Source organism: Haliotis rubra, unplaced genomic scaffold, assembly GCF_003918875.1.
Source record: "Haliotis rubra isolate DU_JTF1 unplaced genomic scaffold, ASM391887v1 Scf184, whole genome shotgun sequence".
In the NCBI taxonomy this organism is placed as follows: Eukaryota; Metazoa; Mollusca; class Gastropoda; order Lepetellida; family Haliotidae; genus Haliotis; species Haliotis rubra.
Window position 1 is genome coordinate 1,069,001 of NW_025765825.1, and position 144,179 is coordinate 1,213,179.

The following is a 144,179-nucleotide window of genomic DNA, read 5'->3' on the forward strand; positions in this document are numbered from 1 at the left end:
CACAAACAATACCTAATGACGTAATTTGTGAAACTCTGTTACCAAAACAATGCTCTTTGACGTCAGACTGTCGCTGGGTTATCGAGCGTGCCAAAGCTCTTCTCCAAACACAAACAGTACATAATCATTTGTTGTTGTTTTTCATTCGAAAAGGAGACTTGAATTTTTATCTAAAACTATAAAACATATAATTTTCAAAAATGAATACATTTCAAGATCGATGGGATATCTTAAAGTATGTTAAAGGTCACTCGGACATGCATGCGTCTTCCGCGATGCCTAGTGAAGGGCAGGTAACTCTCGTTGGCGGAAGTTGCTTCCGACCACTACGTGGGTGAAGGTCGTTTACGGGAGGCTTTTGGATTTGTTGATGTTTTTGTCAGAAATGCCTCCCTAACTGTCTCTTGGTCGTAGTTTCATATAAGGTAGGGACTTATTCTGTTAGTGATTACGTTTCTGTACACCAGGTAAGAAAGGTCTTTGTTAGATGTTGAACTCATTAACCTATGTTCATAAACGACCACAAAAAAATAACCCCTTCAGTGTTAAAGAAAAGCGAACCAGGGAGCATAATTCTGTCAGATTGTTGTAATTTTGTTCTGGACCCGCTATCGTAAGAATTACGACAGCCTCGGACAGGAACCCTGTCTGTAAGATTCGCGTCACTTATGAATACCGCAGACGTTATATTGAACTCAGTAACCACGGAAGGTAATGGTAGTAACATTCTGAAATAAGTAAACAGAAAAATCACATTTCCCTTTTTTCTTCAGTGTAAAAGAAAAATATTGAATTACGTTCGTGCTTGTGACAACTATCCACTAAGTATGTATATATGGTAAAACACATTAACTCGAAAAACGTTTACTTTTCTATTAAGAACCTCAACCTGCAAACAGTGTTTTAAACATGTGGAGAGCGGAAGGTCGCGGGTTCGATCCCCGACCGCGTCATATCATATGAGCGAAATATTCTCAAACAGGACGTAAAACCCAATTTCACCTCACCTCACCTTTAAACATGCTTAAAGAGTAATCATAGTTGGACTCTATTATCGCGGGCTCTCTATTATTGCAGCACATGAAAACATCGGGAAAGCAGAAACACCATGCTGGGCATCATCAGTTTACATAGGCAAATTACGTATAAACATTCATCTCTCTTGAAAAAGTGATTTATTTCATTGGAATGTCATGTCTAATCATAGAAACATTAAAGTATTCATCATTTCAGTAAGTTCTGGAACATTTTGAAACTAGTATCACCCCTACTGCCATTACATCTAGCATGAATCAAAACTTACTTTGTCAAGAGTAATCCTGCAACAACTATATGGTCATTTGCATATTTTCTGTCCTAAAACTATAGCAGGAAGTGAGCTATTATGCAGCTTCACCCTGCACAGAATGGCAAATTGTATGGTATCGGTCCGTCTATTCTCGCGGTAAACACGTTTTCTGCTGAAATCACTGATGCCGAAAACTTAGTGGTTGTTTACATCACCGACTGGTAACCAGGAAGTGGACCAAGTCTGTGAGTAATCAAAATCTTGCAGTGTCACGAATATTGGGGAGTTTATACCAACTTGGACATATCATTACTTTTTCCCGCCTTTTCCGCAGGATTGCTCTTACATACCGGTACTCTCAATAACGTTAATTCCTGGTAATACCGCGAGAATGGGAGAAGCCTCATTTCGTCAATGGCGGATGGCATTGTTTATCACCGGGCTCACGAGTGGTAATTCACCTGATGGATCTGGCAGCTGATCGATGTAGATGTTAGAAGAAGGCCCTTCATTTAAAAACAACAAGCATTAATACGATAAGAATTGTTTGTGTTATTTCTTCAGCCGATATCTGTAAGAACCGCGAGAATAGGAAATGCCTTCCTACTTTTTAAGGCAGCAAAAAAATTTTGTTATGTTATTGTTACCTTGTATCCAAATGAATAGAAGTTTCAGATATTTGGTTGAAAACATGATGATATGGATGATATACTAATCTGAATGAAATTCCTAAATAATTTTTTCATGTTAAAACTATTTAGATTTGTCACTTGTTTTGACAGTGTCATTTGCTTGTACCATGTACCATAGTAAGAAAATAGCAATACAGCGATAATAAAGAGTTGCATCAATTTCTTGGTCAAACAAGGCAATTAGGATTGCCACGATAGTTAAACGAGTTGCAACTATGTGGCACATTATCTGTGACGGAAATAAAGATTAAACATCAGTCAACTGAAAATATATATAAAATACCATATGTCAGTAGGTGTTCATAATCCTGATAGCAACAACATTAACTACCATGATAATAGAGGGTGACATGATACATCACAAACACATAAGAATTATAACCACTGAACTTATCCTTGGCTTATTCTGCAAGAGAAATTTCTTAAACCTTGGGTGCAACACCAGACATTTTTCTTGTTTGTGAACAATATTCTTATTCTGAAATATGAACAGACGATACAACTGTAAAAGCAACGATAACAGGATATCTGACTGAACTGGGAAATGGTATTTTGTAACTCATCCATAAGAAAAACCTCAGGTTTGCTCAGTTTTCCTTTAATAGATAAAAACATGGCCAAAGTCATATTTTCTGTGCAGTGCTTTGGTTGTCTGCTTTGCTGTGGGGAGGTCTATTGTTTTGGTTTGAGAATTGATGTCACGCTTGGAAATTGTTTCATATGTGATTAGAAACACCAAGAGCCATCCTTTAATAAGACATAACATTATTAGGACGTCCACAAAAACACAAACAATCCTGAAATTCTACCACTGTTTTATATTAGGCAAATTAATTGAGGCTAGTAAGATGGTGCAAATTTTGATCCCCAAGAAGTGTGATGTAAATGACAAGTTACTGCATGTCTAGATGCATCATTGGCATTGGTTTCATACTGCATTTCTAAGGCAACCAAATTGTTCAGATCCATACTCTTTACTTGGGATACAAGACCTTCAGGCCCTGAGTGAAGGCACTGAAGTACTGTTGGAAATTGAAAAAAAACTGTTTTAGGGTGTTACTCTGTATCCCTAAAATTGACAAATTTACAAATAGCATATATCGAAATAACCCACATCGGCCTAACTGGGCATTCTGTGGGATGCGTGATAGTATATCCAGAAAAGCATGTTTATTCGTAAAATCGAGCAAAAATTATGACTAGCTGCTCAAAACAATAGATCGGACTATAGATGGCAATTAGGTCACTCAGCCAGGTATGACGACAAACCGTCGACTCACCTGTCATGAAATGCATGTCCTGCCTACAAGCACAAGGGGTCATCTCAAAGATGTTTTGTGTTTTTTCATGTCTCATCTATTGATCATAAAGTTTATGTTGAGATACATAAAGGGTATGATACCCATGGAAAAGCTTAAATCAGACATTGTTTAAATGTCTCAAAATATATAGGTGGCATGACCACCCGAAGATCGACAGGACTGGAGATTATTTGTAAATTGTTATGACATGCCATTTGCTTCCCAGTTTAATTCCCTAAAGGATTATCTTATCTCAGCTTATATCTCTATCCCCAAGCCCGACCCCAACCACCGTCTGCAACACCCGTCCTGGATTTGCTTTTGAGACAACCCCTCCTACCTGTTTCTTTTTATAGCGGTAGTGAGACTCCATGGTAGCTACATCCTTCATAGTTTCAGTATTAAAGTTATTATTTTTTACGTCACTATCGTTTTTAATGAAGCTAAGTTTAATTATCGTTTTTAATGAAGCTAAGTTTAATTTCAAAATGGACATTTAAAAATTGTCCTTTGTAATATAATATCATCGAACACTAATTTGCATAAAGTCATGGTCTGTTCCAAATAAGTCCCTTTGGACTTAGAAAATACCCGCATTTTCTCATTTCTGCACTAATCTCTCCTCAGTAAAGTCCTTTTTCTACCTTTCCCATCTCCCTACCACTGAAACTGTAGTTAGGCCAAACTTAGTTTAACAGATATTTCACACTTACACATATTAACTACATAAATTGTACATATCAATGCGAAAAAACAGTTTTTTTCTATTTCCGACAGTACTTTAGCTGGGTTTTAAACATTACAACAGCCATGAGCAAGCAGACTAATATACAATTACAAAGGTTATGAAATTCATATCATTTGACTGCCCCAGCATGATTTTTTTCCCTTTTACTTATTTTAGCCCTTTGTTTTAATGTTTATCTATTAGCACAAACTGTATCATATTTATAAATGAAGCAGCCTGATCAGGGATGCCAAGGCAACTAGTCTGTGAAGTCTAGTACCAACCTAGACAGATGAGTCATTTTGTCCTGAGATAGTTATTTACACAAGCACTTGTCTGAAATGAACTGATTGATATAACTAACTGTGTCAACCACTGATTACACAGATATTATTATTTCAATTAGCAGAATACACTAAACACAATTTTAAGGCAATACACTTTCTTAACAAATCTTTTCCTTTTTTGATGGAGGCCCATCTGTGGTTTGAACACACACTCTAGATTGAGGTACCTATTATCTTTATTGATTCAATTCTCACCAAACATGCTTACCTTTTACATCTAAGACTGTAACTGCCAGTTGTCTTGTGGTCTGGGTTGACCGTGATTAAGATCCTAATCAAGGGGGGTTGGCTATTGTGCGAAACATACCATTTTGATACTGATTTTAAGGGTCAAGTTAGGGGGTCGACTTATCTATGAGATGGGCCTATCTACAGTAATATACAGTAAATGGGAGCACACTAGCAATTAATATATTTACTCTTGAACCACCATAATTGGGTGCCCAAGCATAGTGCTGCAAGAATTTGTTCCAAGAATTGTTGATTGGCCAAGATGGTCCCAGGGTGCTTCAGTTCACTCTTCAGAGTTGCATCCCTTACCATACCAGGATCTAAATTCCTTCATCGATGGAACTCTTGTTTCTTGATTTGTCAGTACCATGTCCATACTGATCAGCTTAACATTAGTTATCCAAGTCTTTGATGTCTTTTGATTTCCTTCTAGACCTTAAGTAAAACTGGTTAATTAAACCAAAAAGCACTAAAACATATGATTTATACTCCAGCTCAGTATTGATTCTTTTCAGATTCCATTATGTCTGTGACGTACAAAAACAGTGATTCAAGTGGTGAACGGAAGCCAGTCACAGAATTTAAATGTGACTTGACGATCTACAGGCAATGTGAAGATGGCTCCTGTATATCAAAGGTCGAGCTCTGTCGTAAGTAGAGGTGTTGCAATTCTCTGGAAAACGATTGTGAATACATTGTTAATGCTAATACATATTGTAGAAATGCAACTGTCCTGTCTATTGAACAAATCAAGCTGTGAAAATGGGGATGTTGAGATTCATCAGGAAATGATTGTGACCTAATGAGGGATTGTTCCTGTATATGTCAAGCTCTGTTTTAAATAGGGTTGTTGTGATTTACTGGAAAATATTTATTAGCTGATAATTAACTGGTGTCACTGTACCTCGTCAGAGAGGGATGTTGCTCAAAGTATCAACTAATGATTTGTCCAGGCCAGACTTGATCATTGGCAGACTGTCATCGTATAGTTGCTCCCTCACAAACTCAAGTATACGTTTCAGTGACTTGTTTTCTTTCCAGGAAGGATTTTGAACTTTAGATTGAAACTTGCTCTTTCTTTCCAGCTGATGAACAGATTATGAACCAGAACACAATTCTCATCATGATTGTGGTCGGCATGGCTGTTGTCATTTTCCTCATCATCCTCTACTGCTTCCAACAGCGACAACGAGGAAATGGAAGATCTGGTATGATAATCCTTTGTACACATGTATCAGGGATGGCAATTTTCCGCTGATCCGCGGATTTCTGCCGATTTGTTTTCAAATTGATAAATTCTGTGAATCGTCTGAACCCCACATTCGATGACACAATATTAAGTTTCCAGCTGAAATTCGATTTTCCTGTTGCCATCCCTGATGTATGTTTGTACAAATACTGGAAAGTTGTTTCTCAAATATTGGTTACTATATATTTCAGTGGGTACTTTCCAGAATATGTATATTCATTGACTGTTCATTGATAGAAACTACACAGTGAAGATAGCCAGGGGTTTGGAAAATTGTCTGTTTTAAGAAAATATTGTACTTTCATGTGTTACATACATAATCGTTGACATCTCAAAATCTGCCAAGTTACTGGTTTAACTAATGGTCATCGTTATTATACTCTTTAATTGCAGGACGAAATGACCACTTTGAATCCATCAACGGTGAAGGCATGAGTGGTGATGGAGATAATGCCTCATTATTCATGCCTCCACCAACGTACGACGAGGTTGTCACCACCGATCTGTACCCAGCCACACCGCAGATGCTGAGAAATGTAAGTATGAAACTGCTACTTAGTCCGTGCACTTTCGTCTTTTCTGGAGCAGAACTTCACAACCGTTCACCTGTCAAAAGATTCAATGAAATATTCAATGAAGACCTTCTGACCAATCCACAGTCATGCTGATAGTAACATTGATTGATACGTGATAATGCGCTATGCAGTGACACATTGCCTTAGTACATAATGGCCATGGACTCCTAGATGAGCATCTGTGTGGAGGGTGATAGTTTGATGGTTAGATCCAAACAAACAAACAGTAGTAAGGTATTAAATAAGGAAAGTTGACTTGGAGTTGGTATACTGTGCATGAGTGGGATATCCATGTTAAAAGGGCGGTGGGGTAGCCTAGTGGTTAAGGCAATCGCTAGTCACACCGAAGACCCAGGTTCGATTCCCCACGTAGGTACAGTGTGTGAAGCCCATATTTTTCCTCATCCTGACTCATGATTATTGGTTATCTCCCTTCTCCTTCGACGGTCAAGTGGAAACCGTGAATCCTATTCAAATTCACTGAAGCGTCCGTACAATCACTCACCTCTGGTTACCTCCCTTGTTCCCGCCAAAACCGGTCGCACGTGACCTGAGACTACGAGGGGGTATAAAAAAATTCTAATTATCACATAGATGTATTCAGGGTAGAAACCTTATATTTTTTCTTATCCTGACTCATGCTTATTTGCTTGTCTTCTTCTTCTGGCGAACCTAGTGGAACATTATATCTCCCAATTGAAGTTCCTTCAATGAAATATAGTGATTTACACAAGTATTTGTCTGAAATGAACTGATTGATATAACTAACTGTGTCAACCACTGATTACACAGATATTATTATTTCAATTAGCAGAATACACTAAACACAATTTGAAGGCAATACACTTTCTTAACAAATCTTTTCCTTTTTTGATGGCGGCCCATCTGTGGTTTGAACACTCACTCTAGATTGAGGTACCTATTATCTTTATTGATTCAGTTCTCACCAAACATACTTACCTTTTACATCTAAGACAGTAACTGCCAGTTGTCTTGTGACCGTGATTAAGATCCTAATCAAGGGGGGTTGGCTGTTGTACGAAACATACCATTTTGATACTGATTTTAAGGGTCAAGTTAAGGGGTCGACTTATCTATGAGATGGGCCTATCTACAGTAATATACAGTAATTGGGAGCACACTAGCAATTAATATATTTACTCTTGAACCACCATAATTGGGTGCCCAAGCATAGTGCTGCAAGAGTTTGTTCCAAGAATTGTTGATTGGCCAAGATGGTCCCAGGGTGCTTCAGTTCACTCTTCAGAGTTGCATCCCTTACCATACCAGGATCTAAATTCCTTCATCAATGGAACTCTTGTTTCTTGATTTGTCAGTACCATGTCCATACTGATCAGCTTAACATTAGTTATCCAAGTCCTTGATGTCTTTTGATTTCCTTCTAGACCTTTAGTAAAACTGGTTAATTAAACCAAAAAGCAATAAAATGTATGATTTATACTCCAGCACAGTATTGATTCTTTTCAGATTCCATTATGTCTGTGACGTACAAAAACAGTGATTCAAGTGGTGAACGGAAGCCAGTCACAGAATTTAAATGTGACTTGACGATCTACAGGCAATGTGAAGATGGCTCCTGTATATCAAAGGTCGAGCTCTGTCGTAAGTAGAGGTGTTGCAATTCACTGGAAAACGATTGTGAATACATTGTTAATGCTAATACATATTGTAGAAATGGCACTGTCCTGTCTATTGAACAAATCAAGCTGTGAAAATGGGGATGTTGAGATTCATCAGGAAATGATTGTGACCTAATGAGGGATGTTCCTGTATATGTCAAGCTCTGTTTTAAATAGGGTTGTTGTGATTTACTGGAAAACATTTATTAGCTGATAATTAACTGGTGTCACTGTACCTCGTCAGAGAGGGATGTTGCTCAAAGTATCAACTAATGATTTGTCCAGGCCAGACTTGATCATTGGCAGACTGTCATCGTATAGTTGCTCACTCACAAACTCAAGTATACGTTTTAGTGACTTGTTTTCTTTCCAGGAAGGATTTTGAACTTTAGATTGAAACTTGCTCTTTCTTTCCAGCTGATGAACAGATTATGAACCAGAACACAATTCTCATCATGATTGTGGTCGGCATGGCTGTTGTCATTTTCCTCATCATCCTCTACTGCTTCCAACAGCGACAACGAGGAAATGGAAGATCTGGTATGATAATCCTTTGTACACATGTATCAGGGATGGAAATTTTCTGTTGATCCACGGATTTCTGCCGATTTGTTTTCAAATTGATAAATTTTGTGAATCGTCTGAACCCCACATTCGATGACACAATATTAAGTTTCCAGCTGAAATTCGATTTTCCTGTTGCCATCCCTAATGTATGTTTGTACAAATACTGGAAAGTTGTTTCTCAAATATTGGTTACTTTATATTTCAGTGGGTACTTTCCAGAATATGTATATTCATTGACTGTTCATTGATAGAAACTACACAGTGAAGATAGCCAGGGGTTTGGAAAATTGTCTGATTTAAGAAAATATTGTACTTGCATGTGTTACATACATAATAGTTGACATCTCAAAATCTGCCAAGCAACTAGTTTAACTAAATGGTCATCCTTATTATACTTTTTAATTGCAGGACGAAATGACCACTTTGAATCCATCAACGGTGAAGGCATGAGTGGTGATGGAGATAATGCCTCATTATTCATGCCTCCACCAACATACGACGAGGTTGTCACCACCGATCTGTACCCAGCCACACCGCAGATGCTGAGAAATGTAAGTATGAAACTGCTGCTTAGTCCGTGCACTTTCGTCTTTTCCGGAGCAGAACTTCACAACCGTTCACCTGTCAAAAGATTCAATGAAGACCTTCTGACCAATCCACAGTCATGCTGATAGTAACATTGATTGATACGTGATAATGCGCTATGCAGTGACACATTGCCTTAATACATAATGGCCATGGACTCCTAGATGAGCATCTGCGTGGAGGGTGATAGTTTGATGGTTAGATCCAAACAAACAAACAGTAGTAAGGTATGAAATAAGGAAAGTTGACTTGGAGTTGGTATACTGTGCATGAGTGGGATATCCATGTTAAAAGGGCGGTGGGGTAGCCTAGTGGTTAAGGCATTCACTAGTCACACCGAAGACCCAGATTGGATTCCCCACGTAGGTACAATGTGTGAAGCCAATATTTTTCCTCATCCTAACTCATGATTATTGCTTATCTCCCTTCTCCTTCGACGGTCAAGTGGAAACCGTGAATCCTATTCAAATTCACTGAAGCGTCCGTACAATCACTCACCTCTAGTTACCTCCCTTGTTCCCGCCAAAACCGGTCCCACGTGACCTGAGACTACGAGGGGGTATAAAAAATTTCTAATTATCACCAAGACGTATTCAGGGTAGAAGCCTTATACTTTTTCTTATCCTGACTCATGATCTTTTGCTTATCTCCCTTTCCCTTGCGAATGGTAGTGGAACACTTGAATCCCTTGAAGTTCCCATAGCAGACGTAAAAATACACTTACCCACGAGTTACCTCCGTTTTGCCCTTTTCACGCGCAAACAGTCATGTGACCAGCCTTACTTGTCACTCTCTCCCTTTTCACCCAAGTTGGGTTGGGCGGTTGGTTGGGCGAGCACTGGAGTCCCTTATACGGCATCTCACAAGTGAGGATTATGAGACTTTACAAGACACAACTTTTGAGTTCCTCACTCAAAAAACGATATTTCTCCTTGCCTTAGCAACAGCAGCTAGACTGACTGACTGAGTTTGGTTTTACGCCGCTTTTAGCAATATTCCAGCAACATCACGGCGGACAGCAGCTAGAATGTCAGAAATACATGCTCTTGACTTCGCACAAACGAGGTTCGACACAGGAGAGCATGCAGCAGTCCATTTAGGACTGAGATGGGATTTCATAGCAAAGAATCAACTTCCTGGTCAACCAGATCGTCAATTTCATGTACCAGCACTGTCGTCAGTCTTGGACATCAAGACATAGAGGATTTATCCTTATGTCCAGTAAGAGCTTTAAGAATCTACTTACAACGAACTACGTCAAGAAGGAGAAAGTTTAAACGTCTCTTCATCCCATTATCACCTGCCCCATCGATTGAGGTCTCACGAACCACAATATCTTTTTGGATTAGAGCAGTTATTTTGAGAGCCTACAAAACAGAAGGATAACCGCCGCCTACAGCATGTAATCCACACGAAATAAGAGCGTTAGCATCAACGCTCTCATTACATGGAAATTGCTCATTATCATCTATCATGGAAGGCTGTTTTTGGAGATCTGACACAGTGTTTGCTAATCACTATCTACGAGATATTGCGACAGAGGATGTATCAGGCATTCACCAGTTAGAACCACTAGTAGTGGCTCAACAACTCACAAATCCAACCAGACATTGAGAACTCACCCAAATCACGCTGACTTGTAGATGCTAGGCAACTGTCCCATTGCCACCAGCATAGAGTCCATGCCCACCTGACTTACTTGAGAAGTCAGAACATGAGTGATATAAACCTTGTTAAGTAATAGCCCTTAACTTAACTCATGGGTTGCGATACCAGTTTCGGTAATAGTCCTTACTTTAACATATGGATCGTTTGGAAAACCATCTAAACCACGGAAATCTATGAGATTTACTTTTCTTAATCAATTAAGAGTAGGTGGTCCCCCCTATATGACAAATTCACAAGGGAAGGCAACAACAGGATTTTACAGGGGTAAGCGTTTGAACTATATATAGACAGCAACAGCGAATCCAGTTAGGTGGCTGACCCACCACCTATTCCATCGGATTTCATAAGCAATAATCATGAGTCAGGATAAGGAAAAATATGTAATTTTTATGATAAAATTATTATTTTTATACTTATCCTGACTCATGAGGTAAGCCCTCCCGACCGTCCCCACTCTCAGCATTACGGTCTTCACTGCAAGTTGCAATGTGGGCATATTACGGAGAGAGTGATAAGAGCTAGTCTCAGGTCATGGGGGACCTGTTTAGGCGAGAACAAGGGAGGTAACTAGGAGTGAGTGATTGTACGGAGGCTTCAGTGAACTTGAATAGGATTCAAGGTTTCCACTTGACCGTCGAAGGAGAAGGGAGATAAGCAATAATCATGAGTCAGGATAAGTATAAAAATAATAATTTTATCATAAAACTTACATTTCTCATGTCCCCCGCCATGATATTGCTGGAATATTGCTAAAAGTGGCGTAAAACTAAACTCACTCTTTCAATCTTAAAACTGAGGTGGTACCATCTCGGTGGACTAGCACTATGAGGCCAGAACAAGAAGCCACGCACTCTTTAAGATACACACAATTTTCGTAGTTTGTTGATCATTTTTTGATAATGTGTTGAATGCTGCAGGATTAAAGTTCTTGCTCATGTAATAAAATTGAAAGTTACTAGCAAATACACAGTAATATAGAATCCAGTACTTTTGACACAATGGTGAAATGCAGGTGTATGTGGTTAGTTATGATGTGAGGGATTGTGTATCACTTCATGTCGCTTTTAACAAAATTCTAGTAATATCAAGGCCTGGGACACCAGAAATGGGCTTCACATGATATTGTACCCATGTGGGGAATGAAACCCAGGTCTTGACGAGTAAACACTTTAAAAAACTAGACATCAATGCCAATGTTCAATGTCAGTTGTGCTGTCAGGAAAGTGAGTAATATGATATGTACTTAATATTCTGATGACCGTTTCTTCTTCAGACGCGAATGTCTTCATCTGATGAGCCACCAATGACACCACCTCCGAATTACGAAGTTGCTCTTCACATATTGGCTCAAAGCCACGAATCTGTGTTAACGAACAAAGGGGGAAAGACCTTGCGGACTTCGCCGGTTGTCGACGTAGTGTGTCTATAGATCAGTTAGGGACACAATACACGCAACTGAGGGAGGGGTCCAGGTCACCCACCTGGAATGTAGAGGAAGAAAATAGGTAACAGAGAGAGAGGAAGAAAGTGTGATTTGGTAAAACTGTGTCTTTGCAAGGAAAATAGATTTACATTTGTTGAGATTTCTAGAAATATGCTACTCAACTTTTGATAAGGATAATAGGGTATGTTGTGCTATTTTAATTTACACAGATCAAGAGAATGGGTCTTTTGTATCATTGACAGATACAATTATCCCTATCAAAATAGGGTAGCAGCATGTAAATAAATCTTTCTAATGACTCACTGACACATTATGTACAGTCTGTGCCAAACAGTTTAGATTCTACTAGCCCCAAATGTGTATTTCTGTAAATTTTCAGTATATGTAGTCTTTGTACAGCAGAAGAATATTACAAGACTTAGGTTTTGGACAAGTGGTTCATGTCACAGACTGTATGTGTAACTGATGTAAATACTGCTGTGGAAGAGCCTTGTGTTGAAAGTGGGACATTGTGAGGGAGGGATCAGGAGGAATAGACAGATGTACATAATACCTCTAATTTGTGTAAGGCCAGACCAATTTTATTTCTTGTTTACGGATCCGCTGGTAGTATTTTTTTAAGAATAAGAAAATAAATAAAAAATTCCCCACTCAAACATAAAACCCTTATGTTTTTATTGGCCAAATATGTAAACTTACAAAAGAATATATTTTGATTGTTTTTTTACCCATATACACTTCATAAATAGCCAAAAATAAAATACTCTTAGTATTTAAAAGGAACATTACTTTGACTGGTGATTTTTATTTTTTATTTTTTTCCTACTGCCTTTAGGTTTTCTGAGGACAAAAATCCATAAAACAAGAAATAAAATTGGTCTGGCCTAATGCTTCAAAACAATAGAACAACCAGTTTCGTTGATGGGAATGCTTTGTTCATTGTATGCGATGTATAACTGATTGAAATAGTGCTATGTTGTTGTCATATGGGGGACAGTGTTTCACACAGCAGTATCACCTGTTGAAGGCTGAGATCTTCCATTGACTGTTTGACGAGGAACGAGTGGCATTGCTATGACTAGTAAGGTCACTGTTATTGTAACTAAAATGGATTGAATTTGTACCTAATCCCCAAGTAAACAAAACAATAAATGGCAGCATAAGTATAAATGGCAGCATAAGTTAGAGGCTGTATATAAAACTCACAACAGATGTCACTGTATAACAAAGAGCAACTTTATAGGACATAATACAGGAGGGAGTTACAAGCAAGAAACATAGCACTGGTGAAGTCGCATGAGAACTGCAGCCCGTTGCCAAGGAACTGTGGGCTACTGTGATGTAACAATTAGGGATGCCACGATACATTGATGCATTGATACTTTTTCTAAGACTATACAATTATCGATACATTCAAAACTGTATCGATATTTAGTTTTGAAAGTATTGGTTTAAATATGTTTATGTATTGTTTACATTTTGCAATTGTATCATGTTTGTTTGATGATATGAGAGTTATAAATGATTTTTTTTCATGCACAAAGATGGGAAATTAGAACTTTTTAATCTCTGAGAATAAAAAATGTTGATCTTTTCATGGACAATTACAAAATATGAAATATTAATGTTCAAAATGTAACTAAATTTTACGCAAGAATGACAGAAAAATAGGTATTGTGATACGTATCGAATCGTGCCATGGGTATCGTGATACGTATCGATTCATGACACGTAAGTATCTGTGACATCCCTAGTAACAGTGGCAACCAGTGTTGTCATAATATTGGGGATTCTTTATGAGAATTCTATCTACTTTAGCTATAACACAATGTGTAACTGCCGACCACAGCTGATGCCCTGGAATACACCCAGGTGGTTGTATATAGCTTATGCATAATAATATGAGCCAAAAGCACTTGTTTGTATTCATGGAGTTCAATATCATCTGTGCCTGTATATGTTTTGATATCCCAGCAAGATGACAATATTCTGTATATCATGTCTCCTGCCTGTGTGTGAACTAGGACAGTGATTAGATAATGCATTCATCAGTGTGGGCAATGGCTGCAGTAGTATTCATAGCTTGTAAATGGAGCCGATATATTGTGCAATGATGTACCATGTTGGATTGAGAGTTCATATGGTTTTTCTTTTACAATAACTTTTTTTCCAGTTATTTTGATAATTGACCCCTCAACATAATGTCTCTTTATTATTTTGTACTATATTTTTTCTTATCATAATTTCAAAGAATTTGTTGAGAATATATAAATGCTCCAGATATCATTCATATTTGTATGATGTGGCCAGTTAGATATTTGAATCAACTGTTAAACATGTTAAATGGCAAAGGTTTAATTTATTGTAAAAATCCCTGAATGTGAGTGTGTATGCTGTTTCTGTGTCTCTGATATTGAGCAATTTGTTGATTTAGTTTAGAATTGTATTGGAAGCAAAGATCTCCTTTTTGTATGTTTGGCAAAGATCTGATATAACAGATCTGCATGCTACTTCTAACATGTCTACCAGTTAATATAATTGCTGGATTGAACATCTGGATGTGTCTATAAGAATCTTTCCAATATGGCCAAATTAATTCCAGTTATTGAACCAGTCAGTCTAAGTAAACTTAGGCTCAGTATTATTCGTTATACTGCTAAACTGAGTCTAACAAACCCTTGTAGAAGGTCGTGTCAGCTAACCTTTTGGACTGACCAATCAGAACACAGCTTACTAAATCGCGAAAGTTAAAGGTCACATGCAACCAAAAAATCAAACATAATTAAAACACAATTATCACTTATTCATGACATTTAATATACATTGCTGATTATGAAAAAACATATAAACAAGATTATAAGCGTACAATCACAAACCAAAAGTGCAATAATTTTGTACTTGGGTTTACTTCCCAAGAAACGAAGCAGCCGGGATACCGAACCCAGACAGAGCAGGTGGGTGTGCACTCAAGTGTAACGCCTGGTTCATTTGCAGATGCCCTCACAGCTCATTGTGTGTGTATATATAGAGATGTTGGGTTTTGTAAATACATGCTCATTTTTTGTGTATAACATTTTGCAATCAACAGACATCATAACATGTCATGTGTACAAGTATCACACCTGCCTGTCTGTGTAATTACATAATGTGACAGAGACCGAACTCAGGCCATAAATCAATGCGTTTTGTTTATGGTGTATAGCCTGATAGGTGTTTAAGTTCAAATAGCATTTTTATCAATATTCAAGGATGTCATCTTGCGGAAATATAAGCTAATAGTAACCATGTCATTAGAAACCCCTAAGGGTTATATACTGCAGGTCAAATATCTGTGTTTTATGCGGATTTTCGTTTGTTGATAGATCAGTGTCAGCGACCAGGGAGAAAAATAAAAAAAACGTTTTGTAAGTCCCGCCGAACCCTAACAAGTAGTCGTTGTCTGATTGGTTAAATCCGCTCAGTCTTCTCGTGTTTGATTGGACGGTAATAGGTCGCTCAAAGGTTAGCTGACGCGACCTTCTACTAGGGTTTGTTAGACTCAGTGTAACGAATAATTCTGAGCCTAAGTTTACTTACACTGTGAACCAGGCAATGTATTGATTAAACGACTGGATGTGTCTATAAGAATCTTTCTAATATGGCTGAATTAATTCCAGTTATGCTTCACATAAGGCCCATCAATAGTAACTACAAAAACAGTATGTAAAATAACAGTAGTATCTGTGGCTGGATGTATATTTCTTTTTCATATCATATTTATATTTGTGTGAAACAGTTTTCTTTTCAGATTTTATATTTTTAGGAAATTAATCTTGAATTCCTGTGACATCTTTCACATAGTGACCAATATAAAATGTAAAACACAAGAAGAGTTGATCTGGCTGTATGGTCAAATAAGAGATAAAGAATTCACAAATGGAGCTGGGAAGTCATTTCATCCCCCAATGCCCTGATTGTAACAAGCCTTATCTCTATTTTTGTATGTTACCATGGCAACCACTTTACTGCCTACACCTGTGTGTGTAGTTTCGTATCTCACAAAGAATCATATTTTCATAAATCGGTGTGTTACTACTTGTTATTTTTATACAACAATCTCTGTTCTTATTTGAGATATGTCAAGGGATGCAATATCGTCAACTTATGATGTGAGCTTGTGTTGTTGTTTGTCATCTTTTGGGAAGGTGTTTCACTACTGTAAGACACAATTTAAATATTCGTAATACTGGGGAAATGTTTGTTTTAGAGGAACAATATACCCGGACTATGTGTCAGTACATGTATTTAACTATCAATGACCCTCAGCTTATCTAATAGTTTTGTTTTCCTTTTCTGTGTAATTTTGTTTTCTGTGAATTAGTATTTTACTTTGTAGAATAAGAGACCTTCCTACAATTTTTCCAATCCTCCCATGAACCTGTCCCTCACACATCGTGTGCCTGTTCCTGAATTATGTAGAACGAGACTCTGAGTGTGATATGTAGAAGCAAGTTTCAGCAGAGGTCTTGTAACATCTTCAGAAATCTTTTAAAATGATAGTTTTATGGCCGCATTTCTCTACAATCTTTCCATCTCTCGGGAGGTCTGGTTCAGTTTACTGAGGAGAGGAAGTACTTGGGTAGCCAGCACTATACTCCTTGTGGTTGGTTGATTGCAAAGTTTGCTTCACATAGGATGTAAGTTCTAATCTTTGTCGCTTGATTACAACATGTCAGAGACTTCTGAAACTCTATCACTTTGAAAACCCACCCTTCATAAACATTGCCTTTTTTAAGGATCTTCAGATTTCAACTCCATCTTTGCTGATAACTTGGAAAAGTGTCATGCCCAAATATTTCTGATGAACACAGCATTGTCAAATCGTTTCCCTGTTTCTAAAGTATTATAATTCACCATGCAGAGTTGTGTCCCTTTGTGATACCAGGATGTATGGTCATGGGTTCGAATCCCAGATTTGCTGGATTCTGGTCCTTGTTCAGTTATCACCAGACAGATGTTCATTGGTTTCAGCCAAAATGTCTTGGACCTTTGTTACCTTGGACTTTCTAGTGATTTTTGACCTTTACTAACTTAACCACATGCTTCCTGTTATTCCCACATGTTCAACTGTTAAAAGCATTGTTGCTTTCTGTTGTGGTAGATATTGTCAACGTATTACCGTGATTCAAATTTGTTTATGTGTGTATAACTTTATCTCCATTAATCAGTTAATCTTGTTCATTAAGTACCTCTTTGATGCAAATGTTATGTCTCAGATTACCTGAAACATTTCAGAATTCTTTGGGACCAAAGTTGTAGTGATATTTAGAAACTGATTCAATCCTGACTGCTATATAGCGATGGATTTGATGGCCATTTGTTAAGTTTGATTGCAGTTGTGAAGAAAGTAAAATGATTTGCAAAATTTATGACTAACTGTAGATATCATCCGGTTGTAATCTTTTTGAATTTATCTCCTAAATTTGATACATTGATGCTGACGTCTGTTTCACCACAGCCTGCTGTGAATGGTTAGTGAAGAGTTGCTTCCCTTGTCCCTGATAGCACTATTTGGAATAAGAACCTATCATGACTATTCGAGGTCAGTCACAACAGTATTTGTGCTTGTTGGAATAAATCGAGTTGCAGTGTGCTTCACATTGAACTTACCTCCACATTCAGCTCACAAGTCAAATTAAAAACTTAACAGTCGTCGCAAGCAGCATTAAACCACCTTAATGGCTGAGGTCAAAGCCATCTTAACTGTGACCTTGCCAGCCCTCCATCTTGCCTTGGTCTCTTTTACTAACAATCTGAATAACATTCCTTGCTGTGATAATGTTCATGTCTGATTCATGGTTATATAAGGGACCGATCATTTATGTTTTTTGATGGGTGGGTGGTTGACATCCCTCCATGCTTGATTAATGACTGGTCCCCAATGTCGGTCTATTTTTTTCACATTATGTTCACGTCAGTACCTGTTCTCATGATTTTCATTATATTAATATCATTGTTTTGTTGGCATTAATTTGTTAGGAGGGACAAAACTCATTACTTAAGGAAACGTGTTCTCCACTGTAAGACATTGTTTTGATCACAGGGTTGCTTCATTTTTTTTTTATTGGGATACACTTTGTATATTTGTCATTTTGTTAATACAAGTATGTAGTTTGGATGTTGAATGTCATAATGCTAATGTGGTGACCCTTATGCCCTATATAAGGTGAATGGCTTAGCTAAAACACATGGTAAACACATTTGTCTTGTTTAAGCCTGACTGACAACAAACTCAAGGACTTATGAAAGAAAGTTTGCTCTAATCCTCTGGCCCGTCTCACCAACCCATCCTTGGTAACAGGTTGATGTGAAGGATATATATATATGGTTTGCTTTTTAGTAAAAATATGTGAAACATTGAATCCATTCCCATGGTTCTCACAATTCATGTCGATAAACCTATCTGATGTACTGTGCTGCCCAGTATAACAGGCCAATTAGAATGCAGGTTATTACAATCCATTCCAAAGCTGAGTTGGTGATATCAACAACATGTGGCTGGTCCTGTTGATTACAATGGAGTTCACAAAACATTCAACATAGAAAACAGTGACTGACAAGCAAACGAAAACCCCAAGTATCTTTTTGATGGAAACAATGTCTTTATGTCCATTAAAACAGGCTTTGTGTTTGTTTCTTGGCAATACATCATATCAGTTTTCTCTTGGATGTAATATCTGATCAGCCTATATAAAATGTTTTTGTATGTTTGTATTGTACATAATGGTATGAGTGAATCTATTAGAACAAGTGTCAGTGCTACTACAATTTACCTTGTTTGTATAATTTTGATACACACACAATTATATGAACGGTTTGAGTCATATGAACGGTATTATTATTGTCATTCAGTCATGTATTCCATGCTCCATTAGTCTGCCATTGATTGCAGGGTAGAACCGAGGATTTCAGGTGGGAGTTACTAGGTGCTTAGCAACTCAGTGGCTTGGTTGATGGCAAGTCCTTGTACCCGAATGGCTTAAATAGATGCTCGCAATATTGATAACTGGATTTTGTGAATGAGACTTGATAAATTACAAGTCGCCATCACCTAGCTGGAGTATCGCTGAGTGTGGCGTTCTTGTGAAAGGCAGCTGAAGTAGTGATCACATGGTCACATTGACACCTAATTATCTGTACTTAGGACTACATCAGTGAACAGCTGTGACATGTCTGTGACATCCTAACAATGGATGCTCACTGTATCAACCATTGGTTTGTGTGCTTTAGTTTCTGTTTTCATGCCAGCCTGGTAAATTCATATGCAGAATATGTGTTGATTGGAGAGAATTCAACCTAGATTCCATAGTGATGTTTTTGTTTCAGTAATTATTTGTTGCAACTTGTTTACAATGTCGAATACAACATGTGTGTACTTGTTTATCTGGTTCAAACAGGAGATTTATTTCATCTTGTCTTCCCTGAACACTTCCTATATGTCTTAGATGACATAATTAAGTCCAACAAAATTCAAGATTCTTGTATCCTGTTAATTTGGCAGAATAATGTGCGAGTAACTATCTACTGAGCGCAATGTCCACAATACACAGTTTGGAATGATAGATGTATGACTATATTCCATTGTTGTCACAGCAAAGGAAAACAAAGATGATGTATTTTCAAATACTTTGCGTTGTTCATATATTTTCAGATAATAATACGTATACAAAATTGACTCCTTCACAACTTGATGCCAGAATGTTGACCAGTGCAAACCGGAGTCTATCCAATTTCCAGATATTTTAGACAATTTATGAAAACTGATTAAAGAACAAATAATCCCTGATGTCATTTCTCATGCTTCACTGGATGAAATAAACCGGTTGGAGACTGTATCTGTTTAACAAATATTTTTGAGCTTTGATTCATTATAGCAGTGTTGATAAAAATGTGAAGCTGTGATGAAATGTGTTTCTTCAGAGGATGTAATGGCAATCAGTTTGGTTAGGTGACTGTGCATCTTAAGTTGGGTGACTTTTTGAGCAAGTTGTTTCTATGTGAGCCCTCACAGAGAGTGCTGATTGAATGCTTAATGTGACTATGCCTATTGTCACAGTGTATGAAATAAGACCCGTCCCACCGCCCAGACGGGCTTATTTTTTCTGACGGACGGTCTAAATTTACGATGGTCTGGTACAAATCTTAGATGTTCCATACATCGAAGTAAATTCACCATATTTGGTCTGGTTAAATCCATTTTGGGCTGGTAACATTTTGAAGTTACCAGTCCTGATGTCTGGCTGGATTTTTAGCTTATTTCATACACTGTTTGTCACCTGATCACGTTGGATTCAGGATAAATTTGTTTGTGTGCCAGATGTTATCACTGGATGCAGATGGCGAGCAGATCTGTTATTGACATACTCAAGATGTAAGAAATACAACATTTTGTATGAACATGGACTTGGTTGTTATTCAGTGGGTTGCTTCCCTTTGGTGCACCAGTGACATATCTTTCTGCCATGTAAAGCTGATGTGCCCTGATATAACTGGACTAAAAGCAGTGTTGAACCCAATTCGCTCACTCACTAATAAATGGATCAGTTTATGAATAGAAACTCAGCAATATCAAAATCTTCACAATCACATTCAGAAAGTATTGTGATTGAATTCTAGGAAGATGCTCTAGCCATAGAGCATACCTGAAATCTAGTGAAGATATTGCTCCCTCAGCTTGTTATAATAATTATATTGTCAGTAAAGACAACTAGACAGATTAAAAGGCTGATTGTTCCTTTTGGGAGGCACTGTCACTCTTCCATCTACAACATTTCAGATTCTCGGCAAGAAATATTGATCCTTGATAATGTCGTCGGACTCTGTGACTTGGTTTAACTGTATGTCATAGTATCCCAGAGGCAATAATAGCATTTATTACTCGCCCGTGGAAGACACTGCAGTGTAATATTTGTACGGCAATATTACACTATAGTACTGTCGGAAATGCTAGAAAAATGCTTTTTAGCCTTAATATCTTTATAAAGGTGATAAATGTACTATGTTGTCAATATACCAACTCGTCTATTGTCTACCTAATTTTTATTTCAACCGATTTAACATTCCCATGCATTTAAAGGGCAGTTTACAGGAGAGAATTTGGTACCAAAACAGCAACTTAAGATTTTTTCAGAGTTCAACAACAGAAATCTGAAATAGTCTTTAGATTTATGCTAATAATACAGGTGGTGTAATTGACACCTAATCATCTGTACTTAGGACTACAATCAGTGAACAGCTGTGACATGTCTGGGTGACATCCTAACAATGGATGCTCACATTGTATCAACCATTGGTTTGTGTGTTTTCGCTTCTGTTTTCATGCCAGCCTGGTAAATTCATATGCAGAATATGATGTGTTGATTGGAGAGAATTCAACCTAGATTCATAGTGATGTTTTTGTTTCAGTAATGAATTAACGTGTTTCACAAACAATACAACATGTTGAACTGTTTATCTGGTTAAAACAGGAGATTTACTTCATCTTGTCTTCCCCCGAACACTTCCTTTATGTCTTAGATGACTATTAACATACAATGTTAAGTCTTGTATAAATTAATTTGGCAGAATAATGTGCACAGTCTTTATCACAGCGAGCACAATGTCCACACTACACAGTTTGGAATGATAGATGTATGACTAGATTCCATTGTTGTCACAGCAAAGGAAAACAAAGATGATGTATTTTCAAATACTTTTATGCTTGTTCATATAGTTTAGATAATAATACGATACAAAAATTCTCCACAACTTGATGCCAGAATGTTGACCAGTGCAAACCGTCTATCCAATTTCAAGATATTTTAGACAATTTATGAAAACTGTTAAAGAACAAATAATCCCCTGATGTCATTTCATGCTTCACTGGATCAAATAAACCTTGGAGACTGTATCTGTTTAACAAATATGTTTGAGCTTTGATTCATTATAGTGCAGTGTTGGATAAAAACGAAGCTGTGATGAAATGTGTTTGTTCAGAGGATGTAACTGCAATCATAGTTTGGTTAGGTGACTGTGCATCTGAAGTTGGGTGACGCTTTGAGCAAGTTGTTTATGTGAGCCCCTCACAGAGAGTACTGATTGAATGCTTAATGTGACTATGCTCTATTGTCACAGTGTAAGAAATAAGACTACCTCGCCCCTAATCACCTTCCAGACGGGCTAGATTTCTGACGACGGTCTAAATTTACTTTATGGTCTGGTACAAATCTTAGATGTTCCATACATCGGCAAGCAAATTCACCATATCTTCTGGTTAAATCCATTTTGGGCTGGTAACATTTTGAAGTTACCAGTCCTGATGTCTGGCTGATTTTTAGCTTATTTCATACACTGTTTGTCACCTGATCACGCTTGATTCAGGATAAATTTGTTTGTGTGCCAGATGTTATCACTGGATGCAGATATGAAAGTAGATCTGTTATTGAATTACCAAGATGTAAGAAATACAACATTTTGTATGAACATGGACTTGGTTGTTATTCAGTGGGTTGCAGAGTTTGCTTCCTTTGGTGCACCAGTAACCTGTCTCTTCTGCCATGTAAAGCTGATGTGCCCTGATATAACTGGACTAAAAGCAGTGTTGAACCCAATTCACTCACTACTAATAAATGATCAGTTTATGAATAGAAACGACATGCAATATCCCAATCTTCACAATCACATTCAGAAAGTATTGTGATTGAATTTCAGGAAGATACTCTAGCCATACAGCATACCTGAAATCTAGTGAAGATATTGCTCCCTCAGCTTGTTATAATAATTATATTGACAGTAAAGACCACTAGACAGATTAAAAGGCTGATTGTTCCTTTTGGGAGGCACTGTCACTCTTCCATCTACAACATTTCAGATTCTCGGAAAGAAATATTGATCCTGACAGGGGTGGAAATAAATTGCCCGACTTGTAGAGTTTTTTTCTGTCGTAAGCAAGCAAATTTGTATATCACGCCATACCGGGTGTCCAGTTGACTTTCCAATGTTAATTATGTTGTTTATTTAAAAACAAAACAAGAAAAGTGGCCAGTATAGTGGAAAAATTATCAGGGCAAGTGATTTTACATGTGCAACTGTACCGGAGCACACTAGCAATTTTATTTCCACCCCTGCTTCGATAATGACGCACTCTCTGTGACTTGGTTTAACTGAATGTCATAGCCCAGAGGCAATAATAGTATGTATTACTTCACCGCGCGGAAGATACTGCAGTGTAATATTTTTACGGCAATATTACACTAGTGTAATACCGCTAGACGTATGACGTCATAAAGGTTCACAGTTATGACGTTACAATGCTAATGCCGCTGTCACAATGGTACTAGACCTTGTTTGACTCGCGGAAAGCTGAGAGTCATCACACTGAGAGCTGAGAGCCGCAGTTTCTATCAATTTATGTTGGAGAGTAATAAACAGAATACTAAACTCGCATCCGCGAAATACCATTTTTATTAAACTCGTGAAAGATTTAGTATCAAACTCGCTTTCGCTCGTTCGACACCAAATCATTAACTCGTTTAAAAAAAATGGTATTACACGGAAGCGAGTTTAGTATCCTCTATGTTTCAATGATCATGATGTGAGTCAGTGGACATTCAGTGAATTGTCATCGTCCAGCTGGAATGTTGCTGAATGCGTGGAAGACAAGAAAACAAACGGCTCTCTGAAACTTTATTCCTCATCTGTGCCTAGAGCTTGGTTTAGATCGCTGAAAGTCTGGATTTGCCCAAATATGATCCTAGGTTTGCACCCAAGTAGGTTGTATCACTTTGAGTTTCCATATTATGCTGACATCAGCAAAATAATTAACTATATCCAACTTACACTCACTTTTTATTAGGTCAGAGAACTTTGTATTAATAAACACTACATGTAGACTAGGGTGTATGATGCACCTGACCCATGAGGATACGGGTTAGAATTGGTCTTCAGCAACCCATTCTTGACCGAACAGACAACTAACGATATTGAGTGATCAGGCTCGCTGACTTGGTTGACACATTTCATTGTATCTCAGTTGTGTAGATCGATGCTCCTGCTGTTGATCACTGGATTGTCTGGTCCGGACTCGATTATTTACTGCCCACTATCATATAGCTGCAACGTTGCTGAGTGGCGTTAAACAATCAAACATGATACACCTCCCACACATACGGATACTTGCACCGTGTCTGTAATTGGCTCTGTTTTACTTGAATTTCTTCAAGAAGTTATCAGCTTGTCAGCTGTGTTATACCTTACGACTTGTGATTCAAGACTTGTATTAATGCATTATGCAATCAGATTTAGGATATTCTTTTTAGATTCTGCAACATTAGCACACTGGCTGTGTGGTCAGGTTAATGCAATATGTAAATTGTATTAGGTTTTGGAAATACAGTGCACAAACAATATAATGTAATCATAGCACATCATAAAATACTTTATTCACTTCAGTTGTCTATGTACAAATTCTCTTCCTCAGTTACTCAAATATGAATTATGATTGATCATCATAAACAAGAATATAACTACCATATCACAATATAACATAATTTCCGAGATTAATGATTATACACCATTAAACTACCTGTTTGTTGCACATCCAAACATGTTAGTTTTAGTGACTATTAACCAAAGAGAAGGGGTTTTATACATTTTCACTCTTTTCATCTTCTTACAGTTCTTCACGTGAACATACACACATCAATCTCACAGCACAAAACTTGTCAAAGATATTCTGTAAGAAATCCTGAGTAAGAAAAGGAGCAATGATGAAAATACCTGAACTATTACTACCAATGTAAACCTATCGCTATGGGGTGATTGTTTGTTATCTCTTCTAAAACAAACCTTACGATACAAAGAGAAAATAACTCATTTCCATGCAATGTTCAATGTAATTCAATAATTCATCTTTTACTAAACCAAGTTATTTATGCATCATGCTGCTCTACCAGAGTATTTTGTTCTCACATTGCCTTAATCAGCCTTACTGGGCAGCACTGGTAATAATTAAATATGAACTGTAGATGTTTACAAGAACACTTACAAGAACTCTTCAGCGTCAGGGTAGATTTAACATGACTCATCCCTGATGCATGGCTCATGACAAAGGGGAATGAATTCAGTAATCCAACACATCCAAATTACTTTGCCAACCCGTGGATGAAATATTCTCTGTGGACGTTGCTACATATATACATGTAAACAGAGTATTCAATGGCTTTATGTAACAGTCATGACGCTAAGTGATAACCTGAATGGTGTGAATCAGTATAGTCGCTGGAGGATGGTCATCAAGTGTTGCATGACATTAACAGATATGATAGGTCATAAATAGGGCTTGACAACTAAAGTAAATATACACCTGAAATAAAATTAAACACCACTCTTATATTTTCACGCTTCCTAAATGTTTGGAAATACCTACCTATGATGTTTCTACCAATTCCTGACAAAAGTCAGTCAGAATAAGAAGTGAAGCAAGGAGCGGGGAACTAATGTAAAAGTTAGTCATCAAATAACTTCCATTTCATATCCATGTTGGTTTCTGTATTTCAGTTTGCGCAGGGATGGACATGGCCACAAGTCCTTAAGCAGAGACGAGTGTAAAATGGAGAGAGACAAGTTGTTTTTCCTCCAGATCTGGCTACTTCACACAAAGCAGCTTCAAACTAGCTGGAATTAGTCAGTAGTGTTACTTTGTAATCCTAGTCATGGTGCTGGAAACAAAAGCAGGATACAATTTTAAAAATGTTTCTATTTTGTGTCGAAATACCGGGATACACTTACGATGCTTAAATATTTTCCAGGTATATATCTTGTCATGTGTTGCTACGACACACAAGGAATGGCTGGGAATCCCAACCACAGATACTCAGTAAATTTGATAATGGCTTCAGAACTCTTTCTCCATCAGAAAATGATTGACGAGGCCAAACTGTATATAAATATACTCAATACTGTCAGATTCTTGAAGATCAGCAGGAGAGGCTCTAAGTCATTTCTCAACATCCATGCCCATGTTCATGTCCTACAGCACACCATTCATAGAGATTTATCTCAGGTGTTTGTGGTTATCATCATGGTCTAGTCCTTTGATGATCCTGCGTCATCTTTCTTGTATTTTTCTGAAAACTCCTTCACCTTGGCCCAGATATCCTGAGGATTATCTACTCGGGGTAACTGTGAACACAAAATAGATGGCACATCATTGTCAGCCTTGAACATCAATGCAGATCAGGGCTGGAATGACTCTGAAGTTACCACTCAGATATGAAGTTTCAAGAGTGTGGTACAACATGACCAATTAGGGACCATTCATAATTTATGGCCAGGGGGTGATGATTTTTATGGAGAAGCATGTACAATGTGAATGACACCCCCTAAAATTTATGTACAAAGTGACCCACCTGCATGTTATGTACAAAATCAATGACCCCCCTCCAATGTATTTTAAGCATAATTTTAAAATATTTTTATGTACAAAATTGCTGACCCCTAGAAACATGTATAAAATTGCTGACCCCTAGAAACATGTGTACAAAATTGCTGACCCTCCCTCCCCAGAACAAAATGGGTGACACCCCCTCTTAAAATAATGATAATTAGGTGAATCTGTGATTCAAGCCCATGATCAGCTGTTCCTGGTGTAGCCAAGAGACACAACTCTGCATAGCAAACAGTGGCACTCAAACTACTTGGTTCCAAATTCATGTCACCTATGCTTTTGACAAAAGTAAAACATGGTAGAGAACATATAAATACCCAACATAATTCTAAACCATCTAACAAGTAAGTGAAGAATTACCGCGGTAGTGTTGATCTGCAAATATGCCTCATGAGACACCAGCCAAGAAAAATGCCTGAATTTAAACAATCTCAAATATACTTACAGCATATCACAAAAAAATGGGAGCCAAGAATAGTTAATCCTATTTGTTTAATCTCCACAAGATATATTGTAATGTTTAATGTTCCATACTGACAATGGGAAATTCATACCTGTTTTGTCACTCATTTGACTGTGTGAAAGCAATAGTTTGGCAGACATGGCCACTTTGTCTGTTTGCTCAAGACAAATGGCAGTTGTTTTCATGTTGTCAAATCAAGTTATTTTACATGAGCAACAAGTCTGATTTGCACTGTAGACATGTATGATCAATGGTGTTCCTGATGTTGCATTCATATATTGTTTATACTTTTGCTCCCCAAACAACCAGCAATTTCTTTTCTTCTCCATCTACACACAGCCATAAAAATCACAAAGATATGTTTTGTTTCAAATCAGCACATTTCAGAGAGAATGTTAGATGAATGTGGACTTGCCTTCAATTTATAATAATAATAATAATAATAATAATAAGTGCTATTTCTCATCCGTTGCGGTTGCTCAAAGCGCAGGTATCAAGGATAGAACTTGGAGAAGAGATGGGTTTTAAGTTTGGACTTGAAGACAGCTAAAGATGGGGAGGTTTTGATATCAAAAGGAAGACAGTTGCAGAGAGAAGGAGCACAGAATGAGAATGATCTCTGGCCGAAGGATTTGAGATTGGTCCTGGGGATGGTAAATAAAAGTTGATCATTTATATACTAGTAGCTACAATATAATAAATATCACTTAACATCTGTTTTATTAAATTAATAATTTTTTTAACTTACAATCTTCCCAAACATTTTCACTGGTAACGTTGCTGTTGACTATGCAGAAGAGTTCCAGTCAAGCTGTAAAAGACATTGGGGTCGAATGGTCAAGAGAATATATGGTATGTATATGGCATTATGATAAAGAAAATATGACACATTTAAATATTAACGTTTGTTTAGTGCAGGTTTGTAAAAAAAAAGAAACATTGCTCGGCTCAACAACTGGTCAAAGCGTTTGATATAACTCGCTCTTGAATGTTTTTGATTATAATGATATATGAAGCTAGCTAAACTACACATATACATAACACATACAGTATGGCAAATTAATATTTCCCAAAGACGTCACGATATCCTGGAAATTGTTTAAAAAAAGACCATAGAATGAAAGTTCTTTTAAAATGATACTAGGCCTTGCTTTTTTGTGATTGAGAAACAGGTAAAGGTCAACTTCAACTCCATATATGACATAATGTACGTGGTCAGTTTATTAAATGCTGTCCTGAAATATAGAGATCAATTAAACGTTAATAGATCACGCATAGCAGACTGTAAAACAAATATTTCAAGAGTCTCATTAACTCTAACCTGTACGTCAAGTGGAGATCGAAAGTTGATGTCAGTGGAGAGGCCCCAATATTGCTAAGGGAGGCAACTCTATTGCAATATTGAATTATGCATACCGGTAAAAGTATTTTCACAATATGTGTTCCGCGTCTGCCTGGACTGATAATTCTATTTTCCCATGTATAATATAATTAAAACGGCACTTACATGTACGGCTCAAGCATTCAGTTATTATTTATTATTGTGTTCACAGAGCAGTTTTGATTTTCTTTATAAAGCGTTTATTGCATCAGATGGTCAAAGTTTGAAGCTTGTTTACTGAAGATATAGATAACAGCTGATGAAATATGGGCCAGACTTTCATGTTCCATATAGGGAGGTAGCCTTCACAACTCCTTGTCTTCCCTAGACTGTCTCAAAGCCCTAGAGAATATATTAAATGAATGTTCTACTCACTTTATAGTCAAGTGCATATTGCCTACGCTCTTGGCCAGAAATTATGGATTTGTTTTGCAGATAAACATATATTTGTGCATTTTTAAATTAAAAAAGGGAGTTTTGGTACAAAATGTCAGATCCTAAACCAGATGCCAAACACTAAAGTTATTCCTAGATAATATTGATACCCATACATGGGGTACCTGGTAAGGGTGTGCTGTGCAAAGGTAATAGAATTTATACCCAATGAGGAGAGTATTATCCCAAAATATCGCCTGTTAACGTCTGTTTTTTAAAATTCGTTATTCATTGACTGATAAACATAGTCGACAGAATCGGTTATAAAGAACCATGTTGGTTCAAATTTCAATGACAGGTTCGGTAGTGACATTAAAATCATATGTAATTCGTTAAATAACGATGATATGAAGTCCTAGAGTGAACTCGATCGTATTGGTAGTCAGCCATGTCTTAGAACATAATGTTAAAAAGCGACGTTAAACCCAGTTAGACTCACAACAAGCACTTGCTGAGACATCCCTGTGTATTGACAGTCACTGATGGGAAAGGCTGAGACCCACAAATGGTTTCCGAGGACGGTACGTATGTTGTACGCATCTTAATGCCTGACTGACTGACTGAGTTTGGTTTTACGCCGCTTTTAGCAATATTCCAGCAATATCACGGCGGGGGACACCAGAAATGGGCTTAACACATTGTGCCCATGTGGGGATTCGAACCCGGGTCTTCGGCGTGACGAGCCAACGCTTTAACCACTAGACTACCCCACCGCCCCTACGCATCTTAATGGATATCCTCAGTGTATTTCATTCCTGTTGCACTGTTTGGTGGAGCAGTGTTGTGGTGACAGCCGATACATTGGTGAAATTAGGGTATTTATTGGTATGGTATTATTCATATTACAATCTCTATATTAAGTTAACACGGGCACCTTGTCTACTTAGTTTCTGTCGAATATTCATTCAGTTACACTGCAATATTCCACTTATATGTCGGTGCTCTGCATATATAACCGTCTGGACCAGACAATCCAGTGACTGACATGATGAGCATCGATCTACTCAAATGGGATACGATGACATACATCAATCAAGTCAACAAGCCTGACCACCGGGGCCCGTTAGTCGAATCTTTCTGCAAACATGGGTTGCTGAATAGCAAGCAGTTCTGTTAGTAGCGGTGGGTAGTATAGACGTTAAAGCGTTCGCTCGTTACGCCGAAGACCCGGGATCGATTCCCAACATTTGTACCATGTGTGAAGCCCATTTCTGGTGTTGCCCTCCGTCTACATCGCCAGCTTGAAGTCAATCCTGCATGGACGGTGTCATTGCTTGATGCATCACTCAGACGGCAAGCTAACTTTGTCATCAAAGCCTGTGCTACAGTGAGAGACCTATGTGAAGCAGGGCTGTGTCATCGGTGTGGGTTGATGTATGATGACCCCCTGACTCACGCCGTAGTTGTGTGTGGATACACAGATCAGTAACTCGAGACGAACTGTGGATAGGCCTTATCAATGTTGGGCCAATTGAATTCAGCATGAAACTTCACAATATTAACCCAACTGAACACAACAAACTGAGTGCTTGTTGTAGTGTACAACCGACTTCCCTCTGATCAAAGAGGACTTGATTGAGTTTTCCACTCTGTGTATAAAATACATCACCATGATGTACAAAGCTGTGTTCCAGTGACTCATTGTGACTCTTGCCTTTGACTGATTACAAAAAACGTGATTCTGGCTCAAATATGCATGAAAATCCTGAAATAAGTGCATAAATATTGTCTCTGTCTGTACTCTTCACTATGGAGGAATAAAAAAGATTATATAGACGTTAAAGCGTTCGCTCGTTACGCCGAAGATCCGGGATCGATTCCCAACATTTGTACCAAGTGTGAAGCCCGTTTCTGGTGTTCCCCTCCGTAACATTGCTGGAATATTGCTAAAAGCGGCGTAAAACTAAACTCACTCACTAGGGTTTCCTTAGCACGACTCAAGCTGATCGAGGAAGAAACTTACACAGCCAGTCTCTGAATATATATTTTGTTGATAAAAGAAACAGTTCTTTTTTACATTGAAAAGGATCCCCAGTGAGAAGAGAGATTCAGAACCTGAGGAAATCTGGACTTGCTTCATTTAGGGCCATAGCATTGCAGAAAGGACTGTGCCGAAGGGGAACTAATGCGGTTCAGGGACAGTGAGACGGACTAAAACTTATACTGTATTACCTCCCAACCGAGTACCTACAAACATGTTGTCTGATGGTAAGTGTCCTCAATCTTTTACGAAGGAAATGATATTGGCGGGAAAAGTGTAAGTATTCCACGTGAAAACAGACAACAGAGCGAGAGTGACAAGGACAAATCATACTGAAATATTGAAACTAATAATGTCTTCACCAACTTGTTTGCTTACACGTGTGCCTGTAGTCTGAACGTCTTGGAGGGGGTGATGCTCCGAACGTATTTACTCGCTTTGAGACAAAGAATATGCTTCAAATAATAAATTCTGTTTGCACATCGAGTGGCGTATTAGTAAAAGTTCATACCGTTTTGAGATGGCAATACATCTGGGATTGTATGTAATTATGTGTCTCCGTTTGAGTCAGATCGCAGCGTCCAACAGTTATAATGACAGAAAACACAAGTTAGTTAAGTTTACACGAACAGTCCAATCAGGCATTAACATGTTCGTATAGACTTTACTAACCACCTTTTGGCTGGCATTTGTAATGGATCATATTTTTGGCCTGTCTAAATATCCAAGGGCGTGTACTAAGCAATTTTACAATTTGGCTGTTAAGGAACTGGTTCTGGATGGGAAGCAGATGATGAAGTTCCAACAGGAACTCAAAACAGAACTCAGAATTCTTGCTAGGAAGGCACACTCTTCAGAGGAAGTCTAGTGTATAACATCCTGAATCTCGGGGAGCTTTAGATACACTCCAATGAATATAATAAGGACTTCCTGTTTTGAGACTGAGGATTCAGATGAAGTAATCCTTGGTTGTAATGTACAATAAGGTGGTCACTACAGGATTTCTTAGGCTTCAGTCGGGTTGACCTAGGCTTTGGTGGTCATACTGTTCATGGACCGAAAAAACACCTGATGGAGCAATGGCTTAATCATGTGTTATGGCTTTTTGTACCATGTCTTTGGCCATTATGTTCTTTGAAGAGTTTGTTGGAGTATCTTTCATCATGTTGGGGTAGGCTTTCTACTGATTGCCATACTGTGGATGTTTTTGCCAACAATCACATAATTGGTCTCATGGTACATACATTATTGATATATAGTCAGGGACCCTGTAAAGTTTGAAGGCATTGCTGACTTTACCAATTCTGAAGTTTCAGCTAATTCAGATGTTAAGTTTGTCATCTGTTCATTTGGCTCAAGTGTCAAGTTACATCAAGGGTTTGCTCACTTGCTTCCAGGTGTGGCTTGCTATACAGATTTAGAGTGTCATGATACAGGTGTAGGTACCGCTGTGTCTGAGGAACTACATCCCAAACGGATGAATCCAAATCAAGCATGAAGCCTTGAAGACAAAAGTTCACTGCATGCAAGACAATGAACAATGAGACAACTGAATCAAGTTTTAGTGACCTGAGTTCACCTTGAATAATTGCGGCTGATGTTAGTCACAGACATGAAACAGACTCTTACCCAGTACCGAGAATCAATGACTGACTTGTCCAATAGGCCAGGTACATCAGCATGTTTGACCTAATAAATGGGTATAGGCAGGTTCCACTGTCTGGGATTATACCAAACAAAACAGACTACCAATTACCATTTACCTGGTACTTTTTCACAGAAGTCCCTATTTTTGTATCCATAATTAAATATAAAAATCCACTTGCTGATTCTCCAAACATGATCAGTCCCAATACATCACAGTATTCACCCAGCTTGGTGTGCAGGGTCTGCATATGAGACAGGTCATCCACGTTTCTTTCCCACATATAAAGACCAAACAAATAATGAAATCTATGAAAATAATTTATTATACTGTACAAGTATATTATGTACATGGATGGACTGATGAATACACATAAACAACAAACAAACTTATAATTTAAGAAATCTTTCCAAGAGTTACAGGATATGGATAAATTTTCCCGTGTGCGTGCGCACATGCATGTGCATGTGTACAGGCCTACCATTGAAAAATATGTCAGCTACCTGCATATATCAATCTCATTCCACAACAGCATATCGTTCTATCTTTGTAAGGCGTGATACATTGGTCACTGGTGAGCCTACAGTGGACGGAAAGGAGTATAGTAACAGAACATAGCGTTCAAACATTTTCAGAATGTTTAACTGTGAACAGCAATGTACTTTTCAAGTGTTTGGATGATTTTGCCTCAAATTTGAATCCATTTAGTTCATGAAGTTCCAGGCCTTTCATGTAATAGTTCCTGAATTGAGTATTCTGAGCAGAAATGCCCATAGTTTTATATCAAACAAGTAACCATTTGATTTATGCACCAATATCTGTATCACAACATGATTTATAAACTTGCTCAGAAAAAAAATCAAAACTGTAATTCTGTCACTAAAATATAATACAAAATACATAAAATAACCTCCATTGTCTACAAATGGAATGTGATTCACGTTTTCCTCAACAGGACGGACAGGTTTGTAAAGTGACATATCAAACATTTGGGACAATATTGACAAAAACTGTACATCAAAGTGTATATAAAACATATGGATTCATAAACATAAAACATCATATTTGTACAATTGTGACCATTTCACCATGTTCAGTACATACATCAGATCTGAACTGGGTCATATATTAGCACAACTAATGTCAGTATGTCAATATATGGCACACATATGGTTGTAAGAACCAGCGTAATTCAAGAGACAGGGGAGTTGGCCCAGTCTTTTATAGGTAGATAACAAGACTGGAGGTCTTGTAGAGCTGTAGAGTGCTCACTGTGTCTATGGTTTATACGCTGGCAGCAGGAAACTCTTAGCTCAGCGGAGAAAGGTGACTGATGAGATAAAGCCTGGATCAGACAAACCATGAGCTGACAGTGCCAGAACTGTGAGTGAGTGTGTTTTTTACGCCACTTTTAGCAATATTCCAGCACAATCATCGCAGAGGACACCAGAAATGGGCTTCACACATTGTACCCATGTGGGGAATCAAACTCGGGTCTTCAGTGTGACGAGCAAACACTTTAACCACTAGGGTACTCCCCCACCCCTGTCAGTTCACAGGTATATCGAAGCTGTCATGAGGTGAGGTGATATGGGGTTTAAGGTCACATTCAAGGCTACTAACTTATATCGTCATGTGCCTGCTTATGTGTCTGTGTGTCTGCATGCACTAGCCAAGACTAATGTAGGTTTTACAGTACTGATTAGCCCACTGTCCATATCAACCTGGACACACCAACCAGGCATAGTATTGTGACTATGAGCTGTTAGTGTTTCAATTAGTTAATGTTTAGAGCCAGGGAGGGTAACAAGTAACATATGTCAAAATCTCTTGGTATGATGTGGCCAGAGATCTCATCACTGGCCTCCACTCCCTGTTGCACTAAGCAGTCTCAGTAGTATGACTGCTGTTAATGCATAGAAGTTAACATAGCACAACAATGGCTGAGTGCAATGAGACTCTCCTCTCCTTATTATGCTAAACATGGCATACTATTACGCTAGTTAACCTTTCTCCTCTAGTTTTCAGACAGACTAAGAATAATACTGTCATGCTGATTTTATGAAGCATTAATCAGATCTGTTCCATATTTTCTGATACATCAGGAGTTCAGGAAAATCAGCTGACACTACATCATGGACGAATTTCTTGTGATCAACATTTTGTAATAAGTGGTCAGGTTTAAGTTGTTTTTTTTGAAAACCTGGTGAGAATCTTACTGTAACAACATCTGATGTGGTGTGCCATGATCACATTTGTCATCTCACATTGACTGGAGAGTCATGTCTGAGCCAACAGTTTACTTACTAAATGTACGAGAATCTGAGCATTTCACTCAGACTTACGTAACAAATGTGAGAACAACTGATCTCGGCTGCGTCAGGAGCATCTTTGGATCTTTCAAATGTAACGAAGGTTATGATATATGGTTTTAAAAATAATGCTTAGATGCTAGAAATGGACATTTGATGAACATGCCAGTTATTGTGTACACCAAATCTACTCGATATGCCAGTTGAAAAGCTTGGCTAGAAGACTCAAAGTCTGTTTCCCACAGACTGGTAAAATGAACACATTCTGAAGCACGTGTGTCTTTGCTTCCTTTACATTAACCAGCCTCTGACATACAGCTGTAAGTCTTGTCAGCCCTCATATCAAGAATCTCTCATCAACCAGAGTCTTCTTGGCCAGGTTCTTCCTTCCCCCACTGTCTCGAACCAGGACGATCAGCTGGAACACATATAATGACTGACATTGAGAGAGAACTAACACTTTCGTCATTTACTCATATTTAGATACATGAAATGTTTGTGTATATAGATCAAGATAAGACACATATTGTGGTACACGAATCAAGATATACTGGACAAAATAAGTTAGGGATATTGGTATTTTTATGATTGATATTTTATCAGTGTGTCAGTGAATAAATAGATCATTATTTATAATTTCAAAATTTACATATATCCCTAACTATTTTTGTCCAGTATATAATACCTAACATACTCCACATATCCTCATCAAATGGCATGGCAACCTCTTGACTATGAATATTTCAGATCGGGTTCCATGGGAAAAGCTAGCTGTAGAAGCAAGTTTGTAGCAGCTATTTTTAGTAGTAAACTCATAATGCTAATTACAATTATTTTGCGATATATAATGGCCAAAATGCAGGAGAGTGTCATTAGTTATGAGTAAAAAAGTACTTTACCTACTGTATCGTCTTGCATTGATACAGAAAAGATAGTGAGTGAGTGAGTTGGGTTTTACACCGCTTTTAGAAATATTCCAGCAATATCACAGCGGGGGACACCAGAAACAGGCATCACAAATTATGCCCATGGTGTGATGACCGAACGCTTTAACACTAGGTTACCCCACCACCCACTACAGAAACAAGAGTCATCAGAAGATGACAAATCCCCGGCCCCCAATAAATTGGAAAGAACAAAATCACTTGACAGTTACTTTAAAGTCCAACTTGATTTTTTTTAGCCTAAATCCAAAACGTTTCCATGGAAATCATGAAAAAAATAAATGCCAAAAATCTGCAAATAGCAAAGGCATCACTTCAAGATCTATTTGATATATCTGCCAAGTCTTGTAGAAAGATATTAAACGGTGTTAATGTTGTGCTCCATAAATGAAGCCGACCCCTCCCTTTTGAAACTAAGGCCAGAACGTTTCCATGGAAACCAAGAAAAATAAAAATCACAAAAATCTGTAAATAGCAAAAGGCACCACTTTCGGATGTGTTTCATATATCTGCCAAGATATTGAACAGTTTTTGAGTTGTGCTCCGGAAACAAAGTCCACCCCTCCCTTTTAAGACGAAGTCCAAAATGTTTCCAGGGAAACCACGAAAAATATAAATCACAAAATTTGTAAATAACAAAAGACACCACTTTAGTATCTCTTTGATATATCTACCAATTTTTGTTGAAAGATATTGAACAGTTTTTGAGTTACGCTCTGGAAACAAAATGATTATGGACGGACAGGCGGATGGAAGGGCGGGCAGACAAGGCGTCAACTATAAACAATATGTACTGTGTACATCGCATGAAACCGACCTGTGAAGGTCTGGGTTAGAATTTATCCCCAGTAGCCCATGCTTGTCGTAAGAAGCGACTTACAGGATTGGGTGGTCAGGCTCGCTGACTGGGTTGACACGTCATCGTATCCCAATTACGTAGAACGCTGTTAATGCTGTTGATCCCTGGATTGTCTGGTCCAGGCTCGATTATTTACAGACCGCCGCCATATAGCTGGAATATTGCTGAGTGCGGCATAAAACTAAACTCACTCACTTGCATGAAATCTCACAATGCAAGAGTCCTTCGGTTTACATCGGTCATCTGATGACCTTTTTAAAGTAGTGTATGTCAATCAATCATTACATCCCTCCTGATAAAGCAGCATAAGGTATATACAGTCAAGCGATGACTTAAACCTGCATACCATTCTGTAACAGACACACTTAAATCCAATTTCACGAATAATAAACGTCAAAGAATCGTACCTGTGAAACAAGGTAGGTAATGACTCCAGCTAATACAAAGTCAGTGGCGATGAGATCAACGATGCAGAAGAGAAGGGTGTCAAAGATGATGAGTGAGGACTCATTGCCAATAAACAGCACCTGGTCAAATGAGTGCCCATTGTCTGGAGAAGAGAACATGGGATATAGTTAACAATGAATGCTTAACAGCAAAATGATTCCCTGTAATCCTTCTTGTCTTATAGTAGCCAAGTGGATCAGTTGTCACTGTGACTTGACTAGAATGACTTTTTTATCAAGTATTGAAAAAACACAATTTGGGGAAACATGTGACTTTTACAGCAGTGATTAGAGTTCTACTTGTGAGTGACATGAGTAACAGAATTGATTTGAAGAGTCCGGTTGTTAACCTATTCCAGATTCGTATTAGACCAAATGATGAGTGGAAATGATTTACCTGTGGGCCTTGTGGTCAATGATTGGACATAAAACCCACACACACAAATTCAACATAAACAAACACCTAGAAGGCTTTTTATCTGCTATGCATTGGGACCACCTACATATCAAGGTCAGTACTAAGCAATTCATTATCCAGGTATAACTCTCCAGTCAACGGCGATAAATATCCTGGCTCCATTTGTTACCATAATTTCATGTGGAACACCACTAGAAATTCAACAAACTATACTCATGAGAGAGTGAAACTCTGTGCAGTGTCAGACACAAGAGAGTTGGGTCCACGGTACGCATGATTTCATGGATAATATTAAACTAGATAACCAAGGATGGTTTAACCCTGAGTCATGAAGATAATACCATTGTAGAGTATGCCCTTGTCTTGCACATCAAAGAACTCAGTGTCCATCACACTCTCCAGCAGCGTCTTGTCCTTCACCACATAGTCCAGGTCTCGCAGGGACTGAAACATACACAAACATACATCTTAAAATGGATCTCAGCTCTGGCAATTTGGCAGTCCCAGCAAATTCAATTCCCGTAGATCCATCACCCCTGCATTCATTAACACACTGTGTAGATCAATCTAGCAAGTAATTCATATTACAGAGACTGTAAGTGTTATACTGTGAAGTGATTACATCAATAATCAAACACTGAAAATTGATGGGGAACATAGTTGGAAATTTTAAACATAAATTGTATATTTATATACTTATCCTATCTCATGGTATGCACCTCTCTCTTCTTATTCGACCCACATGTGGAAACGTGCTGTAGGCTAAGTTGAATCAAAACTTCTTGGCCTCTGTACCACCTGACCTCTGCCCCCACTCCGACAGCATGACCTGTCAATCATCTCTATAAGGGTGCAGTGTGCTCAGATGATCATGTGACCTCCCCTAGCTGTCATTCTCGTCTTGGAGCTTCCAGTAATCTGTCATCATAGAGTGACCTAGAGGAGGTTCGGTGTACCGTGGTAATCGCAGCAGCAACTCACTTGAAATATCCCTTTGCAGTTATCGGTCATGTCTACAAACCAACTTCTGGCCAGCCAAAAAGGTGTGACCAAAATCAGTGTCATCCGCTGCATCGTGTGTACCTTGAGCAGTATGCGTGGAAGTAGTACCACTGGTGGAAACGCATACACGTTCAAGTCGTCCCAGGGGATGGCTAGAGTGTCGTGTTCCCAGGCCAAAGGATCCAGGATTGGGGAGGTGGTGATTGAAGCCGCTAGCAAACAGATCCACTGTCTTGTTCGACATCGGAAGGCACAAAGTCTGGACCACCTGCGGATGCCATTCCCACACCGTCAGGGATGGTGGAACCGGACGGGAACGAGAATCTGCAATGAGGTTTTTCACCCCTGGGATATGATTGGCCTGGACCGTGGTGTTGAGAGAGTTCACTAAGTAGAAAAACTGTTGTGTCCACTGAAGAAGCTGTGGAAACCCCGTGGACCCCATTTGAGTGATGTGCCACACGACTGCAGCATTGTCTGATCGAATCAAAAGCTTGGTGTTGCCAATGAGCGATCGCAAGAATCACTGCCCTGAGCTCCAAAACGTTGATGTGACATGCGCGGTCTGTGGGAGACCACAGCCCTGCCACCTGCTGATTGAGAAGGTGAGCTCCCCACCCGTGTAGAGAGTCATCTACGTACAGGTGATGTACTAGAGCAAAAGTCCTAAAAGAGATGTCGCCGCAAACATTCAACACTTCCAACCACCACTGGAGATGGAGATGGAGTGCTGGAGGAAGAGAGATAAATGCGTGAGGGACCCCAATCCTGATGTGCTGACCCAGAAAATATTGGAGAGGCCGTAGTTGAAGCTATCCCCTGAGAGTCAAAGCTTGAGCTGACATCAACAGACCCAGAAGTTCTTGCCACTGACAAAAAGTGCTGGGTTGTGAGAACGCTAGGGGTACCAAGAAAAACTCCAGCGCAGACCTTCCGTTCGTCAAGCCACCACTGAAGGACTGAACAAAGCGGTTGAGGAAGGCGAATCAATTCCTTCGGGTTCAGTTGTCGACCTCGAGATATTAGCGTAGAATCGCTGTATCGGCCAAAGTTGGAGATGGCCTCTGTACGTTGGGGCTTGAGCTGACGTCAGAAGGCCTAGCAACTACTGCCACTGAAGAACGAATGTCTCCTGAGATAAGATACGTTTGAATAGCCAAGCTATCATGACAGTAGTGAAAAAGTGCTGAATTTAGGAGGTTCGTGGCATGGAGATTGTCAGTCAATTGACAGGAATGTTCACATTGTACACAGTGTGATGAAGGTCGTATAATCAGTGATCACAGGAACATATGGTTCACCAAATGAAGTGAATGGCAGAGGTAAAAAGACCAGTGACCCCAGGAATGTTCGTAAGGGTAACATCGATGCCTTCGGACAGTCCGGATACAGTTGCAGTGACCTCTGAACTGAGGGCTTAAGCTAAGAACCGAGTAACCCTAGCCAAAGTGAAAGCGTTCTTGGCGATTCTGTCTGATACCCTCGGTAAACTGTTTCTCTCGTCTGACTGACGAAACTCGACATAATCACTCTTACTGGGAATGTTCATCATCACTTTAAAGGCTGGGATAGTTATCCGCTTCGTGGGACCAAGACCCGTGAAGGTCCGGGTAAGAATGAACCTTCAGTAACCCATGCTTGTCGTAAGAGGCGACTTACGGGATCGGGTGGTCAGGCACATGTCATTGGTTCCCCATTGCGCAGATAGATGCCACCATATAGCTGGAATATTGCTGAGTGCGGCGTAAAACTAAACTCACTCACTCACTCGTGGGACCAAGACAAGTCTGTCAGGGCACTTCATAGTCATCATCAAAAGTCTACGGTAAACAAACAGTAGCCCGCCATTGCAAATGCTACCCACAATGCAATAGTGACAAAAAACCGGACAACACGGTCTTCGGTTAACTAGACGAGTCCCAACCCATAAAATCCGGGTTAAGGGACGCTAGCTACTTGACAAAACATCACTGCTGGTACCACAAGCAGAAACTTTTACAAACCTGGAGAGGTTATGAATTCTTTGAAGAAAAGTCCTCCTTGGGGTACATATAAGCATTAAAATGTCCATTTTAAAAGCCTACGACAGTTGTAACAATATTTCAATAAAATATTTTACCAAACAAAAAACTCGTTATGTGTGGTGAGACCACCCCTACAGGGCCCCGTAGAGGGCCCCCGAGAGGCCCCTACAGCCAAGAGCAGGTAACTCTGGCTGTGTACCTGCGACCTCACTTTTCATGCTGAACGGTCAGACAGAATGAGGGGAGGTGGGCAGCATTACTCCAAGGAGGACTTTTCTTCAAAGAATTCATAACCTCTCCAGGTTTGTAAAATTCTTTTCAGAAGAAGTCCTCCTTGGGTACACATATACATAAGACAGACTCCCCAACGATGTTGAGTCGAGTGGTATTCTGTCTGCCTAACATACCCCTAGTTCAGTCGAAGGCACAGCCGAAGCCGCCATACAGAGAGAGAAAGTACACTCACCTAGTCACCCGACCGCTGATGTCAATCAGGGCGCAGGCGGCAAAGCGGAAAAGGAGCCTAGCCGATAGGCTATTGGTGGAATTTATAAAGGCGGACGCAAGTCCCACCCCAACCATCAAAATGGGAGGGAAAGTATGGGCGCAGTCCAATATATATCCTCAGCAACCCAAACCAGCGCTGGTGCAGGGATGAACACAGTGACTGTAGCGGTGATAATCGCTACATACGGTAAAACCACCACCAATGTGATACCACCACCGATAAAAAATTGAGGAATTTATTAACACCTACACCATGAGAAAAGCAAACGTGATTTCTAAGGCTCATTCGCCAGAGAATCACCGCACTGCTTACTGGTGAGAACTGTCTGGCCAAACCGAACACGCCTCCCCGCGGAGTGTTTGTCCAGCTGATAGTGGCGGATGAACGCATTCGATTCGGCTCCAGATAGCCGCTGAGCAGATCTCCTCAATGGGCAGTGCCGCTGTATGCATGCTTTTTGATGTCGCCACTGCCCTAACCGGTCGAGCCTTTAAAACCCTGAGGGATGGTTAATCCTTTGTAAGAGTAACTCCTCAACAAATGGCAGAGACAAGCCACCTAGATATGGTCTGCTTGTTGGCGGAAGACCAGCCTTTGCCACCGCCATAACAACAGAACAGCTGCTTATCTTTCCTGATAGCGGCCGTTCGTTTGATATAAGCCTTTGAGAGTCTTACGGACATCTAAGACGTGAGCACGCCCGAAGAGAGGTACCGGACGATGGAGGCTGAGTGAAAGCTGGCAGTTCGATAGGCTTCGTTATATGAAAGGGCCAAGCGACCTTAGGACGGTAGGAGTCTGGCAACCGAATACTGACTCTGTCTTTGTGAAAGACAGTCAGAGCAGGATCCGCTGACATCGCATGGATATCACCTACCCGCCTGCCAGACGCACCGCCACAAGAAAGGCAGCCTTCCAACTTAACAGCTGGAGTGAAAGAGACGACAGATTGTGAAAAGAGAGGACCGGACATCCAATCAAGAACTCCATTGACAAGTCCCATCGGGGACTAATCCGCCGGACAGTCGGACGGATTCTGTCCACGCTTGCTAAAAGCTGCTTGTACGAGAGGGTGCTGCCCAAGAGAGCACCGTCGGCAGGGATATGGAAGGCAGAGATTGCGTGGAGTAGCCCCGATAGTAGACGCGCTAAACCGGCTTCTAACCGAGACTGCAAGAACTCCAGTACTTCAATTACAGTTGAAGAAAGGGATCAAGAATCCTCTGCCGACACACCAGCCGCCGCATAACAGGCCCATCTATCCTCATACTGAACGCTTGTCGAACTCTCTCCGCTGCCAGAATTGTGTCTGCAACTGGTGCAGGAATTCCTTCAGCGTGGAGGCGATTCCGACAGAGGCCAGGCCACCCACTGAATCCTGGGATTCGGGTGCGGCGCTCCGTTCTGGGATAGTAAGTCCGGGTCGAAAGGGTAATAGTACAGGAGGCTGAGCCAGAAACCTGAGAAAGTACCGAAACCAGCTTTGAGCCGACCAAAGGGGTGCAAGGAGCACAAGAAGTCGAGCTGGTTGGGTGGCAAGCTGCAAGAGGACTTTGGGAATCAGGGTAGTGGCGGGGACGCCCACAGAACCCTGTCCGTCCAATCGAGCTGGAAAGCGCTCTTGGCGATGGCTCTCGATCCGGTATCCGAGAGCAAAACACCGAATCTGGTTCGTCCCCAGATGCAAACAGATCCACCTGGAACGACCAAGAACAACTGGGGAGATAGCCCGAATATCCCCGATGTGAGCATCCACTCGTCTGCGGGGCCAGGATCACGACGAGAGAGTGCATCTGCTCAACGTTGTCCGCCCTGGAGATAAACAGGCATTACCCGTATGTCAACTGGTCCCACCAGAGCAGAAACTGCCAGGCCTCCTGCAGAAGAGGCGGGGAAACCGTGCAGCCTCTGCTTCAGGATGTAGGTCATTGCATCTGGTTGTCCATCTCGAGACGGACCACCGCGGCCTTGAACCTGCTCGAAGTCGCTTGAACACCAACCTGACTGCTCTCAATTCTAGCACATTGATGTGCAGTTGCGCCGCTCTGTGACCACAGGCCTGAGACCGACAGAGCTTCAGCACGCCCCACCCTGTGGGGAAGCGTCCGTCCTGAATTGAGAGATCTGGCGATGGGATGTCCAAAGGGAGCCCCCTTGATAAATTCCTGCCAGTGTCCACCACCGTAAATGAGGAATTAGCCACCCTGGAGTGTGGAGAATCAACTCAGAACCCTGGGTGTGGACCCACATTCGAAAGCTAGAGCCTGCTGAATGGGTCGCGATCCTCAACCGCTTCATGCCACAAACGATGTCCACCGTTGCGCCATGTTGCCTAACAACTGGAGCCAAGTCCAGCTGAGGCCCTGGGGAACTCGAGAAATTGTAACACAACTCTCTGGACTTTGGTGACGCGGTCCGGAGACAGGAGACTATCCCTCGCTGTCTCGAATCTACCGCTCCCAAGAACACCAGATCCTGGGTGGGAACCAGTTCTGATTTCTTGAGGTTGATAATCCAGCCCAACTTGGTGAGAATACTCATCACAGCAAGTGCTCGCAACCGACTCTAAGTGAGTGGCAAGCGCATCGAAGGAGCCAATCGATCTAGGTAATGCGGTGACAGCACCTGCCCTGTGACCTGGCTACCTGAGCTGAATTAGCATGAGTTTGGTGAACACCCTTGGCGCTGTGGAAATGCCGGCGGGAGTACCGAAACTGATAGCACCTCTCGTCGAAGGAAAACCTTAGGTATTTCGAACTCGGGTGCATAGGGACATGGAAGTACGCGTCTTTGAGGTCGATTGACGGAGCCAATCTCCCTTCTCCACAGACGAAATCACCAACGCAGTGTTTCCATCTTGAAGGACGGCACTCTAACATGTCGTTCAGACCTTGAGGTTTAGAATAGGTCTGAACCCTCCGGTCCTTTTGGTGACAAGGGAAATAAGTTGAGTAAAACCCAACATTTCTTGTCCCACAGGAACCACCTCTATGGCTGCCTTGTCCAGCAACTCGACTGGACCTCGACACGAGCACTTCCGCTTTCTCTAGGGGCAGCCGGGCACTGGAGTGCAACGATCCCGGAGAAGGGGGTGGGTCTGCGCTTCCACTGTGGCATGTGGCCTTCCCCTGAGTGTGGACAGGACCCAGGGATTGGGCGGACTTTTCCCATTTCGACAGGAAGAGGGAAAGCTCTACCACCCACAGGGATATGTGGCAGGAGACATTGAATACCTGACTTTGGCAGTACTCCGACTGCTTGGTCTGGTACCAACAAGGGCTCCGGAGGAATTATAGCTGGGAAGCCGGGGCTGACTTCCCCTTCCTCTGAAAAGGCTGGTGGGCCGCGCCGTGTCTTGCCCTGCTCCCCTGCCTCTGCCCTTACCCCTCCACACTGCAAGGGCTGAGCCCATTTAACAGATTCCTTCGCGCAGCAGCAGAAGGATATCGGAGGAGACAACCGGGGCCGCGAGCGAGACGTGTGAGGCTGTTCCAGCAAGGGCTTAGGAGTCCTTGAAGGTTGAGACAGCCTCAGCGGCCTCCCTCGGACTACTGCAGCTGCCCGGGGAACAGGGTAGAACCCATCCAGAATGGCAGCCAGCAGAGCCTGTTGCGGGCAGGCGGCATACCGCCACGGAAAGCCACAGGTGACGGAGGCCCATCACGCCCGACATCATTTGGCAAGCCGGCCCACCTGATAGAATCGCCGGGTATGGACTGTACCTCCGTTAATTGCTTAGCCAAGGTGGAGGGAGACGAATCTTCCTCCACCCCACCCACATCCAGTAGTTGCCTCTGCAACACCGAGATGTAGGGCGGAATGGATCGCCACTTTGAGGCATTGAACCGCATTGCGTATTGCTCTTCAAAGGATCGATAGGCGGATTTAAGCTGCCTGTAGCGTTAGTCGTGAACGGCGGAAGCCGGCGACCTTGCTTGGCTGAAGCCATGAATTACCTCGACGAACCCCCAGGGCTTAATGGATGCGTGAAACACACCGCCAACCACTGGGGATTGTAGAGGCAAGCCTCCCCGCTGAGGTACCGACGATCAAGTTCTGGCAAATCGAACCTGGACCTGGTACCACAGAGGAGGGGTTGATTACTTCAGACAAGACTGAGGGTAATATACGCGGCCTTGTGTCCCCACCTTGGTGGGAGCAAAGCCTCCCTGGGAGGCCCGAAACTCCTGAGGGTCGGGGCGCCAGTACTGACCACTACCTGGGGCAGGACAGAAGCAATACGCCCCGCATCTGCCTCAGGGGCGACCGAAATGCGAAACCAAAGGCGTATCCAACTCCTCCCGACCCTCATCCTCCTCCATAGCCTCCTCGAATCGATCCTCAATGAGTGAGGTCTCTGTTTCCAGAGAGAGCTCTGAGGGATCATCCGAGGGGTCTACAGAGAGGGACAAAGGCTCGAGCAGAGCCGGGTTGCCCGGCACACCCGACCCAAGACTCGAGACTGAGTCGCGGTGCCGTGATGAGGAAGAGCCCGTGCTGGGATTCCTCAATGGGAGACAAAATGATCCAGACACCGAATGGCCCGGCCAAGCCGGCGCAAGCGGTGGGACCAATTGCGAAGTAGCGGCAACTACAGGGACTGCCAAACTACTAACTACTGGACCAGACCCCGAGCCAAGGCTCGGGCCGGTAGTAGTTACTACAGCGGAGGGGTGGCCAGCAACCGAGACGAAACTCGGAGCCGACGCACCCCCGACAGAAACCCCCACACCAGAGCCTAAGCTGAGGTTGGGAGCACTGCCCGCCATAGACCCGGCACACACACCCGTACCTGGTCGGACGCCACTCTCCTGACGGAGGCCAGCCATCGCGTCAGCCACGAGAGTGTGGACCGAATCCATCTGCTTCTGCAATATATCAGAAAGTAAATCAATTGTTAGCTGGTTAGAAACAGGGACAGGAGGGGGGGAAGGTGCCTGTGATGTTGAGGGGATGGCAGGTGAAGGAGCCGGAGGCCCCGCATCCTTCACCGCTTAGGAGCATCCCCGAAAAGAGAGGAAGCCGCCTTTTTCTTTGTGTTTTTATCTTTGTCTTAGGCTGCTCCTGACCCCAAATGTCCCCCACCTGAAGTAAGGACGCAGAACATGTAATCAGCACGCCTGGACTTGATGAGCGGGGAGAAAGCCTGACACATAGAACAACCTTGTTCGTCATGGGCTTCCTCCGCTAAACAACGTGAAGCAAACCAGGTGGCGATCCTGAGGCTACAAACTGCCGCTACAGGTGACACACCCCTTTGGGCTGCAAAAACAGAACCACGCTATGATAATAGCAAAGGACTGTCACGATATACATAATATAATATGCACACAACAAAACAGAACAAAATACAACGCCCGGGCGATATTTTAACTGTTACAGCAAAGCTATTAAATACTAGCGAAAAGCCATAATAGCTGCCGTGAATGCATGCATAGGTGACACAAAGAGCAACATGTGAGCTTGATGTAAAAGCCAATTTAAAACACTCAAGCAAAACTTACCTAAAGCCTGGAAAAAAAAGGAATTTAGGCAAGTATAATCTACAAAATGAAATATCAGCCCTTTCACAACCCGACTACAAGGCTTTTTCTAAAGCCAGGAGAAGGAAAGCAAACGGGACCACGCGGTCCGCCATCTTGCCTGCCACGTTGGCTGGAGACAGCTTAACACCGGGTAAAAGTTACAACAAATCATGAATGAAAAAAGTCATACAAAGATTCCAGCTAGCGCCCGAGTCATACAGGATTTGACTCTATCTCACTCATCGCTCTCTTATTCGTAGCTTCTTGGACCATGCAATCGACCTACACGGCCGACGACAGCATGAAAAGTGAGGTACGAGGTACACAGCCAGAGTTACCTGCTCTTGGCTGTAGGGGGCCCTCTACGGGGCCCTGTAGGGGTGGTCTCACCACACATAACGAGTTTTTTGTTTGGTAAAATATTTTATTGAAATATTGTTACAACTGTCGTAGGCTTTTAAAATGGACATTTTAATGCTTATATGTACCCCAAGGAGGACTTCTTCTGAAAAAGAATGTGCATTACTAGACCAGCTTGATATTCAGGATATTTTACAATGCTTCATGCTTTACGATGCTGAGTCTTGTTACTACAGACTACTCGAAGCAGCATTATGATGTATAGCTGGGTGTAATCGTGGTCTGTTTCATCATCCTCATCACCCTTTTTACATCATCAAGTTTCTGGACAGAAATGTCAAACCGGGTGGTTGTAGACCTGATATGTATGTCGAAGGGTAGAGTCATTGAATCAAATCGTTCATCAAAGGCGAAGATCGGAAGGTAGATGACAGAAGAATCTTAAAGACCGGGATCGTTAATCGTCGCCGTAATGTAGAGGCCTGCACTACTGACATAACTACTACCTCTGTACGACCTGCAGAAACGATGCACTAACTGGAAGCACCGCACTGGATGGAAGTGTTGATACATGAGAGCGGCGCACTGGAGTAAAACGGCACTCTGGATACGATCGGTGCACTAGTAGATAACAAGGAAGTGTGCTGCATTGGGATGTAGAGACAAGCCAATCAAAAAGCCAAGGTGCGCTCTGAAGCGCTGAACTGAATGAAAGCGGCACATTGGAGTGAACCCTCTATCCGTACATAGACACCGTAGAAGCAGGAAGCGTAACCCCAAAGCCAAGCTGAGCACCGGTAAAAACTGTAGAAATGAGGTATCAATGCTGAAGTTGGAAGAAGTGTTGAAGGTAAACTTGCAGTAGAAAAAGGCACTGCAGGTAACATAGTGTGCGAACTAGCAAACAAATTCATGATGACAGCAGGCGCATAGAGGTAACCAGATGATTCGGCGAATGCTGACAGTTCAGTTCCAAATACTGTTGGAGCGGCGATCTGGTATGGTGTGGCGATTTGGTATGGTTCGGCGACCAGGATCTGTTCTGAGATCTAGGTTGGTTCAACGATCTGGATCGGATAGGTGATCTGGTTTGGCAGGATGATCCGGTTTTGGCCGCGTGATCTAAAGCGCTGAGTCAATCGGGACCGATGCACTCGTCTAAAACGTCGTACCATACAGTAATAGTGTACTGGACTGAAAAGCTGTTACAATCAAACAACAGTTCACTAGGTTGAATCTTTGTTCCAATCGAAACGGAATACTGGTCTGAAGCGTTGATCCAATCAAAAAGGCACACTGGGCTGAAGTGTTGATCCAATCGAAAGCGGCGCACTGGGCTCATTAGTTGGACCGAACGAGAGCGGTGAACTGAATTGAAACGGTGCACTGGCCTCTTCTTCCCCTTGTGAGAGCGATGCACTGGTACAAAGTGCCGTACCGAACTGAAACAACGCTATGGCAGGTCATGCCATCGGAGGGGGGGCAGAGGTCAGGTGGTACAGAGGCCAAGAAGTTTTGATTCAACTTAGCTTACAGCACGTTTCCACATTATGGGTCGAGGAAAGAGAGAGAGGTGCATACCGTGAGATAGGATAAGTTTAAAAATTGCCTCTTTAATAAGGTTTCATTAGTGTCCATTTGTAACAGTTGAAAATCAACCTGAAAGTGTTAAATGTGTGATAGTATAAGTTCAAAAATACCATTTAAATCATACTCACATGGTCAATGAAGGCCTGTAGGAATTTGTTCAGCATGGTGTAGGCCTCGACACTCTTGTCTGTGATCTTGCCCTTGTTCCCTGCCTCTCTATTCCCAGCCATGGCCGTCTACAATGTGAAACAGTGGACACTTAGAGTTGTGCCTGAACTAACCGGGGAGAGTTTCTCACAGCTTCATGCAACGTCCCAGTCATAGCATTGGATGCCAACAAAGGGCTTCCCATTGAGATATCAAACCCAAGACTTGATCAACTGGGCTACTTCCCTTTACAAGGTAAGATGAAAAATAAATGTGTTCTGCTGGTAAACAAAAAAAGAATCAGGGTTCTTCCTGAAACTGTCTCTTAATGTCAAAAGGTATTACTAACAGTTGGCCTTGATGTTGTGATATGTCTGCTCAAACAATGTGGCTTCATCTGTATGACACCACAGAATAAGTATGGCATGTCTTAAATCATTAGCCTCCAATGTAAACTGCGACTATGCCGTATGTCTTACATCTAGAGCTGCAGGGAGGTAGACCTGGTCGTATTTGTCTCGCAGTCTGCTAGGCAGGGTCATCTGGAATGTTTGCTGTTCTGTGTTCGGCATCAGTCCACGTTGGCCACACATGTCTTGCTGCACAACAAAATACAACCTCATTTAACACACGTCTTACTGTTAAACAGAACATCATTTCACTAACTACATTTATCTTACTGCAACACAGCTACATAAGCACAATTGTTTTGCTTTAACAGAAAAAGCCTCACACCAAGAAACCAGGATGTTCGGCACAACAATCCAAGCTTTAACCACCAGTCTACCTCACTCACTCCACATGCTGTCCTAGTAGTCCTCTCTTACCTCCTCCCTCTTCATCATCTGGTGCATCTCCTTCATATCCGTGTCGGCCTTGCCGTGCACGGACCGTCCGTGGATGTAGTAGCCATATGCAGAGTTAGCCATGATGAACAAGCTCACGTTACTCATGGAGCACAAGTCTACAAACTGGCGTACTGGATCCTCAATGAACCTCTCATAGATGAACACGTAGAAGATCCACTGAGTTATGGCTGAAAGGAAATGGTAACACAGTTCTGTAGTTAAAGTTTCCTGAACATTCAATGTAAGATAGTCAGGCTGTGTATTGAACCTGCAAATATTTACAATTCATTTAAGAGACAGTGAGTTTCTCTTCCTTCATTGTTATGGATTACTGCTGAAGATCATTTCTGACTTGGAACATCCCAATATCACTCCAACTAATACCAGATCAAATGATATGCACTTCTGGTAAATAGATCCAGCATTATATATTGCAACACCTTCTTGTATATTATGATACTCATATTGTGTAAACACCGTACCTAGAATCAGTTAAACCCTCACACGGCCATGGGCACACATTCCTATATACAGCTACACACTCACCAACCAAGAGGTAGACAAGAACAGCGACGGCGTATCTGTATACGTAGGACTGTTGACTCTGGTAATCTGCAGCATTCTTCAACACGCTTCCATCAGGATCCATTGTAGCAACATTTTCGAACCCCACCACTTTCAGGAAGAACACGACAGCAAACACCTGAAGCACAGGGCTAATTTTTCTTGTTGCCTGAATTTCATTCCATTCATTTGCCACAAAATATGTCCGCCAGATTGACACAGGAGTTCCTCCAGATTTCCGGCCATCCTTTGATGTTTCCTGGACACCTTTGGGTCGCTCCCAGTCTATGAGGAAGATGTCTGTGGTGCACTGTAAAACCATCATGTGGATGATGCTGAGAGTCTTCAGGGCAAAGGATGATCCGAACAGGGCGAGCCAGTCTTCCAGGGCCTGACCTGATGGGTGGACCAGGTATACTGCATTCTGTCTCTGAAACAAATACTTGCACTTAGTATAACACTCCAAGCTGGTAGTCTCCCGCACCATGTAGGTGGGTTCAACAGAAGATGGGTAGTCTCCCACACCATGTAGGTGGGGTTCAACAGCTCAACAGCTGAGTGGCGCTCTGAATGGCATCTGTCTTCCACACCATGTAGGTGGGTTCAGTGGTCTGAGTGGCAATCCCCAAGCCATGTAGGTGGGTTCAACAGCTGTGGTCATAATGGCTCTACACACCATGTAGGTGGGTTCAACAGCTGTGGTCTGAGTGGCGCCATGCTAGCCATCCAAGACCGCATTCTCCCATATTGCACACATCAATAATGACCACCCAAAGTTAATACCCATGGTTTAAAAGGTACTGCACACCAGAGCTGTTTTATTTTCTTTGAAGCCAAACATCATCCGACATTCACTTTGACAAAAGCACACACACAATCATAAACTGCCTGTGACAGAGCAAGGGTGAGGTTGTTAAAGGCTGAAACATTCAAGCTATGCATACTGGCTTGTCAATATTGGAACCTGGTCCTGGTAAACCAGTTGTGGGGTGTATAGCCAGGGAAGTTGGCTTTACTTGAGACCCTCTTACGTTTCAATAATGAAAGCCTGGCATTTGTTTGTTTATTGTTTAATGCTTCACTCAGCAATATTCCACCAACATAGTGGCAGTCTGTAAATAATCGAGTCTGGAGCAGACAATCCAGTGATCAACAGGATGAGCATCTATCTACGCATTTGGGATACGATAACGTATGTCAGCGAGCCTGACCACCCGATCCTGTAGTTGCCTCTTATGACAAGCATAGGTTGCTAAAGATCAATTCTAAACCAGACCTTCACGGGTAGAAGCCTGGCAGTTTGAGACACATACCTTGTAGAAGATGAGCCAGTAGAAGGAAATCCCGAATGTGATGATGAAGAAAGTGTTGGCTAGAGAGCCAGCCAGGTAGAAGATGAAGTTGATGATGGTGGGGAAGTCAATGGCAGCTCTGCGGCCCCGTTTCGACCACACCCATGTCCTGTAGCCTGCGTACAACACTGACAACGTACCTAGTGTACCGGTGGCAATCTGGAAGTCGCGAGTATACTTCCCCTGGTCCATTGAGTAGGTGACGCTGAATGACACCTGAAGGGACATTAACGTGGAGGGATATAATATTCAGTGACTGTTGCCACTGGTCAAGTAACCTCAACTTGGTCAATACAATAACACAATATTCTACAGAATAGAATGCCAACACTGAGGAACTGATTGACACAATTATCTGACAGTACTAGTGGTACACATACCGAAACCTTCTGACCACCCTGTGCAGCCTCCCTCGCCACCTCGCCGTACGTTATCTTGAAGTATGGAGGGTTGATCTTGCCATCAGTCGTTCCTGCCTGCAGACTCAGGACCAGCTGGATTGACTGTACATATCGCACATAGGTTGCATTGGGTGCAGTCTGCACATCTGGAACAACACCAGCCAGTGAGAGTGAGATGAGACTGGTTCATCAGTTCCAAGAGAAAGCTATGGAGACTAAAAGTTCCAAAGAATACACCACAACAGACTGGAGACATGATAATTGAGTATGGCAAGAGCTAACCCTGATTCCATGACTGTATTCCTGGGAATAACTGGTCATCCATAGCATCAAGTCCTACCCTCTAGTCTGCAAACTGAGCTTTTCACCATTTTTTTCTTGCAAAATTTCCAGCTTACAAAGGTTCATATATTAACACTGGCATTTTCTGAATTGAAAAGTTGCCAATTGAAAGTTTTAAAAAGATTGGGCATTTATAATTTTCAGTTCCCTGGGAGTATGAAACCCAACCTGCCTGAAGGGAAAGATATGGTATGATGTAAAACATCATCTGTTTTATAAACGGCTTGTGCACACTTTTCATTCATAAAATACACAGACTGATTGGGTTATTCAAAACTGTTATTATTTATCCACATTTTTCATCCCATGACAATATGTCAACATCTTGTTAATGTTGTGTAACACAAAGCCACAAGACAACAGAAATCCACAAAAACCATTAAACCTACCTGGTGATGTGGAAGTTGTGATTGTGGCCTCATTGTCAACCAAGAACAATCTTCGAGTGAGCTGCCAGTCTGCCATAGCACCTGAAATAGGAAAATTCATGAAATAACCAAACAGTCTTAAATGTATTTCACAACATTTCTCAAATCAATAATTCAATAAACTGCTTTGTATAACTAAGCAGAAAACTGAAGTAAATGTCTCTTCAAAATGCTTTTTTACATAGGCATGTACTAATAATCATCAATTCCTGATTTACAGTTCCTTACACCCCTGTCCTAGCAGTGCTCCATCTTAACAAGGAAATGTGATTGATCCTGGGGGAGGTGAGGTGAGGTGAAATTGGGTTTAACGTCGTGCTTGAGAATATTTCGCTCATATGACGACGTGCATGCGTGTGTATGTGTATGTGCGGCTGCTTGTACTAGCCCAGACTGAAGCTGGTTTTATAGTGCTAGCCCACTGAGATACCATGCCGCAGTGAAGCATGAATACCCCACTCAGACACATTATACTGACTCCGAGCCGACCAGTCCTTGATGTACCCATTAATGCCGAGCGTCAGGCAGGGACCAACAAGTACCATATTTTAACGTCTTTTGGTATGACGCGGTCGGGGATCGAACCCGCGACCTTCCGCTCTAACCACTACACCATGGAGGCGGTGTTCCTGGGGGAGGAAGCAACATACCATCATTGACTCTGCGGCCAGACACGTCTCTGTAGTTGCTGATGAGCAAGGGGACCTTGTAGAGTCGTCTCTCAGTACCGTCTGTGTAGTCCAGGTCTAGGTCAGCAGTCAAGGGCACATAACTCTTACCTCCATCTGATTTACGGGGGTGAGTGAGTGAGTTAAAATTTAAAGTCACATCGGCAGTATTTTTAAGCCATATGATGACTAAAAGTTAGTAAAACATGTTAACTATAGCTGATTTACATAACAACCTTCTGTAGAAACCCAGTGTAGGGATGACATATTCTGCTTTCAATACAGTTCAACAGTGTTTGAAATCAACCAGCAACGTTATCTCATGTTAGAATAAAATAATTCAGGAGCAAAATCAAGACTCTCTTAATTTAAAAAAAAAAGGGTCCAGATGACAGAAGATAGAAATCCATCAATGCCATTGGATTTCCGCTTCCATAGCTCTAAGAGTCATTCATTATTGTGTTATATCTGACCAAAAGAATTTCGGATAGCTTCATAAATACAGCTTCCCAAGACAATAGAGTTAACTGACTATAAAAGTCCACTTTCCAACATGGCAATCTTCACAGTTAGTTGTTCAGGCAATTCTATGTATAGCATATAGTCAATAATAGGATTTGCAAAGCAGACTTTTCATGCCTTTTATGAAGATGCTCAAGTCCTGTCCTACAATCAACATGCACTGATGTCTGGGACAAGGAATGTGAAACTTTTCTCCTCCTATTGACTTGGAACAGGTAGTCTTGACTCAATACTGCCATGTTGGTTGAAGGAAATGCAAGTGATATGAATGGTGAAATCTGATTGGTAAATAAAATGGACATGAAAAGGACATAACTCATAATAGCCACTGGAGGTGCTATGATAGAGCAATGAATTTAAACCAAATTTGGCAAAGGTGGTGGTTTTTATAGCCTGTTATCTTCCTTTCCTTGTGAAAATGCATGAATACTGCAGATCAGTAAATCAGTATCAACAATACTGGAAGTATCCCCTGCAAGTCTAACAGTACACAGGTCAGTTTCTAGTCAGCCGTGAAAAGGATACAGATATCGAAGAAGTCCAGAGGGTATTTCTTCTGATTCCACAAACTCAGGGCACTGATGGAACACTGTCAACAAATCATTATCACAATTTGCAGTCTATCATCGTGTTACTGTTTGTAAGCTTTTTGTGAGATCTAATCATTAAGTTACATCTAAAGTTTAGTAACATTTAATATACAAAATATGAATGAAGAAATATTAACTATGTGTATAAAGAAATTCTAGTCAGGACCGCTCGAGATTCAGCAGGACAAGTGAGTGTGTGAGTTTAGTTTTACGCTGCTTTCAGCAATATTTCAGCTATATTACGGCAGGGGACACCAGACATGGGCTTCACACACCGTACCCATGTGGAGAATTAAAGTTGGGACTTCAGCATGATGAGCAAATGCCTAAATAACCACGGGATTAACCATGGGGTTACCCAACTGCCCCGGCAGGACAAGCAGATATGTATAGCTTCTCGTCCTTTTGACTGACAAATTCTAGTCCATTTCCAGTGACAGGCACATGCTAGCCTGTTAGTGAGGGAAAAGCAAACATTTAGCGAGGCTAGACGTTATCTCGGTCATTTCACCTAAACGGCCTGTGCTAGGTCAGCAGTGGACCGATTCTACAGATATGACTGATGGCATCTAAACCTGTATTTTATGACATTTCCTTTCCTCATAACTTCTTCAGCTTCAATTTTCAATTGAACAATAAACATTTTTCTACTCACAGATGAAGAAAACACAGTTCCAAATACAAAAGCTGCATTAAGTTGAGTCTCGGTGTTTTCACATAGCTGTATTAGTCCCCCAGTGATGTCTTCCAAACCAAGGAACGTTCCGCCCAGACTGTACCTAGCGACCTTGAACTTCATTGTCATGGGCGGGTCAAATGAGTAGGATGTGGTGATGTCGTTGTTGTAGACAATGTCTTCAGGATCGTCGGTGTAATACAACGTCGGTACAACTGGATTGACAGTGCTGTCACTGACATAGAAGAAGGGGTGTGAGGAAGTGAATATATATGGTTCATGTTCAGTAATTCAAACAGCACAGCTGTATGTCAGTGCATGGAAATAATCATGATCAATCGAAATGTTAGTGTAATGTAACTAAAACATATTCTCTACATACTAGTGGGTGAATTTAGAAGACACTGCAGAAGATTAAGGGGAATCTTGCAATAAATACTGAGATTGCTCATTCAAGCTATTCAGGTACCAAGGTGAAGGTCACAGATGACTGTGGTCATCCAGTATTGTTAGCTTCACCGCCCTTGTCAACTGACCACATGATTACCTCTTGGTTCATAGCATGGATTCACACAGCTTTGACACATGAAATGATCTAAAACATCTGGTGGCCTGTTGAAAACTGTTTCACTTTTTCTAAAATTGCGCTTTCAAAAATCCTAATAAGGTTGTCTCTTGTTTAGTGGCAATTCAAAGGACTGAATCAAAAGTATCCTCAGTATGTTAACAACCACATAACCCAAACAGAACTGTGGTTCAGGGGATACAGAAAATGTACCTGTAATCAACATTTTCCACATTAACAGTTGCAGCTATCAAGACCAGACCACTTCATTTCTGAACATTGGCAAATTCATGCATGTCTGCTAGCCCCTGACCACTAATTTGTGCTGAGGGTAAGCAAAATTCCAATGATGCCTAGTAGCTTTAGAGGCTTTACTTCTGAGTGAGTGAGTGAGTGAGTTGGGCTTTACGACGCTTATAGCAATGTTCCAGCAATATCATGGCAGGGGACACCAGAAATGGGCTTCACACATTGTACCCATGTGGGGAATCGAACCCGGGTCTTCAGCGTCACGAGTGAACGCTTTAACCACTAGGCTACCCCACCGCACCCTTTAATTCTGAACCAGTTCTTACTTACAACTGTAACTATAGTGTAAGTACAAAGAGTTAACACTTTTGTGTTGTTTGTGCAGGACAAGTTACAACCTGACGATTGGTGGAATATGGTTTACATACGACCTCCAACCAGACACAACAAACGCTGTTTACCATATTGTGAGTTTGACCATGAGCAATACTGCATGGGTTATCTGTATTTCTTAAACATACTCTCTAGAGTTCACTCACACTGGTATTTTCTCCAGCAGGGTGCAGGCCTGTTCACTTCCTGTTCGAGAGGATCCACGATCATATAAAAGGAGCACACACATGTTGGCAAGTTGTTGACATGCTGTCACGTTGCTGTAAGACTGAAGGAAGAAATGACATCATTCAGTTCAGATAATGATGAGCCTTCTGTCTATGGCTAATAGAGCATGTGCCATTAAGTCCTCTATCTGACATTGAACCTTGAACTTATCCATACATGAGCGAAGCACATTCAGTATTATTTCAAGCATGTGAAGATTTGGACTAAATCTGAAAGTTCAGTTTTAATCGTTTTAATCATGGCAATAGTGTCCCTATAAAAACTGTAGACATTAAAATGTCTAGATCAACAAATTATCACAGCAAAATAATTGCTATTGTATTTCAGTATCAAAACACAATCATCCGTATAGTTAGAAGTCTAGATCAAATATATTTCCTAGCATAATGCACATTGTTGAACATTCTTACTTCACAAAGAACTTTAGCAGCTCTCAGGTTTTCCTCAAAGTATTTGGACTTGACAGACCCACCAGCCTGAAGGGAGAGATAAACAACATTGACAGGGGATAACAGACAACACTGCTTTGTATTACAATATGGTCACAAATTTCACAAAGTACAGTTAGTATTTTGTTATTGTCTTCAGGTACTGCTGTCAGGGGCTATGGGTTGGTTGGTTGGTTGGATGGTTGGTTGGTTGGTGTTAAATGCCGCACTCAGCAATAATCCAGCTATATGGTGATGGTCTGTAGATAATTGAGTCTGGACCAGATACTCCAGTGATCAACAGCATGAGCATCGATCTAGTTGCCTTTTACAAGCATGGGTTGCTGAAGACTGGGTGTATTTTAGCAGGGAAGGGGTGTGGTGTATTCTCTTACTGAACCAACCATGTGATTGTGAAAGTCAGTTGATAATACACAGCTTAGAAACTGGTCATTTATTACAGGTGTGGGTACATGATGGCATGATAAATGACACAGTTCTCAGTTTTCAAATAAAAATAATATTATCTGAACATTATTATACATTATATGGTTAAAAAGTTACCTTGTGAAAACTTTTTAAACAATTAAACTAAAATTTGCAAATCTCACCTCAAGTGGAATATTGTATAGGGTGGGATCATCATTTGGAATTGTGTCTGTACTTTTAAAACAATAACCATTTGCCTGAAACAAGATCAACAGTATTGAATATTTTATGCAAGCTTCAGCATTGTTTTGCCTAAAAACATTCAAGTCAAATAGAAATTGTCCATTCTTTGATATTATGAAATCAAATAGTAAAAATCAGTAACTGAAATATATCTATCTATCTTCTAAACTGCTAACAGAACATGTGACAGAGATAGATCATTGAAACACTCCATTTCAGTGTGAACAAAATAAACTTGCAATCAGTGTACAGAGTATGATTGGTGCACAACTACTGTCAGGTGTTATATACAATTATAGGTTGGTTGGTTTGTTGTTCAACGCCCAATCAGCAATATTCCAGCTAAATGGCATAATAATCGAATCTGGACCTGACAATCCAGTGATCAACAGCATGAGCATCAATCTACACAAATGGGATACACTAACATACATGTGTCAACCAAGTCAGTGAGCCTGACCACCCGATCCCGTTAGTCTTCTCTTGTGGCAAGCATGGGTTACTGAAGACTAATTCTAACCTGGATCTTCATGGGTCACATATACCGGTATATAGGAGACACTGGAACATTATATAGGTACAGAATGTTGTTCGTGATCTCACTTCAACAAAACCTGACTGTCACATGATCTCACTTCAACAAAACCTGACTGTCACATGATCTCACTTCAACAAAACCTGACTTGTCACATGATCTCACTTCAACAAAACCTGATTGTCACATGATCTCACTTCAACAAAACCTGACTGTCACATGATCTCACTTCAACAAAACCTGACTGTCACATGATCTCACTTCAACAAAACCTGACTGTCACATGATCTCACTTCAACAAAACCTGATTGTCACATGATCTCACTTCAACAAAACCTGACTGTCACATGATCTCACTTCAACAAAACCTGACTGTCACATGATCTCACTTCAACAAAACCTGACTGTCACATGATCTCACTTCAACAAAACCTGACTGTCACATGATCTCACTTCAACAAAACCTGACTGTCACATGATCTCACTTCAACAAAATCTGACTGTCAAGTGATCTCACTTCAACAAAACCTGACTGTGACATGATCTCACTTCAACAAAACCTGACTGTCAAGTGATCTCACTTCAACAAAACCTGACTGTCAAGTGATCTCCCTTCCATGTGACATGTCCACATTACCTCATTGGTTGCTGCATCACAAACACATGTGTAAAGCTCTGATCGGATACCAAGGATCTTGTTACAGCGAACACATCTGAAATATTCATGGAAAACAATTGAAACTTTAATAGCACGTATTATTTACTGTAGGGATTGAATTATTCACCAATACCTTCAACATCAATTACACTTCAGTACTTAAATTATCGGTTTGTGGAACAGGAACGGGTGAAGTGCTACCATTACAGAGCCCCCTGGTGGAACACGAGGATATGATGATAGTAATGGGTGCATTGGCAGCATATAGTCTCTAGTCTGGACATATTACATGTCCTCAAACAGGAAAACGAGGTGCAATGTGTAATGCAAGATGTTTTAGAGTTGTATGTCAATCTTACAATTTATTGTTATATAAACCGACACCAGTGGTTTGTCAGTCATTAACTTAATAACTATTGCATCACAAGATCTAAGGTGATACCCAACTCTTACTTTCTGCTCAGAAATGTTTAGGCTGGGAATAAAATGTGTCCAAATAAAGGATTGCAAGAGAAATATGTAATTTTCTGACTAAAATTGATATTTTATACTTATCCTGACTCATGCTAAATGCTTGAATCCTTCTTGCGAATGAACACTTGAAATCCCTTGAAGTTCCCTTCTAAAAAGCAGACGTAAAATTATCACTCACCCACGAGTGGCCTCACTTGCCTCCTTGGCGTCCTTTTGGTCACATGACCAGCCATGTTTTGTCACTCTCTCCGTATGTATGCCCGACACCCAGATTTACAGGGAAATCCAGAGTGCCATGAGAGGGGAGGTTGGGAGGGCTGACCTCATGAGTCAGGATAAGTATAAAATATCAATTTTAGTCAGAAAATTACATATTTTCCCTTATCCTGACTCATGCTAAATGCTTGCAGAATCCATCAGAATCGGTGGTGGGTCAGGCCACTTCTGGATTCACTGGCTGTTGATTTACGTCCTGTATTACCCCCCATGGGAACTTATGATGGACTGCTGATAATTCTGTTATTTCAACTTCCTCTGATGAGTTTGGGGGGAACCACAACTTGTCAGATTTCTTCCGAAACTTCTCCTGACATTTTCATGTGGATTTTAGATATACTAACGTTCCATTAGTTATCTATTGCAACTCCATCTCTTGATGCGCGTATCAAGTGGAGATGCGACCCTTCTTCATGTACAAGTATGTCCTATACAAGTACAGGGTCTATCACTCATGCTAGTTAGTCCTAGACATGTGCATGTACTTTAACCATTTGCTCTCCAGAGCGTTGGTTTACATAAGTCAAGTGATAAAAGGGTGAGATTTTTCTCAGCGCCTTTGTGGAACCGTTAGTTGTTGTGCTACAACAAGTGGCCCAAACTGGTGAATGCCTGAGAAGTCTTCGGTGGCAATGTCTATGAGGTAGTGGTTGGCCCTCCATTATTGTTGAAATCGAGCAGTTTCCATGCAGAGCAAGTGTAGTCGCCAGGGCTCTGACTTCGTGGAGATTGGAGGCTCGTGAAGGCTCAAGTCCTGCTGCGTTGTAGGCCCTTAGTATGACGGCTCTCATCCAAACTGATATAGTTGTCTGTGAGACTTCCGTCTCAGTGGATAAGGGGATGAATAGGCGCTTAAATTTTCGTCCCCTTGTTTTTGTCCTTTGTAGGTAGACTTTTAGTGCTCTGACAGGGCATAAGGATAGATCCTGTGTATCCTGTGGCCCAAGGACTGTAGAGAGTGCTGGGATGTGGAACTGTCTGTCAGGCTGGCCGGGCAGTTGGTTCTTGGCAATGAAGTCCCATCTCAGTCCTAGATGTAAGATGTCACGATGTCTTGATTCAAATCGTGTTCTTTCAGAGTCCAGAGCATGTATTTCTGACATCCGTGCTGCTGTTGCTAGGGCAATCAGGAACAGCGTTTTCTGTGTCAGTAGTTCAAAGGATGTCCGTTCTAGAGGCTCTGAGCATCACTGGTGAGATGTTGTAGAACTACGTTGAGATCCCAGGCAGGAGCCTTGAATTTCTTTTGTTGGTCTTCCAACTTGAACTAGCATAGTAGTGCCAGTATCTCTGGTACTTTGGTCAGCTTAACACCCATCTTCAAGGTGATAACTGAGCTGAGAGCAGCCAGGTACGTTGAGAGTGTTGAACCTTTTAAGTGTCTCGCCTGTCGCAAATGACACAGGTATTCCGCCACTTGAGGATGGGTTGCTTTTACCGCTGTAAGGCCTTTCCTCGTTGCATCCTGTTCAAATCTCTGCCACTTCTCGTTGTACAAGTTGCGAGTTGATCTGCCTAGAGCTAGTGTCACTGCTTTCGCTGCTCTGGCGGAGTACCCTCAAGTCTTCAGGCAAGCTTTGATACGTTCCACGCGTGTAGCTGGAACAAAGCCGGATTCCCGTGAGCTTGCTTGGTGTGTGGATGGACTTGCTGGCCAATAGGGCGCGACCAAAATCAGTTGCAGCGTTGTCGCCTGCTTGATTTTCGGTATTACTTGTGGTAGTAGTGCTGGAGGTGGAAACACATAAGCGTTTAGTTCTTCCCATGAGATGCTTAAAAGCGTCTGTTGCCCATGCCTGAGGATCCAGAAGCGGTGAGACGAATGTTGGTAGTTATCAGTGGAGATCCTATTGTCTGTATGACGCTTCTGTGTGTAACATCCATTCCGTCGGGGATGGTTGTAGTGGACGAGATAGGGCATCTGCTATGACATTCTTTGCTCCTGGAATGTGGCATGCCTTCATGTAGATGTTCAGGTCGTCGATGATGATGAACAGGAGAAAGCTGAGTTGTAGCAGACTTGTTGATCTTGTTGATCCTTGTTTGTTGATGTAGAACGCTACTGTGGAGTTGTCCGTGTGGACCGTGAGTCTTGCGTTCTTTAGTATGCTGGACCAGTGTTGTAAAGCGTTGATCACTGCTTTCATCTCCAACAGGTTGATGTGCAGACTCTGATCCTGACTCGACCACTTCCCTGCTGCCACTTCGTCCGGTAGTATCAGCAGATCCAGACTGTCGAGATGGGCGTTCACAAATATCTGAAGTGGGCGCAGTTGTCATGTCTTGAGCTGAGGTGAGTAGACAGAGCATGCTTTGCCAAGCACGTAGTGCATTGCTTGAGATATCATATGTTGTATCTTGACCCAACGATCCTCTGGGACGACTATGCGATTCACCGGCATGATGAGTCATATTCCTAGAAATTGAAGATCCTGTTTCGGCTCCAGTTCCGACTTGAGGAGATTTACCAGCCATCCTAACTGAGTGAGAAGCCTGATGGTGAAGTCTGAGTTGACTGGGATCTTGATGAACTTGAATTCCGTCGTCCAGGTAAAATGCACTGCGTAGACCTCGACGATGTACATATGTGATAATGGGCTTGGTCACTCGAGTAAACAACGACGATATTCCAAAGGGTAAAACCTTCCACTGGAAGTGATGTCCGTTGAAAAGGAATCTTAGGTATTTCCTTGAGTCTGGATGTATTGGGATGTGTAGGTACGCATCTTGTAGATCTATGCTGGCGAGGTAGTCTGATGGACGAACGAGATGTCGGAGCTGAGGAAGATGTATCATCTTGAATTTTGCTGGTCTGCGGAGATACTCCTGGTTGAACTTCCTCATGTTGTAGATGAGCCGAAACTTCTCCTTGGAATTCTTCTTCGGTACCAGGAAAAATGGGGAGTAAAAACAGGGCGTGATTAGATCTTGATTTATCTCTTCTACTGCATCTTTGTCGAGTAGAGTCTTGATTGGGTCGTCCAGTTTCTCTGTCTGGTCGGCTGCGTAGTTGAAGGCCAGCGGGTTGCTTGTAAGTGGTGGGGTGGCTTCCAACTGTTTCTTGTACCCTCTGCGTAGTATCTGGGATACGTAGTCGTCCTGTAGTATTCCCCAATTCTCCCAGTACCGTTGAAGACGCCTACCCACTGTCGAAGGTTGTACAGGAACGGCTGGGGGTGGAAGACTCCAGTCGTTCCAAACCTGTCCTTCAGCACTTGGTTCCCCTTGGCACCCCTGGGTACTCGTCCTTTTCTGGGGTTACTTCTGGGGGCTCCGGTTGGGCAACGAAAAGAACCTCTTCCTCCTCTTGAGCTGGAATACTTCTTTTCTCTGGACACCTGCAAACTTGGATTTGTTGGAGTAGTGCTGGGTCGTCTGACGAATCACATTTGCCAAGGTATCTATGGGCTTTATCATCATGACCTCCCTTGATTCGTGTGTAACCTCTTTGGCAACTTCTTCAATTCCTCCTCCCGAAGATGGATGATGCTGACCATGGGGCTCTGTATAAGGACTTGGTGAACCGCTCACTCCAGGTGCACAATGACAATAATCCTTGTCTCCTGAGGAGAGTCAGGCCCGCTGATGTGGATGCTAGATGCTCTGACATAAACTGGTGGTCATTTTTCTGAGTCAGTAGCACAGAATATATCGGGTTGTCTTTGGCGGTGGAGTTCTTGAGCTTCGAGATGAGTGCTTCGTTGATAGCCCTAGACCTGGCTAGTCCGAAGAAGGTACGTCTAATAGTCGTATCCAGTCCTCTATCTTGTAAGTTCTATAGCGGGAGTCATTGATGATCTTGTAGTCCTCATCAATCTCTGGTGCCTTCAGAAAGGGTTCCATGTGATGTAAGGGGAATTTCCTGGCGTTGAATGTCGGGATATGCTGATTCTGGAACTTGGCAGCCTTATCAAAGGCTGAGCTGAGACTGTCCGGTACTTGGGAGATCGGCAGAGGCATTCCACGTGTCTAAAAACTTATTGCAACATCTACAAATCATTTCCCCGACAGTAAGCAGACATTTTCTCCAAAACCATCGGCAATCATACTCACTTGTCGCCAACGCCCGCGCCAACGCCTAAACCTAAGGGCAAGGATGGCAAAAAGAATGAAACTCGCAGATACCAAGACCTCGTTTAGAGAAAATGTCTGCTTACTGTCAGGGAAATGATTTGTAGATGTTGCAATAAGTTTTTAGACACGTGGAATGCCTCTGCCGATCGAATCTAGCCCTACATAGGTGTTGTCATCGTGGCTGGAATTAATAAACGAATTTAAAAGGTGAGTTTTCGCTGTTTTGGGTGATCCATGATTTTGGCTTGGAATTGCGGAGGTAGCGGTTTTCGGTGAGTCGTGGCATATAACTTTTGAAATAATGATCCGATTGTGACCATTTATAGCTCATTTTGTAGGGAAAGCATCTCGCTTTTGATCCGTAGGCCTTGACGGGGCCTTAAAAATAGTTTACGTGGTGAAATCTAAGTTAGAATGAGGAGGGGGTGGATCCGTCGTTACATCCCTTTCCTTTTATATAGTACTAGGGTAGGGTCTATATACCCATATGTCTTTCTAACGCTGTTTCTAAGCGTGACACGCCCCTGTGCATGAAACAATACCCAACAAATATGGTCAAACAGAATAACATTTAATTAGCTATATTTTACCTTTAGGGTTAAAATATGGACCCAAAAAAAGGTACTGATTTTAATCTCCAACACAAGATAGATGACAGAGAGTATTTTTGTGTCAACATCAATCACTGCCAAAGGTGGATTATCCAGTGAAATATTCCAGCAATAAACAGAGACCAAAGCATCTGAAAACCCAGTGTTGTACTCTTCTGTGCTAAAACCAATCAGTACCAACAAAAGGACATATCATTTCTGTTGATGTTGTTTTGTCACCCAACTCTTTGCTATCACACTGACTTAACCCCATCAACAAGCACCCGATAGCTCGTAACAGACAATACATTTGCTAAGATCCATTAAGTCTCTCCTCTCCATGTTCTAACAACTTCTAAATGACTACCAATGACTTTAATCTAGTAGAATGTTAAGAAAGCAGGGGAGCTGGAATATCAAAATGACATATTTATAAACAGTAACAAATATTTTACCTGTCTCCAGCATAGTTTAGGGATGTGTAATTTGCACAGTTTCGACAGACTCTGGCATTGGGACCAGCTATCCAGTTTCCATCCACTCCACGACCCACTGTAAACAAATGAAGAATCTTAAGCCCAACATAATAAAAATAATTCCTTACGATTTGCAATATTCCAAAACTTATAATTTATTTCACGGTATTCTCTAATGAGGATGGAATTAATAGTAACACCATTTGAAGATCCACGTAGAGCTGATCCTCAGAAACTGTTGCTTGTCTCCCTCCGTGAAACTTCGGGTTATAACTGGTCCTCAGCAACCAATGCTTGCAGATCCAAAGCCTGCCAGACGGACCACTGGATCCAGTCAGTACTCTTATGGCAAGCCTGGATTGCTGACGACCAATTCTAATCCTGATCTGTTTCTAACGGCAGACTGTTTTAATATTACACAACATGGTATTGTCATTAGACAGTGAAACCAGTTGATGTTATCTTTTTGTATCCCTGTGTAGGCAGACAGTTTCAAGTATGAGATAAGATATTCAGGTTTTTGTAATAGTGATTATTTCCTATGAAATATTGCAGTGAATTGAATATCATAACATACGTCGTATCATGAACAAATCATCATGACATGCCTAGAACACAGGAGAAATTACATTTCTCAGAACATAAATATGAATAAATACCTTGTACTTGTGGTCGAGTGGATGATGCACAGCTGGGACATGTGCGTGTGGCACTTGCAGATGCTGGACATGTCACACACTCCCACCCATCTGATGACGTAACCTAGGCAACAGTTCAACAGTTTATGGAAACATAAAACATGACATGGTCTTATTCAAAATACCAGACTCAAAAGTAACATAAAGCACTGTAAACCTGAACCTAACAATTAAATGAATATTTAAAAAAATAAATAAGTGAAGGAATATCACCATTCAATATTTCATGGCATTTGATATACTTTGCCAAAAAATCATGATGATGGACAATTTTTAATTTTAATATCAAAACTTAAGAAGAGTAGATAAAAAAAACTAGTTTTTTACCCACTTTATCATGTATATACAAATGAAAGCATTGAAACTTGTTGTCAAAATCATACTTATTCCGCTATATGCCTATATCACTTGACAATAATGACAAGTGTCTCTTTCACTTTAGTCAATAACAACAACACTGAGCTTAATAATGTTACATTTTCTCTTTGTAAACAATAATGCACTGAAGGAACATGTACTTTAAGTAACTCATTTAAAGTTTGTAATTACAATGTGTATGTGAGCAACTTGGTCTCGTCGCTATGTGGCTGAAAAAATGCTGATGTGACGTGAAACTTTAACTCACTCACTCACACACACTAATCATCTTACTTGATCAGCTCGACAAGCCTGACAAGTCACTTTTGTTCCACCGAAGTTTTGAGTGTACCTGAATCCTGGGTTACACTCACATGTTAGGCCTGTAAACAGGGAGAGTGGAGTGTGAACAAATATTCTGTTACATGCATGTAGGAGTTGGTTTAACATTAGCAGAGAGTCACTGGTCATTCACAGCCTAGTGAAAACCTGGAGCAACTACATTTCTAATAGAATATAGTTATTTTAAATAAACCACTCATCCAAGATGGTGGATAGCTGGCAGTGAACATCAGTCTCCACCTCTCTCACAAATTGGGAGGACTGACTGACTGACTGAGTTTAGTTTTACGCCGCTTTTAGCAATATTCCAGCAATATCACGGCGGGGGACACCAGAAATGGGCTTAACACATTGTGCCCATGTGGGGAATCGAACCCGGGTCTTCGGAGTGACGAGCCAACGCTTTAACCACTAGGCTACCCCACCACCCCAAATTGGGAGGAAAGCCTACTATGATGAAAGAGTAAATTGGGTTAAACACTGCATTTAACAGTATTCCAGTGTTATCACTGCATGTCAACTTAACATGCTTAATGTGTGAAAAAAGCTTGAAGTGATGCAGGTCTCACATTGGTGAGGTACAAGGAGGCACAGGTATGGTGCTAACTAGTGTTGGGAATTGGTTAAAATCTCATAATTGATGATTGGTTTATTACAACCGATCAATCATCGAAAAAAATTGGTTAGCGTCATTAATGAAATTTGTTAATGCACATAAAAATATGGAAAAAACATGTAGTTCTTTTGGTTTTTGGCAAAATTTCACATCTTTAATGGGTGACTAGTATGTCAGGAACATAAATTTCTTGGAGTCTTTAAGATAAATTCAATCATGACTTGAAACAAGCTTGTAGTGCTTATGAAATGTAACAGACAAAACCAACCTTGTGAAAAATATTGTTTATGAAAACAAGTGTTCCAGAATTGTTTGTGTTCGATTATGAGAAAACATGATCGATTGCTTGGTCATTTAGTCACTGCGACCAATCTTCGATTATTTCAATTAATCGGACCACCACTAGTGCTAACAAACCCAGGTACATAAATAGGCTAATCATGGTTTGAACTCCTAATCACAGAATTCTGGTTTCTCAAGTGAATGCAACTCAAACAGTTTCAAATGTGTGATGAAGGTCGTGGACATTTTGGTGAAACACATGAAAAATGTTTTGGTGAGTGAGTGTGAGAGTTAGATTTTATGCCACTTTTTGCAATATTCCTGCAATATCATGGCGGGGAACACCAGAAAAGGGCTTCACACAATGTACCAATGTGGGGAATCAAACCCGGTCCTTTGGGAGTGACAAGCAAACACTTAACCACTGGGCTACCCGACCTTGACCTGGGTGCTGTTGTACAAAACAACCTTAGTTCTAAGACAACCTTGCGTGTGGGCCGTTTTGGGGTAATGAGTATCAAGTGTCGCTAAATCTATTTTGAGAGCAAGCAGGGATACCAGCTAAGGGTAGCATCTCTTGATGTTCCTATGGCTGGACAATTGGATCTCACAAAAATTCCGAAGTTACTTTTATTCTCAGAAAATCCAAGGGTTCGGCCTGCATTATACGTGTTACTGATGTCGCATTGAACAGGAGAATATGTTTTTTATTGGAAGTACTGAGAGTGCCATGTCTTCTGATCGAAAAATGTTCTCAGGGAATGTTCTACCGGTACACATACTGTGTACAGAAAATGTTTAGGTGAGGTCACTCGTGTGAACAATACTTTCTGCCTTGAAAAGAAATCTGCAATTAATTTGTACCAATCCTGTGGAACTGAAGTGCAAAAGATGATTTTGAATCAAGGGATACGCAGAGAAAGTCGCTACTGCAGGAAACAAGATTGGAAATCTCCTATGAAACAGAATCTGCATCTGCTTTTACCTGTATCATGCCACTTTTATCATGATACCTCATAAATACTTGAAAGAAATGTGCAAAAAGACAGACAAAATATCTTGGCATCAAGGAGAAGAATGAGCAGTATATTGATGATATGATGGATATCTGCAATTTCGTTCATAAATCAAGGAATATGCCATCAGATCCCCATGACGATGTCTTTTTAAAGTTTATTGAAAAAGGCACAAATGCCTACATAGTTGAGGTACACTGCTTTGAGCCTAATGATGAATATTTCTCTGTTTGTGTCTTCATCATTGAAATCAAGGGTGACACAACAATGACAGTAGCAGGGCTTGTATTTTCTACTGCCTTGTATAAATAGGGAGAATTTCGAAATGTCAGTGATTTTCCACGCCTGGTCTGGTTGGAGAACAAAACAACACATCTTCACCACTTAAGTACCTTTCAGTTTCAATCATTGTATTCTGATTTGGACGAATGCTATGTATATTTGCTTTCATCTTCATCAAAAGTCCAATTCATTTTTACCCTGAGATGGAAAACTTTTCGAAATCACCCCTCTCCTCACCAGTGTAAAATGAAACAGTTAAAGACAATATTTGGATTTTGTAAGTCATCAGGTCTCTAATGTAATCACACGTGTTGTTTGTCTGGAGTGAGAGGACAGGCAGAAGCAGGAGGACTTGGCTTAGTGTGGGGTCTTGGGGAGTGCTGGGGGAGGCTCCCATCAGTTAATATTAAATACTAGTGACAGCTTGAGATCAACTGATAATTACAAGCGCTGTGCTCGCTTGTGAATTCAGCAGATTGGTACAGACCCTGAAGCTGTGGAAATCTAGACTTGCCACATTTTCTCGACTTGCATGGGCTTTCTTGCTTATGCTTGCTTCAGGGTCTGTACTGTATGACAGGCTAAACGGCTGTCCCTGACCCATGTTCAGTGTCAAATTAAACACACATTTGATGATGGTCAAGTGGTCAACCACATATACCAGTCAAGTTTGAACCACTAGCGAGACTTCATCGGATTAGCGAATCTGCATCTTCAACTTGCGTGAACCTAAACGGCACCCTGGCCGTGTCAGTCCTTTAATGATGAGTAAAATATTTGAACCACTAGGGCATCTTCAACTTGCGCGTACTCTGCTAAAAAATATACCCAAAGTGACAATCTGTTCATGTATGTAAATTGGTTTCCCCCATTCTCAATTACAACTTGTCATTATGTATGTCGTCATTTGATAGCAGTCAAACAGGCAAGATGCACGATACTACTTAGTCTCAGACTTGTTCATACAGGAATGTGACTTACCATCGGAACTTGATTTCTGAAGAGTGCTATTTTGTGAACACGGTTCACAGGTCATTGTAACAGCATCGTAAAATTCGTGAAAAAGGTCACTTGGTCCGTTTTTACAGTCAGCTTTTGTTTGGAATATAGAATATAAAGTTTGAGCATTTGTGCCATGAACAGCGATGAGTAAGAGAAGGAATTCCATTCGAATCCCCGCCATGTTGGTTGTCTGTAAACATTCAAGATGCTACTTCCTTCGCGACTATTCAAGTTGACAAGTGCGACTGTTGTCATTTGGGTCTGACAGAAAATGTGCAAGAATACGAAATAAATTACAATGTGTGAGGACAGAGTTGACATGGATTCTGTATCCGGTCCTTGAATGTGACCTGTTGGTCGTATTTATCAAGCAAGTGATGCTCATGTTATCAAAGGCGTCCATTTGTAACAGAGAGTCAAAAATACACAAAAAAACCCATAATAATATTATGTCCTTCCAAATATTTTACAACTTTGTCGTGCACCATATTTTGCACAACAAAACGAAGCGTGCTATGCTAGCACTGCGCAAAAATGTCGTTAGACACAGTTCTATTTACTTCTTATTGGTGTTATCAATTAACTTTGCACATTGTAAGTTTCTTCTTGCACCTGATTGAACCAGTTGTGTAGAAACACTAATTGCTGCTGAATTAATTATTTCGAATAGGGAAAAATAAATATGAGTTAAGTATGATCTGGTTTGACATAGTATTGGGCCTTCTTATTTAATTCATCCAATATTTATATTTTTTTCATTTTTTTTCAAATTCATTTTCTCAGATCCGCACAAAGCTCATTTGCATAGAGTCACTTCTGGGGTGATTGTAGAATATCCAAATAGAGCGAATGTTCATTCAAGAAAGAAGATGCTGAAGAAGACGTGTTTATAACTTTTGAGGTAGATTGTTATGGTTTATGCTTGCCTTTAAAGTTCGAATCATGATGGCACAAGTGCAAGTATTCACATAAAGCGATTGAAGTTATTGTTTCGGTTACTGAAGGAGAGAAAGAGACCGCGCTTTGTAGACAAATCAAAATGGCGTCTCGATGTATCTCCAGTTTTGCGTTCAGAAAATTCTCCTAACATTTTGGTTTAAGTGTTGTCCAAATGACGAAATATAAGTTGTGATGTGAACTTTTGGGCCCGAACTTTTTGCCATGGCGCGTAAGTGGATGTTAACGTTGTTATAATAAGGAGGAGTTAATGAAGGCATTTTTGACATCACGTGACCGTTGCGACCACGCTTAGTTGTGCGGATTCACAACGAAAGTGCTATCACATGAGCGACTAGGGGCCGAGCGATTAAATGTGTGGTAGCAGTTGACAAACGGAAGCTTCCTGTTTCAATGTACGTATTTTTAGGCGATTGAAGAGCTATGTTTTTATTGGGACCTCTTCAAACGATCGAACGACCAATCCACGTGTTGAATCGAATCCATGTCTAGTTATCCAATCTCGTTTCCTACCGATATGACTTGTTATTTTCGCGAAAATGAAGGCATTATGGAAAAGTGATTTTCTTGTAAATGTGAAAACTACAAACCCCGATTAGTATGTGTACTATAGCCGATGAAAGTCGAACATCTTGTATTTTACTGCTGGGGAACGCAAATTTGTAAACACCCACCCGAAATGTTCGTCAGCACATTTGTAAATGGACTGATGTGAAGTAAATATCTTGTAGTTTTCTGCTGCATAGGTCAACATTTGTAAATACATCTGACCCAATCTTTTTTAGAACTTGTGTACTTTGAAAGACTTGACAAATATCTGCACTTAGCCTATGCAGGGAGACATTATCATCTCAGTGAATGATGGAGTATAACTTTGGACAATCACCTCTCTACTCAACCATGTACAGAAGTGGAAACTTACCGAAAAGTGAAAGGAATGAGCCTCGAACAAGTTCATCAAGGCATGGATAGTCATGATGTCCCACAAAGGAGGACCTCATCTCTATACAAGTTGCAAGTTGACACAAATCATACAAAATTCAATTGTTTGACCATGTTGACAGGACATGCAGACGTGAAGATTTACACCTGTTATGATACCATCTAAATCAATAACTGATTAATCTCTCCCTCTTTTGTTGAACATTGTAAATTGTAAGTAACATTCTAATCTGCCGTCATCTCTATCAATGTTATATCTGATCGTAACTGATAATTTACTCCACACCACTTTCCATGTAAATCAGTTTCTAAAACTTGCACCTCATTTTGAATTTGATTAAACAAATTGTCTTGCCCATTCAGACCAGAAATATGTTTTAGTCTTTGAGCAATGGGACTGAACAAGTTCATCACATCCAAACCTTAATTTACTGCTATGTGTGTATTTAAAGTTGTGTATCTAATTATAAACTGAAATACTGACTAAATGACTTAATCACAAATGTCTGGACTTGCAGCTTACTTTCTTCTCAAGGTCCCAAGTGGTGCCTAACATGTTTACCAAGGAGCCAAGTCAGATGACTATGAACCAACCTAAGTTGATCAGCATTAAGAATCATAGTAAAGAAACTGATGCAACAGGTTGTATCAAACCTGTCTATTTAGGGCTCAATGTAGAGACAAAGATACAGGTGTGGTATTAAATTATAAACAAGCTACAATCTGCAATTGTTATCATGGGTATATCAGCAATGAAAAACATTGTAGCTGCATGTGTTCAGCTGGAAAAGAGTTATGAAACAAAGTGTCTGCATTACAACATCGGCAACATTATAAAGCATTATTATGTCTTCTGAATAATTGAAACATTTTTTTCTTCTTTTTTTTTAACAATCTCATTTCTATGTCTGTTTTGGTGTATGCAACTGCGTTTGTCTGTTTTAATTTTCAAAGCATATATATTTCACACGTCATGTCGTTCACGGTGTTTGACTGTCAAGAGTTCCATGCCGTTCCAAGTAAAACAGAGTGCTTATGAAAATATGGATGTATCGCCAGCATAATTGAAACATTTGGTGCAATAGTGGACTAACCATCAAAATCATGTTTCTCGAGGAAATCGTCATTTTACTAATTTTAAAATATAAATACATTATTCTACTGATGTCATTAATTAGTTTCATCCCTTTCTTACCAAGACTGATTCTGATTATGTATAGTGCTAGCACAGGCATTCCCATTGGATACGCCACTGTTGTGGAAAGAGTTATCTCTTCCGTCACTAAAAGAAATCTTACGAGTTTAATGATTATATAATGATGAGGTCATGGTGTTTTGTGATGGGAAGACATACTTTTTCCCACAAATATCACTTCAAATCAAGAACAATAACTTTCTGTATATATTAAAGTATTTAGTAACTTTGGCAAAGCATACAAAAGGTCACTGTGACATACTGTTACCAATAAGTACCAGTACATGCATGAATATTACTTGAACACAGTGCAACACCTGGCATCTCAAATATTAACCCAAACAAAACTAAAATTTCTTACAACTGTCAGACCATTGTGTCACAAGGTGCCAATACTAAATAAACAGAACCTTTAGATGCATGTGATGTAGTTATCTTCAGAATCAGTAAATCTGCAATCAAGGTCAGAAGAGCTTGCATTCAATTGACATGTCACTCGCTCAAACACTTAAGTGGGCATTTACAGTTTCTTCCAACAGTTTTGTCTGGTATGTTCTTACCCGGAACTGTAGTGGAAGGTTGACTGGAAATTCAGCGATAGTTTCTCTCATTCCGACCCTACTTACCAGAGTTGACAGTTCACACAGGCAAATTAATTGCTTCATGTGACATGTTAGCTATGCTCTTAAATTAATTCTCACAACAAACACGATAATACATTCTGATTGGTGAAAATTAAGTTCTTGATCATACTCCACCATTCCCTTAAGAAAATGTCTAATTGTTTGTCATCAAGAGAAAGAATAGTGTTTGCCCCAATGCCTAACGCTATTCAGTCATGCTGGGCTATTCCCAAGGAAATGGAGCTTACTCTGAATGCTTCTGTGTACATACCTCAAAATTTGAAAGAAGTGGGTTGCTCCACTATTGGACCAAGCGCTTCAATCGCAGTTCATGATCACTTCAGCAAGCTGTTTTCGTACCTACACACCATTGTTGTAGATTTCACACTTTTATGGAAGGTGCGTGTAATATCGGCATCGTTTGAAATTATTACGTTACTTACATTTGGAAGGATCAACACTACGTTACGCAACAGCAGGGCAATTTCATTATTGTCATGGATGTTTTGCGTGAGGATCAAGTTACTTTGTGCAACATGTTTGGTGATCTTCCCACAGCCAACGGCAATGAACTCAAACTTCAAGCGGTGCGTTCATTAATTGAAAAGTCTGGACGAAACTTTTTTTCGCTTCGAGGAACCCATGTTATAGGTCTATTCAGTATTGCAATATTATGCACTAACCAAAAACTGAACGCTTCATTCTCATTACGCGACTTCTGTTTTTTTTTTAACAAGTAGTCATCTGTAGCTCTTTTATGCAAAACTGCATTATTGAAAGTCCATGATAATGAAACAATTCAAAATTAAACGACCACATGGTCAGATGTTAAATGTTTCATTAAAGCTCTATATGGGTAATTTTCTTGGACACATGCAATGTAATAAGTCCAGTGGCAATATGAAGAAAACACAAATTCAGTTTGGAAACCCTTGTCTTAACCTTCTATTCCCAGCAGTCTAATGCTCAAAGGGAATCAGAAGTCAGTGTCTGAAATGAGTATGGAAGAAATGTCCAACACATTCAGTTCTGGCAAAAAAGCACATTGGTGAAATGTTTTGTTCAGTCAATAATTTTGACATAAACATGGTCCTGTTTGCCTCCATGCACAGTTGTCTTGCCATTTATCTTGAATTGCAATCGTAACATAACCTGCAGTGAAGTTGCTTCCGTCTTTGCTGAAATGAATATTTCAGAACCTTAGCACAAGGCGCACTAGTGACGGAACAGTCTTTGTTGCAAAAACAGCTGGTCTTGACAGTGGTTCCTGATTTTTACTCGCCTGGCATAGTGGCATGCACGTTTTGTTACATGTCAACTATTATTGCAGACCACAACAAACAAATCAATACTATTTTTAATTGGGTGAATATATTATATACAATATGACCAATGAATGTTGCAAGGAGATTGTTTAGTCACTATAGCAACTGCCAGATTTTTATACACAGGTTTTTTAATACATAGACATGTTGCTTGGAATGTCTGTTTTGATTTTTTATGACTGTTTTATACTGAAGTAGGACTGATCCTTACAATTTAATTTTTAGTTATGGTGATGCCTTCCCCAGCAATTTTATTGATCAGAAGTCATACTTAAGCACTGTCAAATTTAAATTGAACAGCCTACTACCAATGACTGACATCCATCTGAAACACTGATCAGCCTAATTGTATGAAACCTTTCTTGCTGAAAAGGGAATATGGTTGTCTGTGAAATGAAATAATGCGAGTTTCAAATCACATGTTTCCTCTTTACTTTCGGAAAGATGACGTTAATAGACATGCAGTAAAATGAAAAAGTTCTTTTCTGTTCTGAAACTTGTTTCCCCAAGGATCCTAAAAGGGCAGGGTGACAGAATTTCAAAAGGGGCACACCTGTTCCAAAAACGTATGCAGTGACTGATATCCAAGCATTATGTTAAGTTGTACATGTAAAGGTTCAAAGAGCACAGTTATTTTAACGTGATTAGAAAAACTAAAAACCACCAAGTGTTAAAAATGCCTTGGGAAACAAAAACTTCAGTACATGATAAGGCTGTAATGATTCACTCGCATACTAGTATTCAGTGAATCGAACTGTAGCCCTTCATGAATTCAATTCGTTATTCGTGGTTACCAGAACCGAATATTAATGAATATTTAAGATTTTTTAAAGGGAACATGTTTTACTTGAACCCTTATGTCCTTTTCCAAAGTGAGATATGCAAGAATGGAACATGTACTAGCATTGCATTAGTGCAAGTCATGTTAGTTTGCCAAGACTGCACATGTACTGTCAACAATAACTATTACATACCAAATTTGAGTGTCATGAGATCACTGGTTATTGCTTTGACAAATCAAAGCTGTCAACATGGGCATTCCATATTGTACATCAATCACTCAACTACAATATTTTATTCGTGAATAATTATTCGTATTCGTTGCCCAATATTCATGATAGGTATCATATTCGCCACATAGTGTATTCGTTGCAGCCCTAGTACAGGAAGGTCCCCCAATCTACACAAAGGATGCATAACCATCAGATGCTAACTTCTTGAAATGATCTGGCTTCATTTCACCTGAACAAATGAAAACAATTCAAGCCAAAACAGACCATAACTATGGTATCATTAGATCCAACTCTCTTGTGGATGAAATGGTGGCATACTTTGATATCTTTTAGTTATTTGGAATGGTGTTTCTTCCTTTTGCTTTTGTAATGAAGTTTGATATGCACCTGTGATTGCTTTGATCACTCAGGGCTCGATTTAGTGCTTTGTTACGTGCACTGGAGCAACCCAATATTACAAAGTGCAACCTAGATATTTGTCTAAGTTGCACCAAGTGCAACTCAATTTTTGAGTGGGTAAACTCTGAATAAAACATAATAAATAATTCAATAGCATATTTCTTACATTAAATATTGCAATAAAAGCAGTGCAACTGGAATTTGGCTGGTGCAACTAGATTTTTATCTCAGGTTGCACCTGGTGCAAGTAGGTTAACATCTCTTAAATTAAGCCCTGTCACTTGTACCAAGCATGTTCAAGCGAAAATTGGGTGAATTGACAAGTAAAACCCTAATGTGACAGCAGAATTATCAGGTTTAAATATAACTTGACCTGTGTCTTCATGGAGAAATGGCTCAAAAACCTTTGATGCACTGTGATTCAAAACTTTTGACATGATACACTGCTGGCATTTACATGATACATGATAAAACAAAATGCATATTTGTTAATTTCATGGACTTTTCTACTATAAGAGCTGTTCTGTATGTACGTTTGCACACACTAACTTGTTCTGTTTTTATATGGGTCTGAGTTCACTGAACACCCAATCACAAGACTTGACTCCAGTGCTCTTCATCATGGCCAGGTTATACACTTGCTGAACATGTCAGAAGTGGAAATAAATCGGCTTGAAAATCTGCCTGCATACAACAATCAGCTCTTCTGGAGGATTTGGGCTTTCCTTAACAAGGAAGGAAATCTGTCGCGCTTTTGTTTCACTGATCTGAAATTCAGCAGTAGCACCACAAATACAATCACACAATGTCGGAGATTTGTCATATTGGGGCTTTTCATATTGTTGCACCATCCCAGCAATAAAGAAATGACTCAAAACACAAATACAATTAACATATTTAAACTGAAAATTTCCTCATACACAGCCCCAAAGGATATTCAAACAGAAAAAAGGGCACGAGTAGGAAGATCAATCATGATGCAACAACTGATCAATGATAACTTTGAAGATCACGACTTGTGAACCTGTTGACCTAAGTCGGTATGTTACAATTCATTTTCATACCATTTATACACATGACCGGTCCTGTCACTAAGAGCAATGCTACTCAATCTTTTAACTAGTTTTATGCACATTGACATCACATGACACAGCAAGTTGTGGCAGTAGTGTATCTTGTATGAGTCTTGTCATATCAAGGGAAGTCTTATTTTTGTGGAGCATAATTTAACTGCGAAAATGTGTCAAATATATGTGACCGCATATGACACATTTTTTGATGTGATTGAACACTACTCAATGGTTGTCTGAAAGGGTATGCAGGTGGTGGAATCAACTTAAGTGCTCCCCATACATGTGAGTCATTATTAAGGATAAAACAAAGATTTTTCCTTGCAGGTACCTTTTTGTGTTTGTCATCACCCACATGATTAAGTGAAGGTGATGCACACTGTATCAAGAAAGCTCAATAACTGAAGGACATTGCTTAATTTTTAGAAGCTACATGTTACACACACAGGAATCAATACAGCAGTCATTACCATCATGAAGATCCGGGTTAGAATTGGTCTTCAGTAACCCCTGCTTGTCGTAAGAGGTGACTAAAGGGATCGGATGGTCAAGCTTGCTAATTTGGTTAACACCTGTCATTGGTTCCCAATTCAGTAGGTCGATGCTCATGATGTTGATCACTGGATTGTCTGGTCCAGACTATTATTTACAGACTGCCTCCATATAGCTGGAATACTGCTGAGTGCTGCATTAATCATCAAACCAACCAATCTTTACTGTCCCCTTGTCTCTCGCAACCTGGTGTGCCACAGAGGTGATCAGCTGAAGGATATGAGAGTGCAATAGGACATCTCTTTAAACAATCTCTGCCTTGTTCTCTTATTTCCAAATATGGGTTACTTAAATTTCATTGAATGATGATTACAGAGGCAACTTCTCCTGTTCTTATCAGGACTCTTTAATGTCATGAGATGCAAAGTCCTTTCAGTTGAATAAACTTGGCTTCACAGTGTCCCACTTCAGTTGCTGTGCTCTTCAATGACCAACAATTTAATCTCGACTTCTTGCTTCTCTTGACAAATGAACACAGAAGACAAAACAAAGGAAAAACCCTGATAGAATCCAACAAGATGTTTTACAAAATTAGTGAATTTCATCAGGGAATCCATCCTCGATAATCTCCAGGGTAAATGTTACGATAAATCTCCACTATACCCTGGATGCATCTATCCCTCGGCCCGATAATTTTATTTCCTTTCTTTGCTGGCTCCGCATTCTCACAGTAGCCAATCAGCAAAGCCGCTGTTACAACCAAGCTTGCCAGTGTCCCCAAAGATAGCGGTCGCAGTTGCAAACTCACAGTGCGACTCAGATTTTGGGGGGACATCATACAGTCAAATTGACAGTTCTGAAACTTGAAAAAAAATATGTGCAAGAACTCCTACCTCTTTCAGAGTACCTCTGCATCAATTGTGTTGCCAGGATAAATTGGTTAGATAATTTAAGAAGAGAAAGTGAGTTGTGATTGGTAAGCTCAACTTCACAGCGTAGGCACCTGATTGGATAAAAAGCCAGCCAAGGGAGGTAATAAAACTATCAGGCCGAGCCATAGATGCATCCAAGGTATAGTGAAGATTTATCGTAATGAATTCCCTGGAGATTATCGAGGATGCAGGGAATCATGGTCTTGAAGTACCAACCATTTTGTTTTACTGAATTGTACATCTTCTGAACCTGCATAACCCAGTTCTATGGGTTTTGAGATGGGGAATCTATTTTGTAGAGAGGTTTAATGTGAAGTAATTCAGGTTTTTTTTCGTGAATCAACCTTTCTGAATGATTTGCACATTTGAATAAAAAATATACAATCTTTTGTCATTTGGGATTGATGGAACCTCGAGGTTCCTGTATTCATTTGTTGAAATGTTTGAGTATTGTCCACTTAACCTTTTAATTGTAAACCTGAAACAATTTTGATAGGTCATGATGTATTATGTACTAAACACATAAGCCATGTCTTCCTACAGAGATAATAACCTATGTGCAATGATTTTCTGTTATAATTGAAAGATTTTTCAAGTAACTCAATATCAAAATGTGACTGCATCTTAATTTGGGACTTCAGTAGGAAACAAGTTCATCAAGATTTTCTCAGCTCAGTAATTGATCAATAATAGATTTAACTTGCAAACCCTACCACAAAACATGCTTGGGCAACAACAGGACACAATCATAACATTGTGCAAATGAAACAGGCACCGATTAATGCCATGTTCAAGATTTCTCCGAGAGGCATTTTAGAAGTTTTAAAGATGAACGAAAACCAAGTTCTATGGATAGTCAACAAAGTTTCGGTGTAGGTACTAACACTGTTATCAAGCTAGTGATCAACATTGCACTCATTCCAATAAAGAAGTTGACTATCCATAGTACTTGGTTTTCCTCCAAGATCAAGATGATCAAACATACTTCCTGTCGAGATATGCACATGCATATGTAGTTTACACTGCAGTTTTAAGAGTTTTATAAACTGCATCGGTTGTTTGACTTTATAACAATAAGAAGCATAGCTTTGAAAGTTCAATTTGATGTTTTATTTTTTATGAACATCAATTACTCTCCTGAGCTTATTAATAATCACTGATGCAAGCAAGATTAATCAGTTGACCGATCAATCACTAGATCACAGCTAGTAGCCATGTCTATTTGTGTTGGGCATTCATGAAAGTAGCCCTACAAATCATGTTTCTATTGTTGCAACATCTGGCCAGTCTTTTTATCATTGCTAATGAAGATCTGACAGCTCAGTTATCAGGACACTATTGTGCTCTGATCCACGGGTTTACTAAGAATTACTGATCCCATGAAGACCCAGGTCAGGTATTCCGCTATGATGCTTGTAAGAGGATCAGGTGGTCGGACTCACTGACTTGGTTGATGCATGTCGTGTCTCAATTATGAAAGTCAGTGCTCATGGATTGTCTGGTCCAGATTGCCATCATTATTGGAATATTGCTGAGCGTTGCCGTTAAACAACATACAGACAAAACTTGGATTTGGTGAAATAATGCCTTGGAAGAAGTATTTCAGTCCTAGTATTGATGAGTGCAAAGAGCAAGTGATGTTTGGGCAAATATATTTTGTCTCATGGAATTCACAGTGTGTACCTGGGAGAAAAGTTACATTTACATTTGTCTGCAATGAAATAGTAATCATCGGTGTTTTCCAGCTTAGTGAGGGAAGGAAGGCACTTGGTGCTCTTACACTGCATACAGCCTGCTTCAATCCTCAAATAAGTATCACTGCAATGAGCTGGAGGCTTCATCTGCACAAACCTTTATTTAGACTGCTTTAAAGCCTGCACATATTACAGGATGTGAATGGATGTCTGCGACAATTTTGTGAATCTACCTGTCCTGGCCTCTCTGAATATACAGATTGCTGTAAAAAAAATACCTAGAAATTGTTGGCTGCAGCACAAAGTAATATCACTGACTTCACATTCTGAAATGTGGAACTAATAACAAATAAATGATAAGATATTCTAGATTCAGTTCCACTGATCCAAATGATAGTTGCAAGTCTTTGATGGGTTACTTATGCAACTTGTTTAGTTCGGTTATTAAATAACATTTCTTTGCATTTGAAGGAAATTTGCATTGTCCACTTGAAGAAACTAAGTTACTTGGTTCTAATTGCAGTGTAGTCACAATGAATTCTTACCAAAAAATGGACCAATGAGATCTTCCATCATCATCCATAATCTACTTATCCTTGACTCAAATTCTTAAAATGCACAAGCAAATATTGGAAGTTTTACATGTGTTTTGAACTAGTGGCCATGTCTATTTGTGTTTGGCATTCATGTATGTATCCCGGTATGAAGCCTCAGGGATATTCAATTGTGATTTGGACTTCATTAATTTATGACCATTATTTGTCAATGGAAAGAAAAATTTGAAGGGTGGAAAACAGAAATTATGATTGATCGGTGATTGAAACATAGCTTCAAAAATTCACATATGATTTAAGATAAGCAATGTGTGTGTTGTATATGACGGTCATGTGAAATTAAAATACTTCAAAATTGTAGCATGGATGTATCAACAGAAGAATTTTATTTATATAACAGCCTGTGGTAATACAGTGTTGGTTCTCCCACTGTTAACAGTGATTATAACAGTTGACAAACGACTTGAAAATCTTGCCAAGTAATAGGACACTACAGGTTATGATCAAAATGTTTTACACATTGTTATAGAAAATTATATACTTTGATCAGTTTAGCCGCAAAGTAAATATTGCTTTTCAAGATTACCAAATGTCATTTGTGTCAGAGCATTTGCTTGTTTGAGTGTATTGTGAGATAGGATAAAGTGCACTTACAGAACAATCATTTAAGGTAGATGCAACTGGGCATCTGCATCATTGAGCATGCACCCTGAAAAACGGTCATAACTAGTCTCAGAAGGTTTGGGACGGTGGGGTAGTCTTGTGGGTAAAGCATTCAATTGTCACACTGAAGATCCAGGTTCAATTCCCCACATGGGTACAGTGTGTGAAGTCTATATCTAGTGTCCACTGGAATATTGCTAAAAGCAGCGTGAAACTAGCTCGCTTACTCAGAAGCTCATTGCAGTGTGCAAGCTCTTTGAGCTGTTCTTTTCAAGAGGTTATACAAAACTGAGCATATTTTATTCCACATGACATGCTTAATGACACAAAAATGTTTCATTTTAAAAATACACTTTTTTTAAATAGGCCACATTTAAAAATGACTACTAGATGCAGTCAAATGTTTTACTGGTCAACTTGGATCATGGACAATAGGTGATACCAAAAACGAATACACTTATACTAAAGCCATACTCGTGATATGGATATAAATCTAACCGATCACACTCAGAAGATTAACAAACTCAAGGAAATGCAATTAGTCAAAGTAAGTATACTGTAACTGCTTGAAGTGTTGAAAGGTCCCATACATTTTTGCAAAGATCTTTGTAAGCAATTTTTAAAAACATTCTCAAAGAATATTCAGAAAAAATATGCCATGGACAGCCAACCAGTTTGTGTCCGAGTTTGATCTCAGGGTATCACTTGAACCCATTTGGTGTTGCCTGGACCAGGGGTAGAGCAATCATACCTCAGATTGTCTGAAGTACAACCACAGGTTTCCCAGCTTAAACTGATGCCATTTCTTTAACTGTTCAATGTGCGTGTTCAAGATATGCACAGTGCTTTCCATGGAAACAGTCTTCCTCTGGTTTCCACAACAAATGTGCAAAAGAGATGCATAATGTTCAGAGAATAATTGTTATAATAAGTCAACTGTTAATAATGGGGAGTAACTAACCTATCAGGCCACCTCACCCCCCCCTTTTACAGTGAGTAAAATTTAGCATCACCTCGGCATTATTTCAGCTATATGGTGACGCTCTTTCATAAGAGAACAGGCCTGTGATGAGAAGTAAATAAATAATTCCATAAACACAAATCAGTCTGCATTTTGATGGATTTCATTTGTAGTTTTAGCTTAGAAGTTGTTGAAGTGATTGTATGGCCTGTGTGTCCAGCATTCGTTGTAAACATCTCAAGCAACTTGACTAATGAAACTGTATATGACTACTAACTTCACATATTGTTTTACAAAGTGATGATGCTCAGAGCTGTTCAAAGTGTTCAAAATGGCAGACATGTTGTATAACTTGTATATGGCCCCCAGGAAACCATTTTTATGCAAATTTTAATGATTCACATATTTTGTAAGAGGGCTCACACAAAATTCCCAGTTCTCACAGAGTCTGAACTATTGACCTTTCTCTTGTGTGTCATCGCCTTTGACATTCAGCAGTGATATGGATGATGGCAGGTGTGAAAATACATACAATATATTAGGTCCCTTTGACAGTTAATTCTTTATTCAGTGATTCCAGGAAAATGTTTACTGTACAAAACAACTACCCTGTAAATCAGTGCCATTGCATTTTGTTGCTTTTTGTTGGTGATGATGCTTCTACAGAAGCAAAGCATAGTGGTTTTTCAAGAAGTTCATATTTGATTTTCAATGTCACCACTGACTGGTTTTCCTTTGTTGAAACATTAGACTACAGTACCAGGTGAGCTACCATGCATTTGCATTAGTTTTTCCTCCTTTTTGACTTAAATGACTAAACATAACTATATTAAACTACAAATATACTAAAAACTAGTCTTAGTTGTTCCTACCCAATAAGCTAATGAGAATTTTTGCCAAGTTATAGGTGGATGTATCACCTAGTCATTTACTTCATAAAACTTTGGTTCATCCCCCACAAGACCTTGGTTTGATTCCCAAAAGAGTATAGCTGTGCCAAGCTTATGCAACAGTGTCTAAATGAGTTGTAAAACTACTCTGGAACAAGCCATACTGACACTTAGTGTTTACAAAGATTGTTTTTGTCAAAATGTGAATCGGAACAATGTACAAGACAGGATGATGAATAGTCCATTTATCTCCATAAAACTTATCACAAGTACCATGGAACTACTCTCAGTTACAGCTTCACTTAGCGAGAAACATGTTCGTCTGATTTCACTTGAGGCAAGGGCCATCCAGTCTTCTAAAATGCTACAATTCCCTGTACAGAGTTGAGCCCCTTGGTCACACAAGAAACCTGTGGTAATGGATTTCAGTCCCATTTTGCCCAGATTATGTTTCTAGAATAGTCAGCACCATGCCCATGCTTGTTGGTTTCGCCAAAGTTGTAAAGTGCTGAGGCCTGTTTCACTTCAGGTTCTCCTTCCATATCCAGCTGACATGCAATGAACACCTAATAATAAGAGCACCGTTGGTGCCATCTACGTTCCTCTCTTGTCACTAACTTTTCACACAACTACTCTGGCTCCCGGGGTTGGAATCCACAACTCTGGGTTTAAATACTTCTATGACTTGATATACATTTATCCGGATAATGACACTACAAATATAAAGTCACTAAGTCTGATAAACTATTCCACCTGATCTTACTTCCAGCAAAGGTGCAAATCACACGAATCCTGTGCATTAAGACTAGAATGGCCTCATGTTCAAAGCTGTTCTCAATTTTGAGTCCAGTTGAGCATTTAGCAATAACACTCTCTGTTTCAATCATAAAATTTATTAAACTCTTTCCGTTAATCCTAAACTTAATGTAATGTCTTCTTTGATTGGCATTCTAGAAGTTGGGTAGATGATGAATGAGGACTATTTTTATGGATATACAACTTCTTTATTCTGTATAGACGATGTTTCGACATAGATTCTAATGTTGTTGTCAAGCAAATTGACAATGGAGCTTCGACATAGATTCTAATGGTGTTGTCAAGCAAACTGACAATGACATTAGAATCTATGTCAAAACGTCTCCTATACAGAATAAAGACGTATATCCATAAAAATAGTCCTCATTCTTAATGGAATGTCATTGTTTCATTCAAACATGTCACAAAATGAATCAGTTGTGATGAATTTGGTCAGAGTTTATCACAAAAGAATGTAGAAACTGGTATACATTGGATGAATGAATATACAACTGTGAATTTGGAAAATAATTGAGGAGCTTGGTGTGAATGAGACTCCAAATTAAATAGTTTAATTAAGAGATAGATAAGTAGGCATATGTGAATGGTACAGCATGAAATTTCTGGTGAAGAACTGACTTTCACTTCAGGTGAATGTAATTAATGTAAGTTGTAACTATAGCAATCACTTTGGTTCTCATTCTTCATATGGCTTATTCTCCAATGAGCTGGAATTAAGTGTAAGCATAGAGCATCTTGCTGTTTGAGAGAAGAGCCTTGTCAACAAAGCCTTGCTCATCTTCCTGAAAATACTCAGGACTTTTGGACGATCACTTGGTAAATGATTAAATTTAAACAAGTTAGATTTTACTAAGTCACTAATGAATGATCAATCAGATTTGAAACCAGACCTAAATATTATGTTGCAGTACAGTTATAGCGAAAATAACAGTAACATGCAAGCACATTACAAGTGAAATCTGGTGTCTGCTTCATGTATGTAAAAGTTAAGATGTGGAAAACAATGCTTTACCCATAGTGTGGCATAGTCCTTCTGTGTGCAGTGATGAGCAATTAACCTGTACTTCTATTGTAAACAACCTTTGAAGAAATGCGTTAGAATTGGTCTTCAGCAACCCATGCCTGCCTGTCATAAGAGGTGACTAACAGGATCGTATGTTCAGACTTGCCAACTTGGTTGACACTTCATCGCATCCCAGTTGTGTAGATCGATGCTCATGCTGTTGAACACTGTGTTGTCTGGTTGAGACTCGATTATTTACAGACCTCTGCCATATAGCTGGAATATTTCTGAGTAGAGTGTTAAACAACAACCAAAATTCCTGTGTGGACCATATTGCGATCCCTGGTTTGTGAGCACCATACCCAAAGATGATCCACATCTTTCCCCTGCAACACTGTAAACATTGTGCCTTTCACCAATATGAAACTGACACCAGTGTATGAAATAAGGCCCGTCCGACCGCCCAAGACGGGCTAGATTTGTGACGGACGGTCTAAATTTACAGCTAGCCAGCCCGATGGTCTGGTAAATTTTTTAGATGTTCCATACATCTGAGTAAATTCACCATATTTGGTCAGGTTAAATCCATTTGGGGCTGGTATGGTAACAATTTGAAGGCTGGATTTTTGGCTTATTTCTAACACTGCTGACATGCTGGAACAGTATCGAAAATACTGTTCAGAGCAATATAAAACACACCTCACAACTTAAGATATTGAAAAGCTGATAATGTTTTGATAAAAATGAAAACATTTAACATTTGGAAGGTTGCAAAGTATTTTTCAGTGAAGATTTGTGTCTTAGAAGATTTGTGAAACTTATGGGTAGATGAGTGATTGTGAGCTTCCGATGGAAGTTGCTGTCATGGCCATCTATGAACCTATTTGATTCCTTAAAACCAATGCCAAAATATCTATATTTTGGAGAACTTCAATGAAAATAGAGAAATTTGGCAACTGACATGACAGACTATACATGCTGCAGACTATACATATTCTATATCCTTAGGGTGGTCGGGGGATTAAAACATACATAGACGTGGATTGTATCTGTTTCTGTGAATCATTTGGACTTTTTTCCACTGACTTGCACATAAAGTGAAGTGATGCTGATGTCAAATAAAACAAATCTTGTAATGTGTAACTCATAATTTAAAAACTTTATGCAATTACACACCACTTTTTAACAAATTTCTAAATGTTTGGGGTACATAAATAGGTCTTTACCTTTTCACCTGGCAAGGATGCCCAAGATGGTGGAAAATTCTGCAACATTCTATTCCTCCAGGTATTATGGACAACAACACTTGCCCATTTTGTGACCTGCTATATTCTATGTCCACGTGCAGCCAAAAAGCATATTTATGACTGATAATATTAAAGCAGATTTGACATTGCACTTGGTACATAGAAAAGTTATGTTTGTGTTTGATGAGTGATAAAATGATAAAAAAATAGATGTATACAACTCAAAAGAAGTCCAAGGACACCAGATTCTTATGTTATTGTCAAGGTGTGCCATGACAGATTAACTGTAGTAATCTGGAAGAATTTGGTATTTTTAACTTTTGAATGGCATACATTCAGTTTGATTCACATTCACAGAATCTTTAGTACCTTTAGCTAAAGGGTTGATAATCTATACAAATAACTATCATTCTTAGACATGGTTCACAGATTGAATGGCACTAAGTCAGAATGTGTACTTCAGGTCAAAATTGTCATTACTTGTTAGTTTTTAATTCAGAGACAAAAGTAAAGATCAGGACTAGTTTCCTGAAGTCAAGTTATTTCATTCTTTTCTGGAACGAGATTTGGACCACTTGTGTATGCTGACCTTTTACCCTTGTAACATACATTCAACCCTGAATGGCTTGTTCTATTGTGGTGATTGGTATGGATTGCAACTCAACTTAAGATTTGCCATGATTTTTGAACTTCGTAATATGGCATTTCCATGAATGTCTAGTTCATCAAAGATTGAATTGGTAAATGATTGTGCCTTTACTCACAGAATAAACTGATATGCTGAGATATTTCTTAAAGGTCACATGCAACGTAAAACACAACTTTGCAGATTCTGATACCTTTCGGTATGGACTTACCGAAACAAATCATCAAAAATGCAAATTCAACTTATAAAGTTGAAAAATAACGCGATGAAAAAAACGCGCGAAATCGGAGTTCAAACGATTCACTAATTTTCCCCCGACTTTTCTGGGGAAAACTGGTTTCAACAGCTGGGCTGCGCTCATAGCACGTGCGCAGTGAAATAGGTTCGCGCAACTTGGAAGCGGGCTGTCTGGTGAATACTCGGTGAAGGCTTTGGTGTGAGCCATTTTCCTAATGTTTTGTTGATATCTCACAGGCGCAAACTTTTTATATGTTATGACAGTAAATAAACTGTTTATATAATTTCATTTGTCTATTTCACCACACGTTCTTCTTACCGAGTCACTTTCTCAGTTCGATACTTAAAAGCAATGTCATTATTCAGCGTTGACAGAATTTCTAACTGTGATATAGATATGTCGTTGTCACAGACAAAACTCAATGTCTTGTTTTATTGACACCTGTGTGTCTGCCTGCCTGTCTGCTAATGACAATATTCAATGCACAACTGCGATCACTGACCACATGCAATTTGAACTTAACGCCAATCAGGCTATACACCATAAACAAAACGCATTGATTTATGGCCCGAGTTCGGTCTCTGTCACATTATGTAATTACACAGACAGGCAGGTGTGATACTTGAACACATGACATGTTATGATGTCTGTTGATTGCAAAATGTTATACACAAAAAATGAGCATGTATTAACAAAACCCAACATCTCTATATATACACACACACAATGAGCCGTGAGGGCATCTGCAAATGAACCAGCCGTTACACTTGAGTGCACACCCACCAGCTCTGACTGGGTTCGGTATCCCGGCTGCTCCGTTTCTTTGGAAGTAAACCCAAGTACACAATATTGCACTTTTGATTTGCGATTGTACGCTTATAATTTATATGTTTATATGTTTTTTCATAACCAGCAATGTATATTATATGTCATGAATAAGTGATAATTGTGTTTTAATCATGTTTGATTTTTTGTTTGCATGTGACCTTTAAGCTACTGTAAAACCTAACTTTCACATACTTCTTACTTATTTTAACCTTCATGTCAACAGTGGGACTTGATACTGGTGGCACAGCTTGGTACAGAAAATATTTGCATGGCAACAATTTTTCACTTCAAAACTTGAATTTGTTTCTGGGGATAGTTGAGAATGGGTATTCTTTTGCACTGATGTTCTAGTTTAAACTCTCCTTGTGGAGGGGTGGAGGAGTAGCCTAGTGGTTAAAGCATTAGCTCGTCACACCGAACACCCGGGTTCGATTCCCCATATGGGTACAATGTGTGAAACCCATTTCTGGTGTCCCCTGCTCTGATATTGCTGGATTATTGATGAAATTGGCATAAAACCATACTCACTCATTCACTCTCCTCGTGAATAAGTAAAACTTGACACATCTTTTGTCGTGCAGTCGAGGTGGTGACTTTGCATGAATCGGGTTTGATGTCCTGCATGCAGTTCTTGAAGCAAATAAATAATGGGACAGTAAGGCATTATTGCGATTTGGCAGTTTGTGTTAGTAATCATGTATACTGAACAAAAAAGGTTGGAAACCATGAAAATTTTGGGGGGATATTTTTATGAATTGGTGTGCTCGGTCGTATTAAACATCTCAATCTAGCCTTGCACCAAGGCTGTACTGAATGCTGAGCCTATGTATGTATAGTAATTCTATACTTCGAAGAGGCAAGTCTAGATAAGCGGACAGTACATTATTATTTTTTAGAAATTATCATTTGAACTATTAATTTTTACCTTAGAGACTTATGCAAGTCTAATTTCCTTCCACAGTAAGATGACATGCTGTAATACAACTGGAATGAAACTTGTGAAGGTCCGGGCTAGAATATTGATCTTCAGTAACCCATGCTTGTCGTAAGAGGCGACTTTCAGGATCGGGTATTCAGGCTGACTTGGTTGACATATGTCATTGGTTCCCAATTACGCAGAACGATGCTCAAGCTGTTGATCACTGGATTTTCTGGTCTAGATTCGATTATTTACAGACCGCCGCCAATATAGCTGGAATGTTGCTGAGTATGGCGTTAACTAAACTTACTCACTCACTTGCTCAACTGGCATGCTGTCACAGCTGCACTAATCCCACCTCAATCACTCGGTTGTGTAGTACCCTTTGTAATATTCGTGCAAGTGAAAGTGTTCAGATGTTTGGAAACCCTGACTTACAGTATATTTCTTACTTTCAGATACAGAGGAGTTGACTTCTTGAAAGACTGACAATCTCATGGTTTTGTTCATTCACATTTAGGTAGGAACAAAGTAATCTTTTATCAGTTGAAGCTAGGCTTTACTGTGTTTTCATGACCTTGAGACAACCAATAGTAAATACTTCAACATTTAACATCAAGTTGAGTAGCAAGAATAATGAAATAGAAAAATAGTGGATTATCAACATAAGAATATCCTACTTTCATAAATTTATAAATGTTCTTTTGGAAGTGTACATGTGAAGAATGTTTAATTCATTCATTCATTTTCAGATTGAGAAGATGTCTGTGATCATTCGACTTCAAGGCCTGCCCTGGTCAGCCAGTGCATTAGATATTCGCAACTTCTTCCAAGGCTTACAGATACCGCCAGGAGGGGTTCATATTATTGGGGGTGAGAAGGGAGATGCCTTCATTGCATTCAGCACTGATGAAGATGCAAGACAAGCCATGATGAAGACCTTTCAAAGTCTGAATGGATCTCCTGTACAACTCTTGCTGAGTAGTAAGACAGAGATGCAAAACGTCATAGAGGCAGCAAGAACAGGGCAGTCTGTTGATCAGCCTGTAGAACCATCCATTAAACCCCTCCCAGTTGAGCCAGCAAGACAGTATGATGATCCATACACGCGAGGACTGTCTACTCAAGACAACCGGGGTGGTATGCGAGATGAGTATCCTAAGTATGGTGGCCCAGATGCTCAACATGGAGTGATTGGTAACGATCAAGGTTATAAAGATGACTATCAAAATCGCCCTCCTCAAGATGCCTGGGGTCAGGGGGGACCAGGTAGATTCCCTGATAGTGGTTACCAAAGACTTGACAATAGAGCTCCATATGGTAGGGACCCACCAAGAGATCCTCCACAGAGGGATGCATTTCAGAGGGACACACCGCCATTTGGAGCAAGAAACCAAGGTATGCCCAGTGACAGATATCAAGAGCCTTTCATGCAAAACCAACTTAATGAGCAGCCATTTGGAGCCCCATTTAATAGACCACCTGTTTTAGACCAAGCACCTGTCAGGGGCAACCATGATTCCCCTTTTACTGTGAATGAACCAACAAATTCAGTGGACAGAAAGCCAGATTTCCGCAGACCTGATCAGCGGGACTTCCGACGGGGGCAGGAAGGGAGAGAGGGAAGGGAAGGAAGGGATGGAAAGGATGATCGTGATGGACGAAGTAGTAGAGAAGGCAGAGATAGGGAAAGCCGAGAGGGAAGAGATGGACGTGACAGAAGAGACAGGTCTGACAGGGACAGATCTGATCGAGACCGTTCAGACAGAGATAGAAGTAGGTCAGACAGGTCTGATAGAAATGATCGTTCAGATCGATCAGAACGCTCTGATAGGTCAGACAGATCTGATCGATCTGATAGGAGACAAGACCGTGAAAGAAGAGATCATTCAGAATCAAGACGTGAGTCAAGAGAACCAAGAGAAAGATCTGAAAAATCAGGTTTTGATCAAAGAAATTCCCCAATGTCAAGAGCATCTGCAAGGCCAGCTGATGATGTTAGAGGTCCATCTGGAAGGCCTGTTCAAGACCAGTTTGTGAAACCGGAAGGGCATTTTGAAGGGAGTGCTCTGCCATTTACTCAGCCACCTGATTCATTTCCTCCAAACGAACCAAGACAGTTCCCTCCACGAGACAGAGGAATTGACAGACCAAGAGAGAGATTTGACACAGATATGTCAAAACCTTCCAGGTTCGGAAATGAAGAAAGATCTGCACCCACAAGGTTCGATGAAAGATCAGATCCAGATTTTAGACCTGATCACCGTGGACCTGATGGTCCAAGAGGGGGAGGTCATCCATCAATGTTCCGAGATCAAGGAAATGGTTTTGACAGGGATAACAGGGCACCGGATCCTGCTTTCCGTGGTGGCCCACCTAATGATCCTGGATTTCCACAAAGACCACCACAGTCAATGCCACCACAAGGGAGAGGCAGACCAATCGAAGAAGGACCACCAGGAATGAGACCACCAAACTTCCATGATGAAGGTTATCAAAGAGGACCAATTGAATACCCCAAATACCAACCCGATGAAGACAAAATGAATGCTCCTTGGGAAATGGAAGGCAGATTCCCTCCAAACAATGGTCCAGGTGGTCCAATCAGATCTGTACTTCATCAAGATTTTCCTGAAAAAAGACCTCTAAATGGTGGACAGAAAGGACTTCTTGGAGATGCTCCTGCTATGTTTACTCCAAGAGTGCCAATGGATAGACCTGATATGGGGATGGAGCATGATGGTAGAGGTAGAGATATGAACCAGAGACCCTTCATGCCTGATAGGTCAGGTCCTGGTCAGTTCCGAGAACAGTTTGGGAGACATGGTGAGCCCCAAGACTTTAGAAATAATGAAGACTTTGAGGGGCGACCCAAGTTCAGAGGTAGGGATATGGCCCCAAGAATGAACAGAGATTCACAGGAGAGAGGTCCCCTTCGTCCATTCATGTCCGACCATGAAAGACGTCGACCTGATTGGGTTCCTGATGGAGGTCATGATGGAAGATGGCCAGATGATGGTCCATCAAGAGGCCCACCTGGCAGGCCAATGGAGCGAGACATGCATGATCCAAAGGAAGGATATGATGCGAGGGGACCTTTTCCACCAAGGGAAAGACCTCCAATGGACGATCAGAACAGGAAGAGACCAAGACAGGTTGAAACTGGCAACATCTATGTACATGTCAAGAATTTGCCATACACTGTTTCTTACAGTAGTGTGCGACGTTTCTTTGTGGGTTGTGAAATTCCTTTTGATGGTCTTAAGCTAATCAACAATGAGCAGGGTAAGAGAAATGGGACTGCTTATATCAGATTTGTGAATGAAGAATCAAGTTTTAGTGCCATGAAGCGGAATGGGATGGACATGAATGGGAGAACAATAATTGTGCACCGATGTTCTACTGCAGACTTTGATAAGGCTATTGATTCATATGTACCAGATGAAGACGAGGATGAACCAGAACCATCAAAACGACCAAGGTCTGAACGATCGAGGTCTGATCGACCTGAGGATGCAACCAAGACTGGTTCAGTTGTTATGCCTGCTGCTGGTGAACCCTTTATTGTCAAGATTTCTAATCTCCCATTAAATGTTTCTGTTGATGATGTCAAGAAGTTATTTGGTGGTGCAGGAATAACTGAGAACAGCTCATCAGTGTTCATGGATTATGACATGAAAGGTATGTTCACTGGAACAGCTTGTGTTGAACTTCCAAATGCAGAAAACTACAAAATAGCCATGGGATTTGAAGGTCATCACATGGGCTCTAGAATTCTTCGTGTCATGATGGGAACGAAAGAAGAAAAAGAAAAACTTAAGTCATCTGAAACAAACTGTGATGTCAAGTCTCACCTTTCTCCCAATCAGTCAGATGGTGAAAAGGGACAAGGTGAGGGGGATTACCCCTTTGTTTGTATTCATATGCTGGGCCTGCCTCCACAAGCAACATACAGAGAAATTCGTGAACTTGTCAGTGGCTTGGATGTTGCTCCACGTGGTGTGCAGATTTGTCATGATGGGTTAGGGAATGCAATTGGAGAAGGATTTGTTGAATTTACAAATATAAAAGACTGTAAAGAATCTTTGAAACGGGATCAGCAAACGATAGGACCAAATGTCATAACAATTAAACCCATATTGAAGTCCGAAATGATCACCAGACTAAGGAATGCAAGAACTCTCAACACCAGCCGACCGCCTGGGGGTCCGGGCGGTCCGGGAGGGCCAGGAGGGCTTGCTTTGAATTCTCCAGTAAATGTCAAACCTATACCGCCAGGCGTGCTGAAGAGACAGTGGGTATACTTAAGATGTTCTAATCTCCCTCTTCAAGTGACAATTCGTGAACTGTTGGGATTTTTCCACCAATACAATCCTGTACCTGAGTCAATCCGCCTTCACTATACAGGGGATGGAAACCCAACAGGCAATGCTGTTGTTGGATTTCCTACCAAGGATGAAGCATCTAAGGCAATGGCTGACCTGAATGGAACCATGTGTCGTCGAAACAACGTCATCATCCAGCCGGCCAACTCGTAACTGAAGTTCTGGTAGGTACCAATATGTAAGTACAGTTACCAAGGCTAGATGCACTGTTAAATATGAAACTTCTCTCATACTATTAAGGAAATTGATTAATTCAGACTTTCTACTATATTTCTCAACTATTGATAGGGATATTTGTAATATCTATGTTTGAGTTGAATGTTATTGCAGAGAGATGCCTCCGTACAGATAACCAATTAAACTGCAACTGCTGCGAAAAGCTTATTTTAGTATACTAGTATCAATTTCACAATTAAGTACATTGATCTCTTCTATGATTTGTTTGAATGGCATTCTAGAAGTTGCTGGTATAGAGATGAGAAAAACTTTATGGATGATCAACTTCTATATTTTCACAGTAGCGACGCTTCGGTTAACTTTCTTATATGCTTGAAAAATGTATGAGAAACTATACCGAAACGCTGCTTCTGTGAAAATAAAGAAGTTGATTATTCATAAAGTTTTGTCATTGATCTGTTCTAAAGTACTGTCGGAAATAGAAAAAACTGTTTTTAGGCTGTTACTCTGTGTCCCTAAAATTGACACAATTGCAAATAGCATATGTCGAAATAACCCATATCGGCCTAACTGGGCGTTCAGTGGGATGCGTAATAGGATATCCAGAAAAGCATGTTTACTCATAAAATCGGGCAAAACTTAGAAAAAATACGAATAGCTGCTGAAAACAATAGATCAGACTATAGATGGCAATTAGGGCGCTCAGCCAGGTATGACGACAGACCGTCGACTCACTTGACATGAAATGCATGTGCTGCCCACCGACACAAGGGGTCATCTCAAAGATATTTTATGCTTTTTCATGTGTATTGAATATGTCTCTATTGATTATCTATCAACCGCATTGCTCATTTCTGCACTAATATCTCCTCAGTAAAATCCTTCTTTTACATTTCCTATCTCCCTCCCACTGAGACTGTAGTTAGGCCGAACTTAGTTTAACAGATATTTCACACTTTCACATATTAACTACCTAAATTGTAGATATAAATGTGAAAAAAGTTTTTTTCTATTTCCGACAGTACTTTAGTTACAACACAGCATGCAATATCTCTTTATCCCTGTCAAATGTTGAGTAATATATAAATGTAGATGATTTAGGTAAGTGAGAAAATGGTTATATTTCATTTCTGAAAACAGTATACGTATCTTGGCCCTACCATTACCTTTGTTTTTGAATGGATTTATGGTTAATAGAGTGCAAAGTGATTTAAGGGTATTTTGTGGGTGTTTTAATACCAAATCTGAGAAAAGTTTAATATGCTTATGTTTTAGGTAACAGGGTTGTCAATAAAGAATTTAAACATGTTATTTATTTTTACAGTAGTTGTTACGCCATGGTGAAAATATGAATAACTCAAAGCATATAACAGGAGAGTACTGAGTCTATGTGCAGTGTATGGAATATTATTTTCATCAGCACAGACATCAGTGAGATGAAATCAGCATATCTGTTGTAGTTATGAAAAGCTTCAGTTATATTTCTAATTTGAAAAGGGGACAATCTGAAATTGAGGTCATAGTGTTCTAACTAACTGTGCAGAATTGTGTCTCTTAGCTGTGTCAGGATCTGGGTCATGTCATTACCCTAGAATAATTTTTTATCATGTAATTTCAACCCTTTTTTTACGAGTTTTATCAAAGTGATAAAAGTCAGGCACCTACAAAACTGAAGAGTTTTAATCCATTAGGCTGCTAAACCATAGTGTAGCGGAAATACATTTGAAAGTGGTCTTAAACGATGAAAGTCAGGGACCCACAAAACTGAAGAGTTTTAATCCATTAGGCTGCTAAATCGTAGTGTAGCTGAAATACATTTGAAAGTGGTCTTAAACGATGAAAGTCAGGGACCCACAAAACTGAAGAGTTTTAATCCATTAGGCTGCTAAATCGTAGTGTAGCTGAAATACATTTGAAAGTGGTCTTAAACGATAAAAGTCAGGGACCCACAAGACTGACGATTTTTTATTCCATTAGGCCGCAAAACCATATTTTATCACCCAAAACTGTGTTCCACTGCAGATATTGCTTGTGTGAGATCAAACGATAGCACCTTGGAGATATCATTTTGACAGTAGATTTTTTTACAATGCCCTGACATCATCAATGCTTTTGACAATGCTATGATGTCAAAAACCTGATGACGTCACAATGCTCTGACATTGCTGCACTGCAAGTCTAATGGCAGTACCGTGTTCAGAGATGTACATATTTCATTGAAAACCAATGAAGAGTGATTTTTGGTGATAAATAGAATCTCAACCTCGTGTCTACTGATACCAATTATATCAACACTCATTGATAACAGTAAAACTATCCTCAGCAAGCCTCGGATATTTGTAACTTCACAAATCTGGTGATGTATTTGATATCAGTAGACACTTGGGTGAGATTCTCTATATAGCTGAAATACATTTGAAAGTGGCCTTAAATGATAAGTCTGGAACTTACAAGACTGAAGATTTTTAATCCATTAGGCTACCAAACCATAGTATAGCTAAAGTACAGTTGGAAGTGGTCTTAATCTCTCTTCTAACATTTGATGACAATTCGGTAATGAATCTGAAGCAAAAACTTTTCTCTTGACCAAAGGATACACATTCTCAGTGTGAATTTGGTCACATTTGAAGTCTTTATGACACAAAATGATTGACATACATACAAATATCAGTGGAATTCCTTCATAATGTCAACACTCATCTGTTAGGAATTGACGCCTCCCATGCATCAATGTTCTCTGTTGGCTCGGAAAGACAATACACTATACAACCACATGAACCAACATTACGAGTGAAAATTGACCATTGGAGGCTTTCAAAAGACAGATTAGAGACACATTTTTAGTAGTTTCCTTTGGACACTTGTTTTGCAGAAAATGTTTCAACACAAACTTGATAACCTTGTGTTGACAAGATACACACTGGTCTTCACCATACTGGTGTTCACCATTCAGTCTGACTTTCCAGCTTCACCAAAGCTGACATGTTGTCATATGACTGAAACTGTTGAAAGCAGCATTATACCAAAGTCACACACTCGTTCAAACTATAGAAAGAGTTTCCTCATGGTTCCCAACAAACGAGGGATGGGGTAGCCAAGTGGCTAAAGCGTTCGCTCGCTCGTCACGCCGAAGGCCCGGGTTCGATTCCTCCCATAGGTACAATGTGTGAAGCCCATTTCTGGTGTGCCCCGCTGTGATATTGCTAAAAGCAGCATAAAACTAAACTCACTCACTCACTCACTCTCTCACACACACACACACACACACACACACACCCCAGCAATTGATTTTGGTCCCATGTTAAAACTCTGCATGTCTCAAACTATGGATAACTTGAAGAGACCCCAGACAGGTAAATTGTCCAGTAGAGTAAACAACAAACCATACATGGTCTATTACACTGTTGTTAAGAAATAAATTAAACATTACTCTTGAGATTTTCTTTTTGATACCAGTCCGAAACAAAGCCAGTTAGGTTAAGCATAGTGGTGTTCCAATGATCGAAAATAAAATAGAAAATCGACCGAAAGAAGGATTAAAAATGATTATCGATTGTAAAAAAACCATTTCCGATTAATTGGAATTGTGTTGTTTTTGTATAACACACTTGAAGTAAACTAACCTTTAAATTTGATGAATATTCACAAACAAACATGCGCTCAACAGCGTAAAGCTATGTGTATTTTAAAATTTTAACCACATTTATTGTTTAATTACAATTCCAGTGTCTTTCTTGCATGCGTGCATTTCATTGCATGACATTATTAGTTATAAAAACATTAATTAGAAAAAACCTGAGGAAAAACACAAAATTGGTGATTACATTAAAATGTATATATTTCGATTATTATTGATAATCGGTCACCACAAGTCCTCCAATGATCGATAGTGGATTTGGTTTCCGATTCCCAACACTATTTATGCATGATAGTGATGATTTCTGCCACTTATGTCATCTCAAGACTCAGAGTCTTTTTGGTAAAGACAAAAGTTTTTCGACATTATATCTCAACAGTGAATTTCCATACAAATATTTTGCAGACATTAAAAATAATATTTTGTATGTTTATGGATGAAATCCTATCTTAGGAAAACAGGCATTACAATAACATAATGCATACTCAGCACATGCATACTTTCCAGTTTATCTCTTGTATCACACAATGTAGTATGTCAGGTCTGATTATAGTTACTGGTGTTCCCTGCTGTGATATTGCTAGAACATTGCTAAAACTGACATCATACTGTACCCACAAACTCACAATTGTGACCTGTGACCTGTGACCAGGGTTAGAATTAGGTCTTCAGCAACCCATGCTCGTAAGAGGCTACTAATGGGATCTGGTAGTCCGGCTCGCTGACATGGTTGACACATGTCATTGGTCCCAAGTGCATAGATCAATGCTCATGCTGTTGATCACTTGATTCTCTGGCCCAGTCTCGATTATTTTCAGACACATATAGCTGGATTTTTGCTGAGTGCGGCTTAAACAAGAAACAAACAAACACTCACAGTTGTGTGCTGGAGATGTGCATCAACACATCTGAAACAACATGGATGGGGTAGCCTAGTGGCTAAAATGTTAGCTTGTCATGCCGAAGACCTGGGTTCGATTCCCTACATGGTTATTTATGTGTGAAGCCCATTTCTGGTGTCCCCCGCTGTGATATTGCTGGAATATTGCTAAAAGCGGCTTAATAAAAACCTCACTGACAGAAACAACAGTTTTGAGAGAATTCTTGTAAATTATCGACAGATCAGCAAGGTCAGTTTGTGCAATGCCAATTTCCTAGTGTTTTTCAGGGATGTAGAAATATGGTAAGCTCACATATTACCCATGTGTACCTTAGGTTTGTGTAATGTTCAGCCAAACACTTTCTAACTGATACTTTTACTTGGGGAGGTCACGTGTTAAGCAAGATGTTGGTTTCTCATATTATCATGTATTTAGGGGAAACACAAGTGCGACATTAAATTTAATTGCATTGTAACTATTCCAAATAGTTAGTAATATGTAGATACATGGACAATAAGATGAAGTTTGGATGATGAACTGTATTTTTTATAGACAGTAAATATAAAGAAACTCAGTCGTCACTTAAAACATCCTCAAGAATCTACATGATCCCTAACTTATTTTCTTCAGAATCTTTACTACATCTGCTATCATAGGCATTTAAACAATTAGCATACAAAAAGTGTTGAGATAAAAGTGACTGTTTTGCCTGTGAAGTTAAATGAGAATCATAGAGTAGTCAGAGACAAATTTTACTTCGTTTCTACTTTAATGTTTTTTGTGGCTTTGGATAATTTTTGTAGCCTCTTTTTCCTTCCTGCAGTTAAAGACTTAATCTATAGTCAGATGTTAGATGTTCATTTTCTTGACTCAATGAAATATGTATTTTCTTACATCTGAATAAGTTAAATATTATCATTTCTCAGTCAAAATTATGGTAAACAAACATGGTTTGTGAAATATGGCATGATAGAAACCCAAAATGTTGAGGTATTTACATAATCTAAAGTTGGAGCTTTGTACTATATTTTATATATTTATATATTTTGGACAAAGAGATTCTGTTTAAGAAGTAGTGGACATCACAGCTTACACGGCACATGCCCATGTCAAATCATACTTGGAGGCATCACATCATGAAATAAAAACTGTTAATGTATATTTCATATATATCGATAAAATAGCTAAATTATATATCTTGCTCTTGAGTCTTGATGAACATAAGTTTGTGATACTTGACATGGACATTTGATTATCATTGTTACCATGGCTATGCTCTTTAAAGTTTTAAGGTATTTAACATTGAGAGCATACTGACCTCTTGAAGTTGAACAAACCAAGCCACATTACACAATCTCTGGGGGGATTCCTGGGGTCAGACAGCTCCAAGCACCCTACAGTCGCAATAAGAGGCAACTGAGTGGAATGGTGTTTAACCCCTGACTTGTTTAACTGCATGCCCCAGCTAATATTGGGACTAGTCATGATCAGTCACGGGTTTGTCTGGTCTGTATTCCACTGTTTACAAGCCAGGGCCTAGATTTTCGAAGCTCTCTTAGCGCTAAGATAGTCGTAAGTGCCATTCATTAACATTAACTTACGGCTATCTTAGCTCTAAGAGAGCTTCGAAAATCTAGGCCCAGGATGATAAGGCTTGAAGGTCACTCACCATTAACAACAAATAAATCAAAACGTTTAACTTGGTTATAATTGATACATACATTTAAGAACACTATAAAGCCACTCATGCCTCCCTATACAACATTTCACTACCTACAGTTCACATCTGGCTAACTTGATTAATTTCCATGGGAACATGGTCAGTGCCACGTGTCTTATCAGATTTATCGAGATAATACATACCCAATGGTAACCATAGATACTGATATGAAGACCTAAAAGACTAGGATCTTTTTAATTATGTAAGACAAGTATGAAGGATGTATTATTAAATGATAACCAGTATGTGAAATACTGAGACGTGCTGTTTGGGAGAGCATGACAAGTTCAAGAGTTAGCTCCCCTCATATATGATGCTCCTGCAAATTGTCGATATTTTGCAGAATAGAATTAACCATGGATCCAGTAATGGTCCAACAGAAAAAACACAACTTATAAAATGCAGTTATCATCAAGTTGTGTACTCTTTTCTTGACAAAATATGGGTGATAGCCTGATAGGGTGGGCCAGTGGTAAAAACATTCCCTTAAGCTGAAGACCTGAGTTCGATTCCTCAGATGAGTCTAATGAGTGAAGCACATCATGATATTTCTAGAATGTTTCTGTCAATGGAGTTAAATACATCTAAACTTGATCACTGACTCTGACACAAAATTGCAGGGTGGAGAGGTAGCCTTGTAGGTAAAGCGTTCACTCGTCACACCGAAGATCTGGGTTCGATACCCCACATGGGTACAATGTGTGAAGCCCATTTCTGATGTGCCCCACCGTGATATTGATGGAATATTGCTAAAAGTTGTGTAAAACCATACTCGCTCACTGACACAAAATTGCAGCAATATAGCCATTTTGTAAAATTTCAAAAATCGGGAAATTATGAGTTTGTGAGACTGTCAGAGGACCAACTTAACAACATACCCAAAGGGAAAGAAGAGAGCATAAATATACAAATAAACAATGTGTGTTCACCTTTACGTACACAAATAACCAAAGATCATGTTATAAAATAAGGTTTCTATCAACTGAAGAGATATATTCTTTGGTTAACATGCTTAAAGTCAATTAACAAAAGAAACCTCGCATAACACTGTCATACTAAAAGTTTCAAATGCACTCTTTTATTACCCACAAAGCCTCAGTCTCAAAGAATTTCAAGAAGCCTCACTGTATTACTTTCATAGTAACTTAAATATGCATAATTTATAAGTTATAAACATCAAGTACTGAAAAACAATGTGTATATACCAACCTTACAATTGCCCTTTAACAACTGATGCCTGACACAACAATCACAACTTCAACATTACATAACTTACCAGATGACATAAAACCAAGTTTAGCTTTGCAAAAGAAGAAAGCACATAGGCATCATTCGCTATGATATCGTAAGACTTGACATGTTACCTGTGTGTTGGGTTTAAAGGTTCTGAATAATGAATATTGTTTATTGACATGATAAAGGAAGTTATTTCCAGACTGCCAACACATAGCTGGAATATTGCTGAGTGCGGCCGAAACAACCCCAATGAATATCCAGATTAGAATTGATGCATCTCTTGGTTGATGCATGTCACTGTATTTAGATGTATTGTGGAAAAAGATGCTCAGATTTTGGTTTGTCTGGTCCAGACATGATTATTTACAGGCCACTGTTGTATAGCTGAAATATTGCCAAGTGTGCCACTGACAACAAACAAACATTCCAGAACCATATAAGGCAATGACAGTGACATCTGGCACCTGAAAGGACTTAAATGTGAAGAAATTACAAAACCTGTTACAGAAGTTAACAATATTTGAAGACTTGAATCTAAACTTACCTTAAACCTTAAACTTTACAAAAGATGTTTAGGTTGCCTAATACCATGCTTGTTGTGAAACATAGGTTTGTGGATTGGGTGCTTTTATTGTGTGTCATTGTACCTGATATAATTGATGGTTTTACATTATATCAACTAATGCAGGAATATTGTTTAAACTATAAACATTATTAAAATACACTAGTAAATCAGAAATACTTCAAAGACTTTTACACTAAAACCCAGGAGCATACATGACAAATATGAATTGGCATGCATTCACAACACAGTCACTACCCACTACAACCTCAAGACACAGAACACAACAGTTATGAGGTGAAGGTAACATATAATTTAAGCATTATTTCAGCCTGTGTAGCTTACCCTGAGACCTTAGACAGTGAAATATTCCTACAATTGCTCTGGAAGGGAGGAGAGTAATTCAGATGCAGACTGCAGTTCTTCACCCAGGGCCCACTTAACAAAGTGATCTTAGTGCTGTAACTATGTTTGGTATGTGAGTGAATATCATTGCAGCACTGAAACCATTGGTTCAAGTGGGCCCAGAATGTAAAGTGGAATTGCATTTATTTGTGATGCTTGAATAATCAAACATTTTCTGTTCCCAATTTCTACATTATTCACTTTCTTAGGTCATACTGTCTGACCTGAACCATGAAGATCTGGGTTAGAACTGATCTACGGTAACCCATGTTTGAGTCAACTTACGGGATTGGATGGTCAAGTTCACTGATTTGGTTGACTCATGTCATCGTATCCCAATTGCATCAATGATTATGCTGTTGATCACTGGTTTGTCTGGTCCAGACTCAATTATTTACAGACCGCCGCCATATAGCTGGAATATTGCTGAGTGCTGTGTAAAACTAAACCCCCTCATTCATTACTGTCTGACCATGCAAGTTATTTATTGTCAGTATTGAACAACCAACATCTTCTCTAAGCAATGTCATGCATCTCGGATGATCATGAGATGAGGATCCAGGCCAGCATAGGGCTTCCTAATCCTATGCTTGTCTTCCGCATGTTCAAGAGCAGGCTGACAGCACATACTCCACACCTTGGATTAACACACACTGGTTTGCCTGCTCAAGGACTACACATGCCTCACTAGTGACAGATGGGACTTGATTACCTTGAAACTGGACTCCAGCTGACATAAACTATGTTTTGTTTAATTAATTCCTTCAATATTTGTACAACTGAGACAACATTGTGATGCATGCATGCACCTACCCATATCAGAAACGTTTACTTTTCAAATGGCTCATTCAGTGACAGACATATTGCTTGTTTTCAAGAAATATGTGATTGTCTTTACATTTTAACAGCAGGTGAGGGTCACACATGGTCTCCCAAGCCAAAACCCTCTGCAGAGATGCATCTCTCAGACATGCCACCTATTGCATGATCCTTGATTTATCTGCATCAGACCCATGGTCTTCAATGACCTGATAAAGGTGTATGATGTACATCACTTCTATGGCCCACAGACCTGAATACAGGTGATTTACTAAAGTTGCCTAAAATATGTCTCTCACTCACATTAGCTGATTCACTCACATCAGCTGATTTACTAAAGTTGCCTAAAATATGTCTCTTACCTACATACAACACTCATAGGTAACTGTTGAAATGATGCGAATTATTGTATATGGGGGAATTGTAAGTGTAAAATTAAGAAAGAGTAGTAATGATTTTACAAAAGTTGGATTTAAATATTGTTTTGTGGGATTCTAAAATGAGGATAGATATAGGGATGTATTGTTCTTTTTATTGCCAACAGGTTATGATTAGCTGGAGTAAAGTGTGATTTATATTGAAAACTGGATGGCTAAACTCATGCAGATTTGGTCAAGGTAACAGCACAATACTAGTTATTGTTGTGATGTCATGTTTATTATGGGCAGCCCTGTCTGTACTAGGTCAATTATGGTATTAGCATTATGTCAGCAATCCTGCAGAGCACATGAAATCATAACACTAATTACCTGCTTAAAACATCCCAAGCTATATACAGAGATCACTAGTATTCACTACCTCTTGTGAAAGGTACTGATGATATATATTTTTACATTTTAATTACATTTTAACATGACTTAAAATTTGTTGACAAAATCAAGTCAGATGATTATTTTAGCCTTTCCATGATGATGGGCTTGTTCATACTTTCACATTACCTGATTCTTTCATTTTACTGTGTGTGTGCATGAGCGAGTGTGAGTCAGTGTGAGAGTAGCCTAGCGGTTAATGCGTTCGCTCTTCACGCTGAAGACCTGGGTTCGATTCCCCATATGGGCAAATTGTGTGAAGCCCATGCCTGGTGTCCCGGCTGTGATATTGCCGGAATATTGCTAAAAGCAGCTTAAAACCCCAACTTACTCACTCACTCATATTACTCTGAAATATTGTTAAAGTGTCAGTTAGTTGGTATTACTGACCTCAATTAAGTTCATGCACTTAGTTTTTGGTGTGTTTGTTAATCCTTGCCACAACAATGTCCTTATTGGATAAGAAAAGTGGCAGAGGTTGATGCCATACACACTCACTCACACACAGACCATTACTCCTTTAACTGGTGAATATCTGTTACAGTAAATTTGACAACGATTCTCTGTATCTGGCTGCACATCAAGAAGTTTCATTATCCCCTGAATAATTTTGAAAACATTCTGAGCCTGTGAGACCAAATTAGGCTGGGCCTCCTTTCACAAAGCACTAAGGTGAATCGTAAGTCACTAAGATAACCTTAGTGCAGTGTTAAAGAATAGGAGTTAAGGTTAACCTTAGTAAATGTTGCTTCGTGGAAGGAGTCGCTACTCTATCGAATCAATCATGTGTCGATTACACCTCCAAATGTGCCTTCAGTTATTCATACTTGCTCCAAGAGTCGACTAAACGTGGGATTGGCATAATGGCCTTTTGTCTTGTTCTACATGTGTGATGGTAGTTTTACTGCTTTCAACCATTGGTGCCCTCAGTCCCTATTTTTGATTATTTACAAGCCACGTTAACATGGCTTGAATAAGGCTGACAAAGTGCAAGACGAAGAAATAATCTTATGGTCAGAGGTGAAACAACTGAGTTTAGACGGCCATATTGATTGCTGAGAGTGAATAGCTTTTTCTCTTTTCTCTCTACATGTGTTGGAATACCCCTGATTGTGTGTGAGCGTGCGTGCGTGCGTGCGTGTTTTGCTGACCGTTTCCGGTCTGGTTTAACAGTATAACACTTTCTTAGCTGTAATATTGCTGACTGAGATTTCGAGACCCATTCTAACACAGATCTCACTTTCACTCGGGCCTGTGAAACCTAATGGTTTCAGGTTTTCATAGAGATACACATGGTGAACATATATTTCATGGGATATCATACTTAACATTGTCTTTGAATTTTGTCTTCCATTTGTCTTGTTTACAGATAAGGTATTGAAACCTCTTGAAGATCTATAAACAGCTATTAAGACATTGACTGTCATTCGTATAGACTTAAGGACATTGTCCTTGACACCCAGTTCGCGTTGTTGCAGTTATGGTTGGAGGTAGATAGAAACCAGCCATTCACAGTCGACAAAGAAAAAGAAGTGCTATTATGAAGAGAGAAAATGACCCCGTCATCAAGAATCGACATGAATCGTCATCGGAGGATGCATGCACCCAGCATCGGCATCGGCATTCAGGACACAGCTTCAGGCAGCTGGTGAATTCATGGCAGTTCCAGTCACCAAGATGGTGAATGGAAGTTAAGAAAAAACAAATCATTACATCACTGCTGACAATAATCAATACACGCCAGTAAGATATATCTGAAACTGAATAACGTTTGTGTCGCTGTAATATTTCAAAACGAAATATCAGACATTTCTTTCATTTCGATTGTGGTCATGCAAGGTTAAGGAACCCTTTCGTGATGTTACTCAACATTAATCCCATTTGTCACGATGCTGAATTGGGAAATGTTTTAACCATTGTTAAATGTTCATTGACCTGTTAACTATTTCTTGTTTTAAGTCTCATGTTTTTACATAATGATTGGGTTTATTTGATTTTATAGCCGGTTTGTAAATATGTAAACACGTTGACAACAACACTGCTATAAGGTTTTGCTATGTACTGTGTGCAGACAAGTCACTACTGGGATTTTGGCAGCTTCTTCAAAGCTACAGTTGCAACCAATGTGCTTCGTGCAGTCACACGACACCATTTGGTCATCAGGACACATGCTCATTAGAACGTTAACTGAAAGGTACATGCAACACGCGTTTAACGTTTCTAGTTGATAAAACACACAGGATCATATTAAATATAAGGCAGCCATGATCTTCTGGTTGTCTTCACTGAAAGATGTATGTCTTGTTCGGTAACTGTGAATGGTGACTTGGACTGAAAAGAAAAGGACGACGTCAGTTTCCTTGAACTACACATTCTAATAGCTTTCCATCAGTATTTTAGTTTCATTTAGATGTGAGGGGCGGTGGGGTGGCCTAGTGGTTAAAGCGTTGGCTCGTCACGCCGAAGACCCGGGTTCAATTCCCCACATGGGCACAATGTGTGAAACCCATTTCTGGTGTCCCCCGCCGTGATATTGCTGGAAAATTGCTAAAAGCGGCGTAAAACTAAACTCAGTCAGTCAGTCATTTTGATGTGAAATTTATTGCTAAAGATACCTGTTTTGCTTACTTGAAAATGTTAATGATACCATTACTAATTCATTTGTTGCATAAAGAACATTAAAGTCCTACCGAGAATGTCACTCGCATACCTGCTATGCTCAGTGGTAATCATTGGCAAATGGGATTGAATGAAGGCGCGGGAGACCGTTAATAGGGAAGCGAAACGTCTCACTGAATCTCCCTCTCCGTCTCACTGAATCTCCTCAGAATACATTTAACATTATGTCTTATTGCGTACTCTATAGATACATCAAAATCATTTTAAAAGTATGTTAAAATGTAGCAGTGTGTTTTATGGTATATAAGGATATTCGTCATCTCTGAACGTATTGTTCATCATGGAGTGAAGTCGATACGTTCTTACCTGGCCAACGTATTCTCAATCCAAATGAGACGTCATTGATTTATTTTCTTAATTACAATTGACGCTACCTTTTACGATTTAGTTAATTAACCTTCATTTGTTCCTGAATAAGCTAGTGTATTAAACAATTGTTGATTAAAGGTTTAGCTACCATAACAATCACAGGCCTCGTGATATTGCTGATTTGGACGTTAATCACGATAATAAAACCTGTTGTGAACACGACACAAACCTGCAACCCTAAATTGAAAGTGTTTGTCATGTAAACAGGTAGATAATTGATGTCTGATGACGCTTTACATGTATATATTGACATATACGTCATGTCTGCCTCTTCATTGCACCCAGGAAGGATTAGATATGTGGACGAACAACTTCTTTAATATAATAGGAGCGATCTTTCGGTATAAGTTTAACGCCATTATCAGACAAGCAATGTACTGCGGGTGGCCATATTATTACTTACAAACATAGCGGACCGATTGGTGACGACAAATTTTACGCGGGAGTTCAAAGTGTCATAACTCGTTAAATATAAACAAGTGATGTGTCCCTTGTTCCTTATTATTTTCAACATCCGCCTTGGAATCGATGAATAAAGATTTCTGATGAAATCGAGGGGAATATTTTCCCAGATGTCCCGCACTTCGTGTTCCAAGTCTGCAGCCGACTGAATGCTTCTTCGGCGTCCCTGATGTCTATTCTTCAGGTAGAGCCAACAGTTCTCAATAATATTTGCGTCTGGACTCTGTGCAGGCCACAACATTCCAGTAATGTCATTTTGTCACTTGTAATCTTGAACGACACGGGCCCGATGTACATGGGCGTTGTCATCTTGGAAAATGCAGCGGTTTCCCGGAAAATGTCTGGCTATAACGGGCCAAAGCATATCATCGAGGATTTCTGTGTATTTCTGAGCATTTATGTATCACCATGCCAGGTGATACAACCCCACACCATCAAACTGACGCGTGGCTGTCGTCCCGGACAGACATTGCGGGAGGTATTCTTCACCGGGCTGTCTCCAAACAAAAACACGATTGTTTTCCCCAATGATAATTTTACACTCGTCAGAGAAGATTACTCGATTTCAGTAATTATTCACTGTACGATATCCTTGCCCCCTTGCCCAGGCCAAACGATTTTTGACATTATAGTCACGATTTCGGATTTTCTTTCTAACAACACGTCTATGAAATTTATTTTCATATAATCGTCCCCTTACAGTCCTCACCGATACACGTGTAGCCCTATCGTTGTTCAAATTCTCAGTTATTTCACCCAAAGGTGAAATCCTATTGTCTCTGACCAACCTCAAAAGTTGTCGATTGTCCCGAGGAGTCAGTTTCCTCATACGGCCTGTTCTGAGAGCATTCTCGACTAAGATATCCACGTTGATTAAACCGCTTTACCACCGAATATACGCTGCTTCGAGGCATTCCAAAGAAATTTGCAATGTTAGAACATTTTTCCCCACTTCAAAATGTTTTTACAATTAATATCTTTAGTGACTCCGACAAATCAGCCGATTTCCCCATTGTTGCCGGAAATAGCCAGAATGTGTAGCGGACAAGTGGATTAAAAATAGTCACATGACAGACACGTGACATCATGGTCGATCATGTGACAAGATATTACGACGATACGCGGTGTCGTTTTTAAGTAGCAGTATTTTAAAAACAGGCATCGCTATACACGATATCAACGCCGTTACAATTATACGTAATAATATGGCAACGCGTTGTATGATTTATGGTTATGAGGCTTGTGTAGAAATATGAGGAAATGTTTTATGGTTTATTGTATTATGTTTAGTAACTGTAAATACACTATCTCACATTTGTATATGTGCCTCTCAACCATACTCAATACATCACGTCCTTGCTAACGGTGTTAGAACCTACACCCAAATGAAATGAAGCAGTATTAATTGTGATAAAGAAATTGTTCATCCATATATTAGATCCTTCGTTAGTACTTCAGCTTCGATATGCCTCTTAAAGAAGTTTTTCATTGGACATCAACTGAAGTCTTGCATCGCTCATGAGCAGGAAATATTGTCGTCTGCTCTTCCCGTGTTGATATTCCTGCAACATTGTCACCACTTGCTTTGTAAATAAATTTCATATTGACAACACTTTGAGCTGTACACGGGATGTTTTGTAGTGTTGGTACAGTGCCAGCTATATCATTTCATAATTTGTACAGGATTTAGTTTAATTGAACTTGTGTTCGCGAAGGTTTACAGAAAAGACCTTGACAGCTTTCTGATTAAAATTGTCCGGAATCATTATAAGCGTGTTCGTTTTACTCATATCCCAGGTAAGTATATGACAATACTGGGTATTGGACCAACTGAAAACTCTATTCTTTCACTTAAAATGAGATTTCATATGTTTTCACTGTTTATAGCAGATAGTTTTATGTCAGTCAAATGGCACTTTTGTCACGTTTACATAAAGTTTAATAGCTATTGACGACAACGCTTAAAAGGAAATTTCGTCGAATAAACTTTTACAGATCACAAATATTCAGAACAAGAACTTATTTTAATACAATATTTCTGAACAAGTGATGTTTCCGAAAGGTGAGATCCCAGCACTAATTGCTTGTCATCGGTGGCCTAAACAGGATCGGTGTGTGACAGGCCATTGAGTGGCAAGCAGGGCCTCTTAGTCCGACTGCAAGTGATGGGCATCAACATATGTCAACCACTGGTTTGTCTGACGATGGTAAATAGATCCAAAAGTGACGAAACCCGTTGTTCGCGAAAATGTGGGTGTCTTGTCCCGCCTAAACAACGACGGTCTGAAGGCATCTCAATGGCGGCAACGAGGACTCGACCTGAGGACAATGAACCATGACGTGATGGTTGTTGAGTGATCACCCATCTATTTCCAGTACTTGTAATTGGAATAAAATGGTGAAGAACGGGACGAAAAACTTACACGTTCATCAAAATATACAAAACACAAAATTAGTTATTCATACATGTTTCATTCACTTTAAGCGGTTCTCGTAACCATCGGTATCTTCATGACCCGTAATCGGGATTGAGGTTTGAGACGACAACAAAACAGTTTTGCATAATTTCTTCGATTCATGATAAAGTTATATTCATGCAGAAATAGAGTGATGTATGGGGAACAATATTTAAGGGAATCCGCCTTTTCAGATTAATATGAATTGCCATCTCCATATCATGTACCAAATCGGAACTCCTCAAGAAACACACAACCAGCAAGGATTATCTCAGTTTCTACGTTGTGTACACTGTAAATGGAGAGGCAGTCGAACAATGCCGACCACGTGTATATATGAAGACGATTTATAAATGAAAATCTCACTCCAGTAGTCTGCTGAAAGTTCCCCTGATTTCAAGCCACTGTTACAGATACAGGGGAAATATTGGGGCGAATACAGGTCGTCCCATGAAAATCAGCAATCAGGTCTCCTTTATCTGTCTGGACCATCAACTTCAGTGTCCACCATTCTATAAAATGACCTCTTTTATCTGCCAAGACCATCAACCTCACTGTTAACCATTCTGTAAAATGACCTCCTTTATCTGCCAGGACCATCAACTTCATTGTCGTCCATTCCGTAAAATGACCTTTATCTGCCAAGACCATCAACCTCACTGTTAACCATTCCATAAAATGACCTCCTTTATCTGCCAGGACCATCAATTTCATTGTCGTGCATTCCGTAAAATGACCTTTATCTGCCAAGACCATCAACCTCACTGTTAACCATTCCGTAAAATGACCTCCATTATCTGCCAAGACCATCAACCTCACTGTTAACCATTCTGTAAACCATTCTCACTGTAAATTCCGTAAAATGACCTCCCAAGACCATTCACTGTTAACCATCTGCCAAGACCATCAACCTCACTGTTAACCATTCCGTAAAATGACCTCCTTTATCTGCCAAGACCATCGACCTCACTGTTAACCATTCTGTAAAATGACCTCCTTTATCTGCCAGGACCATCAACTTCATTGTCGTCCATTCCGTAAAATGACCTTTATCTGCCAAGACCATAAACCTCACTGTTAACCATTCCGTAAAATGAGCTCCTTTATCTGCCAGGACCATCAACTTCAGTGTCCACCATTCTCCGCTTGATGGTCGTTTTTTTGCCCTTGACTAGAATATCACGATCGTTCTGTGGCCTATTTACGACCTGTGTCTGGATATCTGTTTCCTTTCCTAAAATTGTTGATGAAAATGGTAAATAAGCATTTCCGGCAAATATACTTCTCGAATGAAACACAGAGAGGGAAACAGTATGTATTTATGTTACTCAGTAATTGACACACACACAATTACAAACTTTACTGTCCCGTGCAAATTACAGAACATATGGTGTGAGACAAAAACACAATGTTTTTCACGGTATGTGAGCATGTTTGCTTGTCCAGGTCGAACCATCTTGTAACCACTGAGCACCAACTGACCATTGCACTGCTGGTCTGTGCGGGCAGTGCAATATGGGATCAGCTGCTCACTGCTAGGGCTGGGACGGGTAGGAAAAAATGGAATCGAGTACCCGCATGTACTTACCCGAATCGGAATCGAGTACCCGGAAATGTAAGGAATAAAGCGCTTCTGTCAACTTTCTGAATATTCAATCACGAGTTGACGGATATTTTTATACAAACCTTGAAAGGATGGCAATAAGATATTGAAACTGAATGTAGGCTATTTAATTTACGTCTATTTACCAAATATAGAGAGTAACACCATTACATGCATTCCTCGTTAAAACACAGGACTTTTCGTTACCACTGTTACTGTAACTTGACTCCTCACTGCTCATGCTCAGATATATTACTGTCGTTAATAATGACCTCCATTAATCGGACAATACCAGTGATTCAAATGTGTGTTACGTCAATAATGAAAAAGACAAGTTATTATGTACCCTTGCCATTACAGAGTTCTCCTTTTCCGGGTACTCGATTCCTAGAAATAGGACTCGATTCCAGCTGTACCCGACCCGGATTCGAATACCCGAGTACCCGTCCCAGCCCTACTCACTGCACATACAGACCCTTTCTGATGTCATTCCAGCCATTTGAGTTATACATATTATTAGTACTTACCAAAGCATGTAATTATACTTTATCACGCATGAAAAACACCTATCGCACATCTGTTACTTGTCCGCCGATTTGTCCTAGAACAGGTAGTAATAGACACCCGAATTTGTTATTACTTTAGTTTATACGGCCTGCAACCCACAGCACTCCAAATCACGCGCGTTTAACATATTTCAATAGCATATTTTATACTATAACATAAATGCGAGAGAATATAATATACATTTCACTCAGAAACAGATTCCAAATTTCTTCATGAGTTCAGAAGGTTGTCAGATACTTGAGAAAATAGAAATGGCAAAATCGTTTTCATAAGTCATAACTTCTCTGCTAAAAGCATGGAATCAAACAGATATGATACCCGGTGTTCGGGAAAAGGCTATCATGCCAACTCAAAAATAACCAATTGCACGGGACATTAAATTTGTTGCTGATGCGACAAATTTGGAAAAAAATGGTTAAGACGCAATGCGAATCTAAGAAAACAGTTCGACTTTATAACATGAAGACATATCAATTCCTGTGTTCTAAAAGTGTCTAATAATCCCTAAATCTCTAACAACCCAGAAGGATGTATCGCTCGGTCTAGCAGCTGAAATCACTGTCTCAAACCCTAGTCCCGAATGCAATCAAGGAAGTATTTATTATACTCAAAGGCTATATAACACAGTTGGAATTAATTAAATATGGATTCTTGAAGACAAAAACGCATTTGCTTGAATTTGTGTAATCTCAGAAAAGGACCAGGTGCATTTATGTCAAATAGTTGAGTTTTAAACTTTATATACCACCACTCCAAACAACACACCTGATATAAACTTCATTCCTCCATCCAGGGTGACCTCAGAAATATTTTATTCTTTAAAGGCCCAGGGCAAATCTTCGAAACGTAATAGGAAATATCATCTGAATCTATTGAAAAACACCATGTGAAACATTTTTGGGGATAGAGATGTGCTCCCCATCTGTGATTCTTCATGCATATGATTGGTTGGATGGCTTGTTGTTTAACGCTGCACCCAGCAATATTACAGCTATATGGCGGCGGCTTGTAAATGATCGAGTCCAGACAATCCAGTGATCTACATCATGGGCATTGATCTACACAATGAGAATACGATGACATGTCAACCAAGTCAGCTATGCATATGAAGCGGAATTCCTTCTTGGATTAGCTAGATAAAATATTGGCGTTTGCCCAATACGTATAACTATAGTTTCAGGTACATTGTATATCGATGATCTGATATGGTCAATATTATTCAAAGTGACAATCACCTTCCACTGCACGCACACGAGTGACAAATATACGAAATGCACGAATCTGAATATTTAGATCTATGCATGAAGACACAGTGTGACAAAGATGGGTAGCTTCTCCGTTCCATTCAAGTCCAGCAATATTCCAGCAGCTCCAACTTGTATCTCTACATTTCACAAGTTTTGAAGTTTAATCGAATATTTGTTGCCTCTGAAGGTTTCCAAAAATGGACCAAACGAGAACAACTTGTGGAATGTCTTTCAGAGTGGGTTAAGTCAGAACGTGATGTCATTGGTGGAATACACAAACTGAAAAAGAGGAAACAGAATTGGAATAAACCCATTCTGTCCCAACCAGCTGTCAAAGTCTGGCTGCCCTGCATGAAAAGCTTGTAGTTATTCCCAGTGACAAGGCCTCAAATTACATAACCATTATATGTAAACATCATCAAAATAATACCTGTATGTTAACTGTGGAAAAAATCCGCCTAAATCATTCAACGGTGCTACCAACGTTTGGCTCGACTCTAAAACCTGAAGACACGTCCATTCCTCTTTTGTACTGGATTCCAAAACTACATAAAACTCTGTACAAGGAGAGATTTATTGCTGGTTCCAGCAAATGTACCACCAAATCCCGGTCTCAGAGATTAACCATAATCATTAATACTCTCAAGGAAGGACCTTCAGGATATTTAAAGAAATGTTTTGAGACAATCAAACCTAATACCATGTAGATTCTCAAAAACTCAAAGGATTTCCTTACATTTTTAGAATCTCAGGGAAAAAGAAAGATCCGGTGAACGTGTCGGCCGAGGGAATACGTTGGTGTTGTTCGCATTGATGAAATGTGCCTTGCAGTGTGAGGAGTGGCGACATCCTGCTGGAACAAAGTTCCTTGCGACTGCCCGTGGATGAAAGGCACAACGACTAGTCTAAGAACATCATCAATGTACCCTTGGGCAGTCATGTTTCCAATGAGTAACGGGGCTTGTGCTTACCAAATGAATTTTAAAGTCTAGGCAACTTTTGATTTTACCTACAATTTGGATGCGTTTGGGTGCATAGAAAACGTTCGGTTTCCTCTGTTCAATCATTTACCCTAAAACATAATTTCAAAATTTTAATGCGACACTTTCTTTTGGAATTTAGTTGTAATGATGCGGAGAGGGACGATTCTTGATAGATTCTTATACAGTTGTGACAGCAACAATGGGTAAGAATCAGTAACACTATAAGAATCAATAAAGAATCTTTCCTTACTGCCACCGGTGCTTGACGTCGTGTGTTAATAGATAACGCATGGTGTGATGCATATTCACGACTGATATCTGGACGCTACGCCACGATGGACTCATACTGACAATCGTACAAAACTGTTATTTCAGTTCCGTGCTCCTCTTTTTCATAATGTGTTTCTTATGTATATAAATTGGAATTTCCGGTTAGATTGGCAAACGACTTTTGCCAGCTAAAATAAGGTAAATATACACTGTGTATTGGCTCTCGTGTATATATAATGGTGTATATGTATGATGTTTTTATTATAAACTGACGGGCAAAAGTTAGTATATGACGTTTTGAACGTCCTGTAACAAAGACATACACCGAAATTCCCCAAAAATATTTAATGCATCATAATAAAAAAACACTTGAGCTGTAAATCACAAAAAATCAACAATTTCACGCAAGGAGTTTGTGAGCCGCTGTCAAGTAAACACGCAAGGGGTGGAATTTTGCATAAATCGATTATCACAATCTGAGTTTATGAGTCAGTAGCAGGGGCATTCCTTGAATACAGGATCTTGTGCACATCAGTATCGTGTGTGACCCCCTGCTGCGTCAATGCATGCCCTCACACGTCTCCTCATTGACGTCGTCAAACGTCGAATGACGTCATTGGGAATGCGGTTCCATTCCTCTCTGAGTGCTTGCTCTAGCTGTTGCCTGTTCTGTGGAACTTGTTGCCGACCTCTGATCTTCCTGTCCAGATGATCCCAGAGGTGCTCGATCGGGTTCATATCCGGTGAGCACGCTGGCCAGGGCAGGACGTCAACATTGTTCTGTTGCAGAAAGTAGCGAGTCTCTCTGGCAGTGTGAGGTCTCGCGTTGTCATGTTGTAGGAGTACACCCCGGGGTTGATTCTGTAGGAAGGGTACCACAACTGGCTGTAGGATCTGTCCGATCCCCCGTGCATTGAGATTGCCCTGCACTACAACCAGACGGGTCTTCTGGTCTCCACAGATAACGCCCCAAACCATGACTCCACCCCCGCCGAATGGATGAACTTCTCTGATGCATGGCCTTGCTAAACGTTCCCCTCGTCGACGATATACCCGTTCTTTGCAATCACACTTGTAAAGGGTGAAACGGCTTTCATCGGAAAAGAGAACACGTCGCCAATCTCGGACTTGCCACCTGTATACTTGCCTTGCCCACCGCTGTCTGTTTTGGCGATGTCTGAGTGTCAGGACAATTCCGCGGAAAGGCCGGTAAGCCCTTATACCAGCTAATCTCAATCTTCGGGTCACTGTGCGACGACTGATACGATGCCCGAGTGCCGTAGCCGCCGTCGACGTTGCCGTCACGAACCTGTTCCGGAGATGGATAGTCCGGATGTAGCGGTCTTCTATGGGTGTAGTGACCCGTGGCCGTCCACTTCTCGGCCTGTCTTGAGTGCTACCAGTATTCCGGTAACGTGTGAACAGCCTGGAGATTGTTGCTGGGGTACACCCGAACGTTCTGGCAAGATGAGCTTGGGTAGCTCCCATATCGCGCATTCCAATGGCTCGCTCTCGCTGAATTTGTGTCAGCTTCGGCATTTTTGCATGTGCTTTCAGTTACTGTGATATGCCAGCGTGTATCCATCCCATTTCTACCCGACTGGTGCACGTGCATGTTCGTGATTTTCAAAGATTACATGTTATACCTTTTTCTCGTGCTAGGGGTCACGTGACTACATCTACTGACATCACTACCATTCTGCAATATTCTCGTGACTTTGACAATGTTTGCTTTGGATGTTTCATTGGAATTTAGACATGCTCAATTTCCCCAAACCAAATTGAAAACGTTATACTAACTTTTGCCCGTCAGTTTAGTATTTATTTTGGATTTAATACGCAATTCTTAAGCAGAGTACCATTTCAATCATCGGACTCCAGATGAAATGATGCAAGCAGTTAATATGTTCATGTCACTGAAAAGCTGTTTGATTGTTATTTCAGTTTTCAGATGCAGACGCTGCCTTAAGGATGATACCTCAACTCAAGGACAATCAGCAGCACACTTACTCCAGCACCCATGGCTTAAAAGCCTTTTATAGGAAGATACATTGCAGTAAATATGTTGGTCAATAGTGAAAGCTATGATATTCTTGTCCTTCTGAAATATACGACACTAAACTGTCTAACTTCACACGTGTAAATTGTAACACTATTTGTCGTGGACACTTGTTTGAATATGATCAGCTAAGCAGGTTATGTCCACAAGAACTGTCGACCTTAGCAGACTGTTGGTCATTCATTTGCCTATAAAAAGCAGACAGGATAGGGAACCAAATGCAGAGCTGGCAGTCAGCAGGAAGAGCGCGGACAGACCTGCAGAACATTCGTAACTACTCGCCTTTTCCCGTGACCTACAAGAAGACTCGTACCCCTATCGTACGCCATTATTGCCAAGAATCGTGGCAAACCAATCAAATCGCGCGTAGTAAAACGCATTTCGAAGCATGAAAATGATGGCACTGTTGAACTTTGAAACTTCGCTAAACTATGCAAAGCACAATTTAAACATAAACTTTGAGCTAAAGGATCAGAAACTTTAAACACTGAAACATATTTACAATGGGAATGACTGTATTGCTGTTTTGCCCACGGGATGTAGGATATTCTATAAGCCATGTTTGTAAATTCAGAATTATCTTTCCTTTGTAATAGTACTAAACTATTTTCATCTCCATGCCCGTTTGCGCTTAGACAGGGCCCAGTCGTAAACATGGCCACGAGAGGGGTACGAGACGCCATCCGGCTTGCCGGAAGGACACGAGTAGTTACGAATGACCTGCAGAAGGCAAGGGACAAGGAGGACGAACACTGACCAGCCGATCCAGCCGCCATGCTTCTGCTGCCGAAGTGTCAGCCTGACTTTGCCGCCTTCCCAATGGTAGTGTCTGTCGGACTCTGTGTAAACTATTCGCCCTGCCTAGCATAGTTGAACTGCGAGAATAGAAAAACTCAACATACCCATTCTTTGTACGCCACTACAACTCCTGTTGTTTGAAGAGTGCCAGAGATGTTATAGAAAATCACACCAGGCTGTTAAAAATACTGTTCACTGTGAAATCCTGACCCAGTGTTCCTGAGACGCCGCGCCCACATATTGAGAGATATTCTTTGATGTGAAGATTGTAATATCACATTTCATACATGTAATAAAGACATCGCTATCGACTAACTTGTTTATCTAATGTTAGCCACCTTAAAACATGGCTGTATACTTTCTTTAGTCCGTCAGTACAGTACTCCTCACACGTTAAGCGTAAAAACAGTTTGTGCATAGACACAAATTTCAAGCGAACAAAACGGAAGTTGTTATACGCACCCAAATACCCCAAAGCGACATAAACCTTCACTGTATAACAGAGATAGGGCTTAGCTTAATGTTATGTAAGGAATATAGAACACCGTTTCAAATTCGTTACGGCGTGGTCGAATATTTGATATAGCAACATTTATCTTTTTTTCATCCAGATCCAAGCCAAGGTGAATGTGTGTTTGTGAAGTGCTCGAGGTTCATAGTTAGCTCAGGTGCTTTTATTTTTATGCTGTGTCAGAAAAAAACCCCCATTGGGTCTGGTCAGGACTTGGTATTCTTTGAGAAAGGGGTTTTATTGTGTTAGAGTGCCACATACAATAAGAGTTACCATGCCATGACTATAATCCCCAACCCTTTTCTGTGTGGATTATTTTAAAGGTAAACTGTAAACGCTGGGTACAGAGAGTATCTCCCAAATCAGACCCAAAGGTGTTTAGTGTCCCTAAGGTGAAAATGTTATGAATGTGTCGCTGGCGAAAATAAAAAGCTGGTCCTGTCGTATCGGCAGCCACACGCATGGATGTGCAGAGGCAATAACCACTATATCTCCCTTCTTGTTAGATATCCATTACTTGTGATGGCATCTTCCACTATGTGGTTTGACGGTGTAAAAACAGGTCTCGCATGCACCTACTCACTTCCTTCGAGTATCAGCCTGTTAGATTGTGCACTATATGATTATTGCATACACTATAATATTGACACTTTCCCTTATGACGGCTGCTAAAATTTTAGTCAAAGACATTAGGGGTGTAACGATTCATCGATAGTATCGATGTTTGCATCGTCAACTACGCGACACGAGTGCATCGATACAAAACACATTTAGGAATTTATCAGGATATTTATATCGCAAGGGTCCACGATACATCGATGTATCGCCACAAGAGACGATATATCCCGATACAACTTCAATACTACTTAAAGTTGTAAGGAGTATTGCATTAGGAATAGGAGGGGAGTCTCTTTGAAATTCTTCTAAATTTTAAAAACAAATTGAACCTTTTAGGAATTTGTTTGTGTCTGTTATCTTTGTGACATGGACAAAGGAGTTGGTGTATATGTGAAAGAGTGTGAACATTTTTCAAACTCTGTGAACTGTAGATTACTTGTCTTTAAGTAGTTGAAAATAATGTTTGACAAATAACACCATTTATTAACAACTATAAACGATGTCTTAGCTTTGTTAAGAAAGAGAACAAAGAGAAGATAAAATGTAGAAAGCATACTTCTTTTCGGTGATTCTGAATTCTGATATAAATTACATTCAATTGTTTGTGAAAGCATCGGTGCAGAAACACAACTTCCCAAAGGAAACTTCAGTTTCAAACTTATATATGTTAGATCTAAGTATACTAAATATGTTTGACTGTAATTTAAAAGCATTAAATGCTGAAACTTTATTAAATGAACAGATTTTAAGTGTGTGTGAATGTAACACAAGATCTGCTGTATAACAAATAAAGGTTCAGTCATTTTATCTATCATATATGTTCTGCTATTAGAAATTACCATTGTATCGTGATGATGATTGTCTCGCAGGTTCCTTGCCAATACTTTCATGATATATCGTCTCGCCTCATTAAACTGGTTTCGGGATATATCGTCTCGCCACTTAGACAACGATACACAACTCTAAAAGATATACGTCAATGTGAATATTATCCCACAAGCAAATGAACTCATGGTTTTGAGTTAATCCTTTTAACGCTTATCTCTTGGTCTACATGACACGGCCCACCAGTTTGGGTTGGATTTCATGTGGATACACCAGTAAGTGATCCTAGTCGTTGTGAAGCGTTGCTTTGTGTGTGTACCAGTCAAGGGAGAGTTGTTCTACAAAGGGTACGTCTTCAATTTACTTTATTCCAATGTGATAATGTGTTTTACACAACGGTTTGAGTAAATGGACATTTATGTAATATCGTCATATTTTGTTTAGGTTCTTTCTCGTGGGGGCACAAGCGAGAATGTGTTTTTCGAGTTTGTTCTTTAAACAGCACTCAGTAATATTTCCAGCTATATGACGGCGGTATGTAATCACTCGAGTCTGGACCAGACAATCCACTGATTGACATTGTGAACATTGATCTAGGTAAGTTGGATACAATGACATGTCTCAACCACGCCAGAGACCCTGACCATCCGATCCCCAAAATGACCTTCTTAAAAGAACTATAGTTTACTGAGAACATTTATCCTTTCACGGAGATCCGGTTTCATCATTCAATACAGAATTAGCGTGTGTGTGTGCGTGCGTGCGTGCGTGCGTGCGTGCGTGCGTGCGTGATGCGGTGGAGTGTAGAGTTCCGGCAGGCATACCAGGGATGGGGTTGATGAACCCTTAACAAGATAACGTGGAAGTCAGTGACATTAAGGTGACAGAAAGGGAACAAACCAGTATACTGGTGAACACCGACAGGAAACACGAAAAGTCGATATATACACAGACGAGGCAGTCGCTCTATTAATTATAATGAAGACTCACAGGCACTGATACGCGTACACTCACAGACACGCATAGACCTATGTGTCTTTGTGGACACACACTCGCGCACGAACGCATACACACACACACACACACACACATACCTACCTACATGCAGCTGTCTATATATACCCACATCAGACATGTTACAACGGTGACAGCTGAACGTAAATGTGCTGAATCAAAGTAAGCACGGATGTTGCCGATTACTGAAGTGGCCTTCATGGATTCAATACTCAAGAGTTAGTGATTGCTAGAATTCTTTCTAATATTTATTCGTTTATTGTCATTTAGGAACATTTGGTGCGTTTGCTTGCTACTACATCGAGCACTCGCCATGACGACGCTATTGCTGGTGGTGGTGTCAGTGTTGACAATGAAGACGCTCTGTCAAACCAACAGAGGCTACTGTCTCCATAGCGGGTTGGAACTACCCGACGTTGGCTTCCTGAACACCAGTGCCAAGTGCGCCCTCTTGAAACCAAGGGATTACATTCTCCCGCGGATTGATCCTGGACAGGTAAACTACTTATACACAATAAGGAGGAATCACAGAATTGTATTCTGTCACTCTCCTCAAAGACTTTTAATGGCCGAATCCACGCATGGATATGGCGGATTAGTTTGCCCCAATTAACAGGTAAGGTTTCTGTGAACCCGGCACTTTCCAAACCTGCCCAATGTTCCCCGTGGCGCATGTAGCAGAGGGCTTGCTTTGACCACACACCGGACATATCGTCATCCATTTGGTGACTAGATCGTTCAGTTGAGGGAGGGTCAAATTCAGGTTTCAATCGACTTGCAGAAATAACAATAAAGAATTGGTAAGTGTCATGAGTGGTGCTCGATAGGCCAATCATCCATGATTATATTTACTTTACGTTTTAATAGATTGCATGCGATGGTAGCGTAGCGATCAGCAAAGCAGGCGGGTGGGGTACACCGAAGTGTCCGGCCTTGTCATGATGTATTGTACCAGGGAGACTCTATAAGGGGGAGTGGTCACTCCTCGGAAAGCTCCTAAGCTATGCCTCTGCTCGTCACGTGACCAGTGCAGCCAATATGGCGGCAGCGTAGTTTTTAAGATTGAGCCCGGTTTATTTTCAACAGCTGATTACATACGCTGAGTGTTGTGACAACTGAAAACCTACACGTAGAAGATAAGTTACCTATTCTGTCACTTCATTTTAAGTCAAATACTTGTTATTAGTGTCAGTATAAGTACAGTAGCTTTGTAGTAAAGTTTCAAGTGGGCATGTTGTAGCTCACTGGCTTCAATTCTCAGTACACAGCGAAGAAAGACTAAATTATATCGCTAAAAACTTCTTTCACATATTCGTTTAATTTTTAGAAGGGAAATATACCTTTAGTTAAAAGGTGTTTGCAAGTAATAGTGATATTTTTATAACTAAAAAAATTTGTTAGGGTGTATTTGAGGTGTGTGAAAAATATGACATATCGCCGATCTGCCATTGAAATACTACAGGGCGTTGTTTGAGTGTTTCTAGTTAGTGTTCAAAAACATCTTTCACATACACCTTCAATTTTTATGAGGGGAATATACCATCAGGTGAAAGGTGTTTGCAAGTAATAGTGATAGTTTTATAATTTAAAAAAATTTGTTAGTGTGTATTTGAGGTGTGTAAAAATATGACATATCGCCGATCTGCCATTGAAATACTACAGGGCGTTGTTTGAGTGTTTCTAGTTAGTGTTCAAAAACATCTTTCACATACACCTTCAATTTTTATGAGGGGAATATACCATCAGGTGAAAGGTGTTTGCAAGTAATAGTAATAGTTTTATAATTTTTAAAAATTGTTAGTGTGTATTTGAGGTGTGTGAAAAATATGACATATCGCCGATCTGCCATTGAAATACTACAGGGCGTTGTTTGAGTGTTTCTAGTTATTGTTCTAAAACATCTTTCACATACACCTTTAATTTTTATGAGGGGAATATACCATCAGGTGAAAGTTTTTTGCAAGTAATAGTGATAGTTTTATTTTATTTTTTTTGTTAGTGTGTATTTGAGGTGTGTGAAAAATATGACATATCGCCGATCTGTTCTGATACGCCATTGGTGCTTGTGATGCTTGAGTGTTATAGTTCTAAAACTTCTTTCTTTCTTGTTGATCTTAGTATTTGACAAAACTGGAAAGGTGTTTGCAAGGCTTTGTGATAGTTCTAAACTTTCTGTTCTTGAGGGGTCTGTGACAGTGTCAGTTAACATTCTGTCAATGCCCATGTCATTCCACACATGCAATAAGATATCTGAATTAGTTACTAATGTAAAAAAATGTCTCAAAGTAGATTTTTTATAAAAAAGGACAGCTGATGTTAACATGTGTTCTACCGATAGTTTTGCGTTCTTTAACATGTTTGGGGAGGGATGGCCGTGGTGTATCATTTATTCTTTCATTCATTCACATATGTTCTTTTTCTTTTGTTCTTTTTCTTAATTTCTTTCATTCATTCACATAAAATTCTTGCTCTTAATTCATTCATTCATTCATTGTAAAATTCCGACCTATACAATACACTGGCTGAAGTACTGTTAAACGCAGCCGAAGTTGCGCTGGGACCGAACCAAGTCACTGTGTGCGTTGGAGCATGACGAGGCACACGTTAATTAGTACAAATGGTAAAGAAAGCAAGCGAGTGACCTATCCCTGTTGTAGAGTATCCTGCTCTTAATTCATTCATTCATTCATTGCAATCCTCGGATCCCTGGGCATAAAACATGTAGTACATTTGGAACACTCTCGGGGGCGCACCCCACCCCCTTTCTGGAACCGCGCATGGTACCTATATCTGTAATTACGTTTCACACAGCTGTCAAAAATATCCCGGTCCAAGAGAAGTGAGCGAGTGAGTGAGTGAATACGGTTTTACGCCGCCTTTACCAATATTCCAGCAATATCACGGCGGGGACACCAGAAATGGGCTTCTCACAATGTACTCATTTGGGGAATCGAACCCGGGTCTTCGGCATGACGAGCGAACGCTTTAGCCACTAGGCTACCCCACCGCACCGGGGTCCAAGACAAATGCCCTTCAGACCTTGTACACATTCTGTAAATCGACTCCCCCGAATATTTTGAGGTATGTTACCCCAGTCGTTGTATATCCAGTAAAGCATTTTCATGGATGAACCACGTGATGTTGGTTTTGCCCTTACTTGTGTGTGTATCTTTTACTTTCTCTGTGAGTGATAGATTATCAGTCACAACCTATTTCATGTTTCGTATATCCTGCCGGTTTCGTTTTCATGTCGACATACAATATTTTCTTTTGCCACGATGGTGAATCTGGAAAAATATGGCGTCATGTTCACGCGGGTACACTCTGCCGTGCGGTTACTCGGGCGTTCTATTTTCACCGGTGAGTTTACGATTTCAGTGTCGTCTCTTCTTTCGGTATGGTTTGAATACGGAGCCTTGACGTTGAGGGAGTGAGTGGATTTGAGTTTAGCATTATTTCACCAATATCATGGCTGGGACACCACAAATGGGACTTCACATAGTTAACCCAGTTGGAGAATCGAACCCGGTCCTTCGGCGTGACTAGAGAGCGCTTCAACCATAAGGTTACCCCACCGCAGCCACTTATATTGAATTACCAGCATGTTATTAATGTATGAATCCCTGCACTCATTGAGTGAGTGAGTGAGTGAGTATGGTTTTACGGCGCATTTATCAATATTCCAGCATTATCAGGGAGAGGGACACCGGGGATGAGCTTCACAAGCGGACACTTTATCCATGACACTACCCCACCATCACGTTTACTTTTTGAGTAAATATAAATTTTTCAATATTCTTGTCCCATTCTAGAATTGTCGACTAGGTACATGTTGGAAAAACATACTGCCGAATATGTTTCCCCCTTTTATAATGTTTCATACAGTTTCACCAAGCGTATGTTTGAATAAAATAGTGCCATTCATATTTTAACCTGTTAACTAGATACAGAAACAGGCATCTTATTATAGAAAGAAATATTGACCGTGAAGGTCACAGAACATACTGCTCGGATTACCAGATGAATAAGATAAATAAAACATTCAAAACGTTTTTACATTAATAAGACATTTCTACTGAAAGCGCCCTGAACATGACTACCGATCGCGCCGTTTTGAAACCAAGGTGTGCGCGGACTGATCCAAGACCGGTAAACTCTGTCTGACATGTTTGACCCAAATACTTTCACTTTCTGATCCACTCTCTGGGCATGCACGCACTGTAGTTCAATGGTATGTTTGTATCTGTGTCCTCAGCGGTTTAAATGGTTGACAACAATATGGATTCAGTAACAATGTGGATTCCGTAACAATGTATATTCAGTAACAATATAGATTCAGTAACAATATAGATTCAGTAACAATGTGGATTCAGTAACAATATAGATTCAGTAACAATATAGATTCAGTAACAATTAGGAGATAAACATCATGTGTTGGCGAATTTCCGGGTGTTATTGAGTATTTGAAGCACGGGAATTCATTTGGAACCGACGGCCGACATGATGTTTATCGACATTGTAAACACAAAAGTAAACCAAAAGGTCCACACACGTATTTTGTGTCTGCTTGACATCGAGTACGGGTACAGCAGTGAAATGTCATCAGCCGGCCGTTTCGGCTGTCTCTCATGGTAGCATCTGGAACTGCTCATTTGTGACGTCATTCGGACTTTACGTCACAATATGATTTTAATGACGTCATCACAGCTGACGACGTAACAATACAATAGGGCCCGTAAGTAGGTCACGGCACTTCGCGAGATATTGCGTTGTTTAGTACTTCCGGTGACAAACAACGTTTTTCGGCAATGGCGATGACACTGTTACATGGGGTATGCCGTGGATAATCATACTCGACACTGGCTGTGTGAATCAGAAACCTATGCCATGTAACAGACTATGGACTGCTAAAGCACTAAGGCAATGTTGCATGAACAGCACGTGAATATTTGCTAAACAGATGCAGAGTTGTCACAGCGTCGTCTTCAGGCTGGCCCATTCATAAGTCGAGGTAAGTTTGTTACATGGATTTCTTTGTTTTCATTTAAAGGCTGGTATTGTTTAAGCATGGCACGCACAGTAAGGGTGACATGTGTGCAGATTGGTGAATTGTTTGATTGCATTTGATATCTTACAGTGGGATTTTTTTGTCCCCCGGAGAGGGGACCTAATACAATATGGCAGGCAGGTATCCGGTATAATGCATGTGTACCCAAAAAACTGTGTTAATAAATAAAGTATCTTGCAGTTGGAATTATCCAGAAGATAACTTAATGTGCAATGAAAATCCAGGTGTAATACTAAAAAAAATAAATGTAATGAATTAAATAATAATTTAATAGTGCGTAAACAATGATGATTATATCCACACTTTGTATTCTGTAATATGAGCTTGATTAATTTATTATTACAACCCCATTTAGCATTTGGTTATGGTGCAGCATGTTCAGTTAAACATAACATCCACATGCTTAATTTATCAATAATATCTTGATGTCAACATTGTAAGGAACTGTTTACATTTTATTAAGTATATCATACTTGGTCTCACGTGTGTTATGTATTTTTCAGTTGGAACAGATGCACATCTTTAAGAGGAGAAAGAAGGAGGAATAGATTTCTTTATCACCACAATTACCATTGACATCAAGAGCAACACAAACTGAAACAGATCTTCAGATTTCTTTTAACATCTGGTGGTCAAGCAATATACATTGCAAATGAAGAAACAGCAAGTCATTGAAGTGTTGTATGTACAGTTATAAAACATATTAAAGCCCTACACATCATCCTTTGGACACTTGCTGGAACAGGAAATGCTTGTAACCAGCAAGGTGTTGTGGAAAGTCTTGGGACTCTCAGATAATTCAGTGAGAATTTAGATGAGTGACCATGAAAGAACATTTGTATTCAAGATGATACTGTTACAGTATTTTTTCAGGGTTAGCATCTGGGAAATGCAAAGAATGTTTGATATGTTAAGAGTAATTATGTCTTTGGAATAAAATTGCAGAATAGTTCTAAAACTTGTTTATTGTTTTTTAAGTGTGGATAAAGCAAGCACAAACTGAATGGTTTGGAAGATTTCTGCTTTTAGCCATGATATTGATTTGACAGTAAATATACAACAATGGATGTAGGAGATTGGATTTTCAGTGGTTTCCAAGTGAGAGAGTTGGGTTTTACACCGCTTTTAGCAATATTCCAGCAACGTCATGCTGGGGAGAGCTTCACACTTTGCACACATGTGGGGAATCAAACCCGGGCCTTCAGTGTGACAAGTGTCAACAGTTTAACCACTAGGTTACCCTATTACTCCAGTTTCCATGAAAAAACATGCTTACCAATGAAAAGTTAAACTTAATCAATGGCATAGGCATGTGATTCTACATGACATGGAATTTTGTTGAAATATGAAATTCTTTGTTTTTATTTGCTGTAAGATTACAACACTGGTTCACAGCACAATAACCAGTACACATTATTCTTTTCCATTATTTTAAAACATATTGGTCTAACTGTATAGTGGAAAGTATGGAATGCCAGTTACCAACCTTGGCCTCATTGGCAGAATATTTGGAATATATAAGTTACTAAAAATGGGTGAAAAACACTATATTACATGACAAGTAATCATACTCATGCTGCTATCAGCCAGTGTCTGCAGAATCTACAGTCATGACATAGTATGTATGCACATTTAGTTTCCCCATGTATTGATCAGTATATTTTACAATACAGGAAATGTCTTTGAGTGATTACTCCATATTTTGAGTGTATTTGGTCTTGCATTTTTGCCATTTTGTGACTTGAAGGTGCTGTGTGCTGCTTCATATTTTGCTTACAGCATAGCAGAACCTCACCCCTGCATAACCAAGAACTAAGTAACACTCATGTACTTTAGATCATTGTACATAGTTCACTCACTCCAAGACATCTAGTACAAAGTGTAATAAATATTGTCCAACAACCAGTTTTTATATATTACCTCTAAAATAATGTTTAAATACATCCTTACCATAATCATAAGAAACCTCTGCTTACTTTACAAGAGCGTGTTTGTGTATCATTGCCAGATAGTGACGATACCAGGTCTAAAGGTGCGCGTTCCCTGCCTAAACCGTCGCATTGACAGAAACACCTTCAGACTTAAGCTGTGCCATCTGACAGAATGTTTATGGACGGACTGGGCTTATGGTAGGAAAACACGCCATCGTCTTGTGTTGAAGAAATAAAAATGCATCTTCTTTGTTGCAGGTTGGTGATGTCACAGAAATGAATCTGACTTCCGGTCAGTCACATCGGAGAATCACTGTGGCAAGAAACCCGCCTTTGTTTGGTAAGTATGGGTTATAGGAATGATTTTTTTTCATGGTCGTTTTCAAGCTAAGAATGCCATTTACAAGAACAGTAGCTCTCCATGGCTGTCATGTTGTACATGTACAAACGCTAGATCTAAAAAAGGGGGATAACTCTCCCCCTGTATCACGTCCCAGTACAACTGCTGTGTAACGACTTACATCACGGGATTACAACAGTAATAAATATACTCATGGAAACGAATATAGGAACATATGAAAGTACAAGCGTTTCTTTATTCATTCCCAGAATTTCACCCACAGTGCAATACATAGGTTATGACAGACTGAGTTTAGTTTTACGCCGCTTTTAGCAATATTCCAGCAATATCACGGCGGGGGACACCAGAAATGGGCTTAACACATTGTGCCCATGTGGGGAATCGAACCCGGAGGTTATGAAGAAATCTGGAAAAGAATAAAGGAACCCTTGTACGTTCATGTGTTTCCTTATTTGTTTCCATGAGTATATTTCGTCAGCTGATCAGTCACACTTGAACTGAAACATGTTCCGCCATACTGAAGACCCTTTCACCATATTAATAAGTGAGTAATAAGTGAGTTGTCGTTTCTTATGACATGAGATATGTCCCGCCCCGTGTATAACGTATTGGGGTGATTTAGTGAGTTAGTGAGTCAAAGCTGAACGCCGTCCAGCATTGTTTCCGTGATGTATAGAGTCATAGATTTGACAGTCTGCTTCCACTTCGCAATTGACGCCAGCCAGTCAATGTTTCGTTCCGCGGAAAAACGACTGACTGACTGAGTTTGGTTTTACGCCGCTTTTAGCAATATTCCAGCAATATCATGGCGGGGGACACCAGAAATGGGCTTCACTCATTGTACCCATGTGGGGATTCGAACCCGGGTCTTCAGCGTGACGAGCCAACGCTTTAACAACTAGGCTACCCCGCCGTCCCGCGGAAAAAGAACCGGCGAAAGAGCAACTTATTGATTGTGTGTCCTGCTGACGTGGCTCGTCACATTCAGTCACCGGTTTGTCTGGACCAGAGGTTACCTTCAGACAAAATCAGGCGCGTAAACCCGATAGGTTGCAAAGCTATATATTTAGATAGTATTGAGGGCTTGCCCAACCTTTTTAGCAAACATCATGTGTAAGCCCGGTTTTTTTTATAATGGTAGCTACGACCCTGGAAATGCATAATTTAGTAGCAGTATTAATTTGCTTATTCACTCTCTATATTCAGAGATCCCTGACTTCCTGACACAAGATGAAACAGACAAACTGATTGGTCTTGCCACCGCCAACGGCCTCGATGTTGCCATGACGGTTGGAGAGAATGGAAGCGTTACACATCAAAGAGGTCGGAGGTCCCAGACCACGTTCCTCCGACATGACCTGGACAGCCTGCTAATCGACATTCGACGAAGGTATCAACATTTTTCGTACATTGGACACTGTGGTTATATCATTTTAATACGTATGAATGACAAATTAAAAAACAATTATAGATCAGAAGTAGGTTACAATTATTTAGTTTTCATTGAATAGCATATGATAATTGTAGACGGGATGTAGACGTCATTAAGTTTGAATTATGCTGGAGAGTACTATGGAATGTTCTGGAAATACCATCAAATACGCTGACGTCCTTTGTCCCTTTCTCACTGGAGTAGCCTAGTGGTTAAAGCGTTTGGCTCATCATACACTGGGTAAATTTCTGCCCATTGACTGTCAAACTGAGTGTAAGGTCATGAGTGTATTGAGTAAAATTGTAAAATGTACACATCAGCAAGGATGGGGCACTGAAAAGCTAAAGCTTCAAGGATCTTTATTGATCACTAGATTGAGCATTTGTCTGTATTTAGGGGTCTGTTGATATGTGTCAATTTGTCAGTTTGCCAAAATGAAACATGATTGAAATTGTAGTTAAGTTCATTTGGCCGGAAGTGTTACTATGTAACTGAGACAGTTCGGGGTATATAAGTGCACTTGCCTCAGTGTCGTTGAATAATTAGTAGACGACACAGATGATATATGCAGATATCCCCTCTTTCCTTGCAGAGTATCCTTACTGACAGACATGCCAATGGACCTTCTTGAGGAAAGCGAATGGTATCAGGTTGGTAACATAGTTTGACAATCTGCCTATAACATGTCCATATCGAATTTCTGTACGTGTTCGTGTGCGTATCGGGATAAGTCAGCCTTTATGGAGGGTTTTTAGATGTCATGAAAACTTCTTCAAGGGCGGATACAGTTTTTTGAAAAGGTGTGTGTGTGTGTGTGTGTGTGCGTGTGCGAGAGCGCGTGTGCGCACGCTATTGAGAAAGGTGTGTGTGTGGTGTTTGCACACTTCATTTTCACTAGAGTTTCAATGGTCTTTTAATAAACTTTCTGGACCAAAGGTGGGTGCGCACCCCTGAACGCCCCCTCTGCGTCCGCCTGTGTTACTCCTTAACAAACTGAAAGTAGCATATGGAAATGTACTGCAGTTTCCAGCTTTATATGGCCTATGCATGCTTGTGTTGATTAAGGCTGCACCCATCCATTGTTTCAGTTTGGTATGTACGGCGTTGGTGACCACTATCACTCCCACTACGACAGTTCATTATCAACGCGGGAAACACTGATGAGTAAACCTTGTTGCCATCAGTCAAGTCCCCCGCACACCAAAACCTCTTGTGTATTGTGCAGGTAATGGTATCGAGCTTCTTGTCATAATTTGTATAACTGAGTGAGTGAGTGAGTGAGTGTTCGTAACTATTTCCACTGCATTTCACGACAGCATCAAAATCATCTGGGTCTGCTGGTACACGGAAACCTGAACCAGGCTGATTTACACATGGTAATCACCCTTGCCTGCCAGTGTTGATAAAAACAATCTGAGCTAATACGATCCTGGAAAATTCGTTTCCTGGTGATTCTTTTCGGAAAATATACGTGTCATTCAAATCTGTTCGAAGCTATACATCCGTGTTCAGCAGTGCCTAAACATGAAACAAACCCCTTCCCACTTTGGATTGGTTTTGATTTCCATTCTCCCAAACACTTCATTTAGGACTTAAACATGGCAACATGAAAGTGCTGGGCAGAAGGGAAAGATTGCGGTTTGAAGAAAGAAAGACCATGGCATTGGCACGCATACACAAACAAGAATAACTAGAAAATCCCCAAAAGAACTACCTGTTATTTCTGTGTCATCACCTGTGTTTAACCCTAATTTCAGACAGGTTGATTGGTTGTTTACTGTTGTTTAGTGTTTATATATTGAGATATCATGGAACATTAAATATTCCAACTGACTGGTTTTGATAGCTGTGTTTGTCCTACATTTTCTGTAATTCAAAATCGGTGGGAAGTTTCGTTTGCTTGTCAGTGTATTTGATGGTGATGTATTTTATATCATGAACGATACTACATGCATATCAATGAGTTTCTAACCCATGAAGGTCCGGGTTAGAATGAACCTTCAGTAACCCATGCTTGTCGTAAGAGGCGACTAACGGGATCGGGTGGTCAGGCTCACTGAGCTTGGTTGACACATGTCATCGGCTCCCAATTACGCAGATCGATGCTCATGCTGTTGATCACTGGATTGTCTGGTCCAGGCTCGATTATTTACAGACCGTCGCCATATAGGTGGAATATTGCTGAGTGCGGCGTAAAACTAAACTCACTCACTCACTCAATGAGTATCTAACACCGCGCACATGGGAACATGGTGGTTTGTATACATTAACCGAGCAGATTAAATTGGAATATTCAAGTAAAGAGTAAGTTAGGTATGTAGTGCCACATTGCTCACGAGTTTGCCACAACCTTGTCTAGCTGGGTTATTGCTGCTGTTTCACGGCGAGTCTGACTGGGTCTACTCTCGTCAATGATTTATACTTAAAGGCTTCCAATTTACAGGTTTCCGTGGGTGTTGACAATGTCTTCTGAAGCTGGTACACACCATGGATAGCCCTAGGATATCCTAAATTTGCTCCTTGGGTCTAGGATAGTTGTCCTATCATATTCTCGAAAGCTATCCAACTTTAAGACATCCTAACTTAACACAAGTACTAGGTTCTAACTTGTCCTAAGTCTATCTTATTGGAAATCAACATGGTGTGGTTCTTGTTTGTTGATCAATTTTGACGTTGTCAAGCAAAATAACTCGAATAAAATTACTTTTGTATTTACAACAGCACATAAAGCTCATTTGAACTAAAGGTTTAGTTCTTAGGTGATACGTGACTCACGCTGTTTCATGGACAGGTAGGGTACTGACATAGGAGGGTAAAGGGTTCTCTTGCACACAGTGAGCGGTGTCTATGTGGAAGATTGCTATGTGGCACATGACCAGTCACCCCACCTCTCGCTTGTCCACAGGTATATGACAGTGATGGTGTATCTGAATGATGTCGAGGAGGGAGGGGAGACAGCGTTTCCCCTAGCCGACGGTTCAGACACAACCCCCAAGGTGAGGCTTCAGACAGCACAACATCATAATTCACCGTCGATAATTAAAAGGAGACAATGGTCCGTGCACTGATGGCAATTACATGTCCGAGTTAAGGCAGTGTAATTACCGTTATTTACAAGCTCGATAAATCCATGTATCTTCATTCTTTCATAAGCGACCTGCTCCCGGAAGTGAAGGCATCATCCTTCTCCATGCTAAGTTGCTACCATTAAAGTAATACAGACTACCTCTCATCCCGGAGTGCATTTTAATGGAGAGGAGACGATTTAGATTGTGCTCAGAAAGTTTGTTAAGTTGAGCAATAATAGACCTAACTTACTCCACTACAGGAAGAACATATTAACCTGAGTCAATATTGCCAGCGGTCGGCGTTATTGGTGCAGCCTCAGAAGGGGAAGGCAGTCATGTGGTACAACAACATCCGCGACCCCGAGGTAAGGAACAACGTCGTCACTTGAGGAATTATTGGCAATATGTTCCCATGTTTCGGAATTTGTTTTTTGGTATCAACGAAGGGACACTACACCGAATTTGTTGACATTTATGACATAATATGTCGTTTATCAACATTGCTAAATATAGGATCATCCTATACATGTGGTCAGAAACATTGGTCCAAATGGTGGCGGTGGGGTAGCCTAATGGCTAAAGCGTCAGCTCGTCACTCTGAAAAGTCAGTGAAGACCCGGGTACAATGTGTGAAGCCCATTTCTGGTGTCCCCCGCCTTGATATTACGGGAATATTGCTAAAAGCGGAGTAAAATCATACTCACTCCGTCCAAATGTTTTTCGTGTCTCCACAGCTGGCATTGTTCTGGCCAAACAATACGTCAGAAAGGTACTTTATGGACCTGTGGATACTGTTGTCAAACGGTACAGATGTTTATACCGTTGTCCTGCTTGTCTTTCCTGTGTACGGTATGGTGGTTCATGTTTCAGACTGGGTGGGTCGGCACCGCTGACCCGTATTCTCTCCATGGAGGGTGTAATGTCATCAAAGGAGAAAAATGGATATTAAATTTTTGGGTCAGCACCCCACAGCACAATAGGAAATTCGGCAACAGCATCTACACAGAAAGATGGGTATGACGCCAGTGCCACGCCAAGAGGACAGGTGTCTTCAGTCAACAAACCACAAAGAAACATAAAACAACAATATTTTGTAATAAAATTGCTACACAGATACGCGTCGCTCGTTTAAAATACAATACAATACAATCAATTTCGTTTACAAGCAAGTTAAACAAACTGAACACATTACATGAGTAAGTTAATGTTGTTTTGGTGTGAGTTGTCAAACACCTGGTGTCATCCAGTATTTTCAGTGATCCGTTCATATATTTGTCACTGCTCGTCTCCCTTCACACGAAATTGAATCTGTTTTGTCGGATAATCCGCCAATAATCTGATGTTGACATTGTGTACGGTAAATAATTTTATGTGTGGGTAAGCAATGTTCCAACTATCACGGAAGATTGTTAAACCGGAGTAGTTATCCGAGTGGTTGATAGTAAAGTTACATTGCTAATTAACCCTGACAGAATAGGGCACCTGCTATCTCAGGCGGTTGAAATAGGCGACTGGAGGGATCGAACTGACAGTGGTAATAGCAAACGACGTTGAAGTACCGTTACTTCTAACAACCACAGGCGCAGCCTTACCAGACGTCATTCATGTCAGCAGCCTACCACGATATATACCACCATCAGTGTTATGGTCCACCCGATTGTTTCATATAACTATAGTTATGTAAAGCCATCACAGGTTAACCACATCAACACGAAACAATTGGGTGCTCCTTATTTCTTTAATTCTTTCTTTTTGTGGACTTAGGATGCAGTATTCCAGCTGAATGGTGGTGTTCTGTATATAATCGAGTCTGGACCAGTCAATCCAGTGATCAGCAGCATGAGCATCGATCTAGGCAACTGGGATACGATGACACGTGTCAACCCAGTCAGCGAGCCTGACCACCAGAAGACCAATTATAACCCGGATCTGTACAGGTTTTCTTGTAGTAGCCTAACTGGACTATTTGGTTCCTCTGATACCGCATCCGTGGTGTAGTGGTTAGAGCGTCCGCCCGGAGAGCGGAAGGTCGCGGGTTCGATCCCCGACCGCGTCATACCAAAAGACGTTAAAATATGGTACTTGTTGGTCCCTGCCTGGCGCTCGGCATTAATGGGTACAACAAGGACTGGTCGGCTCGGAGTCAGTATCATGTGTCTGAGTGGGGTATTCATGCTTCACTGCGGCATGGTATCTCAGTGGGCTAGCACTATAAAACCAGCTTCAGTCTGGGCTAGTACAAGCAGCCGCACATACACATACACACGCATGCACGTCGTCATATGAGCGAAATATTCTCAAGTACGACGTTAAACCCAATTTCACCTCACCTCACCTGTTAACATCATTGCCACATCGAGCCTCGAATCAATCAATTCTAAAACGTGTCAGTTAGCTTTGGAGATAATTTAATCTTGATTGTGTTCCATATAACTGTTGATTGAAAATTCTTCAAAGGCATTGTCCCATTGTTTGTCGGGTGGCGCAATGTAATTGATATTTGTAAGGATGCCTGGTTGATAACAACGTACTTTTCCAGCATTAGACAAAAACGTTTCAAACAGCCTTTTCAGTTATACTAAATCTTTATGTATGAAGTGTTCGTCCTAGTACCATGTTTCAATTTACAAGCGCATACTTTCTCTTGTGCCGGGCAGTTTAGAAACGTTTCTTCACACGTCAACCTTTCTTTTATCATTCAGCCGAAGTTGCACTCTTTGGGTAGCCCATCTGGAATCTAGTAGTCTTAGTTATGATTTATAACTCTCTAACTCTTTACATCATTCTTTTCATGTAGTACACTTATGAAAATCAACTACTGAAGTATTGGTAGCGGTGATGCGGGCAAACGTGGACCACAGGAATACTATTTGCGCCCAAGCCTCCACAGATTATAAACATCAACTTGTTCACCCAGCTGCTTGTGACCCAATGGTTCCAACAGCTCCACGGAATCAGTAAATATGATAGTCTCATGGTTGTTTTCATGTACCCACCGCAGTACTTTCCTGGCTATTGGCTCCAATAATATATGGAAACCGGGGGCGTAGCTACCATTACAAACAAAGCCCGGGCTTACACATTATTTTGAAAATGAAAGTTGGGCAAGCCTCCAATACTATCTGCATATAAAGCTTTGCAAAATATCGGGCTTACACGAAAAAATCTGGCTTGCTACGCGCCTGGAAACTTTTTCATCATTAACAGTACATCTTTGATACAGAACGCTCAGGTTTAGGAATGGTAACATGTGATATGACCTTGCGTAAGTCTCGCACTAGTTGTGTGGTCATAGTTTTCATAAATCATAGATTCCACTTTAATACCACCAAATCTGCCCATTTTGTTTACAGTGCTGTTAAATTCATGTTTGAAGAGTGAGTAAGTATGGTTTTACGCCGCTTTTAGCAATATTCCAGCAACATCTCGGCCGGGAACACTAACACCAGAAATGGGCTTCACACGTTGTAGCCATGTGGGCAATCGAACCCGGGTTTTCGGCGTGACGAACGAACGCTTTAACCACTAGGTTACCCACCGTCCCCATGTTTGAAGAAGACATCACAGAGAAGACATCGGTAGGGAAGTTGTTTAAAAAAATAACTTTATAAACCAATAACCCTGTGTTGTTTTACTGGTGTATAACCACAGTTGTTTGTGACGGATGCCGCCAGAGGGCCGGGATACACCTTTCTCTCCGCACATACCCAGTGTTGTCACCATTTGATAGTGTTTCCTATTGTGCTGAAATGCATCGTGGTCAACTATGGTGTAGTATATCACCCTCACCATAGGGACATTGTGACACCCTGGAAAACAATCGTGCCGGGAGGTTGGCGATCCCGTGTGATATGACACGCAGCTGTGCCACCAGATCAAGAATTACCTTCATATTTATTTCTAAAATTACTTTTATCGTAAATAATATTGTAACATTTGGGAACTGGCGTTATTTTCCCAGTGTCTATTAGTTACTCACATTACACATATTTCTGACAGTATTATTTAAATAATAGAATCAGCTTACTAATCGATTTCTAAAGCACCGACAATCGATATCATAAAGATGTACAACGAGACCACTTGTAAAAATATTTACTTTCTTAACTTGGAAAGTAAACCCACCATTTCTAAACAGTAATGGTGTATGTGACTATGTCAGTAGTGGTACACGTGGGGCTTACTTCTGGCTGTACAATGCGGCCTCATCGTTGAATAATATGGCCTCGAGGTAATTACCTAATTGTCACACCCTGAACCCCGCTAATATTTCGGCACGACAGAAACCTCTGACTTTGATTCGAAATTCAGGTCGAACCAATATATTTCTAGTTATGTCAGTTCTATACGTACTCGCTTACACATTTTAAAATAGACAATGGAGAACAACCCTGAATCAAACCAGAACATCAACTCCGAAAACTACAAAACAATGACAAACTTTTTATCATAAAATAAAAAACTCAAAAAACAATCCCCAACCAGATAAATAAGGAATGATCTTGCTTTGACCTAAACTGGTTGAAAGGCCTCGAGAGAAAACAACGTTTCGTTGGACATACCCTTCACAAATATTCGTATACTAGTAATGTCAACTTTCGTGGAAACATTACGTCCAGCGTTCGGCATATATGCTGTTGCCATATTTCCGGTCGTGCTGTGGAGCACTGATCCAAATACTTGAGATCCACTTTTCCCCTACTATGACGTCACATCCGCCATGGAGAGCATACCTATCCACCGGGCCGATCCATCCCGTCTGAAAATAGAAAATGAAATACATCTTGGCGAACGTAAATCTAAGCCCGTGTTGTTGTTATCCGTTCAATTACATTGACTGATCAATGTAGAGTGTGTGATGACCACACATGCGAAATGAGGCTTATTGTGTTTCGATGGGTCGACGATGAAGTCAAAGTGAAACATGAACTCTCTCTCTCTCTCTCTCTCTCTCTATATATATATATATCAATTTGCTGATATAGGCCTGGCTGTAGTTGAAGGTTCTTGCCAACTGACGTTCTGACCTCCTCATATTGTCCACACCGATCGCCCGGTATCCTTGAGCTTGCATAAGTCTTGACGTATTCGTGGTGTTTTGTTTTTTATACTGTATACTTGCTCTGTCCAACATCAATATTTATGCTACAATCATTCACTTGCATTTGGACCAGTGTCCCACAATTACGTTTTGGCGTTTAAGAAAAATGCACAGTTCGTACGATATATGTACGATATCATAAAGGACGGATACTTCTTTTCACCTTAGATGACGAACCTGAGAACCATAGTGAGCGGGCAGCACTTGTGTTAATGAACTGGGTTAAAAGTATTTGTTGATTGTGTGAAGAAGATTGTAGACGCTACCCTCCTAAGCAAGGACATGGCGTGAACTATCACGGATGACACAATGAGTGCATAACGTGGATGTTGGCAGGGCAGACAATTCTGCACAGTACGTCAGACACGTGGTCACCTGACACTGACGCCATTATCCATGTGATGCCAAGCTTATTTTGTATTGATGGCGTGGAACCTTCTCATTCTGTCTAAAACTGATTTTGTTCATAGGGCACAGTGGAATACCTAAAATCACCCAACATTACTTGTCACGCTGAAGACCCGGGTTCGATTCCGCACATGGGTACGTGTGAAGCCCATTTCTGGTGTTCCCCGCCGTGATAATGCTGGACTATTGCTGAAAGCGGGATAAACCGTACTCACTCACTCACTCATCATCCTCACCACCTCCTACCTCAGGGTCCCGGATGTTATTGTACCACATGATCGCCTTCCCCATCTCCGGGCGCACCAACACCGATGACCGTTGACAATGGGTGCTGAGATCAATATGTTCCTCCTGTAGGTGTAGACGTAGCCTCGTTGTACATTAACGTTACCAACAAGAGATATCTTAAAATACATCACCAAAAATACGCTTTATGCAGATTGTAAAACACATTCTAGATTACACACTGTGTTCTGCAGAAACCCTTAAACTACAAACAATGTGGAGCCATCACTGCCAAAGCTGACATCACCAATTTCAAACAGAAAGTGTCATGTCGTCTTTTCATTAACCGAAGCCACAAAACTCTTCAGACAATCACAAGAAATCTACGTGGAAAGACAGTCCATCGTATGATTCCGACTACCATACCAAGTGTTGGTGGTAGCAGTGAAAAATGAGCGTATCCTGCCCAACCGGTGGGAATCGTCACAAGAATAGAGCTGTTACAACCAATGGCCACGTGGCCCACAGACCACGTGAGCGGATTCCGTCCCACAGGAGCCATCATAGGCCATGATGCAGGGACGGGGGCGATGGTATGTTTTTCTCAACTTAATGGCAAAACAATGCATTGTTTAATCAATGATGAGGAAAATGTGCCATGTTTGGTATCTGTAAAACGTTTAAATTTTTAAAATATTTTTGAAGTTTCACTGAGCCATTTTTGTTTGTCAGGTAGTACGATGGTATTAAGCTGTCAAGGGACATTCACTCACATTGAATCGTTGTACATACCAATATTGGTTGTCCTAGTTGGTCTGCTATTGGGAACGCCGTCTCCCCGCCTTCCTCGACGTCGTTCAAGTACATCAACACCGTTATATACCTGTTGTTTGAATAATGCAGAATACAATATTGGGCGACAAATTTTATTTTGTGAAAGCGACGTTTCGATACAGATTCTTGTACCGTTGTCAAACAGAAATGAAGTCAATACATCGATACCGCCGTATAAATCAACGTCATATATATATATCAATACCGTATACCTGGTGTTTGAATACTGCAGAATAGTCAATGCATCGATATGGCCGTATAAATCAACGTCATATATATATATCAATACCGTATACCTGGTGTTTGAATACTGCAGAATAGTCAATGCATCGATAGCGTCGTATAAATCAACGTCATATATATATATCAATACCGTATACCTGGTGTTTGAATACTGCAGAATAGTCAATGCATCGATAGCGTCGTATAAATCAACGTCACACATACCAACACCGTTGTATACAGTCAAACACCCATGTGTCGAACTCTGATGAATCGAAGTTAAAGCTTAGTTCCTGTGTATTCTGTACCCAGACATCAGTTTGCTGTTATGTCTTGACACCTTGACATAAACGCGTTTGACTGTATATCGACATGTATATCAAAACTCTGATATATATGTACGTACACTGCAAACTACGTACGTACACACAGCCTTTTTACGAACTCCCACTAAATACGAACATACACACATCTCACCAATAGAATACGTACATACACATGGGTCACCTATGTTCTGACAACGTATGCACACTATACCCTACCTGCAGACTACACATCTGTTTCGTGAATGGGGAGCTTCTGTTTGGTGACAACATGGTTTCTCCTTGAGCTCTTCCGGGTCTACATCCGAGCTGTCGTAGTGAGAATGGTAATGCCCCCCGATGGGGTACATACCGAACTAAAACCAAGGAAGAAGTGTTACACGATGACCTTTGCACTTTCACATAATTGGAATTTTTTTAAATAAATGCTCACTGCAACAGGAAAATCCCATTCAGAAATATTAACATTCCCGCTCATAACAGACACGCCCCTTTTTCACGAACCCAGCAATTTAGGGACCGTTCAAAATCTATAACTTGGGGGGAGGGTGGGGTTTGTATGTGTGATTAATTTTATGGATAAGCATGTAGAATGTGAATGACCCCCCTAAGTATATGTAAGACATCCCCCTCCATGTCAGGTACAAAATCAATGCCCTCCTCGCTTCAGATCGTATTTAAGCATAATGTTTTAACTTCTTAATGTACAAAATTGCTGCCTCCCCAAGTTAACGTGTACAAAATCTAAGATTCCCCTAGCTCACCAGAACAAAATTAGGTGCACCCCAGCCTTTAAAATCATAACCTGCATAACCCACTAAACAGTATTAAAGTACTCAAACCTGAAACATTTCACTTTCTTCAAGAAGGTCAAAGGGCATCTCAGTCAAGATGGATATCCTGCAAGAAAAACAATCGCCATATGATTACAAACTATTTTTGATGATCATGTTTTGTTAGAGTTAAAGGTTATTGTACCACAGACCCTATACATGATATAACTATTGCGTGTAAAGTGAGGGTGAGTCGTGCCAAAGAGCCGGGTTGGATTCCCCACGTGCGTGAAGCCCATTATTGGTGTTGCCTGTACAGTGAATACCACCCGGGAATCACAGGTTGTGAGTGAGTGAGTTTGGTATGGGCTTCACACACTCTACCCATGTGGGGAATCGAACCCGGTCACATTAGCCACAAGGCTACCCATCCGCCCCTTCTCTATGTACATGGCAAACAGATACACTTCAATGGTATTTCCTGCAGTTCGGTGTATAAGTTAGAATATTTTTGGAATTTCAAGCGTATGACGTGCTTGTTTAAAAAACATGTTCCGCCATCACCTTTGATATGTGACCTTACTGAGGTCACAGTAATCCAGTCAAAAGAAATAAACGTAAGTCGAACGCATTCAGTATCTCAATGTCTGTGTTTTGTTAGAATTTAAAACTCCCAAAATTCCAAGCCAGACATCCGGACTGGTAACTTAAACTTGTTTGATAACGGTGTCAGTAGCTGCGCCGAAACATCGTTTACATTAATAATATATACTAGGCGTCATTAATAAAGGGTCAAATGATATAAAGCACATGTAAAAAACATTTCTCAGAAATAATATAACTAAGAGTGTCATCATCATGTTTAATGTCTTAACAAACGTGACACATAGTGACTTTTAGACAAAAAGTTCAAACAGCACCAGCAAACATCAGTTGTATAGTACCATTACCGTTACACTACGTTAACGTACCATTACCGTTACATTACGTTAACGTTAGCGTTACCATTACACTACGTTAACGTTACCGTTACCATTACCGTTACATTACGTTAACGTACCATTACCGTTACATTACGTTAACGTACCATTACCGTTACATTACGTTAACGTTACCATTACACAACGTTCACATTACCGTTACATTACGTTAACATTACCGTTACACAACGTTAACATTACCGTTACATTACGTTCACATTACCGTTACACTACGTTAACGTTACCATTACACAACGTTCACATTACCGTTACACTACGTTAACGTTACCATTACACAACGTTCACATTACCGTTACACTACGTTAACGTTACCGTTACGTTACGTTAACGTTGCCGTTACACAACGTTAACGTTACCATTACACAACGTTCACATTACCGTTACACTACGTTAACGTTACCGTTACACAACGTTAACGTTTAGCCAGACTGAAGTATACAGCAGTTAACAAACTTATTTTCATCTACTTGGAAACAACAAGACCAAAATAAAGGTATGTATGAAATGGACAAACAGCAAATTGGTTGTTTCAATTTATAGCTAAAATACATGGAATTATCATGAAACGGCCCTCCCATTATCAGATATTATTTCAGGGAGATGGGAAATGGTCTCCTGTTGAATGAGGGCTTGTGACGGTGGATGTGCTTCCAATAAATTGCTGAAGCAAAAGAACACCAGCTAGTCTCTCTAATCCGTTAATTATTTGAGCCGCTTATATCGCTGTATTATTTTACTCAGGATCTATACCGATAGGCTTGCAAGAGTGGTATAATATGTGGGAGATAACGACTACCAGTTGTCAGACTTCCCGTTTTTGTGGATGCCGTGGTTGCTAAATGGGTTAGGTGGCTGACTTCGTGTGTTCGCGATTATGTAAGCAATTCTCTTCTGAGGGTGTGGGTTCGAATCCCAGATGGTGGATGTGTGGGTTCAAGAGTAGGCTACCCAGGACCCCTTCCCGAGGGGATATATTTCTGGCTCCTACCTCTGTTGTATATTAAATAACATGGGGTCGGTGTCGGCGGGGATAAAGGTAGTGAAACTACTCCGTGTGCGACTTCCCGTCTCCTTGACGAATGTCCCGTTTTCCCCCAGCATACCGGCTGGTTGTACGCCCTCTCGTTTAGCCATCTCAATGAGACGGGCACACTCCTCGGGCGTCAGGAACTCGGGAATCTCTGGGCATTGAAATAAGAAATTCAAAAGAAAGCATTTTAGTTGTCTTAAAAATATACATCAGGAAAAACAATTGTATTTTGCGACCCTTTGGCGGGCTGTTACACAATGTCTATTTAAGACATGTGATATTTTGCGATAGTAAAACGCATGAGAAATACTCTTTTATCCAATCACGTCATTCTTAACGTTTGTTTGTTTGCTTAACACCGCGCTCAGCAATATTCCAGCTATATGGCGGCGGTCTGTAAATAATCCAGTCTGAACGAGACAATCCAGTAATCAACAGCATAAGCATCGATCTACACAATTGGGATAAGATGACATGTGTCAACCAAGCCAGTGAGCCAACTGGGAATTCAAACATCGTACCCACTTCGAGTATCGAACCCGGACATTCGGCGTGTGTCTGCCTTATCACTCATCCACTCAACCACATTGTCAGTCAGTCGCCCACACACTCATCATACGCTCACACACTCTTATTCTCTCACTGGAGGGAGAGGGCACCTGATCAACTCACGGAAGAGCGGCGGATGGACGCCAATGGTGATCCTTTCGTGCGTCCTTCCAGGAACTAGATGTATTTCTGTTGTGTCTCCAGCCTTAAATGTTGAAAATATTGGAAATATAGAATCAACACAACATGGGTTGCAGGGAACCCCCAGAATAAAGTTAAATGTCACATGAAGTGTCAGATGTGATGTTACTTTAATTTCAGATTGTAAACAAGTTCAATTAACAACAACAACAATCATAATACGTTTTGAGGTTCTTCTTACCCTAAATACTATTCAAAACGGCATTAAACCTAACTCACTCACTCATTTGCCCACGCCTATGTCATTAATGGTAGTATATGGAAACTATTTAAGCAACACCCGTATTTTCTCGGACTGAGCAACTTTAATGAACTGAAGCAAAGAATTTGCAGTGAAAGAAAGGGTTGAGGAGAAACATGAATTTGAAGATGGTACAGATTTGGAAATGACGTCCTTTCATGCCAAAACATTACGAATTTCACTTTCCTTGAACAGACGTAACTGTCAGTACCATACACACACCTTGTTCGTGTAATTAAAAAAGAATGTCTTGCAAGTCCAAGTACTGACTCTCCATCAGTATCTTGTGTAACCTCCCTTGTGCACACGAACAACTGATTCAAGACGCCTCATCATTCCTTGGATCGATCTCCGGATTATATTCAGAGGAATCCTGTCGCACGCAAAGCAGCAATCAATGTATTGCCTAAAATGTCACACAGATGCTTAATGGGATCTGGATCTTCTCGACAGCATTCTGTTGCAAGAACTGGGTGATAGCATGTGCTCTGAGAGGCCTGGAATTGTCGTCCATAAAGATGGGTCTTGTGGCTCGAGGATGGTTATCAAAATGTGGGACAACAGCCCTCTCCTGTATCTGCTGTTGATACCGAGGCCCATTAAGGTCACCAAGGATGGTGATGAGATCCTTCTTGCAACCAAAGAAAATGCATTCCCACACCAAGATTGACCCTCCCTCTAATGGGGCGGTGGGGTAGCCTAGTGGTTAAAGCGTTGGCTCGTCACGCCGAAGACCCAGGTTCGAATCCCCACATGGGTACAATGTGTGAAGCCCATTTCTGGTGTTCCCCGCCGTGATGTAGCTGGAATATTGCTAAAAGCGGCGTAAAACCAAACTCAGTCAGTCAGTCCCTCTAATGGCAACCGTCTTCTGGATATTGAGGGGAACCATAGCTGTGTTCCTTTTCTCAACACACTAGCCCATCTCCGGTGTCCCCCGCCGTGATATTGCTGGAATATTGCTAAAAGCGGCGTAAACCCATACTCATTCACTCAACACACTTGTACGACCATCCACCATATGCAATAAGAAAGGACTTTCACCGCAAAAGGGATCCCTCCGCCATGATGAAATACATTGATTACACCAGGCACGTTGTGCGGTTTTGTGAGCTGGAGACAGTTTTATACGTTTGATGGGTCTTCTATCCCTGTGTCCTGCTGCTTTCAACCGATTCCTGATCGTACTGCAGGTAATGGCTATCCCTGGTAAACATTGTTGCCTATTGAGGTAGCTATGGGATGCTAAGAAAAGGTTATGTTCTGGACTATTTCACACACATTTAAACACAATATTAAACATGTGTAGGACTTGATACGAGTAGGTTATAGGGCATGTATATTTAGTAAGATTCTAGTTTCTATAAAGAGTTGATACCCAAACTTGTACTGATACACAAATCCACACCGGGTGTTGCCGGTTCCCCCTTCCTCATGTCTCCACGTAAAGAGTACTTAAACGTTGATTTAATCCCACCCATCTCAATAAC

General features: G+C 40.3%; 4 protein-coding genes and 1 long non-coding RNA gene across 6 annotated transcripts; 3 read left to right on the forward strand and 2 right to left on the reverse strand.

Annotated features, from left to right (window-relative positions):
- Positions 1-338: 338 nt before the first annotated feature.
- Positions 339-12,914, forward strand: LOC124273791. The gene is made up of 5 exons (XM_046709100.1): positions 339-425; positions 5,102-5,236; positions 5,672-5,794; positions 6,229-6,371; positions 12,144-12,914. The coding sequence occupies exons 2-5, from the start codon at positions 5,110-5,112 to the stop codon at positions 12,297-12,299; spliced, it is 549 nt and encodes a 182-aa protein (XP_046565056.1). The 5' UTR covers positions 339-425; positions 5,102-5,109; the 3' UTR covers positions 12,300-12,914.
- An 11,842-nt stretch (positions 12,915-24,756) lies between these two features.
- Positions 24,757-28,666, reverse strand: LOC124273792. The gene is made up of 4 exons (XR_006897741.1): positions 28,563-28,666; positions 27,990-28,052; positions 27,139-27,193; positions 24,757-26,513 (listed from the first exon to the last, which is right to left on the reverse strand). It is a non-coding gene; the product is annotated as an uncharacterized LOC124273792 (long non-coding RNA).
- Positions 28,667-34,728: 6,062 nt separating this feature from the next.
- On the reverse strand, positions 34,729-69,609 carry LOC124273793 (meckelin-like). Its single transcript, XM_046709101.1, has 21 exons — positions 69,402-69,609; positions 66,177-66,265; positions 65,487-65,589; positions 64,807-64,903; positions 58,917-58,992; positions 57,684-57,758; positions 57,055-57,120; positions 56,563-56,684; positions 55,189-55,444; positions 54,469-54,532; positions 53,404-53,499; positions 52,715-52,795; positions 51,963-52,129; positions 51,544-51,798; positions 50,213-50,660; positions 49,646-49,854; positions 49,298-49,417; positions 48,800-48,907; positions 38,004-38,106; positions 37,206-37,348; positions 34,729-35,413 (listed from the first exon to the last, which is right to left on the reverse strand). The coding sequence occupies exons 1-21, from the start codon at positions 69,601-69,603 to the stop codon at positions 35,333-35,335; spliced, it is 2,961 nt and encodes a 986-aa protein (XP_046565057.1). The 5' UTR covers positions 69,604-69,609; the 3' UTR covers positions 34,729-35,332.
- A 618-nt stretch (positions 69,610-70,227) lies between these two features.
- LOC124273794 lies at positions 70,228-107,966 on the forward strand. Of its 2 annotated transcripts, none has more exons than XM_046709103.1 (4): positions 70,228-70,323; positions 89,288-89,349; positions 89,582-93,392; positions 104,830-107,966. In XM_046709103.1, exon 3 carries the CDS (start codon positions 89,591-89,593, stop codon positions 93,365-93,367), a length of 3,777 nt encoding a protein of 1,258 aa, XP_046565059.1. In that variant the 5' UTR covers positions 70,228-70,323; positions 89,288-89,349; positions 89,582-89,590; the 3' UTR covers positions 93,368-93,392; positions 104,830-107,966. The 2 variants fall into 2 exon arrangements, with proteins under 2 accessions (XP_046565059.1, XP_046565058.1); XM_046709102.1 differs by having other exon boundaries at positions 89,582-93,378.
- Positions 107,967-120,261: 12,295 nt separating this feature from the next.
- Positions 120,262-132,890, forward strand: LOC124273796 (transmembrane prolyl 4-hydroxylase-like). The gene is made up of 8 exons (XM_046709104.1): positions 120,262-120,417; positions 127,179-127,260; positions 128,488-128,671; positions 129,306-129,363; positions 129,802-129,938; positions 131,619-131,709; positions 132,042-132,146; positions 132,652-132,890. Exons 1-8 carry the CDS (start codon positions 120,274-120,276, stop codon positions 132,799-132,801), a joined length of 951 nt encoding a protein of 316 aa, XP_046565060.1. The 5' UTR covers positions 120,262-120,273; the 3' UTR covers positions 132,802-132,890.
- The last annotated feature ends 11,289 nt before the right edge of the window (positions 132,891-144,179 follow it).

What these genes read in the sequence shown, in the direction of transcription:
- LOC124273793 (XM_046709101.1), bottom strand. Translation starts at nt 69,603, where the DNA reads ATGGCGGGGATTCGAATGGAATTCCTTCTCTTACTCATCGCTGTTCAT. An exon ending in TCTGGACTTCTTCGATATCT is followed by an intron (nt 53,500 to 54,468) that starts GTATCCTTTTCA and finishes CTGCTGACCTAG; the next exon opens with ACCTGGACTACACAGACGGT. An exon ending in AGGGTGGTCAGAAGGTTTCG is followed by an intron (nt 51,799 to 51,962) that starts GTATGTGTACCA and finishes ATGTCCCTTCAG; the next exon opens with GTGTCATTCAGCGTCACCTA.
- LOC124273794 (XM_046709103.1), top strand. Translation starts at nt 89,591, where the DNA reads ATGTCTGTGATCATTCGACTTCAAGGCCTGCCCTGGTCAGCCAGTGCA.
- LOC124273796 (XM_046709104.1), top strand. Translation starts at nt 120,274, where the DNA reads ATGAAGACGCTCTGTCAAACCAACAGAGGCTACTGTCTCCATAGCGGG. An exon ending in CGCGGATTGATCCTGGACAG is followed by an intron (nt 120,418 to 127,178) that starts GTAAACTACTTA and finishes TCTTTGTTGCAG; the next exon opens with GTTGGTGATGTCACAGAAAT. An exon ending in ACAACATCCGCGACCCCGAG is followed by an intron (nt 132,147 to 132,651) that starts GTAAGGAACAAC and finishes TTCATGTTTCAG; the next exon opens with ACTGGGTGGGTCGGCACCGC.
- LOC124273791 (XM_046709100.1), top strand. Translation starts at nt 5,110, where the DNA reads ATGTCTGTGACGTACAAAAACAGTGATTCAAGTGGTGAACGGAAGCCA. An exon ending in ACGAGGAAATGGAAGATCTG is followed by an intron (nt 5,795 to 6,228) that starts GTATGATAATCC and finishes CTTTAATTGCAG; the next exon opens with GACGAAATGACCACTTTGAA. An exon ending in CACCGCAGATGCTGAGAAAT is followed by an intron (nt 6,372 to 12,143) that starts GTAAGTATGAAA and finishes TTTCTTCTTCAG; the next exon opens with ACGCGAATGTCTTCATCTGA.